The following is a 109,988-nucleotide window of genomic DNA, read 5'->3' on the forward strand; positions in this document are numbered from 1 at the left end:
GGTAGGGGAAAGGAGGTGTGACCCCACATCAATGACCCCACAGGTCCATTCTCTAGCCAGACTTTCCCTATACACACTGGCCATAAGTCCTCAGGGGTATTAGTGGAGTGCCATAGGCATTTCTCCTTGGCTCAGTTCTTGTCAACATTTTTATCATTTATTGGCATTTGCCACTGAATATATTTAGAGACAGCATGGTATAACGGATGGCCTATCAGACTTAGAGTTATAGGAGGACTGTTATATAAGGACCTGTTGAAGAAAATGAAGACTCAAGGAGCACATGAGAGCTATAGTCAGGTGTCTGAAAGGCTGTGGTAGACTTGTTCTATTTGGCACCAGGAGGCAGAGCCAGGAGGAATGGGTGAAAGCTGCAAAGGGGCTTACTTAGGCTTGGTGTCCTGAACCACTCCAACAGCCGGAGCTGTACAAAGCGGAATGATCCACCTAGAGAAATAGTAACTTCCCTCTCTTTAGAGATCTCCAATCAGAGGCTGGAAGACCACTTGTTGGCTATGCTAGAGTGGGAATTCCTTTCGTGGATGGAGGCTGAGGTCCCTTATGACTCACATTCCATGATTCTATTTTAATTAATCATTTTTCAATTAATAGGCATCCACCCTCTCTCCTTCCCACTGGGAAAAAGAAAAAAAGAAAACCCCTCCAATAAACATGCAGTCAAGCCAAACAAATCCCCAAATTGGCCAGGTGCAAAAACGTATGCTCATTCTTTAGAAGGTGATGAGCATGCTGATTCATTAGTCTTTCGGCATCACGGATAATCACTGAGGTGGCTTGTGCTCAAAATTGCACATTTTTACAAGGTTGTAAAAATTAGATTGTTCTCCCAGTTCTCACTTCAAATTCCTTGATTGCAATCAAAAGGGATCTGAATTCAAATTCCCCTTCTAGAAGTTATTAGCTGCGCCACCAAGGGCAAATGACTAAACTTCTTAGAGCCTCAATTTAATGCCTGCAGTATTTACTTCATGACATCCTGTAGATGATAATAATGATAATGATAATAAAGAAGGAAAAAAGGAGGAGAAGGAAGAGGAAGAAGGAGAGGAGGAGGAGAAAGAGGAAGAAGAGAAAGAAAAAGAGGAGGAAGAATTCGCATTTTTCTATCACTTTAAGGTTTACAAAGCATTTTTTAAAGCAACACTTCTCAATAATTTATTAATAGGAAGTCTAAAAAGATAATGCTGCTTAATGGGACTGTCAGTTAAGCATCCTGTTCTTAATTGTTCATTGTCAATTAACACACCAGACTAGTCTATTAGATCTTTGTTTCAGTTAGGAATACAGATAAAGCAATATTGTTTGAACAATGGTAAAAAGAACCCACATAGCTAAGCTCTCTATTCAAGATATGCCATATGTGTTACAAAACATTTTACAATTATCTAGTTTGACCCTCACAACAACCCTACAAGGGATTGTTATTTATCCTTATTTTATAGATGTTATTTCCCTCATTTTACAGATGAAGAAACAGAGGCAAACAGATTAAGTGACTCACCCGGGGTCACACAGCTTATAAGTGTCAGAGGTCATATTTGAACTCAGATCTTCCTGACTCCAGGTCCAGAGAGCTCTATCCACTGTGCCGCCAGCCACATTATTGTTTTTATAAACAGCTCCTATAATTTTGGATGAACTCCCTGGAGTCCTGGATGGCTGGTTTGCCTTGCAGGACTGACATGAGGCTCAAATGAGACAAATGCTTTAGTAATCCTAAAGTGCTCCTTGTCATCTGTGAATGGCTTGGAGAAAGGCCCTAATGGTGTGAGGAGCACATTTATGGATGATAAAAGTGCCCAGAGGGCCATCTTATGGTCATAGGTGGCTCCATAGGGAACAGAAAGCTGGGCCTGGAGTCAGGAAGATCCGAGTTCAGATCCCTCCTCAGACACCAGCTGTGTGACATGGGGCAAGTCACTTTCCCTCTGCCTGCCTCAGTTTCCTCTTCTGTAAAATGGGGATAATAATAGCACCACCTCCCAGCTGTTGAAAGGATGAAATGAGATAATATTTATAAAGCACTTAGCACAGCTCCTGGAACATGGTATTATAAAAATATTATTATAATTACTATTAATATAATTAGCCTTCTCCCTTGGACCTCATGTTGGACTTCGTTTTGTGCCTGTCATGTACTTATCTCAGGACTCAGTTTCCTCATCTATAAAATAAGAGGGTTGTACTAGATGACTTTTAAGGCCCTTTCCAGCCCTAACCCTATAATCCTATATAACCCTGCACTGTTACTACGGTTTTTTTTCTTAGCCCTAATAAGCTATGATAGTAAGCTGTTAAAAGGTCCACGAGGGCAGTGACTACGTCTCACTACAGCTCCCTACCACCTCCTTGCATTCCTCTCTTTGGCACAGCACAGTATTTAGCAGAAAGCAGGAGCTTAATAATGTCTGGTGATTGAAAGAATATGCAGGAGACCCTTAGTTAATCAGTCCACAGCTCCGCAGGTTGGTGGGGTCAGGAAGACTTGAGTTTGAATTCAGCCTCCGACATCTGCTCCTGACTCCAGACTTTACAACCAGGCTGCTGCTGGCTCATCCTGGAATTTCCTCAGAACCTGGGACTCCCCCCTCTGGAATTTCCCAGGGGCCACACTAGCCCTTCTTCTCCCATGGTGAGGAGGCCCCTCCTGGAGTCCCCATTTGGGGAGGGTCCTGAGTCAGACTTCATTCTTCTCCTGGCTCTGCTATGTCCTTTATAAGATTCAGAACCAGGGCCCTGGACCAGGACCTTCATCCCTCCCCTCCACTTGGTTGGCCCCTTTGTGTGTTTTCTTCCTCCATTAAAGAGTAAGCTTCTTGAGGCAGGGACCATCTTTCTGTTTGCTTCTATTCATATCCCTAGCACTTTGCACAGTGTCTTGCACATAATAAGCACTTAATAAATTCTCCCTCCCTCCCTCTCTTCCCTCCTTCCTTCCTTCCTTCTTCCGTCCCTCCCTCCCTTCCTTTTTCTCCTTTCCTTTTCCTTTTCCTTTTCCTTTCCTTTCCTTTCCTCCATCCTCTCTCCTTCCCTTCCTTCTTCCTTTCCTTTCCCTCATCCCCTCCCTCCTCCCTCCCTCTTTTCCTTCCTTCCTCCCTCTTTACCTCCCTCCATCCTTTCTTTCCTTCCTTCCCTCCCTCCTTTCTTCCCTCCCTCTCTTTCTTTCTTCCATCCCTAGGCAAGTCATTTAATTCCCATTCTCATTTCATCATCCATAAAATGCGGTAATAATAACAGCACCTATTTCCCAGTGTTGTTGTGAGGATCAAATCAGATAATAATTGTAAAGTGCTTTGCAAATCTTAAAGTGCCATAAATGCTGGCTACTATTATTACCAAGATAAAGGGGTACCAGGATTTATTAAGCACCAAAGTGTGTGCCAGGCTTTATGCTAAATGCTTTACAAATATTATCTCATTTAATTCTCACAGCAACCTTCGGAGGTAGGTGATGTTGTCATCCCCATTTTACAGATGAGAAAACTGACTCAGAGACTAAGGGACTTGCCCAGCGTCACAAATGAGTCTGAGTCTGAGGCAAAATTTAAACTCAAGTCTTCCTGTCTCTAGGCCCAGTGCTGTATCCACTACACCACATAGCTTCGTTTATTAAGCCTTTACAATATACCAGGCACCATGCTAAGCCCCAGAGGTAATAAGAAAAAAACAAAACAAACATTCAAAAAAGCCAGTGCCTGTCCTGGAGGAGCTTACACCAGAATTCGAGACAACATATAAATAACCAGGTACATAGAAAATATGCACAGGCCAGGTAAAGGTAGCCTGAAAGGGGAAAGCATAGAAGTAACGAGATTTAAGCTGAATCTTAAAGGAAGCCAGTATAACAAAGAGGAAGAGCTGGGTATTGCAGACATGGAGAACAGCCAGGGCAAAGGCATAGGACAGGAGGAGTGAGGAGTGACAGCCTTGAGGATCTGCAAGCAGGCCTATGTACTAGATCATAGAGTGTGGAGACGGGAGGACCCAGTGAGAAGGCTGGAAAGGTAGCAAGGCGCCAGGTTGAGAAGGCCTTTAAATGCCAGAGAACTTTGTATTTAATGCTGGAGGAAACAGGAAGTCAGTGGAACTCACTGTGGGAGTGGAAGGTGGCTGTGGTATGACAGGGTCAGACCTGTGTTTTAGGAAAATAACCTTGGGAACTGAGTGAAGGATGGATTGGAATGGGAAACACTTGAGGCAGGAAGACCATTTAGAAGTCTATTACAGGGCAACTAGGTTGCACAGTGGTTACAGCACTTGCCCTGGAGTAAGGAAGACCTGAGTTCAAATCTACACTTACTAGCTGTGTGGCCCTGGGCAAGTCACTGCCTCCAAAAAAGAGGAAAGAAAAGAAAAAAGTCTATTGCAGTGGTCCAGCTGTGAGATGATAATGTAGCTATACCTAGAGTTGTGTGACTGGAGATATTGTGAAGGTAGAAAAGGCAAGGTTGGCTACTGATTGGATATGTGGGGTGAGTGAATGTGAGGCAGTGAGGATTACACATAGGTGGTGAGCCTGAGTCACAGGGAAGATGCTGGTGCCTGGTACTGTAAGTAATAGGACATTTGGAAGAGAGAGACGGTTTGAGGAGGAAAGATAATAACTTCTGTTTTGGACACCTTAAATTTGAGATGCCTGTAGGACAGCCAGGTCCAGATGCTCAAGGACAGCTGGAGGGAGATACATGAGGGATCAGTCTTGCTCTGTTTGGCCCCAGAGGCCAGAATTAGAATCAATAGGCGGAACTTCCAGAGAGGCAAATTTTGGCTCGGCATAGGGACAACCTACCTAACAATCAGAACTAGCTAAAAATACATGGACTGCCTGTTAGGTAGGGGAGTTCCTCATCACTAGAGGTATTCTGGGGATTTGTCTCTTCCAACTCTATGATTTTCCCTTTAACCCTCTCCCTGAGCACGTACACTAATGTCTCAGACATGCTGGGTAAATGTCTCAAATGTTGCTATATAATTAAGCTGCCAGAGCAGTAGAATTTCCTGTGGAGAGTTAGAACACCTAGATCCTAATTGCATCTCTGCTCCCAACTTACTTCCACTGCAACCAACAAGAGTTGGGTTTGAAATTGTTAATTGTTTTTTTAAATCAATTTATTTTGAGTTATCAACAATCACTTCCATAAGCTTTTGAGTTCTAAATTTTTCTCCCCCTCCTTTCCCAAGATGGTGCACAATCTGATATAGGCTCTACATATACATTCCTATTAAACATTTTCACATTAGTGTTGTTGTAAGTAAGAATTAGAACTAATAGGAAGAACCACCAGAAAGAGGAAACAAAACACAACAGAAGAAAAAAAATAGCAAATAGTATGCTTCAGACTCCATAGTTTTTTCTCTGGATATAGATAGCATTTTCCATCATGAGACCTTTGGAGGTGTCTTAGATACTTGCGTTGCTGAGAAGGCTTCAAATTTCTTAATAATCAGAGAAATTCTAAAACAAAAAAACTCATAATACCATTCTACGCCCACTGGAATGTAAAAAAAAATAACAAAAACTAATGTTGATGGTTGTTCTCTTTTGTTCTCAAAGAGGGTATTTCAGGGTCAATGTATAGTGTGTCCAACTGTGGCTGATCAGACCAATACGCGCTCAGAAGGCTCCACCACAGGTCGGGCACAAATAGTCCACTTTAGGAAAATAACCTTGGGAACTGAGTGAAGGATGGATTGGAATGGGGACTAATGTCTCAGACATGCTGGGTAAATGTCTCAAATGTTGCTATATAATTAAGCTGCCAGAGCAGTAGAATTTGGGGTGGGTTCTCTAAATTTGTGCATCTTGTGTTTCTTTTGAGCTATTTCAATTCTGCTTTGCTCACAGAGCACAGCACCTTCTCTGGGTGGTCCTTTGCCAGTGTCTCCCATGTCACTTAATCATTTCCAGGACTGTAGGGAAATGGGCATCATTAGTAGGACTGTAAACAGTGCAAAATTTTGGAAGAAGAATATTGACAGTATACAAATTCTAAAACTGATCATGCCTTTTGACAGTGAGTCCATTGCAAGGACTTAATTTTTAAAATACCATTTAAAAAAGATACTTACAAGATATTCTGTCCCAGACAGGCTTTGATTGGAATACAATATTCAGTTATATTATATTATATTATATTATATTATATTATATTATATTATATTATATTATATATTATATTATATTATATTTTATATTATATATGCTATATGATATGATGTGATATGATGTGTGGTGTGATATGATGTGATATGATGTGATGTGATGTGATGTGATATATGATATGATATGATATGATATGATATGATATGATATGATATGATATGATATGATATGATATTCAGTTACCATATTTTAGGAAGGTCCAAGACAAACTGAAATGTGACTTGTAGGGGTAACCAGGATGGTGTGAGAACTGAATTATTGACCATATATAAGGATCAGTCAAAGGATCTGGGAATGTTTAGGCTGGAGAAGAGAAATTTTTAGCAGAGACATGACAATAGTCTGCAAGTATTTGAAGGTTGTCATATGGAAGAGAGGCCATTTTGCTTAACCCCAGAGGCTAGAACTAGAAGGGGCAAAGATAACAGATTAATGACTGTTAAAAGGTAAAGAAAAACTTCCTAATAGTTAGAGCTGGCCTCAAATAGAATGGACTGCCTTGGGAGGGAAGGGGGATTTTCCCTCACTGGGATCTGACAACTCTCAGGTTCTGTGATTCTGTTACTAAGGCCTGTCAACTTCACCTTTGTAGCATCTCTTGGACACACCCCCTTCTCACTTCTGACCCTGCAACCATTCTGGTACAGACCTTCAATGCCTCATGCCTGAATAACTGCAATAGTCTGTGGGTGGGTCTGCCTGCCTCAAGTCTCTCCCCAGTCTAATCTAACCTCAAATTCAGCTACTAAAGTGATTTTCATAAAGTGAAGGTCCATCCCCCTACCCAATAAACTTTAGTGGCTCCCTATTGCTAACAGGATCAAAATCGGAGTCCTCTATTTGGTAGTCAAAGTTCATCAACATTCCCAGCCGTCTTATGCCTTACTCTTTGACATAAACTCTTTGCTCCAGTGACACTGGCTGTTCCATGAGCAAGACATTCCGTCTCTTGGCCCTGGGCATTTTCTCTGGCTGTCCCTCATGCCTGGAACACTCTCCCGCTTCATCTTCACCCACTGCCTTTTCCCTGGCTTCCTTCAAATCCCAACTAAAACACCATGTTCTACAGGAAGCCTTTACGAAACCCTTTTAATTCCAGCACCTTTCCTCTGTTAATTATCTCCTACTTATCTTGTATATAGCTTCTTGTACACGATTGTTTGCTTATTGTCTCCCCCATTGGACTGTGCGCTCCTGGAAGGCAAGGGCTGTCTTTTGCCTCTTTTTGTATCCCCAGTGCTAAGCACAGTCCCTGGAACACGGTAGATGCTTAAAAAACATTTGTTGACTTTATTGCCTAACCATCCATTTCAAAAAAGTTATTTGGAACAGACAAAAAGCAACATGCCACCTATGAAATCAAATATTAGCAGATGGCAAAATATATTACAGCACATTAATGTAATGGAATATTATGGTGCTCTGAAAAATAAGCATGTGAGGATGATCGAGACCATAACTCTCTGTTAAATGAGCTGGAGAAGGAAATGGTAAACTGCTCCTGCATCTCTGCCAAGAAAACCCCTGATGGGGTCACAAAGATTCGACAAGACTGAAATGACTCAATGAGGGGAACCTAAGACCGACCTGGAAGGGAACACTGAACCGATGTAATGTTTTGTTTGTTGTTTCTTAACTCACTTGGTTCTGCTTTGTTAAATGCAAAAGTAAGATTTTATTCCTCATTTAGCATTTTAAAATATTATTTGTCTTTGTTGATATATAGCCTTAAAAAACGTTTAAAAAAAGGTCCACCAGGGTTTGAGCCTAGTTCTGACTCTAGCTGTATTTTACCTCTCTAAGTCTCAGTTCACTCACCTGCAAAATGGGTTTAATTATAACTACATCAGCTACTTCAGAGGAGTATTGCAAAGGAAGGATTTTATAAACAGTCCAGCACTTTAAAATGTGACTTATTATTATTATTATTATTAGGCAAAGCATTCAACCCCTCTGGGCTTCAGTTTTCTTTAGGAAAGGAAGGATTCGGACCCTGGTTTCCTCATTTGTGAATGGAGGACGTTGGACAAGATGACCTTTAAGGTTCCAATTCTTAATCCGGTGTTTCTGAGCTTCTCTGAGGTGAGGGATTCTGCTAAAGCTGTGCAGTCAACAAAACCTGATTTGAAAGCGCCACCTACCGTCCATATTCTGAATGGGAAACAAGGCAAGGACTGATGAATGCTTCCTCCCCGCTGTTTGGACCGCATAGGTGCAGGAAGCGAGTAGGGTTTAAGAGAAAGAAGCACCAGATTTGGGTCAGTAAGCTGGGTCCTAGTTCTGGCTGTTACCTAGAGCTAGTTCATGGGACCTCAGTTTCCACATCCATCAGGTGGCAGCAGCTAGGTGGCACAGTGGATAGAGTGGTGGGTCTGGACTCAGGAAGACTCATCTCTCTAAGTTCAAATTTGGCCTCCCACACTTCCTAACTATGTGACCCTGGGCAAGTCACTTAACCTCATTTGCCTCAGTTTCCTCATCTGTAAAATGAGTTGGAGAAGGAAATGGCAAACCACTTTAGCATCTCTGCCAAGAAAACCCCAAAAGGGGTCACCAAGAGTCAGACACAACTGAACAATGACAAAAATAACAAAATGCCCCTTCCTCTCTTGCTGAGTTGTCCTGAGAACTAAACTATATTAAGAGGTGTTCTAATGCTCTTGCCTTCATGCTCACCATGTTTGCATTTCTTTGCTGACATCTTTTACTCTGCTCCTCCTCCATAATTTCTCAACTTGTTCACACTCACCACATGCCCTCTCTGTAACACTAACTTCCAGTTCTTCTGAGATGGTCGTGTTTTCTGACTCACATCCGGAGACACCGTTGCCATCGGCAGAATATTGATGTTCAAATGGCGCCCCATTGCTACCAGCAATGGCACAGAATAAAGAAGCCCTACACGGCCTGCATCTTTGTGCTGTTTCTCCTGTTGTCATCCAGTCATTTTTCAGTCGAGTCTGATTCTTCGTGACCCTGTTTGGGGCTTTTTCTTGGCAAAGATATTGGAGTGCTTTGCCATTTCTTTCTCTAGCTCCTTTCACAGATGAGGAAACTGAGGCAAACAGGGTGAAGTGACTCACCCAGGGTCACACAGCTAGTAAGTGTCTGAGGCCAGATTGGAATTCAGGAAGTCTTCCTGACTCCTCCAGGTCTAGCGCTCTGTGCACTATGGTGTCGCCTAGTTGCTCTGTTTCTCCTGTACCCTTTCACATAAGTCCAGATCTTGCCATTTGATTAGAAAAAAGAATGACCAATGAGTCTCATTAAAAGAAATATGAATATCAAACACAAAGCCCTCCCTCTGTTCGCTACCTGACTTAACTTTGTACACATGTTATGATGCATTCCTACTCAGCAACATTGTATTCTTCCTCTTGTGCGGAGGAACTGTTTTGTTTTTAATCTTCATGTCCTGGGTAGCTAGGACAGTTCCTTGCACATAATAGGTGCTTAGTAAGGGCTTGTTGAATAATCTAAAAAACAGATCTAAAAGTCTGAAAAGCATAAAGTGCAGTGGTTCATCTTAGGGAAGTATTGTCATCACTGTCAGACCTCTCTCAGTGACATAGCTTCTTCACAGCTGACCAGACTGATTTCCCCTCAAATAGCATGGTTTTCCTAGGGCTCACATCAGCTGAAAAACCAACAACTACTAATCACATCAGATACAAAATCTTCTGCCTGGTTTTCAGGACTGTTCACATACAGTCCCTTCTTACCCTAACCTTCTTTGTCCCTGCTGACTCTGAAATTGTGGTCTAAAATCAATCAACCAAATCAGTAAGCCTTTCTTATGTTCCTATCACTGCCATGCACTGTGCTAGGTATCGGAGGTAGTACAGAGTCCTTTGCGCTCCATGTTCCTCACATCTGGAATCCATTCCTTCTTCACCTCCAACCATTCTTCCATCTACTCTTTATATAGCCTGACAGAATGGCTGGGATAAGAGGAAGAGAACTATAGCTGTATATAAGAGAAATGTAAATGTATAAGCAGCTCAGGTGGGAAAAAAAGGCCCGAGGTGTAAGTGGACTCAAAGTGCAATATGAATCAATCTTGTGATGAGGTGGCTACTTCATTAATTCATCAGTGGAGATGAATCATCCACGGCAAGGGAGATCATTGTCGTTTGCTGCCCTTTGTCCTGCTTAAACCACATCTGGAGGCTCCCCAGGGTGCCCTGCTGTCTCATCTCCATAGGACTTTCTCTACATCCTCAACCCTGAAATGTCACCCCTTCTCTATCCAGACTACTCACATTCTCTTTCCCTGGGTCTTTTCTCTCTGATTGGCTGATTCCTCCCAGACCTTCCATCTTCAGATCCCCAGAGGGCAGGAACCACCTTTCTTTTTGGTTGTACATTTTTGTAACCCCAGCAGCCTGACACATAGTAAAGTGATTGCTGACTTGACTAGAGTATGTTTGGCCCTGGGTACCCTGCAAGAGAGACACCAACCAACTGGAGGGACGGCCTCCAGAAGAGGTTTACACAAGGAGGGGACTCAAATCCATGCGATAGGAGGGTCATAGATTAGACGCCATGCAGTCCAAGCCCCTGAAACCCAGGAGGGTCAAATGATTGGTCCAAAGTCACCCAGAGAGCCAGCACCAGAGGCAAGATCTGAACCCAGGTCCTCTGACTCTAGAATTGAGCCCTTTCTCCTCTACTACATGACTCACTCAGAGATATCAAACTTTTTTTTTTTTTGCTTTTTGGTGAGGCAATCAGGGTTTAAGTGATTTCCCCAGGGTCACACAGCTAGTAAGTGTCAAGTGTCTGAGGTCAAATTTGAACTCAAGTCCTCCTGAATCCAAGGCCAGAGCTCTATCCATAACACCACCTAGCTGCCCCTGGGGATATCAAACTTTAAGAAGAAAAGATTTAGATGGAAGGTAACAGCTGCCTAGCACTTAGTAGGGTGCCTGGCATATAGTGGGTGCCTCATACATGCTTGGTGATTTGATTTCAAATACTTGAAGGGTTTTCAGGAGAAAGAGGGATTTGGTTTGTCATGTTTGGCCCTGGGGGTGGGGGTGGGGAGGGAGGAGTAGAGAAGAGGCAGGTTTCCTGAAGACTTCCTAAGGATTAGAGCTGCCCAGAAGTGGAACAGGCTGCCACCCCAGGGAACTCGGAGTTTCAGAGCAGAAGCTGGATATGTTGGAGGGGCTATTGGTCCTACTGGTTGGATTGTCTGACTACCAAGAAGTCACTTTGTTTCTTGGAGATCTCAGTTTCTTCATCTACAATATTAAGGAGCTGGGTTAAACAACCCGTCCACAAGCATTTGATAAGCACCTCCTACATGCCAGGCACTGTGCTAAGTGCTGGGAATACAAAGAAAGGTAAAAAAAACTGTTTCTGCTCTGGAAGATCTCCAAGAGTTCTCCCAGCTCTGACATCCTGTGTTCTAAGGGCCCTCCCAGCTCTGACATCCTGTGTTCTAAGGGCCCTCCCAGCTCTGACATCCTGTGTTCTAAGGGCCTTCCCAGCTCTGACATTCTCTGTTCTAGGGGCCCTCCCAGCTCTAATATCCAGTGTTCTATGATTCTATTAAGTCTTTTCTCTGGCAGGGGTGAAGGTGGGGGAGGAGTCTGGTACATTCTGAGAGGTGAGCCAGGTGAGCTGGAGCTCCATCTAAGTAAGCATTTAACTGCTGCCCCTTTGCCAAAGGAACATAATGTTCAGGACAGCCCACAGAGGTCAATCTGCTCCTTTCTCCCAGGCAGATATGAAAGAATTCAATGTCACTGCAGAAGGTGCTGTGTTGACGCGGCACCCCAGGGTTGGAGACTGGGGCTTTTGCAAGGAGGCAAAACAACCACCAGGCAGGCCTTGCATTGTTTAAAAGTCCTGTCTGCTCTAACAGCTGGATTAGGGCCCAAATGAGTTTCTGATCTGGCTGGAAAGTAGCTGAAACCCCAAGAGACCTGATCAGTTGACATCTGATCCTAGACAGGGAGAGCTGCCTGCCAGAGGAGGAGTCCTTGGGGCATTCTGACCTTAACTTGTCCTACTGATACAACTCATCCCTAGCCCCTCTGTTCAGTGCCGAGCCATTGGAAATATTTGTATATATAAATATCCTATATAATGAAGGGGCTTCCTGGACCCCTCTATTTGCACCCTGCTTGTCAGCTTCCAGAATTTGGAGGAGTCAGGTGGCTTGGTTCTAGCCACCACCAGGCCACTGATTAGCTATGTGACTTTGGGTGAGTTGCCTCACAGTGCTGGGCCTGTTTCCTTTTCTGTCAGGGGAGGTTAACCAGAAGAACTCTTAGTACCCTCCAACCCTTGCAGGCCCAATATTTATTCTGAGAAAACGTTCTAATAGCAAAACTGGAATATTTTACAAATGGAGCTTTTAAAGTTCTGTGCTTCTGTCAACAAAACTGCTTTGCATAGTTTCTGCCAAGTGGGGAGTTAACTAAACATGCAAAACAGGAAAAGAGAGCAGTTGCAGAGGTCAACCACTCGGATACCTGCGCAGGAACCTCCTGGAGCCAATGAAAAAACATTGCTAAGGAAAAGGGGTGACTTTAAAAGATGCACTTCAGCCTTCCTCCCCCAGCTGCCCCGCCCGCCAGGGGTGTGCCCGCCACCACCGCAGGTTCTCCCAAACAGGAGTCTGCTTCCTAACCACAAGCCAACTGTCTATCATTACGCTGCATTTTAGAGAACGCCTCTGATTGGCTGATTCAAAAAAGCTATATTCGAATTTAAAGACCAGCCCCAAACAACCCAAGTTCCTTACCAGGCGGTGAAAAATAAAGGCTTTAAGCAAGTTCCCTTGTTAAATACTGTGCCAAGCTGAGGATGAGATTAAGCACACTCCCCAGCACTTCCCTGAAAGTGAACACTAACTTGGAGCCAGGGCCAAAGGGTTCCATCACAGAACCATAGATGGTTGGGGTGGACGTGACCTTAGAATATAGAATAACCTGGAATGTCAGAGCTGGAAGGGAACTAAAATCCAGACATCCCTCCACCTTCACCATAATGCTTCTGGAAACATTTTACAATTAAGAAATCTCATTAAAAAACCAACCGCTCTCATGTGGAACTCCTTGAAAAGGAAAATAAATGTTCATCGTATAATTTGTGTTCACGTTCATATTTTATATTCATCAGGTTCGTGTTAATTCGGATATGAACTCTTACAGGTATTATTGGCAGGCGTGTTGTTCAGTTGTGTGTGACTCTTCGTGACCCCATGGATACCAAGCCCTTCTATTCTCCACTATCTCTCTAAACAGGCCACCTCCAGGCGTCCTGGTCTATATCTGGCCACTGAACCCAGATGGCCCCAGAGGACAGAGGCTGGTAACTTTGCACAGCCCTCTCTCACTTAAATCCAATTCACTTGCAAGTCATGGCATCCTGATGTCATGGTCCTCTTCAAGAACGAAGGACGAACAACAGTCTCTCAAAACTGTCCAAGCTCTCGTTCCTTGCTTCCGTGACACTATCCATCCATCTCATCCTCTGCCATCCCTTTTTGCCTTTTGCCTTCAATCCTTCCCAACATCAGGGTCTTTTTCGATGAGTCCTGTCTTCTCAACTGGCAGGCCAGCAGTTACAAAAGGACATCTAGTCCCAGCTCTGACACTAACACTGGACAAGTCACAAAACAAATCTGGGTGTCTGTTTCCTCATCTTTAAAATGAGAGTGCTGGATATATAACAACACATTTGTATAGTACTTAGAGATTTTGAAAGCACTTTCTTCACAATAACCCTAGAAAATAGCTGCTACACTCCCCCCACCGCTCCATCTTACAGATGTGGAAACTGAGGTGCAGAGAGGCCCAAGACCACAGAGCTGGTAAGCCAGCCTGATCCTCTGCTACTGCCCCCACCCTGTTGCAGGCCTTTATCTCTTCAAGCCTGGTCTATTACAATAACTTGCTGGTGGGTCTGCCCGCCTCAGGTCACTCCCAACTCCAGTCCAATCTTTACTAAGCTGTCAAAGTGTTCTTCTGGAAGCCCAGTTCTGGCTGTCACCCCACCCCCTGCCATTGCTCCCCTCAATTCAATAAACTCCAACCGCTCCCTGTCACCTCTAGGATCAAATGTAAAACCCTCTGGTAGGCATTCAAAATCCTTCTCCCTCGCCTCCCAACCTTTCCAGTCCTCTCACACACCCCTACCTACACTCCATCGCATACTTTCTGACAGTGCCACCGGCCCCCTAGTTGTTCCATGAACCAGACACTCCACCTCTCAGCTCTGGGCATTTTCACTGGCTATCCCTTATGCCTGGAAATCCCTACCTCACCTCCACTTCCCTGGCTTCCTTCAACTCTTGGCTAAAAAAAGTCTGGGCATTTTCACTGGCTATTCCTTATGCCTAGAAACCCCTACCTCACCTCCACTTCCCTGGCTTCCTTCAAGTCTTGGCTAAAATTCTGCCTTCTACAGCAAGCTTCTCCTGATGCCCCTTAATTCTAGTGCCTTCCCTCTGTTTGTTATTTCCTATTTATCCTATATATAGCTTGTTTGTATGTGATTATTAGTTTCTCAAGGGCAGGGACTGTTCTTTTACTTTTCTTTGAATCTCCTGCATTTGGCACTGGGCTTGGCACACGGTAGGTGCTTCATAAATGTCTATTGACTGACAAGAGACCTAGAAGGTAGCTGCTGCATGTTATCACACCTCACTTCTCCCCCATCTTACAGGTATGGAAACTGAGGTTAAGAAATATTGTGACTTGAGACCAAATAGCTATTAAGTGGCAGAATTAGGACAGATTCAAACATAGGCCTCTTTCCATAATATGCTGCCTCACTAAAAGACCTCGACGGCTCCTTTCAACTTCATACCTTTCACAGATTCGAAGAATATCAGTTAGAAGGGCCCCCAATGGGGCCAGCACACTGGACAAGGGGTCCTCCAGCCTTTGCTTGCAGACATACAGGGAAGGGGCAGTCAGTCCACTTCACTTAACTTTGGGTCAGTTTTAATTGTTAAGTTTCCTTACATCAAACCTCAATTTGTCTCTTTGCAGCTTTGATACATCCTGTCCCTATTCTACCATCATGTGCCCAGAACAAATCTAATCTCTATTTTACATACCTCTTGGGTTTTGGCTACCATCCTCCTATCTTCCCCTTGCTTAGGGCAGCTAGATAATGCAGTGGATAGAGTTTGGGGCCTGGAGTCATGAAGACCCAAGTTCAGATCTAGCCTCAGACACTTACTAGCTATATGATCCTAGGCAAGTCACTTAACCCTATTTGCTTCAGTTCCTCCTTCGTAAAATGAACTGAAAAATGAAATGACAGACCACTCCAACAGCTTTGCCAAGAAAATACTGCCAAAAAAGGGTCTTGAAAAGTCAGACGTGACTGAACAACAATCACTAGTCTTAAATTCTTTTATTATCTCATTGCCCACTTATGCATGAGAAGGCAAAGGCCATGCCAGAAGGTGGTGGTTAGAAAGAGATGCCACCATCCCTCACGTCTGCTTTCCTGCTCTAATCACTAGATCAGGCATGTAGTTTTTCCCTAGGTAGTCCGATTGGCTCACTGATTATCTCTATGTACTATATTTCCTCGGGGAAAGGATGTGTTACTATATCCCATCGATGAAAAAAGAAAAATTGGCCAGATGGTTTATTGAATCTCACACATAGGAAGCCATCATTTCAGTTTAGAGGAGAAAGTCTATTTTCAATGCTGTGTCTGGAAAACTTTCAGCCTAAAAGCCAAGGAGGAAAAGGGGGAAATTCTTTCATCTCAGACAGCATAATTTCCCTTGACAACATATAGGGAGCGTACAAGACTAAACACTTTACCCTATTGTTCTCAGGGAACTGGCACTACGTGAGTACTGAAACTTTTCAATGTATTCTTGGGATAATTTGTTTCTCAGAATACCTCAGTTTCCAGCTACATCGCTTAGTAGCTAAGTTCCTTTGGATTCACCTATCTGGCACTTATTTTCTCACCTACAGAACAGGGGTAAGACTACTTTCATCACTGTCCTCCCAGAGCAGTAGTGAGGATCGAATGAGGTGTCTATAAAATGTTTGGTACGCTGCCGATTCAATGGAAATACTCCCTGTAACAACAGTCCTCAGAGGTAACCAAAGCACCTTTGGACAGAGAAAGGCAAGCCAGCATTTTCACAAGTTTTTGTTGAAATTCAGACTTTATTTAAAAAACTGTCATGAACAATAAATTACAATCATTTCCCACCCCTTTTATAAATTCTTCATAAAATATATTTGACAATATTAAAAGAAAATTTCAAAAGTTTGTTTCATTTTTCGAAGTGCTGATGACTTTTTTTGACCATGTGTCATGCTGGTGAATTATTTTGTAGCTGCTACAATAGTTTTATTGATATAACATCTTACAATAAACACAAAGAACAGGCCACCAGAACTATTCAGTGTGCTACTCTCTGACTGTTAACACCCACTTCATCATAACGACAAAGTGTCCCTTAGCACCAAGAATCTACAGTGGCCCAGTCTCTCTACATGATAACAAGTGCAAAGCTAACTTGTAAGACTCCATACTTTAATTGATTTAAGTTAACATCTCTGCCACTGCAGTTAAGAAACTTATTTGAAACATTTGGTCTTTAAAAATTGCAGTAACTCCTCATAAAATGCATTTACCTTGGAGTCCAATTAAACAGCTAAAATTCCTACCTGGTCTTTTTTGTTGTTTTCTTGGGTATACTTGCAGGAATTTTGAAGTACTCGGTTTGGGATTCTTGTTTTTTTCCTTATTCTTGGGCAAATAGGCCTGTGACTAAATGTCATGTCAGCACTAAGATAATCAGCTTAATCATAATGCTGGGCACAGTGCTTTTTAAGCGAAGAATGACCTAGACTTTATCATCATTTTGCCAAATAATGGAAAGAAATGTTTTGAAACTTAGACAAGATCTTGAAAAAATCCCAAAAATGATATCCTGAAAAGAAGTTCCATTTTACAAAAAAAATCTTCCAAAAGTGATAATCATTAATGACTTTTAGTCAGGCAGGACCAAAAACCAAAACTGGATACTAGCACAAAGAACAAATGAGCAAATAAAAATGGATCCCTGATTGATCGCCTTGGGCTCCATGCTAAAGTACCCCGTTGTTCTTTGGTGAGACAATATTACTCCCCTCTTCCCCTCCTAGTGACTTAAGCCACCTCGGAAGGGTAGAGTTGTCTCTGTGCTATTCCAAACGTTGTGATTGGATTGTGAAAGAATCACTATAGTGATGGATCCAGTATATTTCCATTTTCAACTTCCAATGCTTTCTTTTATTTTCTAAAAGTACGTTTAAAACCTTGCATTTATCAGCTTCAAAGAACCTAGTAAAGTGGTTTTATTTCAATGAAACTATTCAGATTCAATCTTTTTCAAAGCCAAGTAACTTAAATTTTTCTTTTTAATCTCTAGTTTAGAGCCCACTACTCTTACACTTTGGACTATAAATAGAAAAAAAGAATGGCAACATTTAAACTTTTGGAAGCTAAAACAACCAAGAAGAGACAGAAACATCAGTGATTTTCATTACTCTAACATGACTGACTTTTTACCCAAGGATCCAAATGCTCCATAAAGATCAGCTCAGTTATAATGGCCCAGAAGGCTAACCTAGAGGGCTAAAGTTCTGTTTCAGGAAGCTCTCCTCCATTAGATGTTAACTAACTGACTGACCTTACAGGAAAACAAATCAGAGGCAACAATCCAGGGTTATAAAAAATCATACCAACTCCTCAAAGAATCCTAATAGTTGTTGCTTCGGGCACAGCAAAATGACTGTACCAAAGAGGTCAGTTTCCTCACGTGAAGGATGCAGCTGATGCCACAACGTTTCATCTGCTTGCTAAATCGTATGCACATGATTTCCCACATTAGAAAAAGGTGATCAACATTTAAGACAACCATATTGCTGCTATCACAGTCTCAAATTAAACAACAGAAAACAGCATCAGTGCCAAAAGGGAAGGGACTCCAGTGATTCAACAAGAGACCGTATCAGGGCAGGCACACCAGACTATAGGGCTCGTTTGGGCTTCCACCTCATCATTTTGAAACTTAGACAACTTCTCCAGACCCCAGAAGTCACAGACCCAAGTTTCCAGAACTACAACAATCCTGTATTCAAGTTTATACCAGACTGTAGATGCAGCAGGTACAGACACGTCCTGATGCCGTGGCCTAATTGGTCAATCGAGCGCCTCCTTACCTAAAAGAGTGCAGGACTGAATGATTAATGACCTTGCCAGCCTGCCACCACACGACAGCATGATGCTATAATTAACTCCTTCAGCTACAGGGTACTGGACTGTGAGAATTCGGCTTAAATGTATCTCAACAGGTTTGCATGTTGTTTATAGCTTGGATGTTCTTTTATGTCCAAGTTAGGACAGTCTTAGACCCTCCAAAATGGTGCTTTAAAAAAAAGTCTCATAATAATACAAAAATAAAAACTTAGCACAATTTCATCAGAGGGAGGGACAGAGGGAAAAAGTTGGGGGGAAGTGTCTTATTTATTTTTCCACCACTGAATTCACCAGCAAATCCCAAACACCCAAACCCACATCAAATAATTTAAACAGAAGTGGCATTTTCTTCATATGGAATGCAAAATGCACACATTCACATACTTACATATACATAAATATATACATATATGTTTACTTTACAAAGCCTCATAGTTTGCATGACCAGCATGTAAACCACTGTTTCTATGGAAGTTCCTAATACTGACAAGGAATGTCTAAAATACTTGCGACATAATCCCAGAAAAGCTGGACTCTCATCTTTCCTTGGCTCTTACGGAATTTTCCTGTCAAATTTCTACCAATGGTCATTTAAAAATTTACACACACATTGGTAATGCACATTTAAAACATACTAACAAAATGGCTGACTCAGACTTAAGAAACCTTAAAAAAAAAACACAACACAGTAAAATCTAAACCCTCTAGGTAGGGGTTTAGCCTTATGTATTCCTTTTTTTTCTGCCACAAAATGTTGCATCCCTGTTCAGACAGAAGCAGCACGTCATCCAAGGGGTTTCCTAGCAATCCATGTGTCACGTATCCCAGCCACTATCTTTAAAAGCAATTTGGACTAATCTAAGTTCTAGCTCAAATGCGTCGGGACGATCCTGAGGGTTTGCAGCCAACATTTCTTTAATTAGCTGTTTCATTCTACCATTCATGGACTTCTTCTTCACAGGGATGAGCAGTTCCATCTTGGGATTTTCCAAAAGGGCCTCTCCCACAGGCACAATCTCAGTTCCTTGTTTCACATAACTCCCCAAGAGCTCCTTTTTGGTCTCTGTGTCTATGAAGGTGATCCTTTCCAGCATGGCCCAGATGATAATCCCCAGAGCAAAGATATCTGCTTTGGCTGTGTAATGTCCCTCCCAAACCTCAGGAGCCATGTAGAAATCTGTTCCACATGCAGTGGAAAGGAAGCATTTATTTACACTGACAGGTTCTTCTGGGTTCTGCCCAGATGCAGAACAAACTTTACTCAAACCAAAATCAGCCACTTTGAGTGTGGGTTCCAAGTCACTTGTATCCAATCGGCTTTGAGAAATCAGGATATTATCGGGCTTGAGGTCACGGTGGATAATCTGATTCTTGTGTAAGAAAGCCAGAGCGCTGCTGAGCTTGAAGCATGAAGCTCGTGTTGGTTTTCCGATTGGGTTTCCGGGATAACAGGTACTCATTCATGTCGCCTCCATCACAGAAATCCATCACGAACCACAGGTAATAGGCGCTTCTGGGATCAAAAGCAATTTCTCCTTTCAGTGAAGTCTCTACAAGCTATAATAAGGGGAACAAATATTTCAGTCATCTTTTGCACAGGATACACATTTCTATGACAGGAAAAGAGTTTATAATAAATTTCAAAATTTTCATTTACAAAGAAGACTAGTGAATTCCGATAAGTTTAGTTTTTTCACATATACCTAATTTCAAATGTCTATGTTCCAACACAGCACATTTTTTCCTTAATGAGCACAGACCAAATCGCTCTAAGCCAAGGGGTAAAGGTAACTGGCTGGCACATTTCTGCCCTTTACTGGTGCCGAACCCCACTCACCCAGCAAACAGCTTTCTAGAAAACCTGAGTTTCAGAAATTACACTTGGTAGGAGACTGCCAGTTAAGGAAGAAAACCTGCTTAGGAAATACTATATAACCAAACCCTGTACTCCCCATACACACCATGCAAGTTCTAAGAGCGCTTTCCCCTAAAGTTACCTGTTATAGCAATAAAGTGTTCATGAAATCACTGATAAAGCAAATGAAGCCTGACAGCAGTGTGGTATAATGAAAAAAACACTAGACCCAAGAGTTAAAAGATCTGGGTTTGTTTTCTGGTCCTGCACTTACTAGCTGTATGGTCTTAGCTGGGAGGTCTTAAGCATGTCACTGATCTTCTCCTCATCTATACAACCAGAAGACTATCCTATATGGTCCCTTTGGTTTCATTCTACTTCTGACATTTTATTACTATCATGTTCCAAAGGCAAAATGTAAACATTCCATCATTTTGCCTACAGGCTCACTGAATAATTTTTAACTGTATTTTTAAAAAATCAAATGTATTAGAAATTCAGATAAAATGATTTGAGCCTGTAAATTTTTTCTTAGACGTAAGATGAATTAGTTATTTTTATATAATATCCAGCACTTCGGTCTAAAAAACAAAACAAAAAAAACCATTTACCTTAGTTTCCCATGGCCTTTGTTTCCCCAACTATAAAACAGAAAGTCGGACTAGATGCTCTATAAGACACCTTATAACTCTACCATTCTATGACTATAAGGGCGCCAAGGTTTCCAAAGCTCCTTCCATCTGTTAGCTCATTTAACCCTCCTCACAAGAGCCCTGGAAGGTGATGTTATCATTTCCCCCATTTTACAGTCAAGAAAACTGAGTCAGTCAGAGGTTGAGGTACTTGCCCAGGGTCACACGGCCAGTAAGTGAGGCAGGATTTAAACACTTAAACCCAAATCCAGTGGTCTCTCTATCTTCTGTGCCACCTAACAGACTAGACCCATATTTACCCAGGGGAGAGGAGGTAGGGGGCACTATGAAAGCATACCACTGTACTCTATGGCTGCTCCACATTTTGCTCCCAGAACACATCTGAACAAAAATGTTTTATGTTGTTCTTCAAATATATATATATATATATTGATTAGGAAAGGAACAGGGAGAAAGTTAAGGAGCTCAGATGACCATTTCATCTATAAATGTACTGCCACTTTTTTTTTTAAACAAACATGGCCTCAATCAATGAATCAACATTCATTAAGTGCCTACTACATATTAGGTACCATACTAAATGCTGGCGGGAGAGGGGGGGAGGCAAAAAATAGTCCCCGTCCTCAAGGAGCTCACAATATAACAAAAAAGACACTGTGTGTGTATGTATACGTATATACACATACACACACATATATACATATATAGCAACATACACGACAGTTAGGTGGCGTAGTGACCTGGAGTCAGGAAGACCTGAGTTCAAATACAGCCTCAGAATGGGCAAATCACTTAACCTTGTTTGCCTCAGTTTCACCATCTGTAAAAGGATTTGGAGAAGGAAATGGCAAACCACTCCAGTATCTTTGCCAAGAAAACCCCAAATGGGGTCATAAAGAGTAGGATACAGCTAAACAATATACAAGATAAATAGGAAATAATTAAGAAAGGGAAGGTACTAGAATTAAGAGGGGGTGGGGGAAGGCTTCTTGTAAAAGATGAGATTTTAGTTAGAACTTAAAGGAGGTCAGTAGTTGGAGCTCAGGAGAGAGAGAGCATTCTAGGCATGGGAGACAGTCAGCAAAAACTGCCCAGACCTGAGAGATGGAGAATTTTAATCTTCTTTGCTCCTGTAGAAAATGGGAGTTACCACTCCATCCCCAAAACGGGATTCTGTAGATGAAGTAAGTGCAGTATGAAATCACAAAATCTTGAGTGGAAAGGACCTCACAAGGCATCTAGTCAAATCTCTACCTACTTGTGTAAAAATTTCCTCTTTAAAAGGTAGTCTTCATAGATAGTCTTGCATATGTTTTCCTGTAAATACCACAGAAAGAAAGATAAAACCAATAGGAAGAAAGGTAGATGCAATGAGATCTGATTTGTAAATCGCTCAGCACTGTGCCTGGCACATAGCAGGCACTATATAAATGCTGATTCACTTCCCCTTCCCAGCTGTATTGTCATCACCCATGGCTCTGCCAAGACTAAAACTCAAGGTCCAACTTCTCTTCTGATTTCACATTCTAACTCTGGGCCCTCACTGTCCAAAGGCAAACTCCCTTGGTTACAAGTGAAGCTTGTGAAACTGCCTGTTCCTTGAGTCAGAGACACAACGGCTTGCTCACTTCCTAAGTGGCTGAGTTAGGATCTAAAGCTGCGTCTCCTCTAAATCTAATACACTTTCTACTATAACGCAGCTAGATTTGGACTTCGTCGTACTAGGAATGGTCTTTTGTTTGAAATGTTTTTCCTTTTATAGTCCAGAAGAAAATGAACATATTGATCTTTACAACGTACTGCAAGGTTCAATCTGTCTCTACCCACACACGGGAAGCTGACAAGTATGCTTCCAATACTTTCTGCCTGAGAAGTACAACAGCCAGCCTACATAATCAGTATAGTTCTAGGATAGCGACTAATTCAATTCAATAAACATTTAACATGTGCAAAGTTCTTTGGTAGGAGACGAAGACAGACAAAAAAAAAAAACATCCTGCCCTCTAAGGGCATATACCATGTACACAAATAAGCCAATACAAAGTCTCTCCAGAGTGCTAATGTGGAAGGTAGCAAGGAGAGAAGAGAATCAGGAAAGGTTGCTCACAGGAGGTGGCACCTGAGCTGTGCTTCAAAAGAAAAGAGGAAAAGAAGGGAATAAGAACTTATATAATGTCTATGATGTGCCAGGCACTGTGCTGAGCACTTTACAAATATCTCATTTGAGCTCACAATAACCCCGGGAGGGAAGTACCATTATTATGCTCAATTTACAGTAGACAAAACTGAGGCAGATGCAGGCTAAGTGACTTGCTGAGGGTCACACAGTTAGAAATGTCTGAGAAGATGGGAATTCTAGAAGGTAGGAGTGAATTCCAAACATGGGGAACCACCTGTGAAAAGACATGGAGGTAGGAGATTTAAGCAGGTGCTTTTCTTTATTAATTAATTATCTTCTAAGAAAAAAATTCAGACCCCTATGCATTTAGCTAAAAGAGAAATTTACTTCTCTGGATTAATATTCTCCCATCTGACAACCATACAATAAGATCTGAAAGTTTCTATTTACACAAGTGAATGTGTTTGTTTTTCTCTTTGGCTTTCTCCTGTGAGCCACTTGCACAGAGGCAGTAAATTTGGCATTTATTGACAAAATCCTAAGCACTCACTTTACAAAAGAAACCACTTTCCCCCACCCAGGACCCTTAACCTCGGGACAGCATTCTCTGAGTCTTAACTATCAGTGCCTCCATTAATTCTTGAGCTATTTGGCAAGTGACAGGCTGCAGTGAGGTTTTGACCTCTGATGTATATCAACTTATAAATCTTTTTCTGCTCTTTGATTGTGTGTTCATGTGACCCTTCCCATTATTAAAAATTCTGGCTTAAGGCTGTACAGAATTCATTAAACTCAGGATTCCATTAACTCTCTGAAATGATAAGGTTCACGTTTAAATTAGTGACACAAATCAAGAGTGCCCAATTTCCTAGAGCTGGTGCTACTGCTACCTTTCCCTTTTCAGCTACTCCCAACTCACCAATGCAACTTCCCAACGAGTGGACCTGCTGAGCACTCAGTCAGCTCTTCATCTGGTACAGGTTGGCAAGTACTATGGGACAGCAGGTGGCTAAGTTATTCTTAGGTGTCTGCATCACAGGTTTAAATAGAACAGTGTTTTTAAACAGCTAATGAATTCTTGGCATATCCCTCCTACTTGCCTATTCCAAACTATAAAGACACCTGTATTTAAATGGAGAAATTCCTCTTAGCCTTTTATTCCCCTCATTCTCATTCACCTTTTCAATTATAGGATTTGTATTTTCTTGGGGGAGGAGGTGTATCCCCTCCACTAATGCTTATCAAAACCCTCCATGCCTCAGTACTGTCTTTAAGAGATGAGATTCATCACACCAGGGACAGTGATAAGCCTCTCTGCAATTAGCAGGGCTGTCCTTGGACAACAGACCCCACAGACTATGGAGGAGCTCATCCTCAAAGTCTTCAGGGCTTAGATGGCAGAGTCTTTGAGAATACAGCCCAATCTCAGCTCAAGGCCAGAATATGGCCTTGGCATACAGTTTGAGTGGAGACCTTCATACCAACCTGTAAATAAAGAGATGAGTTGGAGCCATGAGACATCTTCTGCACCATGCCATCTTTTTGTAAAATGCATTCTTCTAAGTGAATCACATTGGGATGCTGGCTCTTGATACTACTAAGGGCCCAGAATTCACGAAGAGCTAGCTCAACATTCTCAGGGGCATGGCATCGAATCTTCTTCACAGCGACACGAGCAGAAGTCTTTCTGATGACTGCTTCATACACCACACCATAACTGCCTCGACCAACCTCCCGTATTAGATCGTACTTTGGCTGGCTACTCACCATCTTCAATGTCAAGGTTTCTGGGAAAAAAACGACAGAAGGCTCTCATGAACTCAACAATATTTTCAGGTCAACTTTTCTTTTCATTATTTAATTATAGCATATAACCATATTACTATGTCTGAACACACAGGAGTTAAGGCCAGTGGACATTTATATAGCATTTTAAATGTTTATAAAGCACTTCATATATCTACATATTTTATTCTCGCCAAACTTCACTGAGGTATTTTTATCACCATTTTATAGATGGAGAAACTGAGGCCCAGAGAAGGGTAAGTGGTTTGTCTGATGTCACAGAACTAGTGTTGGTATACTCAAACCCCACGCTCCAGACTCCAAATTCATTGCTCTTTCTATAAATCTGAATGTCCTGACTCATAATAGCAAAACAATATTAACAATAAGAGTAATGAGTTGCATTAAGCTTAATTACTGATTGCCAAAAGAAACAGCCATTCCTCAAGACTACTAAAGAAAAATAATAGCTTGCATTTTCATAATGAAAAGCACTTTGAATAATTTCCATTTGCTTTTTATAACAACCTTGTGAGTATCATTATCCCTATTTTTACAGATGAAGAAACTTTGTATCAGAGACGTAAAATGACACATCCAAGGCCACACAATAATAACTGGTGAAGTTGAGACTCTGGTCTACTGCTGTTTCTGTCACACCATCTACTACTCAAGGAAGCTGTAATTTACTCTCCAGCTTCCCTCCCCCTCCCCCTCCAAAGCCTGAAGTGTTAGAAGCACAATTAACTTTTGCTTCAGGGTTTGAAAGTGAAACTGACTATTCATAGTATTGAAACTCTGTCCAGGAACAAAGACTGTAGCTGTGGAGAAGTCAATTTGATTTCCAGTTTTTCGCATACTTTTTGTGTGATTCCTGCCCTTAAAAAATGAAAATCTTGTTTTAAGAGAAGAGTGACAGCTATTCCCCTTTAAATTGAAAGCTGGGGATCACGGAAAACAATGTCTCCCCATCTTTTTCTGTTGAAAGATAAATATTTATTTTAGGGCATTTTTGGCAACCTACCATCAATTTGAAATAAGAAAGTCTGTAATAAGTCTTTGGAATTCTACTTTACCAATCATTTGAAGGCAAAAGCAGGAGTTCTCCATTGAGATTCTTGAGAGATGAAATAAGGCAAACACTATTAAAAAAAATGAATTGCAGAAGTTTCCAACAAACTTTAAGGACAGATGCTGAACAGATAAGTAATATGGATTTGTACTTTCTCTACTTAGCCTGTAGATACTTCACCTGAGGCAGCATGTCATAGGAGAAAGGCACTGGACCTGGGTATTTATCCTATCTCAAACATTTACCAGCTATGTGACCCTAAGCAAGTCATTTAATCTCTCTGTGCCTCACTTTCCTCGTTGTAAAATGAGAGGTTTAAACATTAACGGCCTCTAAAGTCCCCTTTCTAACTCTATGATCCTATGACAATCCTATGAGTGCAATAAACAGTCCCTGGATGTGGTTTGGAAAGTAGGTAGCAGACAACATGAATGTAGAAAAGATCAAGGAAGAAGTCGGAGGTTATTGAGAACAGAGCTCAATTTAACTCTTCCCATACAACTGATCTTCCACAAGCCCTTCAAATTCCTATTTTTCCTTTCCAGTTTAGTCCCAAAGTAACCTGATACAGGATTTTCTTCTCACACTACACAGTTTCTACTCCTATAAATCCACTTGGGACTTGCTTCTCTATTCCTTTCAAGATGTTAAACAGTCAATAAGCAATCCCAAACCCTTTGTTTGTTGGTATTGCCATGTCAAATGTTAACCTATTACCCAGAGTCAAGAAAAGAACTCTGGCTTTGGCTTCAGAAGGGCTGGGTTGCAATTCCTGCTGGGCCACAAACCACCTGGAAAGTTCCTTCCCCATTCTGATCTTCAGTTTCTTCTTCTTGACACAGATTTAGAAGTGGAAAGAATCTAATCATGTTTACATGACTACCCAAGATCACAGGATTTAGAGTTGTAAAAGACCTTAGTCCAACCCCTCATTTTAAAGATGAGGAAAATAACATTCCAAGAAGCCAAAGTAACTTCTTCACGATGACAGGATGGTACAAATGAAGCCACCAGAATTTGAACTTGAGATCTTCTAGGGCTATTGTCACTACATCATATTGCTATTAGTGAGTGCACAACCACTTTACTTCTACAAAAGGTAGCTGTTTGTATTTAGCATAAATCGAGGAGTGTTGACATTTTTGCAATAAGTAGTTATAGAATGGCCAAACACGTTATTATGTAGAATCTCTTAATCAGTGCTAAAGAACACAGTTAACTGTAAAGTACTACGTAAACACGTTTATTATTAATCCTCACTTCATGGGATAAGATAGAAAAAAACACTGGTTATAAAATGCTTTCAGTCAGTCCTCAAAAATGTTTATTAAGCACCTACTATGTGCTATAACCACAACCTAAAACAGTGATTAACTCTGAAATTCCTTTACCTGATCATAAGCCCATTCAAGACAAGCATTTGTTAAGCACTCGCCATGTGCTAACAAATTAACCATAATTCGCTATGTAACTATAAGTTTATTATTAATCCTCATTTAATGAAGTAAAATACAAAATGCAGTGGCTATAAAATGCATTCAGTTAGTTGTCAAAGCATTTATTAAGCTCCTACTTATCAACCACAACCTAAAACATCCGTGTTAATTAACTCTGAAATTCCTTTATCTAATCATAATCAAGTCAGATAAGCACTCAGGATACAAAGAAAAGGCAAAATGACAGCACCTGCCCTCTAGGAGCTCACAGTCTATTGGGGAAGACGACACGAAACACTGTACAAACAAGCTACAGACCGGGTAAACCCGGGATCTCCAGCCGAGGAAAAGCCTCGGGCCAACAGCAGGGGGGGTACATTAAGTGGCCCTTAACAGAAGATCGACAGCTTTACACCTAGTATCTCCAGGATCTTCACGACCACCCGGGAGGGGGAGCGAGAAGGGGCACACGGGGAGCACGCACGCAGAGGCGCCCTAACTTGCCCGAGGAGGCGGCGCACGTCCCGGGACTCTCTCCAGACCCCGGCTGGCCCGCGAGTCCTAGCCACGCCACGCCACGGCCGGGATTCCCGGGGCTCCGCACGGTGGACGCTGGCCAGCGCCTCGCCGGGCACCTGCCCGGGTGAGGACACCGCTTCCGTACTCCGCCGACTCCGGGCCCCGCTCATTGGCTAACGCGCCCGGTCCTTCCTTCCCTTCCCCCTCCGTGCAACTCCAGTGACAGGAGGGCAAACTCGGGGGTCCCGACGCGTCCCCCGGAGTGGGGAATGTCGGGTCTGGGGGGAGAGACCGAGGAGCACTGAACGCCGGGGCCAGCTGGGCCTCCGAACCGAGAATGTCAGTGCAGGGAGCACCCTCGGAACGCAGAGCTGGGGTAGGAGATGAGGAGGGGCCTGACCGGCTCCCAAGTGCGGCCGCCGCCCCCCTTCTTTAACAGCGGGGGAAACTGAGGCCCAAGGTCACGAGGGCCTCTCGGACCCGGGGCTGCGTCGGCGGGGGAGGGGTGAGGAGCTGCACCGCGCTCCCTGGCCCGAGGCCGCCGGGCTGTCAGGTCAGGCGTGGGGCCGGGAAGAGCCAGGGCCCTCGCTCCCCTCAGGCGGGCCGGGAACAGGGCAACGGGCCGTCTGAGGGGGGCCGGACCGCGGCCCAGGCCCCGGGGCACCAGTGGCCAGCCCAGGTGGGCGGACCTAGGAGGCGGAAGGCAAGGGCTCCCTCCCCGGTCCAGACGGCTGCTTTACCTCAGGGTCGCCGCCGCCGCCTCTCCTTCTCCCGGGCTCTGCAGGCCGCCATTATCGGGCTCCTCGCGCCGCCGCCGCAGCCAGTCCGAGGCCGGCGCGCGCCCCCGCGTGCGGACACACCCCCTTTCCCAGCTTGAGGACCCAACCTCTCCTCCCCCCCAACCTCCCGCTTCGGCCGCACGAGCGCCTTCCCTCATTGGGTGAGCGCCCTCCTAGCGGCTTTCCTTATTGGGCAGGCGCGCCCCGGCGCCCTATCCCCGCCTCCCTGCTTCCTCTTGGATCCAAAGAGCCCTCGCTGTAGCCACACTCCGCCGGCGCTAGGCTCCGGCTTCCAGCTGGGCCTCGCAAGCCGGAGACCGACGCTGTGCACGCGCTGAGGAACGCACCACTCGCTCCCTTCCCCACAGGGGTGGCTGGGCCTGGGCCGGAGGGGAGGAGAGAGAGGCCACCCGCGGGGCTTTACCGCCTCCTCTGTCCGGAGGCTATTTCCCCTCGGCCTCCGGAGTCCTGCGGATCGGCCCGGGAGGACGGCCGGACCCGGCCGCGTCCAGCTCTGCAGCGAGTTGGGCTCCGGCCTCTCGCAGAGCCAAGGGCAGCGCCGTCTGGCCCGTCCCCGTCCGGGCACCTACCGTGCGACTGGCTTTTTTGCAGCGTTCTCCCCAGTCAGATGCCTTTTGCATTTTCCTCTTTGGCGGGGTGCGGCCGCCTGCGAGGCTCGGGAGGAGGGGGCCCCGGCGGAAGGCGCGACCCCGTCCGGGAAGAACTGGCATCCGCTCCGCCGGGAGGAGAACGCTTTTTGTCACTGGGCCATGCTCACCCGAGCTCGCTGCCGGAGGCACCGGCGGGAGGCCCGGGTCTGGGAGCAGGGTGCGTTCCGTCTGGGAAAATCCGTTCCCCTGCCCCCCGCCCCTTCCCCCAGCGACGCGTTGGTATCTCCCTTAAAGAAGCAGGGACCTCATTGTTCTCCCGGCGGAGGGGGCCCAGAGGGACCCTCGGCATTGCAGCGGAGCGTTTGGGCTGGCTCGGCTTGGCCCGGGCTCCCCTCCTCGCCCGAGCGGCTTGTCTTGTGGGCGCGTCCGGGGAGTGCAGGCACCGCTCTGCGCACCTGGCGTGGGTCTGGAGCGTGCATCAGTCACTCAGCTAACGTTTGCTAAGCTCCTACTACGTGCCAGGGACCGTGCTAGGTGGTGGGAATACAAAGGAAGTCTATTGTCAAGGAGCTCCCCATCCAAGTGAAGGACAAAGTGCAAACAACTGTGTTGCTAAGGTGATATAGACAGGATAATTGTAGATTTTGGAGTTGAGGGGAGGCACCAGCTTGAAGAGGCATCAGGAAAGGTTTCTTGGAGAAGGGATTTTAGCTGAGACTTGACAGTCATTCCAACACTCACTCATAAGTCAAGGGCCAGCAGACATAGCCAACGACCATTCTATCAATCGGAAATCAGTAGAACCAATAGCTATTCTATTAACCAGCTGGTAAAAGCTTCAGCTGCGTAGGAGCCAATAGTCAATCCATTAACCAAGAACCAACAGTAAGTCATTCATTACCCAGGAACTAACAGACTGCCACAGAGTCAAGTCAACAAGCGTTTATTAAGCTCTTACTGTGTGCTAGGCACTGTGCTAACCTTTGAAAATAACAAAGAAAGGCAAAATCGAGCCTTGCCCTCAAGGAGCTTATAGTCTAAGGAGGAAATGACTAAACAAAGACATGATATTTGTGAAATGCTTTGCAAAGCTTAAATTGCTATACAAAGTCTAAATATGTGAAAACAAAATTTAGGGTAAAGTTGGAGGTGATTTCAGAGGGAAGGTCCTACCTGGGTTAGGGAGACCAAGAAAAGCTTCTGCAGAAGGTAGGATTTTAGCTGAGACTTGAAGGAAGCCAGGGAAGAAAGGTAGAGATGAGGAGGGAGAAAATTCCAGGCATGGGGGAAAATAGGGAATGCATGGTCAGGAGATGGGGCATCTTGTAGGAGGAACAGCAAAGAGCGTATGTCACTGGATCGAAGACTAAGTAGAAGAGAATAAAGTGGCAATCATTCAGCCCTCCATCGACCAATAATAGTGAAGTTCAAAGCCGATATCTTGGCTTCTCACAGACTCCAAAAGGTATTTAGTCAAAGGATATGGGGGTCATTTTATATCTGCCCTTGTATGTTTAGCATGTCTCCTCTCTTTATCTTGTACAGATGCGCTGGCTCATATTTTGTCTTCCCCCAAGGATTGCTTTTTATTTCTAAACTCCAGAGTTTAGCACAATGCCTGGCATTTTGCAAGCTTTTAATAAATGTTGATTGATTGACACCTGCCGGAGGGAGAGGGATTAAATTGTTCTAAGCAACATTTAGCCCTCAAGATCCCTTTCTGTACAAGTTACTGTCTTATTCTGAAAGACTTATGATGAAAAATGCTCTCCACCTCCAGAGAAAGAATTGATGAAATCTGAATGCAGATCGAAGCATACTTTTTTACTTTCTTTATTATTCTTGTTGGGTTTTGGGGGGGGGGGTTTGTCTTCATTTTCTTTGGCAGCATGGCTAATATGGAAATGTTTTGCATGACTGCACATGTATAATGCATGTCAAATTGTTTTCTCAAGGAAGGGAGGGAAGGAAAGAATTTGGAGCTCAAATTTTTTAAATGTTAAAAAATTTTGTTTACATGTAATTGAAAAAAAATTAAACACACAAAAAAGGTCACTGTCCTGAGAGCCAGAGCTTTTTTTTATTCATGGATGAAGTCAGACAACCAGTCAAGAAACACTTTTGAGCCATCCTTAGAGTGCTATCAGCACTTTGCTGGTTGTTATATATGAAAACTAGGGCAGCTAGGTGAAGTGGATAGAACGCTGGGCTTGAAATCAAGAAGATTCATCTTCTATGAGTTCAAATATGGCCTAAGACACTTACTAGCTGTGTGATCCTGAGCAAGTCATCTCACTCTGTCTCAGTTTCCTTATCAGTAAAATGATCTGGAGAAAGAAATGGCAAAGCACTAGTGTCTTTTCCAAGAAAACCCCAAATGGGGTCACAAAGAGTCTGAAATGAATGAAATAACTGAACAATAAAAATATTCGCAGATCTTTTCCATTTTCTCCTGAATGTTGTCTTCCTTCCAGCTTTAAATGTCTGTGAGACGACCAATCTATTGAATCTGTTGCTGAGCTTTCTTTAAACTTGTTTAATTTTACCCTCTACTGTTTCTCTCTGATTCATGGGGCAATACAGCTCATAAACAATTCAAGAGTATACTGGTGCCTGTTTAAATTGGAGAGCCAATAGTTTAATTTTTAGCATGAGCATTTACACTTCGAAAATCAGTAAATTGCTAAACAAAACAATCTGGGTTTTGATTTATTGTTTTGTTAATTGTCTAGACTTAAGAAAATGATGGAGAAAACCTTACTAGTGTATATTAAACTTAAAAATATGGCAGCCTGTGGGTACAGCCCAACCCCCAATGCCTAGCCAGCTGTTAAAAATTTACCAGTAATCATCCATCTCCTCTGTAAGGTTTTACAAAGGAATTTATATTTTAATCAGTGCTGCCTTCGGTCACCATCTCTCTGTGCGTGACAAGAAAGTCAAGGATTTGCTAATTAATGTGTTTTTAAGGCTCTCTTGCTCTGTTTTTTTTTTCATTTGATTTACATCTATTAAACTTCTGTATGAAATTATTATAATCTGTCATTCCTGCTGTCCATTACCCATTTCCCCCAACCCATCAATCATACGTTTAAATACTTTAGGATTGAGTTGTTTGAATTTCATTTTTCTCGTTATTAGTCCAACTGGTTACTCATTCTGATCTTTGCTCTAACAAGTCAGTAGTCTGATGTGTGCTTTAGGATGACTTTGATATCAATAGTGAGTGTTTTTCTGTCCATCAAAGTAGAATCAGTTTAATTTTTTTCTTAATTTTTGGTGGTTGTTAAGTAGTTGCCATTACCAATTCCTAGAAATTCTTTTTTTTTTTTTGGCTAGGCAATGGAGTTAAGTGACTTGCCCAGGGTCACACAGCTAGTAAGTGTTATGTGTCTGAGGTTGGATCTGAACTCGGGTCCTTCTGAATCCAGGGCTGGTGCTCTATCTACTGCACCACCTAGTTGCCCCCAATTCCTAGAAATTCTTGAAAAAAGTGTTTATTGTGTAAAAGCATGAGGCCTTTGGGTAGTCTATGATCCCTTGTCTCCTTTCCTTCCTTCTTCCAGATCAGCACTTTCTGATATATCTTTCCCTCACTGGTTCCCATCTTCTCCTTGTCATGTCATCTGCCACACCACTACTGCTGCCCTACTTCTCCCCACATGGACCAGCTCCCTGTAGAATAAGTGCCCATAGTCCCTGGGGAAGTTCCCCTGCTCTGCTTTGGAATGCCCACCCACTTGAGGACTGACTCTTTCTGAACACATGCAGACTTGCCTAGCCCCCTATATCTAATCAGCTCCAGACCCGGTTGTGTTCTACCTGCCAACGCAAGCCCTCCTCTGAGGTCTTCTTGCCACGTACCCTGGTGCCTGTGGTTTTGGGAAAGGTTTGTTGTTTAGCTGCTCAGCTAGTAAGCATCTGGGGCTGGATTTGACCCTAAGTCTTCTTTGACTCCAGGCCCAGTACTCTATCCACTATACCACCAGCTGGTAAAGTTAATGGGTAGGGATATATTCCCTTCCTCCAAACTCATGAATAAAGCATTTTTCCGAAATGCACAGAAGAAAAAGAAATACTGAAGGGTATACAGAACATTTTTCATTACTTTATTAAGATATATGTATACATATACATATATGTATAGGCATTTTTCAAGGAAGAAATAAAAGTTATCAATAATCCTATGAAAAAATATCCTAAATCATTACTGATTAGAGATATACAAATTAAAACAACTCTGAGGCATCACCTCCCATCTACCAGATTGGATAACTTGGCAAAAGGAAAATGTTAAATGTTGAGGATGTGGACACTAATATGCTGTTGGTGGAGTTGTGAACTGATCCAAGCATTCTGGAGAACAATTTCTACCTATGCCCAAAGGGCTATAAAACTCTGCATACCCTTTGACAGAGCAATATTGCTTGTTGCTAGGGCTGTATCCCTCAAAGGAAAGGGAAAGGGACTTATATGTACAAAAAAAATTCACAACAGCTCTTTTTGTGGTAGCAAAGAATTAGAAATTAAGGGGATGCCCATCAATTGAGAAATGGCTGAACATGTGGTATATGATTATGATGGAATACTATTGTGCTGTAAGAAATGATGAGCATGGGGGCAGCTAGGTGGCACAGTGAATAGAGCTCTGGCCTTGGAGTCAGGAGGACCTGAGTTCAAATCTAGCCTCAGACACTTAACACTTACTAGCTGTGTGACCTTGGGCAAATCACTTAACCCCAATCGCCTCACCCCCCCAAAAAAAAGCAAAAAAAAAAATGATGAGCAGGATGGTTTTAGAAAAATGTAGGAACTGATCAGGTAAGCAGAACCAGGAGAAGGTTGTACACAATAATAGCAATATTGGGGGGCAGCTAGGTGGCACAGTGGATAGAGCCCTGAAGTCAGGAGGACCTGAGTTCAAATCCGGCCTCAGACCAAACATTTGACACTTACTAGCTGTGTGACCCTGGGCAAGTCACTTAACCCCAATTGCCTAAAAAAAAATAGCAATATTGTAATGATGATCTGACAATCAACTGTGAAAGACTTAGTTACTCTGACCAATACAATGATCCAAGACAATAGAGAGAGAAATAATGAAATCTGAGTGCAGATGGAAGCATATTTTTTCACTTCATTTTTCTTGCCTTTTTAAAAAAACAACATGTCTAATATGGAAATATATTTTACATGACTTCACATGTATAATTGATATCATGTTGTTTGCCTTCTCAATGGGTAAAGGAAGAGTGGGAGGAAGAGAGAATTTGGAATTTAAAAAAATTTCAAATGTTTAAAATAAATAAAATTTTAAAATAGGTATGTGTGGAGGGGGGGTGCTACCATTGTAAAATGTTATGTGGCCTTTCAGATAAGGTCTGAAATAATTTGTATTATTAGTTTTATAGACCTGTTTTACTTTGTTATGAGAAACTTCTCAAAGAACCTAAATGTAAAGTAAAAAAAAAAATCAGTAAAACGAAAGAAGAAAAAAGAGGAGTTAGCTTCTGACTGAGGTCCTCTCAACTTCAGCTCTCCAGATGGGACATGTGACTCCAGTTCAAGGTGGGAAAGATCATGTCTTTTTCTACTCTTGTATGATGACAACCCAGCCTCCAGTCCTTACCTGAAGTGTAGACTTAACTAGGTAAGCTTGTGTGGGGCCTTTACCTCTTTTCTGTTTGTTTTTTCCTGATCTTAGGTGAATGAGTACCCCAGGATGGATATGTCTAGGTTCCTCAGCTTCCTGGCCAGTGTGAAAGTTCCAGAGTCCTTGGGTTGAGATTGGAGGTGGCTTGGAGCCGTAGTGGTGGGTTGTGACAGGTGCAGGAGCAGTTGACCATGGAATTAGCTGAGCAAAGTTCAGGGAAGATTCTGTTTGAAGTAAACCTGAGGAAAAATGTAAAATGTCTATTCAGCAATCTCACAGACTGCTTTATGGTCTGATAAAACATAAGGGTGATCTTCTCAACATACTATACGGATGGTTTTACAGATTGGGTTATTGAATCCTATTCTGTTAATGCATGCTTATAAGGTTGGTTTTTTTTTTAATGTTTAACCTTTTTGTGTGTGGGTAGGAATATAATGCATATCTCATACCTCATTCATATTATGGGTTGAGTACTATTTTTTTTCACTTTCTCCCTTTTGGGGAAATCCTAGACTTGTAAGCCACAATCTAAATGACTATAATTAAATCATCCCAGGATGCTGGGAGGAAGGAGGAGATTTAAGAGGCAATGAATGTGAAAAAAGGGAACCACTTCCCACCAGAGGCCAGGCTCCCCAAACCACATGCTAGGTTTGAGAGCAAGGAGAGGCCCCATACTCCAGGCTTTATTGGCCCAGCCTTGGTACCTAAGGCTTGATGTATTTCCAGGACAGACGGACAAAGAGTTGAATTCAGAATTAAACAAGAGAAGAAGGGTCTTGGCTGCCCTCAGGAAGTTGCAAAGCTTCATTAATGGCCCCAAGGGTCCACCAAAAGCAAAGACCTATCTTTTTAATACCAATATTCTATCAGCATTGTGGCATGTCTGTAAGACATGTAACACAGCTGTCTCCAAAGTATTGAAAATGGATATCAGTGACACAGAGGACAACGAAGAGGTACAGTCCTGGATATGAGCAGGCTGCAACGTATAACTGACAAGGAACTCTCAAAAAAGCATAAAAGTAGGAGAAATCATCAAGGAAATACAGGAAAGGTAAACCCAATGGGCTCATCACATGGCAAGAGTGAGGGGTGCCAAGTGAACCATCAGAGTGCTCCATTGCTATCCTTGTGGTGTCAAGAAAAAATGGGAAAGAACTCTAGCATGTTGGGTAGACCCTCTGGGACAAACTGATACCACAAGGATGAGTTGTCTTCTGCATCATTGGAAGGGACAACCAGGTAAGAACACAGATCTATTTGAATATTTGACATGAAAAAACTGCAGGCTTTGAAGAATCAGTTTCCTGGGACTAACAGGGTTTCATAGAAGAATTAGATGAGGCAGTCAATGTTGAAAGCAATGGGCCCTTTTATTTGGAATATTTATGGGAAAGCCGCTATGAGAAGGCCATGTTGTTTAAAGGGAAATGATATTCGATGGAGTGGAAGGTAGGAGCAAGAAGGAGATAATAACCAAGGCAGCCCACTGGTATTCCCACTTATCTTGTGATCTTCCTTAATGCTAGCACCTTCCTTTAGAAATGATCTCCAAATTGTCCTGTGTATTTCTTGTGTCTAAGGTAGTTTGCATGTTGTCCCCTCCATTAGAATGTGAGCTCCTTGAGGAGCTTTTGTCTTTCTTTGTGACTTTAGTACTTAGCACAGTGCCTGGCACATAGTAGGTGCTTAATAAATGCTTGTTGACAACTTGACACTGGCGTTGGGACTAGGACTTTGAAAATGGTAAACACGAATGAACAAACTAAGGACTAAACAAGGGTAAACTATGCATTCAGATATGGGGAGATGATACATGTGTCCTCTCTGAACCCTCTTCTGTTACCATCTGTGGTCAAAGAGCGAGTCTAAGTAGGCAAGCCCCAAGAGTGGTTCTATTATATCTTGATGATCATAAGAGAAGAATAGACAGACAGGGGAAGAGGAATATATGGGGGGATTGGGGAGAGAAAGGAAAGTTAGGGTATATCATCTCACACAATCAGGTGTGCAAATAGCCATCTGAGACGAGTGGAGGGGGCAGCTGATATGTCAACCTTACTCTCACCCGACCTGGTTAAAGGAGAGAGAGAGAGAGTGAGAGAGAGAGAGAGAGAGAGAGAGAGAGAGAGAGAGAGAGAGAGAGAGAGAGAGAGAGAGAGAGAGAGAGAGATGAGCTGGGTACAAAAATACACTTCACTCAACAGGGAAGGGGAAGAAGGGGGAGAGGGAATTAGAGGAAGGCAGATTAAAGGAGGGATTAACCCTAAGCAAAATAACTCTAAGGATGTACCAAAATATTTATAGCTCCGTTTGAGGTGGCAAAGAATAGCAATCTGAGGGAGTGTCCATAAACTGGGGAATGGCTGAAGAAGTTATGGTATTGGAATGTGATAGAATACTATTGTGCTCTAAGAAATGAGGAAGAAGAGGATTTCAGAAAACCTGGGAAGACTTGTAGGAACTGATGCAAAGTGAAGTGAATAGAACTAGGAGAATTATTTATACAATGGCACAACAATATGTTTGTTAGAGACAGGCAACTTTGAAAGAATTAGGAACTCTGCTCAGTGTTAATGACCCAACCATAATTCCAGAGGACTGCATGCTACCCACCTCCTGATAAAGAGAGGAAAGACTCAGAGTGCAGAATGAGATGATTTTTTTTTAGGACATGGCCAATGTGGACATTTATTTTGGTTGACCATATGTATTTGTAGGGCAGCTGGGTGGCAGAGTGGATAGAGTTCCCAACCTGTAGTCAGAAAGACTCCTCTTCCTAAATTCAAATCTGGCCTCACACACTTACTAGTTGGGTGACCCTGGGTAAGTCACTTCACCTTATTTGCCTTAGTTTCTTCATCTGTAGAACAAGCTGGAGAAAGAAATGGCAAACACTCCAGTATCTCTGCCAAGAAAACCCCAAACAGGGTCACGAAAAGTCAGGCAGGACTGAAACAACAACTTGAACAAGCACCATCAGCCTTCTGTGCCTTAGTTCTCTCATTTGTCAAATAAGTATAATAATAGCATCTACTTCATAGGCTGGTTGTGAGGAAAGTGCTTTGTAAACTTTAAGCACTATGGAAATCTGATGTATTATTTTTTAGACGTATTTCCACGTTAGTCATGTTGTGAAGGAAGAGTCGGAACAAAAGGGGAAAACAACGGGAAAGAAATCCAATCTATTATTACCATGAGATGTAGTTTCTTCCATCATAGAACTCAGTCTAGAATGGAGATACAGGAAGTACAGCTAACTTTAATAGATAAGACCATATGCTATTTGTATCCAAAAGGTAGAACCAAAGTGTGCTGGATTTGGAATTATAGGACCTGGGCTTGAATCCCACCTTTGCCATTTACAATCTGTGAGATTCTGGGCAAGTCACCTGACCTCACGGGGCCGCAATTTCCTTATCTTTAAAATGGAGCAGGGCAGGGTTGCGCTAGATAACTTCTAACCTACATTCTAGCTATAAATCTACAGTCCTGTGGTAAAAGTGGTCTTTCCCTCCTCGAGTTCTCGTAGCTTTGTCTGGGCCTCTCCTGGGCATTGTTACTTTATATATTATCATCCTATTAAAGTTATTTCTGGATCTGCCTTATCCCCACTTGTTAGATAGTTAAGCTCCTTAAGGGCATTTGAGTGACAAGTCCCCAATGCCTAGTCCAGTGCTGTCCATGGTAGGTTTTTTTTTAACTATCTGTTGAATTATATGGAATTGAGCTGGAATTAAGGAAACCTTTAGCCCCTCTTAGCCAGAAAAGTATGGACAGGTAAATTAATGCACTCTGGTGGTGTCCAGCAGAGGGCTCAGCCTTTGGTTAGCCAGCCAGTAGCCTGTCCATCATAATGCTTATGGTAGGCACTAGCATGAAGCAACACTGACCCCTAGTGGCATGTGTCATTAATACAGGAGACAGCTGGGTTCCTGGCTTTGGAATGAACACTCAGTCAACCCAGGATCCTAGGATTTAGAGCTAGAAGGGACTGTATTTTATTTTATTTTATTTTATTTTATTTTATTTTATTTATTTTATTTTATTTTAATCAATAAATATTTGTTAAGCATCTATTATGTACTGGCCACTATGCTAAGTTCTGAGGATATAAAAAAGAGGCAAAAGACCATTTCTGCCCTCTAAGAGCTTACAATCTAATGGGGAAATAATATCCAAATATATGCAAAGCAAGCTATATACAGGATAAATAGGAAATACGTATTTTTAAAATTGTTAATTCTGAACCTAACAAACACCAACTAAAATGAGCAATTCCGTATACACTGTAGGACAGGAGGAGATTATCATGCAACTGTGAATCTATTTTCTAGGGCTTACTTTTCTTTTTAAGTATATGATAAATCCATCATATAACTTTTTTTTTTTGGCTAGGCAGTGGGGTTAAGTGACTTGCCCAGGGTCACATAGCTAGTAAATATTATGTGTCTGAGGCTGGATTTGAACTCAGGTCCTCCTGACTCCAGGGCTGGTGCTCCATCCACTGTGCCACCTAGCTGCTGCCCACATCATATAACTTTCAAAGATGTCCTGTCCCTCCATGATTCCTAGGAGAGATTTTAGAGGTTATCTAGTCCTACCCACTTATTTTACAGATAAAGAAACTGAGGCCCCAGGAGGCTAAAAACAATTATGTTTGTAAAGTCTTTTGCAGATCATATTGTTGATAGTGAGGCTGAGCTCCAATCAACTTGATGAGATAAGACGGTCTGGAGGCAATGAAAGGACTCTTCACATGGTATGTTGCTGAGAGACAGAGGGAATTCTTCCCCAGTGTCTGGGGCTGGCTCAAAGATGACTGGAAACTGAGACTAAGCAGGAATGGCTTCTGGTCAGAAGCATCCCCCTTTCTTCCTCCCTTGCCCCATTTGTGGTCTATAAAAGGCAGCTGGTAGTACTTTTCTCTGTCCTTCTCCTGAAGTTCCAGACGAGTTCAACGAAAGGGACCTGCATAAGGGACCATTGATGGAGGGGAGAGAAGAAATCTGTCCTTGTGAACAGTTTTTTTTTAATTGTCCATGTCCAAAAATGTATGTCCCATTCTGAACCTTGAATCCATCACCTCTCTGTCAGGAGGTGGGTGCCTTGTATCCACAATGATTCTCTACAATCCTAGCTCTACCTTGGCAGTTAATGGATGCAAGAGAAGCACATCTGTTCTTGACCAGGTGCCCTGAGATTCCCAGTCCTCGCTCTGCTGGAACCTTCTGCTTTTTTGTTTCCTTGGTTCCTAAGAATGGATAATTTCCTACCAGAAAAGCTGGGGCATTGATCCAGTTTCTGCAGGGGCACATGGAAGGGATAGATTGATATGTGCTTGCAAGGCACCTCACTATAGATTTTCCTGGCTTTGGGAGTTACCTCTCAGGGAATCCAAAACTGAAGCATTCCCAAGTTCAAGTGGATAGGCAGATCCTTCTGGAGGGAGATTTCCTCATCAGGGTACAATGTACTTATATCACTTATAGCTGAAGGACTAAAGCCATGTCATGGGAAGAAAGGCAGAACTCTAGACTGGGTAACCCAGCTATTGCTTTGAATTCCTCTTCCAGTGGTGGTACATGGGAAGGAGATTTGTCCAACAGCCTCCCAAAGTATATTTACATCACAGAGAGACTCTAATGGGATGTTTATATATTTCTCTATGTATCATATAAGATAATATTTGTAAAGTACTCAGCACAGTGCTTGGCACATAGCAACTACTTAGTAAATGTATGTTCCCTTCCCCAGCCTTCCCTCTGTCCATCGATCCCTGTGAGTCCTGTGTATCTCATGCATTTTCTGTGGAGGCAAAATAAAGGCTATCCCACACCAGACGCCCATAGTATACACTGAGGGGCCCCTGTTATTTGGGAAACATAAACTGTATCATAAGGATATTTAGAGATTTTCTTAAAGCACTCCAGATGAAGACAATCTGAGCAAAGAGAAACTGACCCCTTAGGATCACCACCACCCCCAGGATAAGACTTGGCCCATATGAGCCCAGAGTCTGGAAGGACCCAGGACCACAGGTTACATTATGAATACTGAAAATACTCTAACAGACCTGTCATCTTATCAACGTGGATGTTTCCTCTAATGATGCCAGTCATAACCCATCCATAGCCGTTCATCCTGTGAGACTCTTCTCCATGTCTTTCTAGAAGTCCACTACAGTGGACTAACCAGTGTGCTGAATCTTGCCCAATTTATCTTGACATGCCAAAGAGACCAGTGAGGTACACAGCCTGACCTTTGATTATCCCACACCTTTAACCCAGGAATAGTCCACTTTCTTTTTCTTTTTTTGCTTTTTGGTGAGGCAGTCAGGGTTAAGTGACTTGCCCAAGGTCACACAGCAAGTAAGTGTCAAGTTTCTGAAGCAGGATTTGAACTCCGGTCCTCCTGATTCCAAGGCCCAAGCTCGATCCACTGCGCAACCTGGCTTCCCCCTTCTTTTTTCAATTGTACATTTCTTTAATGACATCCTTCTTGCATTTTTGTGTTGCCTCCTGCCCACAGCCACCACCCACCCTTCCATTGCTCTTTAAATAATACTTATATTTAATGCTTTGGACACTGTTGGGTTCCATGATTCAAAGGCATACATCCACAGGTAGAATGTGGGTATTAAAAAGATGGACCTTTGTTTCAGGGAGAAGTTTGGGATCACTAAAGGGGAACAGGGCAAGGGAATTAAGCATTTATACAGCTCCTACTATGTGCCAGGTGTTGTGCTGAGTGCTTTTTATAGATATCGTTTCATTTGATCCTCAGAATGACCCTCCCAACAAGGTAGGTACTGCTGTTATCCTTATTTTACAGTTGAGGAAACTGAGGTTAACAGAGGTTAAGTGATTTGCTGAGTGTCACATTGCTAACAAGTACCAAGATTTGAACTCATGTCTTTCTGACTCCAACCCAGCATCCAATCCATTGGGCCACCTAGCTTTCCAATTTCCCAAAGATAATCCAGCATACTTTCTTCCTCTTGTTTAAATGTGGGCACAACTTGTAATTAATCTGTGGTCTGTCAAATATATATACGCATGCATACATGTATACATATACACATGTGCATGTATATGTACTGTTGAATGAATTCTACGTTATTACTATAGAGAGAGAGATTTGGGGTAGGGGGTCTGGACTTGTGATTTCATCAACCTGGGAAACTGGATGTGGAAACTCTCTCCACTGATCCAGACTGGCAATTTAGCTGCAATATATAGTCTTGGAGAGTCACCTGAAGCACTGAAAAGTTAAGTGACTTGGCCAGGGTCATGCAGCCCATATTATAGCAACAACAACTAGTATTTATGTAGTGCTTCAAGGTTTGCAAAGTATTTACAAATAGTATCTCGCTGTTGTTGTTCAGTCATTTTTATTTATTTATTTTTTTAATTTTTATTTTTGGCTAGGCAATGGGGTTAAGTGACTTGCCCAGGGTCACACAGCTAGTAAGTGTTATGTGTCTGAGGCCGGATTTGAACTCAGGTCCTCCTGAATCCAGGGCCAGTGCTCCATCCACTGCACCACCTAGCTGCCCCTAGTCATTTCAGTCACGTCCAACTCTTCGTGACCTCATTTGGGGTTTTCTCGGCAAATGTACTGGAGTGGTTTGCCATTCCTTTTCCAGCTCATTTTACAGATGAGGAAACTGAGGCAAACAGGGTGAAGTGACTTGCCCAGGGTCACACAGCTAGTAAATGTCTGGGACTGGATTTGAACTCAAGTCTTCCTGACTCCAGGCCCACCACCACCTAGCTGCCTGGATCTCATAATTACTCCCTCCCCCCTTTTAGATGAGGAAACTGCGACAGACTTGCCCAGGGTAACATAGCTAGGAAGTGTCTTTGAGTCAGCATTTGGACTTAGGGCTTCCTGACTTTTAAGTCCACTGTGTCACCCAGTGGCTGTGTCCAGTTGTGTGTGTAGAGACAGGACTAGATCCTAGGTCCTCCTGACTCTAAGGATGGTCCTCTAGCTCCCATGTGGCTTGTGTGTGCATTTGTGTGTCTGTGTGGGTCTGTGTATATGAATAAATGCCCATAGGACAGCGATAAGAAGTCAGACTTGTGACTTCATGGATAGAGGGAACGCACAGGTGACAAACTTGCCTGAAGCGCTAGGAGTTTAAATGACTCATCCAGATTCCCACAACCAATGCATGTCAGAAGGAGGACTTAAGCCCAGATCTTAAGGCTTTGAGACCTACTCTCTCTCCCCCTACAGAGATGTACATATAGGTATTGTGTGATATAAAATGTTTGTCACCTATTATAGCATGCATTATGTATATGCAATACTGAACACAGACTGTCCCAAAAGTCTTAGTGCCTTCTGGAGCTATTAAATCTTATTTAACTCTGTTAAGCTTAAAATAAAATAACTGAGCTATTAAAGCATAAAACTGCTTTAAGACTTTGGGGACACCCTGTATAAGTTAACACAGTGCCTGGCACATAGTAGGTACTTTATAAAGGATCTTAGATTGATTGTTTGAATGACTGACAAGACACTATGTCTCTTGACTCCAGACCTTCTCTCTGGCTGTCACGCATGCCTGGAACGCTTTCCCTCCTCTGTTCCAATGTTTAGCTTCCTGGCTTCCTTTAAATCCCAATTAAAATCCCTTCTTTTACTGACAGCTTTCCCCAATGCCTCATAATTCTAGTACCTTCCCCCTGTTAATTATTTCCTCTTTATCTTTTACATAGCTTTTTTGTACATTTTTGTTTGCTTGTTATCTTCCCCATTAGCTTGGGAGTTTCCTGAGGAAGTCTTTTGCCTCTTTTTGTATCCCCAGCATCTAGGACAGCACCTGGCACATAGTGGGGACTTCTATTTATTGAGTTCTATTACTATTATTATTATTACACATTAAGGTTTACTAAGTGCTTTCATCCCTACTAACCCCTGGTTCCTAGCTAGAGTACCCAGTTCTAGAGAAGAGAGCTCCTCAGATTTCAGGCCCTGGACTTTGGTCCCTCTTTTTCCTTCCCCAGGGTATTAAGAGGACAATGATGTTTATTCAGGACCCAACCAACTGACAGTTGATTTATTAGTGGTTTTGAGAGGAACAAGTCTGCTGATGGCTTAGAGCTGTTCTTGTGTGCCCAGGGAATCTTGGTCATTATGTCAGGGGATGATGACTTTTCAGGTGTCTCCCAGGAAGGGCTGAGAATAGATTCAGCAGCTGCTTTGGGGACACCCTTGTGTGGCCCTAAGAGGGGCTACCCCTTGTTGGAACAAGGAAGTGCTGCTTTGGGTCAAAGAGACAAAACTGGGATCCCTTAGACGAGAGCTCTTGGACTTTCCCGATGAGCCCACCCCTCTCCTTTTCCCTCACCCATTCCCACCCCCAAAAAACCAAGCAACAAGGTCCTCTACACACCCTGAAAACTGAGGCCAGACCCTTTTATCCTACCTTCATGCCCCTTTTTCATGGTGAGTCATGTAAAGTGGCAAACCCTCAGGAAGCTGTTCAGGGTACTAGCCCTTTTTTATCACAATGGCAGAAATCTTAGGAGGCAAAGCATGTACGTACAAGCAGGCAGATCCCAGATAGGCAGCCCAACCAGAGAAGCCAGCTCTGTCTAGCTTAACACACTGGCTTTTCCAGTCTAAACTACTGCACCTCCAAGGCTGGCTAAGTAATCTATCTCATACCTTCCCCAAATCCTAGAAGAAACTGAATTTGAGGGGTGTGAAGAAAGTCCGGATATGGTGTGAGGCTCGGAGCAGAGTACAGTATAAGTTTCATATGTGAATATTTTTCATATACTGAGCACCTACTATTCACTAGGCACTGTGCTAGGGTCTATGTCCTTATAAAAGGTAAGCGATCTGCCCTCATGGAGCTTACATTCTATTAGGGGAACACAATGAATATTTGGCAGTGGTGGCTTGGGAAGGCAGCTTTGGTCTAGGCTTGGGATTCTCAATCTTTATGTCCTGGACTTCCTTTGGCCATAAGTCTGATGAAGGCTGTGGACACCTTCTCAAAATGTGGTTTTTTTTAATGAATAAAATGAAATATATCAGATTACAAGCAAAAGTAATTATATTGAAATAGTCATCAAAATATGAAGGGAAAAAAAACCCAGCCACATTCACAAACTCCAGGTTAGGAAACTGCTGATGGTATCCATGGGGATTATAAATGGAGATATGGGAAGTCAGTTGTCACCCCCTTTCCAGAAGCAATGTCGATCTTGGTTTGATTTGTCCAACAAGAAGTTAAAAGCGGGAGTAGGGGATGGGAGAGAAGAGGCTGATTCTTAAACCCAAAGAGGACAAGAGACTTACCCAAGGTCATACAGCTGGGAATCAAACCCAGGTCTTCCCAATCCGGGGCTCTTTCTACCTCATTCTGCTCCAGATTCTGCCAGAATCTGTTCTTCATTCACTGTGAGCACTTCTGCTGCTGATCTCCACCCTTCTGAGCCTCAGCAAACGGTCTTCATGAAAGGCTGTGAATGACCAATCCTCTGGTGACGGATGGACCTCCATACACTGAGCTCATCTGGTTCTTGGATGACAAGCACATTGCCCATTAATAAGATGATAGGTTTAGAATTGGGGGCAGGGCTATCAAATCCTGCCTCCTTATTTAACAGGGGAGGAAACTGAGGCCCAGAGAAGTTAAATGATTTGTGCAAGGTCACACAGTTGGTCAGTGTGGCAGAATTTGAACCCAGGTCCTCCTGCCTCTCTAGGGGATGTGCCTTTTAAGGCATTATTTTAATTATATTATATTTAATTAATTATATTTAAGGCATGATCATTATTTCCTCCTATCTCCTCCAGGAGCTTGCCCCCTTAGATCATTCTCTATCTTTGTCTGTTTCTCTCTCCTCTGTCTGTCTCACTCATCAATAAGTCATTTTTTTTCAGTCACGTCTAACTCTTCATGACCCCATTCAAGGTTTTCTTGGAAAAGATATTGGAGTGATCTGTCATGTCCTTCTGCAGTTCATTTTACAGAAGAGGAAACTGAGGCAAACAGGGTTTAGTGACTTACCCAGGGTCATAGAGCTAGTAAGAATCTGAGGCCAGGCTTGATCTCAGGAAGATGAGTCTTTCTGACTGTAGGTCCAGCACTCTATGCACTATGGCGCCACCTAGCGGCCCCTGTCTCTCTCATACACATATCTTTAACCTGGTAGAATGGAAAGTGCACTAGCTTTGGAATTGGAAGATCTGGGTTCACATCCCATCCCTGCCATGAAGTGACCTCGGACCAATAATTTAACGCCTGGGGGCCTCAGTTTCCCCATCTGTAAAAATTAAGGAGGTTGGACTAAATAGTCTTTAGAACTAAGTCCAGCTCTAAATCTCAGATCCTTTGTAGCTACCAGCTTCCTTGCCTACAAATCTGCCCAATTTTCCCCCAATCTTAAAAAAAAAAAAAAACTTTCAGTTGGTCCTGCCTTCCCCTCAGGCTATCATCCTATAGCTCTCATTTATACCCCAGCCACACTCCAGAAAAAAACAGCAATTTACATTCTCTGCCTTCACTTTTTCACCTCCCACTCACTTCTGAATCCCTTGCAATTTGGCTTCTAAGTCCCACCACTTGACTGACATGGCTCTCTTTGAGGCTGCCAAACAATCTCTTGGTGACAAGTCCACTGGCTTCTTCTTAGTGCTCAGCCTGGACTGCTCTGTAGCTTCTGACACTGTTGCCACCCCCAACCCCCATGCTTCCTCCTCCCTTAGCTTTTCTGACACTTTTCCTTCTGGGTGTCCTCCCACCTGTCTGACCTGTTCTTCTCAATCTTTTTTGCTGGCTCATCACTCACGTCCTGCTCCTTTTCCAGAAGGAAGGACACACAACAAGCTCTACTTGGCTGGGTATCCCCAAAGTGCTTTCCTGGGCCCTCTTTTCTCTCCACAGCCTCTCTTCTTGATGATCTCATTAGCTCTCATAGTTACAATCTCCTCTTTTATGGAGATGACTCCCAAACCTACAAATCCAACTATTCTGTCTCCTGAGTTTCAGTCTCACGTCACCATTTTATTTTCACAACAACCCTTTAAGATCGAGGTTATTATTGGGGCAGCTAAGTGCTGCAGTGGATGGAGCACCGGCCCTGAAGTCAGGAGGACCTGAGTTCAAATCCTGTCTCAGACCAGACACTTGATACTAGCTGTATAACCCTGGGCAAGTTACTTAACCCCAATTGCCTCATATTAAAATTTTTTTAAAAAAAAGATAGAGGTTATTATTAACCCCATTTTACAAATGAGGAAACTGAGGCAAATAGAAGTTAAGTGACTTGGCCAGGGTCAAGATATGAGATATAAGGCAGGATTTGAACTCAGGCCTTCTTGATTTTAAGGCCAGAGCTCTGCACACTTAACAGCCACTAGGAAAGAGAGAGATCGCATACCAATAGGAGACAGATCACATACTGAGGAATCCTGAATCACAAAGTATTATGTCTGAATCACACAGTATTATGTTGCAAATACTAGAACAGCAAGAAAAGAGTGGAATGGGACATCCTTACCACAATGGGCCATTCATCAAAACAAGACCCCAAGAATATGGCTGCTTCAGTGGAGGTCACAGTAAGATGTTTACAGTATTCAAGGGAGCTAAAGCCAGGGAATGAATGCAATAAGCTGTTGTGCAAAAGACCAGGCAGAGGCAGAATGGGAAAGGTGCCCATCTTCTTGCTTTTATTTTGTCCTAGTTCCAGTAAATGGGACAGAGTGTTCAGACACTCAGGCCACTGTTGTTTTCTTCTAAAAGAATGAGTTATGCAGTGGAAAGAGCCCTGACCTAGGAGCCAGGAGCCAGATTCACAGAGTGTCAGGGTTAGAAGGGTTAGAATCTCAGAGGCCACCTAATCCAACCTGCATCTGAACAGGAATCCTTTCTATAACATCCCAGCCTCCATGGGAAGATCATGGGAGCTAAAGCATCCTGTTGCATTCTGAGACAGCTCTAATTGTCATGAAAGGGTTTGGCTTTTTTTTTTTTCATACCAAGCTCTCACTCCCATCATTGCTCCTAGGGCTACCATCTGGGGTCAAGCAGAGGAAGCCTAATCCTTCTTTCACATGCCACTCCTAAAAACACTTGAAGACAACTATTCATGTTTCCCCATCTTCTCTTTTCCAAGTTAAGCATTCCTGTTCCCCTCCAAGTAATCCTCCTGTGGCATGGCCTTTTACCCTCCTGGTTGTTCTCTTCTGATTGCTGACCAACCAATCCACAAGCATTTATTAAGCACCAATTAAGTGAACAAATGGTTCCTGCCCTCAAGGAGCTTCCATTCTAATGGGGTGTTCTCCAGCTTATACATAAATGTCTTTTCCTAAAAGACTCGGCCACAACTGAACACAGCACTCCAGATGTGTTCTGACGAGGGCAAAGGACAGTGGGACTGTCCATCACTTCCTTTGCCCTGGACACTGTGCCTTTATTAATGCAGCCAAAAATCAAATGGGCTTTTCCAGATGCCATACCACACTATTCACTCATGTGGAGTCACTAAATGCCTATACCAAGAGTGGGGAACTTGTGGGCTCAGGTTCAACTGGATCGGACTGATGAATGAACCTTGGAGGTCAGCTGCTCCAGATAATAGGGCACAATATTTGGACATTTCACTAGCAGATCTGCTGCTATGACCTTAGACAAGTCACTCACCTTATCTAATTTAGTTTTCTTATCTGCAAAATGAAAATTTAGAGTGAATGGTCTTTAAGTTCCCTCCCAACTCTGACATCCTGTGTTCTAAGGCCCTTCCCAGATCTGACATTCTGAGTTCTAAGGGCTTCCCCTAACTCTGACATTCTGGGTTCTAAAGTCCCTTCTAGCTCTGACATTCTATGTTTTAAGATTCCTTCTAATTCTAAAATTATATCCCTTTTATGAGGAGATGGGGGCAGGGCACCATGAAGTTGGAGAAGGGAGCAGTGTCAGCTAGGTCCTTCTTAAACAGCAGCTGTGTCTTTCCCAGGCAGGAGCAGATGTTACTGTCACTTGACTCCCTCAGCCCTAGGAGCCATGGGAGAGCCAAAGATTGAGCCAGAGCTCCCCCAGCAATGTTGGCCTCTTGCCCTGCACCCACAGGGGCCATCATGAGGCCCCAGTGAGCCAGCAAGCAAGCTAGAGCCTCACCCAAGCAGCAACTGGGTTCACTGCTTCCTGGAAGCCCCCACCCATTGGACTTAACACTCTTCTTGGAAGCTCAAAAAACTGGGGCAGATCACTCATCTAGCAGGCCAGTGCAGGGCTTCTGGGTTCTTTGTTTGTTCCCAACTGGGAATTCTCCCTCCAGACTTTGCCCCTTCCTTCTTCCCCTCCAGAGCTGCTAGAGGCCTTCCATTGGGGACTGGAGATTTGGGACTATAATGACACCTCCAAGACTCCTGGCTGAATTCCTTTCTTATCAACAGTGGCCTCAGAGGGTAGCTATTAATACCTAGTGGCTGCATTTTTCCTGAGTAGACAGATCTCTTTCCTTCGATTGAACATTTCCAAAGGAAAGCAATGCTGGGTGAGATCCTCTGTCTAAAACCACAAGGGATCCTGAGGAAATAAGTGGTTGTGGGTTCAAGACCCAAGTTTCTCTGTCTCTCTGGCTCTCTCTTTCTCTCTCTTCCTTTCTCTCCCTCTCTGTCTCTCTCCTCTCTCTTCCTCTCTCCTTTCTCTGTCTTTCTTCCTCTCTCTCTGTCTCTTCATCTCTCTCTGTGTCTCTCCTTTCTCTCTCTCTCTGTGTCTCTCCCTCCTCTCTCTCTCTCTCTCTCTCTCCTCTCTCTCTCTCTGTCTCTCTGTCTCTCTCTCTGTCTCTCTCTGTCTCTCTCTCTGTCTCTCTCTCTTCTCTCTCTCTCTCTCTCTCTCTCTCTCTCTCTCTCTCTCTCTCTGTCTCTCCAGCCAAGCAGGGTGTACGTGCCATTTCCCAGCAGCAGGAGGTCTGTAACCTTGGCCCCTTCCCCAGGCCAGATGTCCTTGAAGCCCTGGGCCTGGGTACCGTGTGAAATTCCTCCCAGAGGCCACAGTCTAGTTAGTTCTACTCTTGGACACCTGGCAGTGCTTCTTAAACTGTGGGTCCTGACCGGAAACTTTGCCAACAGTAAAATGTTTCTGGATGCGCAACGACCAAAAATTAGTTCAAAGTCAAACATATAATGAATCCAAGGTGCTTCTGGTAGTGCTTGTCCACATTGCATCCCACAACTTTATGAAAGCTTGGTTCTCAACACACAGCATGTGCACTCTGTACTACACATGCCCTCAGGCCACGCGACTCCAGCAAATACTGTCTAAACTCGAAAAGGGGTCCTGAGTGGAGAAAGTTTAAGCAGCCCTGCCTTAGGGCACCTCAGCTGCCCAACTTGCTTGAGATCCCTTAAGGATCTAGTAAGTAGTCCCCTTGGACCTTCTCAAGAACATGGGTCTACTCATGAGTTCACAAAATTTTAGAGCTAGGGGACCCAAACTATAGGGGGAGGAAACTGAGTCCCAAGGAGAAGTGATCTGCCCAGGCTCATAAAATGAGTTAATAACAGGCCTGGGACCAAAACTTAGTTCTCCTTACTTCCAGTTCAGATCAATGGAAACATTGTATCATAAAGCTTAAGTTGATTCAGTTCACAAAGTATTTATAGAATCCATGATGTGTGTCAGGCACTTTTTTTTTTAATCTACCTGTGATTTCATCAGGGTAGGGAAGCCTTTGGAAGGAGCTTTCCCTACCATCACAGATTGACTTTCTTTCCTCTAGTCAGAGAGCTGCCTGGGCCACTTAAAGGTTAGTGACTTGCCCCCGATCACATAGCCAGTGTGTGGTCAGAGAGAGTGAGGTCTTGAATCCAGGTCTTCATGAATGTCAGACCAGTTCACCATCTACTAAGCCAGGTTGCCTAGATGGGTATAAAAAAAAGAAGTCTATTTTATAGTACCTTCCCTCAGGAAGCTTATAATCTTACTGGTGAAATGAGATTTACAGATGTGAAATAATCATATATTTATATTCTTTTTTTAAAATCTAGAACCATGAATTCTTCACTGTGGGGAAATTCTCTTTATGGAAACTTCCTTCACTGATGAAGTTCAGCAACTGATCTCTAACAGCTTCTATTTTATCTTATTTTATCAATTAGTATTTATTTCCTCTCCCTCCCATTGTCTCCTCCCCTTCCCCTCTGAAAAGGCAAAGAAAACAAAACCTTTGTAATAAATATAGTCTGGCAAAACAAATTCCTACATTGGCCATATTAAAATATGTACATTCTTAAAATATATCATTATTAAGTCCATCACCTTTCTATTAAGAGGTGAGACATCAATTGTCTGGAATCATCATTGGTTATTGCAATTTATTAGAATTCTTAAGTCTTTTGAAGTTGTTTGTTTTTACAAAGTTGTTATTGTATAAATTATTCTCCTGATTCTACTCACTTCACTATGTATCAGTCCACATAAGTCTTTTCAGGTTTCTCTGAAACCATTGATTTTATCATTTGTTATGGTGCAATTGTATGTGATTACATTCATATGTAATAATTTGTTCATCCATTCCCCAACTGATGGGCACTCCCTTTGTTTCCAGTTCTTTGCCATGATAAAAAGAGCTGTTAGAACCAGGAGAACATTGTACATAACAGTAACAGCAACATTGTACAATGACCAGCTTTGATAGACTTAGCTCTTGTCAGTAATGCAATGATCTAAGACAATTTCAAAAGACTCGTGATGGAAAATGCTATCCACATCCAGAGAAAGAACTATGGAGTCTGAATACAGATTTAAATATACTATTTTCTCTTTTTTTTTCTTTCTCATGGTTTTTCCCTTTTGTACTGATTCTTATTTCACAACATGACTAATGTGGAAATATGTTTAGTATGATTGTACATGTATAGCCTATGTCAGATTGCATGCTGTCTTGGGAGAGGAGGGGAGGGAAGGGGGAAATTTGGAACTCAAAATCTTGTAAAAGTGAATGTTGAAAACTAAAAATAAATAAATTTTTAAAAAAGAAAGAAAAAAAACAAGCTACTAGAAATATTTTTGAATATACAGGTCCTTCCTCCCTCTCCCCATCACCTCTTTTTTTAAACCCTTTTGTATAGCTGGGTCAAAGGGTATGCCTAGTTTAGTAATTTGGGGGCCATCATTCCAAGCTGCTTTCCAGAAAGACTTGACCAATTCACAGCTCTAGGAACAGCTAGGTGGCATGGTAGATAGAGCACCAGCCCTGGATTCAGGAGCTCCTGAGTTTAAATCTGGCCTTAGACACGTAATACTCACTAGTTGTGTGACACTGAACAAGCTACTGAACCCCAATTGCCTCATCAAAAAAAATTGAGCCAATTCACAGCCCTGCCAACAGTGCATCAGTGTGTCTTTTATCCCACACTCCTCCAACTTTTGTCATTTTCCTTTAATTCTCAATTTTGCCAATCTGGTGGGTATGAGGTAGAATTTCATATATAACTTAGAGTCTTAGAGAGTTGCCTGGAAGCCCGGACAAGTTAAATGATTTGCCCATGGTCACATACCCAGTATCAGGGACAGGCTAGGAACCCAAGTCTTTCCAACTCCAACTGGCCCACTCTCCATAGTGACACACTGCCTACCTTCATTAAAAGAAGAAAAACTAAATATAAATGAGAACAAGCAACCATTGGTCCCAAAGGTGCATATAAATCCCCCCCAGAATCATTATAATTAATAATAGTCCTCACTCCTATTACACTTGGAGGTTTACTCACAACAAATAGAAATGGGAGCTCTGTCACCGTCATCTAGAACTTGGGCAAATCACTTCATCTCTCTTGGCCTCAGTTTCCCTTCTGTAAAATGTGGATGTGGGCTAGGTGACCTCTAAGGTCTCTCTCAGCTCTAAATCAGTAACCTTGTATTTACTGATCTCTGTACATGTTATATCCTCCCAATAGATTGTAATCTCCTTGAAGGGAAGAACTGCTTTCATTTTCTATCCATATCCCAGCGCCTAGCAGCATCACTTCTTCACATATAGTTTGGTTCATGGAATTGAAGTGTCTACCTTCAGAGAACTTATAATCTAGCAATTAGTAAGTTCATAAAATCATTTACTCTACTAAAATTTGCATTTAGGGCGATTTAATTCAGGGTATTCCAGGAAAAGAAAGCTCTAGAGGTTTCTGCTAGACTGGAAAGGATTTGAGTATGGCCCAGGGACAGGCTGGATACCTTCTATTCTGAGGACCAGATAATTCAGAGAGGCTCATCACCACCAGGTTAGCCAGCGAACAAGGAACTGTAAGGCCACAGCAACTCTTGAAGACAATGGAGCCCTTGTGATCTACGTGGGTAGAAGGACTACCTATACTGACAATACCACAGATGCTTGATTAATAACAACCCACTATACACACACACTCATTCATTCATTCATTCATTCATTCATTCATTCATTCATTCATTCATTTGTTTGTTTATGTTAGCTGTGTAACCCTGGGCAAATCACAACCCTGTTTGCCTCAATTTTCTCATCTATAAAATGAGTTGGAGAAGGAAATGGCAAACCACTCTAGTATCTTTGCCAAGAAAACCCCAAATGAGGTCACAAAGAGTCAGATACAACTGAAACAACCGAACAACATATATGTATATATACATATGTACATACATGTGCATGTATGCATGCATGTGTAATGCATGTATACATAAATGAATGTGTATAAATATATGCATATAATCAGATCAAAGTCTTCAAAATGCTTTATTGTCGATTATCTAATTTGAGGCTTACAACAGCCCAGTGAGGTAGAAACTACAGATATTATTGGTCCTGTTTTACACACGAGACCTGGAGAGGTAAAATGAATTGCCCAGAGTCATACAGTTAGTAAGTATCAAAAGTGGAATTTGAATCCAGGTCTTAATTAATCTGCTTTTTCCCACTACACCAAAGTTAAAGATTCTAAAATCTGTAGGTGAGGAAGAAATACAGTAGTCCAGGAGTGGGGCCCTGCAGCTGGAGGCCACATGTGGCCCTCTAGGTCCTCAAGTGTAGCTCTTTGCACCCCTCTCCTAGTCACTCTGTGAAGTAGGCATGGTTGATATCATTACATCTGTTTTACAAATCCCATACTCTCTTGTGGAATTTACTTATGTTCTCCTGGAAGGCTTTGGGGACTATTAGTAAAGCCTCATAAAGGTTAGGTTAGGCAGGAAGAGATAAGAAGAAAAAGTGGCTCTGTGTTCTGGCGATTGTCTAGTTCCTGGGCCATGGAGGAGCCATGACTCTCTCTATCACACTCCTAAATTCCGTGTCAAGGAGAAGCACCCATGCTCTCTATGATGCCCCTGGTTCCCATGCTGGCACCCTTCCATAAATGACTCACTGTATATCACACCAGCTGTGTGGTGGAGGCAGAGTGGTTAATGGGGAACTGGGGGTAGCACTTTCTAGGAGGTACATGCTGGGTGGAATGCTTAATTCAATGTCCTTCATTTCCTTGCTACCCTGTTTTCATTAAACAGCTTTTACTGATGATTTCATGCATCTAAATGGTTTGGTCTGCATGAAAACACATTGGATGGGGTTCAAGCCAGAAGGGTCAAAAAAGCACCTCTAACCTGCCAAATATTGCAGCCCCCTGAGCTGGATTTGGGGCCCGAAGTCATTTGTGCTACAACTGTAAGACAGTACATTAGAAAGCATTGAATTCGTTCCTTCCAGCTCTAAATCCTGTGAGCTTCTTATTACAACAGATTCCAGAGAGGCTTGTGGCATATAGACAATCAGAGCTGTGAGCCATCAGAAAGGGGAGAGATCAGCATCAACTTCAGTTATCAGGGAAGACTTCTTGGAGGAGGTGGGACATGTAATAATTACACTTTACATTTCTATAGCCAGTCTACACATATTCATCCATTCATTCAACCAGCATTTATCTAGTGCCTGCTGTGTGCCAGGGACTATACCAGGCACCTGAGATACAGAGAAAAAAAAAACAAAACTGAGGAGCTTCCATTTTGCTGGAGTTTACAACAGACAAATAAAGACAACAGAGGGCATTCCACTTTTGGAACACCCTGATTCAGCTATTAAAGTGTAAGACTTTCAGAATACCCTATACAATCTGAGGAAGGAAAGAATACTAACAACTGAGGGGAGGGGGTTGCCAAGACAGTAAGCCAAGCCTCCATAAGGAGTGCATTAAGATTTGCAAAATGCTTTATAAATATTATCTCATTTTATCCTCATAACAGGTAGGCAGGTATTCTTATGACTCTTTTTTTTTTTGGCTAGGCAATGGGGTTAAGTGATTTGCCCAGGGTCACATAGCTACTAAGTGTCAAGTGTCTGAGGCCAGATTTGAGCTCAGGTCCTCCTGACTCCAGGGCCAGTGCTCTATCTACTTCACCACCTAGCTGCCCCTCCTCCCATTTTTACAGATGAAGAAACTGAGGCAGAGATTAAGTGACTTGTGCAGGATCACACAGCTAATAAGAAGAATAGCTAACATTTATTTAGCTCCTACTATGTGCCAGGGACTTGACTGAACACTTTACAATGATTATCTCATTTGATCCTCGCAACAACCTTGGGAAGTAAAGGCTATTATTATTCTCATTTTATAGATGAGGTAACTGAGGTAAACAGGGGTTAAGTGATTTGCCCAGGGTCACATAGCTAGTAAGTGTATGAGAAAGATTTAAACTCGGATCTTCCTGGACTCCAGGCCCCAGTGCTCTATTCACAGGGCCACCCAGTTACCTAGAGAAAACTTATGCATGAATGACTGATTAAATGTATGTAAAACTGCAATAGAAATGTAAAGTGTTGTGATTGCAAGGTCCTACCTCCTTCAAGAAGTCTTCTCTGATAACTACTAGGTTCTAAGAGCTCTAGGTGAGAAGGAAGTACACATTCTCTTGAGGTAGGCATGGGGATGGCTAATTTATATCTGTCTTATATCGTATATCTTACAATTACAATCTGATGTAGCTGGGACTTAGAAGAACTGGGGAATTCTGCAACTCTTCATGAGATTCCCTGTGGTCTAGAACAGTACTTAAAATCAGCACAGAGATTTGAAAAGCACTTTCATTACAACTACCTTTTTTTCCCCCTTGAGGCAATCAGGATTAAGTGACTTGCCCAGGGTCACACGGCTGTTGTGTCAAATGGCTGAGCCAGGATTTGGACCCAGGTCCTCCTGACTCCAGGGCTGGTGTTCTATCCACTGCACCACCTAGCTGCCCCACAACCACCTTCTGAGATAGACCATAACCTTGCTAGTAGAAATGCCTTGAGGGCAGGGATTATTTTATTTTTGCCTTTGTAACCGAAGGGCTTAGCACCCCACAGTGGTGACTGATAAATGCTTATTGGAACTGACTTGTGTCAGGAAGAGTATTATCATTCCCATACCATGGAGGAAGAACCTGAGATTCTGAGCCTCAGGCAGGATTCAAATCCAGGAATCAAAGATTCCTGGTGCAATAGAACCCTTTTCACTGCTCCCTTGCATCTGAGTAGTAAATAGTAGTAGTAGTAGTAGTAGTAGTAGTAGTAGTAGTAGTAGTAGTAGTGGTAGTGGTGGTGGTAGTGGTAGTGGTAGTGGTGGTGGTGGTAGTACTAGTACTAGTACTAGTAGTAGTTGTTGTAGTTGTTATTGTCATCAGGGAAGACTTCCTGGAGGAGGGGAGAGGATCTAATCTAGGGCTTCAAGGACAGGCAGGATCTGGAAGGGTAGAAGAAGGCAGGATGTTCTGCTGGGGGGAGGGGGAGCACAGGATAGCAAAGGCATGAAGGACCAACAAGCAAATACTGCCTCAGTAGAGTGGCCGGAGCATGTTGGGAAGTCCTGGGATTCCCAGAAAAAGCAGGGTCTCATATAAGATCGTAAGCGGACACTGCTACTCACAGCTGAGGAATCGTGGGAGTGGGAGTGGGGGGGGGGCAGGGCCCATGGGGCATTGGAACACTTCCCCTCCTCCTCCCTCCTTCCCCCCGCCCCCTCCTCAAGCAGCAGCCCCATAAACACATGTGAACCTTTCAACGGGATGCTGACACTGAGTCAGGGGGCTATTTATAGACCACCCTCTTCTCCTCTCACCTACTTTGCCAGTATTTACCAGATTGGCTGCTGGCTCAAGGGGGTGACAAACGGTTTATCGTGCAACTGCTCCCAAGCATATAAGCAAGCTGTTGGGACATCTTCAGGGAACTCGGGCAGGCTGGAGGGCTGCCCGGTGACCCCCTCCCCCTCCCTAATTGAGGCAGCTTTCACAGCCTAGCCCAGCTGTTCCTTTAGCATCCTTTGTAGACTCTGCTTCAGTCTTGGGTTCAAATGAAGCTGGAATTCCCACTTCCAAGCTACTTTTCCAATTCTCCATTTCCCACTCTCCCCTTCCAATTTGCAATGAGCAATGAACTGGGCAGCTGTGCCACATTCTGCCTATTTCTCAGTTCCGCCTCTTGATACTTTTCCACGCTCCACCATCAGCTATGAAGATCCCGGAAGACAACCCACTTGGGTGTCCCTGATCCCTGAGGGAGATAGACATGCAGGGATTCAAACCCAGGTCCTTTGACTCTCAATCCTATAAAAATTTTTCCCACTGTACTGTAGTGCTTCCCTAATTAAAATAGAAGGGGTTTCAGAGGCAGAGGAGAGGGGGATCTTGCTCTCCATGGAAATCCAGTGTGAATAAAGGAACATTGGACTTGGGAGTTGAAGACCTGAGTTCCAGACCTACCGGTGATTTAGCAGCTTTGTGACCTTGGACAAGTCCCTTCCTTTCTCTGGGCCTCAGGTTCCTCTACTGTAAAATAGAGTTGTACTAGATGCTTCTTAAGACTCCAGAGATCTATTAAGTGATTACTATGTGCAAGGCATTGTGCTAGGCAACGGGGACTGAAAGGCAAAAGTACAATAATCTCTGCCCTCAAAGAGCTTCCATTCTACTGAGGGGAATTCAGCACGTGCATAAGTAAATACAAAATAATTTCAAGAGGGTGAAATTGCTAATAAGTTATGATATGGGCAAGGGAAGGCCTTTGTTCTTTGCTCTGTTCAGTCATTTTTGGTTATGTCCAGTTCTTTACAGAATTTTTTTTGACAAAGATACTGGAGTGGTTTGCCATTTCCTTCTCCAGCTCATTTTACAGATGAGGAAATTGAGGCAAACAGGGTTAAGTGACAAGGTCACACAGCTAGTAAATGTCTGAAGCCAGATTTGAATTCAGGAAGATGAGTCTTCCTGACTCCAAGCCTGGCACTCTACCCACTGTGCCACCCAGCTGCCTATACTTTGCTCTACTGTGAGTTATTTGAATAATGCAGGTCTAATAAGAAAGGGATGACCTGTCCAGAAGATCTAATTTTGTTTGCCTTCTTGGAGGGAGTCCAAACCATGCTGGCAGTATGACTCTCTGAAGGGGACTGTGTGGGACCCTGTGGGAAAGAGGGATTTCACCAGAATAGCAGGGTGTTGCTCTGCTTGCAACCCTAAGGTTTAGTTCCCTTCAGAGGGGAGAATTGCATTGGTTTCTTATAGGTTATTGTGTTTTTTATGTTTTCTCTTTATGAGCTCCTGTAAATCATTTGTGCCTTCTGTTATTTTCTGTGGGGTGAAATAAAGCCTCTACTCAGAATGCATTTGTTACCCTGAATACTTGTAAGGGATCTATGGTCCTTGTTGATCTTTGTAGAAACCTAGATGTTAGCATGCTTAGAGATTTCCCAGAGGAAATTCTGGATAAAAATATATAAGCCAAAAAAGAGATATTGATCTTTTAGAATAAGCATACAAGATTGGACCCTATCTGTGTGAACTGAGGTCTTGGGGGTGCTGATGTATATATACACATATGTGTTTGTGTGTGTGTGTGTGTGTGTGTGTGTGTGTGTGTGTGTATGTATTCTAAGGCCCCCCCTTGCAGCTCTAACATTCTATGTCCCTTTAAGGTTCCTTTTAACTCTGATATTGTACATTCTAAGACCTCTTCCAGCTCTTAATTTTCTACAATGCTATTTTGGACATGCCCAGCCGCCAGTTGCCAGGCTGGGGTGGCACTTCTTGGTGTTGAGCTTACAGGAGAGCTAGGGCCTTGGGGCAGGACTGAGCAGCTGCTCCCCTTGTCCAAATCCCAAGGCAGCTTCAGTTACTGGGCAGTAGCTGCTTTTATTAACACCTCTAGTCTGGCCATGAGCTCCAGAGACTAACTTTAGGATACAGAATCATGTATCTGCAGCTGGAAGCAATCTCATAGGCCTCTTAGTCCTCCTTTTACAGAAGAGAAAATTAAGGCCCAGGGAGGTAGTGACTTGTCCAAGGTCACCCTGATAGTAAGTATCGGAGGCAAGATTTGAATTTTATTCCTACAGCCCATGATCTTTCCACTATACCAAACTGCCTCCCTTCCTTCCAGATTTTAGAACCTAATACCGGCCCCTCTCAGTTCTACCTTAAGGCACTTTGATACCAAATCCACCCCAATTCAAAGTTTCCTTCTTCCAGGAAGTCTTCCTTGATTGCTCTACCCTGGGGTCCTTCAGGGTCTAGGGACTTGGCTGACACTATACTGATTTGCATTTGTCTATACTTAGGTCTAATTTTTTCCAACATCTGACTGTGGGCTGGCCCCCTGTGAGCCTGTCTTATGGCACCCTGGATGAGGTCTCTGAAGGCTGGGGCTATGTCTGGCCCCATCAGACAAGGGTTCCCTGAGGAGAAGAGCTCCATCTGCCCCTCAGAGTAGGGGGTCCCTGAGAACAGTCTAAGATTATAGACCTGGGCCTTAGAGGCTAATGCTGTCATCTTACAGATGAGGAAACTGAGGCCCAGAGAAGTTATCCAGTTTTCCCAAGATCACACAGCTAGCAAGTGGAAGAGCTGGGATTTGAACTGAGGTCCAAACTCAAGTCCAGCCCACATTTCACCATACCATCCGCAGCCCCTCCAGTCCCAGACTTCTCCCTTCCCTTCAGTTCCCAAGAGCATCCAGGAGTAGATGCTGAGTACAAAGAGACTCTCCTCTCACTTGTCCCCTGGGAACAAAATCTGATCCTGGGTCATTCTCTCCTCCCAGCCTGCTTCCCCCCTCCCCCTCCCAGTCTGCCTCTCCTCTCCCCCTCCTACTGTATTTCCAGCAGCAGCTCTTGAATCATATGTCACCCAGGCAGCTCTCATTCCCCTGTCCTCACCATCTGCTCGGCTGGTGCCCGACCCTTCCAAGGTTCCAGACTTCCTCCAGGAATGATCCTGCACTTAGAAGAGGGAAGGGGGCTGAGGTTCAGCTGTCTTCAGTAGGCAGGAGACAGCTCTGCCCGTGGTCTCCCACTGTACCTCTGACTCTAGGTCTCTCTCTAATGATCATAACTGACATTGATATATGTATATGTTTCTTAAGTTTTTCAAAGGACTTTACGTATGTTTTTTTCCTTACCCAGTGAGGTAGGTATTACAAGCCAGCATCATCCCCATTTTATAGATGAGGAAACTGAGGTGGGGAGAGGTTAGATGAATAAACAAATGTTTATTAAGCACCTACTATTTTCCAGGCGTTGTACTAAGTGCTTTACAAACGTCAACTCATTTGACTCACCAGAATCACAAAGTTCGATCCCAAGTTTTCCTGATTTCAAAACCAATGCTGCCTCAACTATACCTACATGCCTACTCTTCTCACCTGTAAACAGCTATTTAGATAGCTCCATGTATGTGGGGTTTTTAAGGCTTGCAAAATACTTTATAGTATTACCTCATGTAATCTTCACAATAACCCTGGGAGGTAGATGCTATCTTTACAGATGAAGTAAATAGAGGTCAAATGACTTTCCCAGGGTCACACAGCTAGTAAGTGTTGAGAGTTTGGATTTGAACTCAGGACTTTCTGACTCCAAGTCTAGCACTCTATTTCATGATGGATAGCTGTCCTCCATCCCTGTCCCCCCATGTACCTGCTCCTTTTTGCTCCTTTCTCTTCAATTATTGTTGTTGTTATTCAGTCATTTCAGTCCTGTGAAACTCTCTGTGACCCCATTTAGGGTTTTCTTGGTAAAGATACTGGAGTGGTTTGCCATTTTCTTCTCCAGCTCATTTTACAGATGAGGAAACTGAGGCAAACAGAGTTAAGTGACTTGCCCAGAGTCACACAGCTAATAAGTGTTTGAGGCCAGACTTGAACTCAGGAAGATGAGTCTTACTGGCTCCAGACCTGGCATTCTATCTACTGTACCACCTAGCTGCCCCCTTCTCTGCAATAGCCCAGACCTACATGGAAGGCTTAGAAGGCAATCATTGGACTCCCGGCAAGCTTGAATTTCCTCCCCTGCTCGTGGCTGGAGGTCTTAGCATTGGACAGGTACTAAGGGATAGGTACATCCTGGACTCCTCCCCCTCCAATCTAAAAAGGATTATAGATTTAGAGCTGGAAGGGACTTAGCATCTAGTCCAACTCTCCTTTACAGATGAGGAAACAGACACCCAGGATGGTGAAGTGATTTGCCTGAGTCTATATAGTGTCAGAGGCAAGATCTGAACCCAAATGTTAGGTCCAAAACTAGAACCCTCTCCACACTTCTCTAGATAAGTTTTCGTAGTCAAAGGGAGACTGAAGTTTCTCCAAGTACCAAAAGGAGAAGCAACATCAAATGCTCCCCTACTGCTCGCCATAGGTCTGTACATTGTGGCAGAGCAGCAAGGGATATGTAACCCAGAGACGTGGACAGGTCAAGTGAGGCGTCTCAGACTGCCTTGGCCCCCACTCTGCTAATGCTGGCTGTCAGGTTAAATATAGTTTGTTTTCTTTCTGTGCCCTTGTTTTCACTCCTTCATCCCTATGGGGGAGGGATGGCAAGCCCCCAAACTCAGGCTAGAGGGGCAGAGAGCCAGAAAAGGCAGCTGGGCTGCCATCCAGATCCACACTAGGGGAGTAAGAGGAAAGCAAACCTGGGTCAGAACCTTTCCCCTGGGCCGTGGGATTCCCCATGCTGGCTTCCTTCCGGCCTCCCTCCAAGTCAACCTGCCACAATCCTACGTCTCACATACTTTCTACTATAGAGACTTTCAGTAAGATGCAAACTAGTACAATAGAAGGAGCAAAATACAAAAAGAGATAAAACAATGCTGTCATTGATGGGAGGACCCTTAGAACCTAGAATATGAACGCAAAGAGTGAGCTTAGAACATCGAATGTCAGATCAAAGGAGGCTTAGAACAGAGAATATGAAGACTGGAACGTGGCTTACCACACACAATGTCAGCCCTGGAAAGGGACTTGGAATATGGAATCTCAGAGCTAGAAGGGGGCTCAGAAGACAGAACGTAGAAGTTGGAAAAATGGCTTTAGAATGGAGGATATTAGTGGCTCCCTACTGCCTCCAGGATCAAATACGAAATGCTCTGTTTGGCATCCAAAGCCCTTCCTAACCCAGCCCCCGCCTGCCTTTCAGCCTTCTCACACCTCTATCTTCAACAGGTACTCTGATCCAGCGACATTGGCCTCCTGGCTATTTCATGAACCAGACACTCTATCTCTCAGCTCTGGGAATTTTCTCTGGCTGTGCGCCATGCCTGGAATCCTGTCCCTCCTCCATTCTGACTACTGACCTCCCTGGCTTCCTTAAATCCCATCTTCTAGGGGAAGCCTTCCCCAACCTCTCTTAATTCTAATGCCTTTCCTCTGTTAATCATTTCCTATATATCCTATATATAGCTTGCTTTGCATGTATTTGTTTGCATGTTGTCACCCCCCCCATTAGATTGTAAGCTCCTTGAGGGCAGGGACCATCTTTTGCTTCTTTTTGTATCCCTAGTACTTAGCACAGTGCTGGGCACATAGTAGGCTCTTCATAAATGTTTATTGAACTGAATTGAATTAAATTGAAAGATCAACTAACCCAAATCCGTCATTTTACAGATGAGGAGAGTGACTTGCAAGTGAGAGGGGATGTGATTCACGAGGCAGGATGTTCAGCAGGGGTCCACATCCAGAGTCTTCTTTTCACTTCTCTCTCTGTCTCTGTGTCTACCTGTCTGTGTCTCTCTCTGTCTCCGTGTGTGTATCTCTTTCTCTCTCTCTCTCTCTCTCTCTCTCTCTCTCTCTCTCTCTCTCTCTCTCTGTGTCTCTCTCTCTGTCTCTGTGTGTGTATCTCTTTCTCTCTCTCTGTGTGTCTCTCTCTGTCTCTGTGTGTGTATCTCTTTCTCTCTCTCTCTGTGTCTCTCTATCTCTGTGTGTGTATCTCTCTCTGTCTCTGTCTCTGTGTGTGTATCTCTCTCTCTCTGTGTGTGTCTCTGTCTCTGTGTGTGTATCTCTTTCTCTCTCTCTCTGTGTCTCTCTCTGTCTCTGTGTGTGTATCTCTCTCTCTCTCTCTCTCTCTCTCTCTCATCCTTCGGGGTGGAAAGATATTGCTCACTTTTCAGAATACTCATAGCTGCCAAATAATCACTAGATCTCATGACCTTTGTTGCCTTTCTAAGCTCTCAAATTTTTTGATCCTATCACTGGAAGGACAGAAGAATTTCTATGAATCCCATTGCCATTCCAGGAGTCATGAAGTCCCAGCACGTGCTAAGCACTTGGGACACAAAAACAAAAATAAAATAGTACCTGTCCTCAAGGAGCTTATATTCTACAGAAATAAAATATATACAACAAACATAACACATGCCATCTTTTACATATATGCACTTCTCTGTACATATTTTTAGTCCTCTACAGACCATTAAATTCCTTGGGAGGTAATGTGGCCAAATGGATAGAAAGATGGCCTTGAAGCCTGGAAGAGATGGGTTCAAGTCTCGCCTCTGACCCATCGTGGCTGTGACCGTGGACAAGCCCCTCACCCTCTCTGTGCTCTAGGCAATTCTCTGAGACTATGAGTTGCAGAGAAGATGCCAACCTGCATTAGTAGAAGGAGTTTCCTCCCCTGGGAGTTCCCTATACCAATGAAGTCATAGACCCAGTCCCTGTGCTGTTTTCTTACAGCACAGTAACATCTCTGTTCCCCAGAAAACTCTCAGTAGGAGTAGAAGTAGTTCTTACACTGGGAGCTCCTTAAACGATAAAATCACACATTCAGTCCAAAAAATGTAAAATATATGATCCCTAGGAGAGCGATTCCTACTAGCCATGGCGAGAGCCAGGCAGGAGGCCCTCTCCTATCCCCCAGTGGGCTTCTGGTCCAGCACATGAGGATCACGTCCGAGGGTCACGTCCAGGCCACATGGGCCCTACCCAGTACCAGCTGCCCTGGCCACAGGAATGCCAGAAAATGGATTCAGTGACCCATACATTTGATCCTCTGATCAGTGTGGACTTTCCAAAGAGGATGACACAGAAGCAGGTGACTAATACTCCCAAAGTGTGGGAGAAACAGTGACCCTCTTTCTTGAGGGGAGGGTACAGTGGGGTAAGGTGGGGGAGGGGATCCTTATGAAGAAGAAGAAAGGAAGATGAGCCAGACACATGCATGTGAATAAGGCCAAAAATGTGTCTTGACTTAGAAAACATTTAAACTGGTATAAACACAGCAGTTTGGTGGAGCCCAAAAGGAAGACATGATAATGTGGGCTTAATCTCAACTCTGTCAAGTGCAAGGTGTGGAACCTTGGGGAAAAGTCCTGGATTAGGAGTCAGGATCATAATAACACCTAATTCTGGAGAGCAGTAAGGCTCCTAACCCATAACCACCCTGTGAGGTGAGTGATACAGTCATTATTCTTCCCATTTTAAAAATGAGGAAACTGAGGCATAGAAAGGTGAAGTGGCTTACCCATAATCACACTGCTGGTCAATGTCAGGATTTGAACCTGGGTCTCCTGACTCCAAGGCTAACACTTGTTCTGTTTCACCATGTTACCAGATCCCTAGGTTCTAGTTGAAGCTCTGCCATTGACTTGCCTTGGACACTTACTTCATTTCTCTGGGCTTCAGGTTCTTTATCTATAAAATGAAAAGAACAGGTGAGATGGACAAGTAGGCCCTCCCAGCTCTGACATTCCATGTTCTAAAGGCCCTCCCAGCTCTGACATTCCATGTTCTAAGGGCCTTCCTACCTTGGATATTCTCTGTTCTAAGGCCTCTCCTGTTCTGACATTCTATGTTCTAAGATCCCTTTGGGTTCTGACTTGAATAGTTTATTAGTCTCTTCCAGTCTTAATATCTGATCCATCCTTCATTTTATAGATGAGGAAACTGAGACACAGAGATGGAAATTACTTGCCTAAGGTCCAGGTAAGGTCTCTTGCCCCATACCCTGTGTTCTATACCATGTTCTATACCATGCTTCTACTTGTCTAGGTCTTTGGAGTGAGGAAGTTAAGAGATGAATCAATGTGGCCTGGAAGAGGCTGCCTCAGTTGGTCCTAATCTCTCTGTCACTGGAGGGGTTCCAGATGAGATTAGATGAGTGTTTGTTACCTGTGATACAGAAGGGATTTCTGCTCAGTTACACAGTTTTGTTTTTGTGAGGCAACAGGGGTTAAGTGACTTGCCCAGGGTCACACAGCTAGTCAGTATCATGTATCTGAGGTCAGATTTAAACTCAGGTCCTCCTAACTTCTGGGCTGGTTCTCTATCCACTGTACCACCTAGCTGCCTCTCAGTTACATATTTGATGAGACACTCTGAAGTCTCTTCCAACTCTGAAATTCATAGTATTCTGTGACGATGGGTTGGTATCAACCAGCCACGATGTCCCACAATTCTAGATGTAGAGCCTGACTGCAGAGCCCATCTGGGCCAAGGATTCTTAATTTGGGACCCTCAAAGACTGAAATAAAGATATATGCAAGTTCCCATCCATGAATTTGGATAGGGTTATTTTTTTTTAAAGAAGTACATCTTTATTTCAATATAATTGGTTTCCTTTGTAATCCCATGTATTTTATTTTATTTTATGCATTTAAAAGACAGGTAACCATAGGCTCTTCCAGTTGCTAAAGGGGTCTAGGACACACACACACACGAAAGGTTTAGGACCTCTGATCTAGCTCACTCTTCTCATTTTACAGATAAGGAAACTGAGGCAGAGAGCAGTTAAGTGATTTGCCCTGGGTCACCTAGATAGGAAATATTCGAGGTGGAATATAAATCCAGGTCTTCTTGACTCTAACACTCTACCCAGAATGTCATGACTAGTCCCCAGACTTGCGTTCATGAGGGCATAAGTAGAATTAACCCACTGAGCCTAGCTGCCAAGGCGGTGGTCCAGGTGAGCAGGGCATCTGATTTCCAAGTGAAATCCTGCTGCTGAATGGTACCCGGACAGCCTGTCCTTGTTTACGGCCCCCATCCCCTGAGAACAGCGATTGCTCAGTCTGGCATGTGATAAGGCCGTTGCTTTGCAGGGAGGAAACTCAACTCTCCCGAAATCCACTCCCCACCCTCCTCCCTTCCCCCCTTCCCCCACAGCCCCTTGGCCAATTTGGGCATCGGCATGCCTGGTCAGTCCCTTCTCCTACAAGCTCATGTGACCCAAGGCTGGCTATAAATAGCCAAGGAACTGTGAACAAAGACAGAATCCCAGAGTCTGAGAAGAGCCGAGAGGAAAGGAGCAAGGCAAGAGTCTTTGGAACTTGGGGCGCCCACTCAGTGCGTGCTTGTGAAGCCAGAAGCTGCTTCCCCCAAGGGATGGATTATAAGTCAGGTCTGATTCATGATTCGAACCCCATGGAAAACCTGGAGAAGCAGTTGGTCTGCCCCATCTGTTTGGAGATGTTCACCAAGCCCGTGGTCATCCTGCCCTGCCAGCACAACCTATGCCGAAAATGTGCCAACGATATCTTTCAGGTCAGTGCTTGGAGGCCCTGAGAACCACCCCCTACACCCTTATCCCCATATAAAGCTTCCTGAGACTTTGGGGCCTAAACTGGCCTGGCTCCACGTGCTAGGCTCTGGGTCATCACAGTTCTTCTCTAGGAGGCAGCATGGGACACCAGACTGGAGTCAAAGGAGCCAAGGTTAGCATCTCAGCTCTGCTTGTATGAGCTTGGGCCGGTCACAACTTCTCTGGGCCTCAGTTTCACCCTCTGGAAACCGAGGGGGTTGGACTAGATCATCTCTATGGTTTCTTATGTCTCTAAATCCTACAATCTCCTACTGCTCCTATCACTCTTCCCACTGTGAGCCTCCTATGGGGCCTGGGAGGGGGTAGGGAGACAGTTGGCTACTCCTGCCCTTCTCCATGATGCAAGATTTTTTTCCACTAGTGCTCCCCCTAATCCTTTCATCCTCCCCCCTCTTTTGATAAGGTTGTTGACCAATGAGTTCCAAGAGGCAACTGATTTTAGTAATAAAGGGGGGAGGTGAGGAGAGAGGAGAAAGAAACCAGACCCCTCCAGCTGGAGCCAGCTCCAGGGTGGCAGTGGGCCCAGAGCCCTGGGGTGGCCGGGCGAGGGAGGGGCTGAGGCAGGGGGCAGGTGATCAGGAAGGCAGTGTCTTCCCCAGCTAAGGGTTCACAGCTGTTCCTGAAATGAGGGGGTATCATTTCTCAGGAGAAGGATAAAGTCTTGAGGGTGGATGGATCAGACGCTGGTCTGGGAGAGAAGTCTCCAATTTAGAAGAAAATGATATTAACTAGGTGACCCCTCCTCTATCCTTGGCATCCACAGGCTGCAAACCCCTACTGGTCCAACCGAGGTGGCTCCATTTCAGGAGGCCGTTTCCGATGCCCATCCTGCCGCCATGAGGTGATCATGGACAGGCATGGGGTGTATGGGCTTCAGAGGAACCTACTGGTGGAAAATATCATTGACATCTATAAACAAGAATGTTCAAGGTCAGTTCTTCCCCCATGTCCTCTGGGCTGCTGAATGGGGATGGGGGAGAGGTCTTCTTTTCTTAGTCTCAAAGGAGTCCCTGGAGATGAAGAGGAGAGGTCTCTACTCTCTCTGGCCAAGCTCCTAGGAAGAAGGTTTGGATCCTAGATGCCATCCTGCCTTCTTACCTTCCATCCCTTTCACAAACCTGCATCAAGATTCTGTATCTAGCTAAGCCTACCTCCCAGAGCTCACTGGCCCCAGCTCTAAGGTCTTGATGGGGCTAGTCTAGATAAGACCTCCCTTGCCAGGAGCCCAGGGAATGGAGACTGATTCCCCCATACCCAGGCCCTAGGCATTAGAGGTAAGATGAGAAGGTTGGGACTGGCCAGCCACCCACTTTCTGTGGTGATGATAATACTACTGATAACTAGCATTTATAGAGTACTTAAGGTTTACTTTAAAATACTTTACAAATATTATCTCATTTTTATCCTTGTGACAACCTTGTGAAGTAGGTGCTGTTATTATCTCAATTTTACAGATGAAGAAACTGAGGCAGACAGCAGTTAAGCGACTTGCCCAGGATCACACAGTTAGTATGTGTCTGAAGCCAGATTTGAACTCAGACCTCGGTGACTCCAGGTCCAGTGCACTATTCACTATATACATAGCAGCTGATGCTGAAGAGGGAAAAGGGAGAAAGAGATAAAAAGGGCAGAAGAAATTAAAAAGCTGGAACTTTACCAAATGATGAACCAATTTTGGGAACCTTCTTCCTCAGTGGAAAAGAGTGAGAATAGCCATAATATTAAACTAGGGAAAGAATAATAATCAGCATTAATTTATGGCCTTGTCATTAATTTAGTGCTTTAAATACATTAGCTTTTTTGAGCTTCAGAACAACCCTGTGGGGGAAGCAGTATAAGTATTATTTGGGGAAAAAAGTATTATTGGGCCCATTTTGTAGACGAGGAAATTGAGGTTCAGAGAAGGGAAATGATCTGCTTGAGGCCACAGAGCTACTAAGCAGCAGCTCGTTGACCCTAAGGCAGAATTATGTGATGGGTGCTCCAGTATGGGGGCCCAGAAGTTCTCAGGGAAGCTGCTGTGGTGGCCAGCTTTCCAAAGTCCTCCTTTCCCTCCAGCCTCCTGTCTAAACCCTTAACCAAGGGTCTGCTGGGATGTGTCCTGTTCCAGAGCCCCAGGGCTGCACAATGGGACTCTGGTTCAGCTCCATCATCCTGTAGGAGCTGAAGCATGGTGCTTCCTAGCAGGGCCTCTGTTTTCTGTGTGTAAAGTGGAGATAAAGAGACTCCTTGTAAGGATAAAAGGAGATAGAGGATGGGAAAGCACTTTGATTAAAAAAAAAACTACCCAAATTTTTTAGATTATGAGAGCTAAAAAGGGCCTCAGAACAGAGAATGTCAGAGCTGGGAGGGACCTTAGAACTCAGGATATTAGGGCTGGGAGGGCCCTTAGAATTCAGAATGTCAGAACTGGGAGGGACCTTAGAACCCAGAATTCAGAGCTAGGAGGGACCTTAGAACCCAGAATATTAGAGCTGGGAGAAACTTTAGAAAAGAGAATGTCAGAACTGGGAGGGCCCTTAGAACTCAAGAATGTCAGAGCTGGGAGGGCCCTTAGAACCCAGAATGTCAGAGCTGGGAGGGCCCTTAGAACCCAGAATGTCAGAGCTGGGAGGGCCCTTAGAACCCAGAATACCAGCACTAGAAGGGGCCACAGAGTGTTGGACTTGAAATCAGGAAGACCTAGCTTCAAATCTTGCCCTTTACTAGCTGGATGACCTCTCTGGGCCTGTTTCCTCATCCATAAAATGAGGACAATACCTCCAGTCTCTCCCTTACAGAGCTGTTTCCAAGGCCCAAATAAGATCATGTTTGTAAAGAGCTCTGCAAACCTTAAAATGCCAGGTAAATATCCGCTATTGTCATCAGCACACACACACACACACACACACGTACACACACAAGTACATACACACACACACACACACACACACACACACACACACACACACTCTCTCTCTCTCTCTCTCTCTCTCTCTCTCTCTCTCTCTCTCTCTCTCTCCCTCTCTCTCTCTCAGAACTGGGAATTAAGACCCAGAAACTGATCCCAAGCTGTACCACAAGCCAGTGACCTGACCAGGATTAAGGAGCTGCATCTCCTGGCTCTCTCTTTCCATTTGACCGTACTCCTTCTTGTTAATTATTAGTGATAATAATGTCATACTCCAATGATCAAAAATCAGCCTTTTGACCAGAGCCAAAGCGGGTGCAGATGTCAAACGTGTGTTTGGCCGTGTGCAGCCCACAACACTCCAGTGTGGCCTGAACCAGACTAAAATGTAATCATGAAATGTTTAACAAAATAAATTAATTAATTTAAAAGGAAATACATAAATAGGTATGGATTTCTGAGTCAATATGTGGCTGGCAGGGATCCATCCATACAATTTAGTCATCTCCATTTCTATTTGAGCTTGACACCACTGGTCTTATGGTAACATTGACACTGACTAGAAAGAAGAAAATGAATAAGGCAGGGAAAGAAAGAGGCAAGTGGGAAGGGTCTCTTGGTTCAGGAATCATGGCATCAGCTCTGGAAAGAATGTTAGAAGTCATCCAGAGGCCCAGAGAGGTGAGGTGAGTTCTCCCTTGTCACACAGCAGTCAGGGGGCTAGAACCAAGATTAGAACCCAAGTCTGCATCTCAGTGCTGGCTTCTTTTGTTGCATTGCACAGATTCAGGAGGAAACGTTGGAAGAAGGCATATATGGCAAATACCAAGGGGACAGAGTAGAGGATGAAGGAAGGCAGGCTCCACAGTGCAGTGGAAAGAATCCTGGAGGATCTGGGTTCAAATTTTAGTTCTACTTACTACCTGTGTGATCTTTGGCAAGTCACCTAACCTCTCTCTGCCTCTGTTTCCAAATTTGTAAAAGAAGGGGCTCAGAATAGAGATGATCTCTAAGGTTCTCACCAGCTCTACATCCAACAATCCTCTGAAAGCCAGTTGTAGTAGTAGTCAAAGAGGACTTCCTGGAGGAGAAGGTTTTGAAGGAGAGGAGAGGTATGAATTAATGGAGACAAAATAGGAGGGAATTAAGGGTTAAGAAGTGGGGCAGGGAAAGTCCTGGCCTGGGGAAGGAATCTTTGCTGGGAGGACCCTTTTCCACTTCTTCTGCTCATTCAGAATACCATTCCTTTGCTAGCTGTCAACCTTAACTGTGTGACCCTGGGAAAATCACTTAACCTCTCTGGGTCTTATTTTCATCATCCATAAAATAAGGAGATTGGACTTGATGACCTCTAATTCTAGCTCTGAGTCTAGGGCCTTATGAATATTTGGAGCCCTCTACATCTAATGAAAAGCCCAAGCTGGGTTAGCTGCCCTTGTCTCTGGGAGCAGCAGTGGACACTGGCTTATTTGAGATCAGAGTTCTTGTTACCAGCCACATGGAGACCAGACAATTGTTTGCTCCTGGGACAGAGCTCTGGGGTGGGGGGACCTCTGGGCACTCCATGAGCTGCCCTGAAGCCCCCAGGGCCAGAGCAGGGGGATGGGTGAGACTTTGAGCCTTTTCTGGGAGGGGCGGGGCAGAGGTAGTAGTACCCCAGTGACCAGTCTGGGCTCTCCCCTCTAGCCGGCCCCTGCAGAAGGGCAACCACCCCATGTGTAAGGAGCATGAGGATGAGAAGATCAACATTTACTGCCTGACCTGCGAGGTGCCCACCTGCTCCATGTGCAAAGTATTTGGGGCCCACAAGGCCTGCGAGGTGGCCCCACTGCAGAACGTCTTTCAGGGCCAGAAGGTAAGAAGGAGCCTTTATAGCTCATGCCTCATGTTGCTGATTGGAGCTCAGGGGATGTGCTGAGCTGGACCTTTCAGGAATAGCCTTGGAGGGACTTCCCAGGGCGCTGGGAGAAGCAATCTCCCCACCTCCCTCTAATCGAGGAGGGAGGCCTGAGGTCACTTGTTATATTTACTGTCACTTGAGAGTTACAGGGTGTGGCCCTAGGGAAAAGCCAGACCCCAAGGGATAGGGCCTCTTGCCTTCCCCTCTCCCCATGGGCCATCTCAGGTCACAGGGCTATTCCTATAGTAGAGAGTGGGGGAGGCTGTTTTCCCTTCTAACCCACCCAATCCCATCTCCACAACTACAAGGTCCCCTCCAAACCTCTCCTCCACTCCCCAGGACTTCAGAAAATGCCATTTTCTTATCCCTGGGACAAGTTGGGCCCATGGAGAGGGGCTGAGGAGAAAGCCTCTACCTACTGTCCACCAGGGATACCTTCCTTTTGTCTTCCTCTCTCACACACCCTCTCTTCCTCCCACATCTTTACTTATTATTCTTTTTCTCTTCTTTTCTATCCTTCCTGATTCTAGCCCTGGCTATGCTACTAACTAGCCATGAAGTCATAGTCACAGGATTTCAGAGCTAGAGGAGACCTCGCTGGGCCTCAGTTTCCTCATCTGTAAAAATGAATAGTATGAACTGATTGATCATTGAGGTCCCTTCTAGTTCTAAGGTTCTGTGTTCTAAGGTCCATTTCTGCTTTAATATCTCACATTATTATTTTTCCTTCTTTTTTATTCTTTGTTATAAGAGACAACTCTGTCAAAGTGGGAAGGATATATCTGGGAATGAAGGTTATGTAAAAATAAAATATTCGAATAAAAACTTCTTATACAAGATGAGCTTAACAGCTCTAATTTGAATATTCAATGATTCTATGATTCCTTTTCCAGGCTTAAGCCTGCCACTAATCCCTAGAAATAGAGAGGTTCCCAATCCCTTTGGGGAACCCTCCCTAAAGGAAAGGGTTGGAGACTTGGAACAAGGGTATCCCCACTTCCCTTTGTCTCGTGGCAAAGTAGAGGTTAAATCTATTTTGGTCTCCCCTCCATCCTCCTTATTCAGACAGAGCTGAGCAACTGCATCTCCATGCTGGTAGCTGGGAATGACAGAGTGCAGACGATCATCACTCAGCTGGAAGACTCCTGTAGAGTTACCAAGGTGAGGAATGGGAGAAACGGCTCAGCCTGGGGAAACTGGAGCCACCCACCATAACCCAACCCTCCCCCTCTCCAACTCCAAATGGCCCCTAATGGCTCCTCCATATGTCACGGTTAGAGGCCCAGTGCCCACGACTGGTTGGGCAGGTGTAATAGATGTGGAAATGAAAAAGAACTTGGGACTTAGAGTTGGAAAAGAGCCCTTATTTTCCAGATGAGAAAACTGAAACCCAGAGGGGTTCAGTGATTTGTCCGAGATGGTAGCAATTTACAAATGGGTAACTTTTTATGGGTAGCATGGGTAGCAATTTACAAATATGGGATTGGAACGCAGGTCCTATTGATTCTAAATATACTGCTCTTTCCAGTCTAATACTCTATGATTCTGTGATTCCTTTCTCTCTGTCTACTGCTTCCTTGGATATAATCAATTCTAGCATTGGTTTTTCTGAGTGAAATTGAACTAGCTATAAAGGAGCTACCAAAGGGAAATCAAAACAAAAGATTGGTCCAGAAGGAATTTATTAAATGATTAAAAAACAATTAATACCTCTACTATACATATTATTCTCAAAATTATAAAATACTGCTACATTCTTTTTATGAGATTCAGTATAGTACTAATACCTGAACCAGGAAAGAATAAAGCGAAGAAAGAGAACTATAAAGTAGTATCGCTAATGAATATTAAATTTTTTTAAAAGTTTAATGAAATCTTAGTAAAAAGACTACAGTATACATTTTTAAAAATTATTCAAGATGAGAAAGCATCATGGATAGCAGAAATGATAGATGACCTGTGGGATCAGGTTGGATTTATACCATGGATAAAAGAATAGTTCAAAATTGGAAAACCATTAGCATAATTGTATTAAAAACAAAACCACCCCAAACACTTGTTTCTCTGAATCCCATTAGGGTTGGAATCCAGATTAGAGAGGGAATTAGTCAAACCTTGACCTGTCCTGGAGTGCCCACCCTGGACAGCAAGAGCTCTGAATTGGGTGATAATCAGCTAATTAGAATAATAATAAATAATAATAATAACCATATAATTACAGCTTATATGTCTATTCATTTTATAGTTTCTAGAACACTTTCCTCAAAAAAAACCCTTTGGGTTAGGGTAGGTTCTTTCTGGCTATAAATCTAGGATCAAAAGACTATAGAAATGTGAGCTAAGAAGAGAATAAGGAAAAATCCAGCATGGGATTCTGGAGTAAGGGAATCTAGTCCCCCAGAGGAGGTGACCCCGAAACTCTCTCTGTTTCTCCAGGAGAATAGCCATCAAGTGAAGGAGGAACTGAGCCAAAAGTTTGATGTCCTGTATGCCATCTTAGATGAGAAGAAGAGTGAGCTGCTACAGCGAATCACTCGGGAGCAAGAGGAGAAGATCAGCTTCATTGAAGCCCTGATACAGCAGTATCGGGAGCAGCTGGAAAAGGCCACCAAACTGGTGGAGACAGCCATCCAATCCATGGATGAGCCAGGAGGAGCCGCCTTCCTGATGGTGAGCAGCTGGCTTCTCACTGTCTCGTCAACCATCAAAAGATCAATAGCATGTCAGAGCAATATGGAATCTTAGCGTATAGAATGGCAGAGCTAGGGGGGATGTTAGAACATAGAATTCCAGAGCTGGAAGGTGCCTAAGAACATAAAATGTCAGAAATTGAAGGGAGCCTAGGACATAGAATGTCAGGGGTGGGAAGGGACTTAGAACAGAGAATGTCAGAATTAGGAGGGCCCTTAGAGATCATCTTGTCCCATTCATCCTTTACTGATGAAGAGACTCTAGGTCAGAGAAATAAAATAACTTGCTTAAGGTCACACCATGGATAAGGATAAGAACCAGTTTGCAGACCCCAGTCTCCTGAATCTTAGGCTAGGGCTCTCTGCCGCAAGCAACTTCCTTATGCCCTTGTGGGAAGATGAAGAATCATGGATAGAAGAAAGGATAGATAACCTGTGGAATGGGACTCTAGTGGGTCTCCCTTCTGCCAGGAACCATGGAGGCAAGGGCTTGTCAAACATTAGGAGTTCCCAACCCATTCCTTCAGGATCTGGCCAGATTTGGGACTTTGTAACAGGGCTTGGGGAGGGTGCCAGGGAAATGATTTTTGACCCACATGCAAAGGGAAAAAAACCAAGAGATTGGAGACATTCTTCAGTTCTGGTGCCATAGCTGGCCCAGGGAAACCCAGGTTACTAGGAAGTCTTTGGCTCATGGGTACCCATCTTTAGAGCATCTGAGTGCCCAGTCCAATGGCTGAACCTCTATCCAGACTTAACCCTCTGCCTTCTCTCTTTCTTCCCACAGAATGCCAAGCCACTGATCAAAGCGTAAGTATTCCTTGAGGGTAGAAATTCAGGGTTTTGGTGCCCCAATCCTCCAACCAGCCTAAAGGGAATTCCCATTCTCTCCATCCTAACCTTTCCTGATGAATTCTGTTGGGAGGTTCTGTAATTCCAAGGCCCTGGAATATTTTGCTTCCTTTTCCCCCCCGATCTCTAACTCTGGCTTGTCTCCATTATAATAATAAAATTATAATAATAATAATGGAGGGGGAAGGTACCTTCTATAATAGAATGTCAGAGCTTAGAAGGAAAACTTGTAGAAAAAAAAAGCTTGCAGAAAACAGAATGCCAAGGATTCATGGCATCTTAGAACTTAGAATGTTAAGGCAGAGAGGGGAATTGATCAATCATTCAGCAAGCCATTATTAAGCACCTACTATGCATATGCCAAGCACTAGGCAAGGTGCTGGGTATCATAATGGATAGAGCTCTGGGCTTGGAAACCTGCCTCAGATTCTTACTAGCATTTAAACCTTGGGCCAAGAGTGGAGAACCTGAGGCCTCAAGGCCACTTGTGGCCTTCTAGGTCCTCAAGTGCAGCCCTTTAAATCCAAACTTCACCAATTTTGTTTGGATTCAGTCAAAGGGCCACACTTGAGGACCTAGAGGGCCACATGTGGCCTTGAGGCTGCAGGTTCCCACCCCTGATTTTAACTCTTTCAACCTCAGTTTCTTTAGCTATAAAATGGAGATAATATCACCCACCTCAAAGGGTTGTCATATGGAACAAGTGAGATTAGATAGATAGATAAATAGATAGATAGATATTACTAAAGTGCTATATAAGCTATATATTTAGCTCAAAGAGCTTACATTCTGTATAAGTAGAGCCTATATCAGATTGCATGCCATTTTGTGGGGGGGAGGGAAAGAGAGGGGGAGAAAATTAAAAACTCCAAATCTTATGGAAATGAGTGTTGAAAACTAAAAATAAATTATTTTTTTAAAAAAAGAATAAAATTATCCAAAATTAGGCAAAAAAAGGAGCTTACAGTCTAATATTAGGATTTAGAATGTCAAAAGTTGAAGGGACCCTGGAGAATACTGTCCAACTCTCCCATTTTTAGTTAAGAAAACTGAGGCCCAGAGAGGTAAACTCACTTATTTAAGGTCACACAGCAAGTAGGTAGCAGAATCAACACTAGAACCCAGGGCTCCTGACTTTTGGCACTTGGCTGCACATTTTTACAACCGCCTCACTCTCCTGCTATATGTGGCTCTAGGCCAGATCCCCTGGGGGATGGAACACTACCCTCATCTGGAGGTGGAGTGTGGCTAAATATAGAGGGAACAGTAAGGAACAGAGGGAGAAGCCACTCTCACATTTGAGAGAGGTTCAATTTTTTTTTGTCAAGGCAATGGGGTGAAGTGACTTACCCAGGGTCACATAGCTAGTAAGTATCAAGTGTCTGAGGCTAGATTTGAACTCAGGTGTCCTGAATCCAGGGCCGGTGCTCTATCCACTGCACCATCTAGCTGCCCCAAGAGAGGTTCAAAGGGAACTTCTTTCTTTGGGCTCTGGAATAGCAGGAGATGAGATCTCACCCATCACTGTCTTGTCTTCTCCAGCATTGTGGAAGCATCCAAGGGCTGCCATCTAGGCAAGATAGAACAAGGCTTTGAGAACATGGGTTACTTCACCTTGGATCTGGAGCACATAGCAGACACCTTGAGGGCAATTGACTTCATGTCAGGTAAGACTTCAATGGGAAGGACAGGATCTATTTCCCTACCCTACTATAGGAAACCTGGGGTACCAAGAGGCAGAGCTAGGCTGATGGCAGAGGAGAGGTTATGAGAGAAGGAGAGATTTCCCACTACAGGGACATGCCTACGTTCAGAAAATCAGGGAACCTTTAAAATGAAAGGGGCTTCAGAAGCAATCTAGTTCAACCTCAGTACAGATCAGCTGAACAATGGACATCTGGACCCTGTCCAAGGTAGAACAGAAAAAAAACCTCTGGACTGGGAGTCAGAAGACCTCAGCTCTAGTCCAGGCTCATCCACTAACTAGTTGTGTGACCCCAGGTAAGTCACTTCCCCTCTCTGGCTCTCACTTTCTTCTGCTTTAATATGAGGACATTGAGACTAGATGGTATCTAAGGTCCCTTTCAGCTTTAACATCCCAGCTGAATAATAACAACTCACATTTTGAAAGGGCTTTAAAGTAAACAAATAGATTTCTTCACAATGACCCTGTGACATGGATTATCCCTATCTTACAGAGGAAGAAACTGAGGTTTATGAAAGTGTCTTTTTAAAAGCATTGCTAATATTTATATCTAGGTGAATTAGGAGATGATTTTGACAGTAAGAGCAGAGCAATTCTGTTAGCTGGTATAAGAAAGAAGGTTTTGGATTTTGAAATATTCAAATCTGTCTGATGCTTAGCAAGGTCAAATGACCCTTCTGTGGCCACAGAGTACAAGTCTTAGAGCTGAAACTGACATTAGAATCTCCTGACAGAATCTAGGGTTCTATTCACTACATCCCATGGCCTTTCTCCACTCTCCATGTCCATTCTATATTCTAAAGTCTCTGCCAGCTGATATTCTGTCTCTATATTCTCCAGCTCTAAAATTCTATATTCTACATGTTATGTTCTGAAGCCACTCTAGGCGCTGACACTCTGTGATCAAGGTCTATCCCAGCTCTGACATTTTGCGTTCTGTCTCTGCTGTATGGGCCCTCTCAATTCCAACAGTCTATATTCAAAGATTCCTTCCAGCTCTAACTTTCTGTGATTCCTTTCCATCAGAGAAGGTAGATAATCTGTAACTTGAAGGCATTCAAAAGACCTCAATTGCCTTAATTCACCTCTCCAATCCAGCATTGAGCCCTTTAGGGAAAGTCTTTATCCTATAATTTAGAAATGTAGTAACCTTCCTCCTTACTGGACTGAAAAACACTGCAGGGAGGGCAGGTGCCTCATTTACCTTGTGTTCCCCAAAGTCCCTTTTAGTAGAATCATGGGTGACTCAGATTTAGTGTCGGAAGGGACCTCAGATGTTTTCAAACCCGAGCTCTTCATTCTATGACACACTGGTCTTGACACATAGTAAACCCCTATTAAATATTTTTTCATTCATTCTTTCACAAAAGAGGAAAAGCAGGCCTTAAAATATTAAGTGGATTGCCCCAGGTCCCAAGGAAAGAAGCAAGAGTTCCAGGACTGAGCCGACATCCTATAACTCAGTATAAGCTCTTTTATTTTAAAAACATATTTTTAAAATTTTATTGATATATATTTTTACATGGACAAAATTTCCCCCTTCAGTAGATTCTGAATACATGGTTGCTTCATTGAATCAGTGTAACTGAATTCAGGCCCTCCAGGGTAAAAAGTTTTCCAAACATTTAATCTGGTTAGTAAACAGGGTCCAGTTAAGAGTCAAGGAAGATGATCATGGAGATTAGGGGATTTGTTCCCTGTCTTCAGATTCCCAGGAGACAAACCCCTTTCAAAGGAAAGAAACATGGAACAAATTATGTGATCACAGAAAACCAGAGTGGAAACTGACCTTAGCAGGCATCTAATTCAACTTTCCCCCTCGTTTTACAAATGAGAAAATGGAGGCCTAGAGAGGGGAAGGGATTTCCTAGTTACTTCTAAGCTGACCCAGCCAGGCTATGAGTCTAGGAGAGCTAAGAAACTGATACAAAAGTCCCTCACCCAGCTTCAAAGGAGTTACTGAGAAGATAGAGTATTGAAGGTTGGAAGAACAGGGTGAGCAGGACAAGGCGTTCCAGGCAGGGAGAGGGCTCAAAGGCTTGGCTTCCAGGACTGAGCAGAGACACAGAGTTGAGCTTCCAGGGAGGACCTTGACCTCTGAGTCCAGAGAGCATTCTGCCTCTTCTGGCCAGACCACCGTTATCTCTCCTGTGGTTTCAGGGAGTCAAAGACAAACAATGTCTTACCCAAAGTCCCTCCTCAAGGCCACAGCAAGATCAGGTGATAGGCAGTGGGTAGCTCTGAAACAAAGGAATGTCTTTGTGTCAGCCCCAGGTTGGGGTTGGGGGGAGGGGAGGAGAAAAGGAAGGGAGGAAGAGGGAAAAGGGAAGACTTAGTCATTCTCCAGGTGTGCTAACACTTGCTGTTCCCCTTGGACCTTCCTCAGCAAGCTTCCCACCCTCTCCATGCTTCTGGCCTCCCCTCTGGTAAGGAAGCCTTGGATAGATGAACAAGGGTGGAATGCCCCTGCTCGGTACATCTGGAGGTGAGGGTGGATGGATGGAGCAAGGAACCCCAGCCCATTCTAAAGCTGTTGCTTGCTTTTTATCTACAGACGAGGAAGAAGAAGAGTTCATCGAGGCAGAGGGGGATGAGGAAGAGGAAGAAGAGCCCGCTGGAGGGGAAGGTGGGAGGTAAGGAAGTCTGCATTTTTTGGATCTTTGGAGATTGCCTTGAAATGCAAAGCACAAGGGAGAGCTAGGTGGTGCACTGGATAGAGCACCAGGCCTTGGAGTCAGGAGAACTGAGTTCTAATGTGGCCCCAAACACACACTAGCTGTGTGACTCTGGGCAAGTTACTTAATCCCAATTTCCTCCCAAAAAAAGAAAGAAAAAGAAATGCAAAGCACAGATTGGGAGAAACCCTGAAAGCAACTCAGTGCTCCCAAAGAAAAGCACAGGATTTAAGAATTCAAAGAAAGTTGAAGACCACCCTGGCCAACTTCTTATTCAGTAAAAAATATCTTATCATCTAGAGTCGGCCAGGGCTCCAGAAACAGGCAGCTGGCTACCCTGCCAAACTGAAGTAAAGGCAAGAGGAAGGTAATGGGAATGTCTCATGGGAAGAGCAGTCGAAGGAACCAGCTACCTAAGAGGATCACAGATTTAGGGTTGGAAGGGACTTCAGTGGTCCCCAAATCCAACCCTCTCATCTTACAGATGACGAAATTGAAGACCAGTGGGTTGAGATGGTTTGGCCAACATCACACATACAGCTTGTAAACAGTAGAGCCAAGATTTGAACTCAGGTCCTGAGCAAGCTTCCCAATACACCACACTGTTGGCTGAATTGTTAGATTTAGCCTGGAGAAGAGAAGAGTAAAAGGAGGGTTTATTTTCATCACTTCCTTCAAATATTTGAAAGTTAGTTCTTGGGAGAAGGTATAACTCGGGACCGGCCAACGGGAGTCCCCATCTTTTCAATAAGCAGAATGTTTTACCTGCTGCAGTTGTCCCATCTCCCCCCCCCCACCACAAAGCCTGGCCTTAGTGGGGTTATCCCACTTCCCAGCATGCTCTGGAGTACAGAACACAGCCCTCTGTTGTGCAGGCCTGGAATTAGGCATACTAGATCCAGTGGGTGGAAGTTACAGAGAGGAAGGCTTCAACTCAATGTGCAAAAAAAAAAAAATTATGAGAACATGTCCCAGTGTGGAATGGCTGTTCAATAATGCAAGAAGGTGTCCCTGAAGATGCTGACGACCACCTGTGAGGGATGTTGTAGGGAGGATTTCTCTATTGGATGTTACTGCATGATCTTTGGGCAGCTTGGCGGCACGGTGGATGGGGCCATAATGGGCTTGAAATCAGGAAGACTCATCTTCATGAGTTCAAATCTGGCCTCAGACTAGCTGTGTGACCCTGGGCAAGTCACTTAATTCTGTCTGCCTTAGTTTCCTCATCTGTAAAACGAGCTGAAGAAGGAAATGGCAAACCACTCCGGTATCTTTGCCAAGAAAACCCTATGGTTATGAAGAGTTGGACATGATTGAAAAAATAGCTTAACAACAACAAAAATATGATCTCTCAGGCCCCTTTGAGCTCAGACACTATAATCTAAGCTCCCTTCCACCTCTGTTATTCTGAGTTCTAAGGTCCCTCCCAGCTCTGACATTCTATATTGTAAGGTTCTAATGATTATACATCTTGAGGTCACTTGTGTTATTGTTAGACACTTTTATCCGTTACATTTCTAACATTAAGTCAAAATCTGTTTCTTTGTAACATCCACATCTTGATTCTGGTCTTATTCTGTGGAAGTCTAACAATTCTTTATTATCATTATTGCTGACATTTATGTAGCATTACACGGTTACAAAGAAAGTCATGTTTGATCCACCAAACCCTATGAGGTGGGTGGTGCAAATATTGTCCCCATTTTTCAGATGGGGACACTGAAGGCCAGAATTGGGATGTGACTTGCTATATTGGCAGAGCCAGGACTCACACCCAAGTCTTCTAACTCCCGGTACAGCTTTCTTTTCTCCTCAGATACAAAAAACCTTGAGAGTTTGTTGTAACAGGATATGACCCATATACTTGGACTATATCATATCATGTTTTTTCAAAAGGGCACAGGAACAGAAAGGAGAATTTAGGGCATAGAGCACCATGGTAGGAAGACTGAGGAATCTGAAGTCAGAGAAGTTCCAGTTCTGAGATGTCATGACCTGGCCCTCCTACTTACTCCTTGTGTGACAGATCACTTGCCCTCCCCGGTCCTCAATTTCCTCCACTGTAATGTAATATGAGGGGGTTGGATCTAATGATCTCTAGGAACTCTTCTGGATCTAGATCTAAAACTCTGGAAAGATTTCCTTCCCCTCCCCCCACCCCCATTCACCAGAGTCTCTTGCTCCCTTTCTTCCAGGAGTACAGGAAGGAGGCAGGAAGATCTCCAGTGAGAAAACCCAAGCCAAGAGAGAGACAGGAGAAAAGAGGCCTCACCCAGGAGAGGAGTCTTTGTGGCAAGCCCCGAGCTCAGAGGGGAGAAGGATCCCACCTCTGCCAGGTCGCAGAGACTGGACACACCCCATGGCCTAGCAAGTGGCCACTCACCCAGGCTTAGAGACTTGTTGAAACAAAACACACAGGACACTTTTCTACGTTGGTGCAAAATGGAATGTTTTGTACAATTTCTTTTTTAATGTTTTTTTTTGTATATAACTGTAAATGTATATGGATCTGGTGCTTTCTGGAAAAAGACTTTGCACATTGTGCAGGGGAGGAAGGTCATTGTGTGGAATGATTAGAAGTGGTCAGAGATGCTGAGGGATTGGGTACTTGGCAGCTGTCCGGGCCCCTCTCCACACCACTTTCTGGGCCTAGAAAGAAAGAGTGTACTGTACTTTAATGCATATTCCTGTCACACAGGGTACTTACTGACTGAATTTATGTTGCACATTGTTCAAATAAATGCACAGTTCTATCAGATGTTCCTAAAATGGAGGAAGGTGTTCACTTTGTACCCCTGAATGAAGGGTCTGGTTCAGATAGACAGGGGCCTACGGGAGCAAATCCATGATAGAAGCTAGGGGTAGGAGATAAGAGGGTGCATTCATACATGCTGGATGCTTCTTTGATGTAGTAGACAGAGTGAGTGCTGGCTTTGGCATCTGGAAAACCTGGATTCAAATTCAGCTTCTTAGCTTGTGTGAACCCAGGGAAGTCACTTAACATCTATGCGCTTTGGCCAACTATTTGGGATTTCACTTATTAAGGGAGAATCTATTCGGTCTCAAGATTAGGGGAGAGTAGCATCTCACTCCATCCTCCCAACATTTCTTTGAAATAGATAGTGCTATGAGTACTGATGTGATGTGATCATTATCTCATTCACAGAGGAAGTAACTAAGGCTGGAAGCTAAAAGACAAAGGGAGTGACTTGTTAAAGATCCCAAGGTTAAAAAGCAGAGCAGGGCTAATAATAGTGTTAATAACAATAGATGACAATTAGATTGTGCTTTAAGGTTAATGACTGGCTTTACTTCCAACAATCCAATCCAATAAGCATCATAAGTGATTATTAAGTACAAGTAGTTGAGGATACAAAAACAAAAGGAAAAGAATCTCACTTTCTCCCTACATGATCCAGTGAGATCTGTGATATCCTTGATTAAGGTATTCCTCCTAGATTCATTCAGAAGAGCCTGGCCTAACTATTCACATAGGAAAAACTAAGTGGATGAAGGAAACCTGACCTGACTTCATTCATATAGGAAAAACTAAATGGATGAAAAAAGTCATTATCTAGACTACATGATAGAGTCAGGGAATCTATAGTTTGTCTTCCAATATAGATATATCTAGGGACAACTAGGTGCTGCAGTGGATAGAGTATGGGGCCTGGAGTCAGGAAGACCTGAGTTCAAATCCAGCTTTAGACCAGACACTTGATACTTGCCGAAGTGTAACCCTGGGCAAGTCACTCGACCCCAATTGCCTCACCAAAAATATAGATAGATAGATAGATAGATAGATAGATAGATAGATAGATAGATAGAGATATGGATATATATGTATGTAGAATGTACATATATGTATATTAATACCTTGGATAGATACTGAAAACAGACAGTGAGTACAGGAGAGTACAGGAGGAGGAAAGTAGGCTGGATTGCATTTGGAAAACAGTAAAAATTGTTTTAATGACCTCAAGCTTCTCCCTGAAAAAAAAAAGGTCCATCTTTTTTAGCAGCAATATTCTTATTCTGATGTTCTATGGCTGCATCATGGCTGTATCATGTATTATATGTCTATATGAAACAGTCTTCAAGATATGAATTCAGAAATCTCCCTGAGGGCATGGAGTGAGGGTACAGTAGCCATGGGCAGGCTGTAGGACATTGCAAATAAGGAATTAAACATAAGAAGGATAAAGGATGTCATCAGGAAACCCTATGATGGAAAAAGCCAAGTTGCTCAGTGACAAATAACATAATCTGTGTTGATATCTACAAGATGTAAGTAGAAAAGAATTGTCCTCAATTACCATCTTTACTCAGATGATTCTCAGGCCTGTTTGCCCTACCCTCTCTCCTTATCTCCAGTCTTGCATTTCCAGTTGCCTATTAGTTATCTGAAACTGGACATCCTGTAGACATCTTAAACTAAGAAGTCCAGTCTACTACCTCCAGATGGCCCCCGGACATTTCCCAACCTCGATCCTACGTAGATCCCCTTCTACCTCCCAGTCACCCCATCAAGATAACCCTTCTCCCAGCCCCCAACTCCAGTCACGCCAAACTACTTGGCCACTCTTAGATCCCTCCCATAATTTTTCTGTATATAAGGTCCACCTTGTCTCCATGAAGGGGCTCAGATTCTTTAAAATCTGGCCTGCTTGCATCAGCGATACAAATGCTCAGATTCCTTAAGAATCCAGCCAAGGGCTCAAATTCTTATAATCTAGCCAGGTGCTGAGACTTGCTCAAGCCCGCTTGTCATTACGAGCGTCACAAATGTTTAGATTCCTTAAGAGCCTGGCCAATATGGCAGATCTTTAATAAACTTTGTCTTTGGCTGAAAAAATAAAAAACCTTAACATGTCCAAAACTGAATTCATTATCTTTTCCCCTAAACCTTTCCTTGCCCCCTCCAGGGCACTACTATCTTCCCAGTCATCCAGGCTCCTTGGTTTTGAGGTATCATCCTCAAATCCTCACTCTCTTATCCCCTGTATCCATGCAGGTGCCAAGTCCTGCCAATTCTACCTTTGTAACATTTATCATATGTTCCCCCTTCTCTCCTGATGTTTCCACCATCCAGAGTTGGGCCCTCATCACCTCACACCTGGATTATTTCAACAGCTTGCTGGTGCTCTCCCTGCCTCAAGTATCTCCCTACTCCAACCCATCTTCCTCTCAAGTTGTCAAATTAATCTTCCTAAATTGCTAATCTGACCTTGCTACCCTAATTCAATAAACTCCAGTGACTCCTTATCAACACCAGAATTAATTTTACAATCTTCCATTTGGAATTTAAAGCCCTTCATAACCTGGTCCCTTCCTATATTTCTCATCTCCTTATACCTTACATCTCCATGTACTCTAAGCCACTGGGCTCCTTTACTGTTCCTCCTAATCTCCTGAATCTGAGCATATTCTTGGGCCAAACCCCTGTACCTGGAATTCTTTCTCTACTCATCTCTACCTCCTGCTTTCCTTCAAATCTCACCTAAAATCCCTACCTTCTGCAAGAAGCTTTTCCTGGCCCTCCTTAATCTTAACGCCTTTCCTCTTTGATTGTCTCCAATTTACCCTGTGTATGTATGGGTGCGTATGTGTGTATGTACAGAGAGACAATAAGAGAATGAGAAAAAGAGAACTAAAGAAACGGAGAGAATGAGAAAGAGAATGAGAGAATGAGAGAACGAAACAAAAAGAGAGAATAAGAGAATGAGAGAGAGTTTGTACATAATTATTTACATGTTGTCTCCTCCATTAGACTGTGAACTCCCTGAGGGCAGGGCCCTTTTTTTGCCTTTTTTTGGTTATCTCTAGTGATCTAACACGATGTGCCTGACACATAGTCCATGCTCAGTAAATGCTTGTTGACTTAACTGTCTGCTCACTGTAAGCTTATAGTCTGGTTGGAAAGACAAGGACTATGCACAGGAAATGGAGAACCAGAAGCATGCATAAAGCATCTACTCAGCACCAAGCACTATGCCAGGTACTGTAGACACAAAGGCTGAAGCAGTCACTACCCCCAAAGAGGGAATCACAAAGTGTTTGTGCAGCAGGTGTCATGCTGAGGGCCCTTGAGTGCACACCTGACTTTCCTTAGAGTAAATCCTCGGCCCTACGTTTTTTTTCTTGTTACATCTGTCCTCAATTAAAGGAAATCCGACTCATCAATTCATTGCGCACCAGATGTAAAGGAGGCCAGTGTAGACACAGCCCCTGCTCTCAATTGGAAGTCTAGCTCACAGGTCTACAGCACTGTAATACTTACAAAGGGTTTTCCTTATAACAATCATGCGAAGGAAAGTGTGTAAAGATGTTATTTTCATTTATGTTTTACTGATGGAAAAATTGGTGCTGGGAGAGGGAAGGTGACTTGCTCAGGGTCACACAACTAGTAAACGTCAAAAGGCAGAACTTGAACCCAGGTCTTCCTATTGAAAGAACATTGTTCTCTCCACTCTTTGGAACAACCTTCTCCTCCAGGAGCCTCCAGCTCAGACGGAGGGAGAGATCAGACTAAGAGCCACTCCAATTCCTGGGGTCCTCTGCAGGCTTTTAAGCTCCAGTATATCTGCATTCCCATTGATTTTCACAACAAGCAAGACAGAGGAACATTGTCACTATAGATGGAATTGTCCATGCTGGCAGGGACCTAACCTTTGCCCCACCTCTGATGCTCGCTACCTGGGTGACTTTGGCAAGTCACTTAACCTTTATGGGACTCAGTTTCCTCCTTCGTAAAATGAGGCTTTGTGGCCTAGATCCTTGTGGCTTGCCATTGATCCCACAAACAAGAATCCAGAAAGAGTGCCTGAGACACCATCCCTGAGAAGTGGTCTCTTGTTTCTGCTTGAAGATTTTCCCGTGAAAGGAATCCACCCGTGTGGCCCATTCCCTTGTCAGACAGCTCGGATGGTTGGGAATAACACCCAGAAGCTTTAGGATTTACAATCTATTTTATGGATGTTACCTCATTTAATCCTCACAACCGGAAATAAGTGCTATTATTATCCCCATTTTATAGGTGACAGCATTGAGAAGACTTGCCCAGGGACACTCAGTCAGATGCAGGGACTGAAATCAGGTTCTTCCAACCACCAGTTCAACCTTTTTTTTTTTTTTTGCAATCAGGGTTAAGTAACTTGCCCAGGGTCACACAGCTAGTAAGTGTCTGAGGTCGAATTTTAACTCAGGTCCTTCCGACTCCACTGCACCACCTAATTGCCCCTCAAGTTCAATCTTCTTAACCACTGCTCCACTTTCCCCATCCCTTGTTATTGTTGTCTGTTCTTCTTTCTCAAAGAGGACTATGACATTAGGCAGGTGATGCCATGATTTGCAAGTGAATTGAATTTAAGTGAGGGAGGGCTGTGCAAGTCACCGGCCTCGCTTTGTCTTCTGGAGCCGTCTGGGTCTGGTGGGATATAGGTCAGGATGACTGGAGATGGCCCTCTTCCCCCTTATATGGATTAATCTGAACTCTCCGTCTCAGCAATTTCCACTGACTGCTCCCAGCTTTGTCCTCTGGGGCCGGCAAGAACAAATTTAATCTCTCTTCCACATGATAGCCCTGTAGATAACAACCTACATTTCCAAAGACATTTTAAGGTTTGCAAAAGCTCTTCCCTCACAACAACCGAGTGAGACAGGCCAATATATTAGTATCATTATCCTCCATTTTGCATTTGAGGAAATTGAGGCCCAGAGTGATTAAGGGATTTACCCATCAGGTTCCTACAGCTCCTGAATGTCTAAGCCAGTTCAAACCCAGGAATCACAGGATCACAGATGAATAAATAAAAGGAACTTCAGAGGTCAGAAATTCCAAACTCTTCATTTTGCAGATGAGGAAACCGAGGTCTACAGAATTTAATTGAACTGACCAAAGAGGCCACACAAGTGGATTTGAACCCAGGTCCTCAGACCCAATTCAGCATCTTTTCCACCAGACTCCAATAATTTCTCTACTGGAGGCAGCGTGGTGTAGTTGCTGGAGTGCCCGACTTTGAGTAAAGAGACCTGGGTCAAATTCCCTTTTTAGGTGTGTGATCATGGACAAGTCACTCAACTGAGCTTTAGCTTTCTAATCTGTGAAATGGGAATAATAATGCTTGCACTATCCCCTCCTCCTAAATTGTTGTGGGTAAAGCATTTTGGTTTTTTAAATAAGTGTTACTGATATCTTTGAGGGGTTTTTACATTACCGAAATTTTCTCCAGCATTCCTCCCCATCCCCATTCCATAAATATAGGATTTAACAAACTTACATGTCTTAAAAATGCAAGCAATTACTATAGTATACTGCTTATTAAACCAAACTGCCTCTGTGATCAATGCAGATGACAACTGGTCATATCTCTTTTAGGGTTTGCAAAGCTGTGCCCTCAAAATAGAATTAATAAATAGAACCGCATGCTGTTGTGAAAAAGATTCTTATGCCTAGGTATCACAGGTATCACTATCTTCCTTTCGCTGTTGTGTTCAAGTCTTCATGACCCCATTTTGGGGTTTTCTTGGTAAAGATACTGGAGTAGCTTGCCATTTCCTTCTCCAACTCATTTTCTAGATGAGGAAACTGAGGCAAACAGGGTGAAGTGACTTGCCCAGGGTCACACAGCTAGTTCTGAGGCTGGATTTGAACTCAGGTCTTCCTGCCTGCAGGCCTGGCCCTCTATGCACTGCGCCACCTAGCAGGTTCAGAGAACATTAAGGGACTTGCCTTTTTGTAAGTGTATGGGGCAGAATTTGAACCCAAGTTTCTCCTGACTCCACACTCTGTCACACTGCATGGCATGGTATAGATTCAAGGTAGCAGATTTAAAGGAATCTTCCAAACAGTCAGACATCACCTGGTATTAGTCAGAAACCCTAAGGGTATGGAATCATTCAAGCTTCCATTAAGTAAGAGAAAGCAGAGGGATAAAATTGATCACAGGAGACCTCCCCCTGCCTCCCCCCAGGTAGATGACAGGTAGATGTGTGGGTCATAGGCCTGTACCCCTTCCCCCACCCCACTGCTGCCCTACCTGTCTTTTGGTGGTCTCAGCTTGTGGATGACAGAAAGATGCCAGTGGTACTGATGCTGCTTCCTGAATGTCCAAGTATACCACCATCAAGTTAGAACCTGGGGTCCTTTCCACGATGAGCAGGAGGGTACTACCCCATAGCCACCCAAACCATCACAACCTTATCCTCTTCCACTCCCACCTCCTAAGGAATGCTTGCTCAAAACAGGCCAGGCTCAAGCTTAGGAGAAGCTCAGTCCACTGGATTGGAAGCTCCTAGTGGACTCTTTTCTCTCCTGCTCTCCAGAGCATTTGGCTCACAGGGCTTGGCCTCAAGTGTTTGCGGCCAGGCTGGCTGAGCTCCCCAGCTGGGTCCCGACACTCCCAGTTCTACCCGTCCTTGCACTGTTTTTTTCCCCAGCCTGCCTCTCCTCCACCTAACTCCCCCATAAGCTCACTTCCACGGAACTCATGGACTGCAGCGGAGGGCCTGATGTGGTCCCTTCTTTAGGCCCTGTGCCTGATGAACTTACTAAGAGGTAGGAGATAACATCTGAAGTTTTAGATTCCCACATAGGGCACTAAAAGGAAGGCGCTCCCACCCCCAAAGCAGATGCCTAGGCTGTTAAGCCAGTCCTACCCGTCCTGCATTTAATGTCCCTTGGGGAACAAGATTTTGTCCCAAGAGGTGAATGTAGCTAGGTACAGAGGACAGAAGAGACAGTTGCCAGTTATGATTTGGGAGGAGTGGGAGCAATTGATCTGAGCAGGGAGATCCAGCTCCCGTCTTTATCTGATGCGGATGACATGGGCCCCCACTTTCAGGAACCCCACCTTCCCCTAGCCTGAGCCTTTAGAGGAATTGCCAGTCTGAGTCCTAAAGGAAAAAAACCCAACTTTAATGTACTTTTCGGTGGCCCCACCTAGAGGGGGGGAAAGGGAGCATCCGTTTATCTGGACCGGCTTTGGGCAGGGGTCATTCAGTTCTCTCAAGGCTCCTGGTCAGAACTGTTCCATTCCTTTCCCATGCCTTCCCCCAGGGAGTCCCTGGAGCCCAGGGACGCTGGAACTTCCTAATCTTTCTCTCATCCCCCACCAGAGGCTTTCCCTGCCCCCTCCCCTGGAGGCACCTGGGACAACTCTTCCTAAGCGTGTGGTTCTTGCTGTCTATCTGTTTGTCTCTTGGGAGCCCAGCTTTGAGCTAGGTGAAGCCGCGAGACGCTGGCTCCCTTCTGCACCCTCACAACCCTTCCCCCCCGCGCTGCGTCCCTGGCTGCAGGTACTGGCCCTAGAGTAGTAGTGCACACGGCGGTCCAGGGGCGGTCAAGGCGCTCTTTGCAGCCGGTCCCCCTACATCTCACGTCCCCCACCCCACCCCACACACCCCTCCCCCCCGCGGGTCTTTGCACACGACGCGCCGGCAGCAGAGGTTTCACGAGCAGTAGCCCGCCAGGGATAAAGCACAGCAGGCGCGGGACGCGGGAGGCAGCTGCTGAGACGGAAAAGGCGTCCTGCGCGAACTGGCCCACTCGGGATCCGGCCCGGGGGGCCAGGGGCACGCAAGCGCACGACGAACTTCCCGAGTGGGGCTTCTAGGGGGCACGAGTGAGGCGCCGAGAGCGCATGGAGCCCACGGAGAAGCGGTACCTGTTGGACGTCAAAACTGGAGGCCGGTAAATCAGGAGCAGAAGCGCGCCTGGGGTGGAGGGGGGTGGGGGAGAAGACGCGCTCTCCCCACCTCTCCGGCTGCATCTCATCCTGCCTGTCCCGCCTCTTGGACCTCAGCTGACCTGCCGCCAAGATTTTTCAGCTGGTGTCGGGTGTCACTGGTTAGGGGAGGTCTGCGTTGCACCATCCGCACGCACCCCCTGGTTTGTCCTGCGGGGTAGGCGCGGGCCGCTCACTAAGAGATAAAGTGATAAAAACTGCCAGAGGCGGCTGGGAAGGGCGTGCGGGGCAAGTTCGGGAAGGGGCTGGGAGCCGGGGGGGGGGGGGGAGGAGAAAGAGAGAGACAGACCGGGAAGAGAGAGAGGGAGAGAGAGGGAGAGGGAGGGAGAGGGAGAGAGAAGAGTGGGGGAAGACAGGATGCAGATGCTACACCCTCTCTTTCACTCCCCCACCTAAGGATGAGGAGGAGGTGGTAGGAGCCCCACCCCCCATCTGGTCTCCCCGCTTCAGTGCTTCTGTCTGAGTTCTGCCTTCAAGTCACCAGATGTATGGGGTGGGGTGGGGGTGGGGGAAGAAGGCTGGAGGAGAACCATTTTAATCTGTAGGCCCTTTCTCTTTCCGGTGAGGGGAGTAGGTAGGAGATTGCAGCAGTGGCCTCATACCCTGAGGGCTCTTTCTCTTGGTGCAGAACCCTGGGGAGGAAGGGCACTGTAATTCCCTTACATCCCCCCAACCGAGGAAGCTCAGCCTGCTAGGCCTCTTCTCCTGTCTGCCTCCCTCAGGCACAATCATAGAATCCCAGAACCCTAAATGTCAGTCGACTGACCCTTAAAAATGCAGAATGTCGAAGTCTGAAAAGATTTTAGAAGCCATCTAACATTCTCTCTCTGTCTGTCTCTCTCATTTTACAAAGGAGTAAAACTGAGGACCAAGACAGGGGACAGGACTTGTTCCACAGGATTATCTAGATGGTGATAGATAGCATAATAGAGACCTGGATTCTGTTTCTTCCCTCTTTTTGCCTTGACTTCCTTCTTTGAACTAGAGGATCTTCCAGCACTGCCAGTTTGTGACCTCTCTTCCCCGACGTGCTGCTACCCTTATACGTGTTGTCTCCCCACTCCCCTTAGAATGTGAGCCCTTTAAAAATGGAGACTGTTTCCACTCTACCTTGTGCATCCCTAGTACTTAACCCAGGAAGCACACAGTTAACAATTGCTCATTCATTCATTCATCCTAAGCATTCCAACCCTTGGGGATGGAATAGGATGGGGCCCTTATTCTCTACCCAGGTCATACTCTGGAGCTCCTTGGCAGAATGGGGCCAGCCCAACTCCCTTGCCTGAGCCTGGTCTGGATCTGCAGGCCATTGGACTTGACTCCCAGAGCAATCAACACTGCCATGCTCAGCAGGGCCTCGGTGACCCTTATGACTGCCAGAAGGAGAGGGCCCGGCGACAATTGTATGTAGCATCCATCATCTGCTTTGTCTTCATAATCGGAGAAGTTGTGGGTAAGGAGCAAAGTGGGCTTCTTGGGCAGGTTCTGCCATCTGTGCTGATGGAAGAAAGCAGTGGGGAGGGGTGGGGGAATAACCCTAATAGGTAGACACTGGATTTCAATGGAACCCCATGTTAGCCAGCTAGGAAAGGAGCTGTATGATAACAAGCCACCTTCGTGAGTAGCAGGAAAGGAGGATCGGCCAAAGGTTCTAGGCTTAAGGCCCAACTAAGGGTTTCCTCGACCCCCATTTCTCTTGTCGTACAGGGGGTTACCTGGCCCATAGCTTGGCCGTCATGACAGATGCAGCTCACCTGCTTACTGACTTTGCCAGCATGCTCATCAGCCTCTTCTCTCTCTGGATGTCCTCCCGGCCGGCAACCAAGACCATGAGCTTTGGCTGGCATCGAGCAGGTGAGGGACGATTGAGTTGGGGCTTTAGCATTGGTTAGTCTATCCACCCCACCCCAGGGCACTGTCTGTGGGCAGAATTTTGTGCTGGCCCAGGGGGGTAGGAATGGGACCTAAAGGAAGGAAGGAATCACAGAGGCACAGAACGGTATAGTTAAAATAAGGAGCCTTAGAATATAGAGTCAGAGCTAGGAGAGGTCTCAGAACAGAGAAGGTCAGAGCTGGAAGTCACCTTAAAAGAGAGAATGTTAGAGCTGAAGCCTAGAAAGGGGGAGTGAATCACCCATAGTCAAATAGCAGACTTGACCTTTACCCTCAGGGAGTCTCATCTGACAAGGAAGATGAACTCCCCTGCCAGGAGACATAGTGACCTACAAGATCAAATGAATCTAAGATTAACTATGTTTCTGCATATTTGAGGGGAAGTGGCAAGGTGGACTGTCCAAAGCCAGGTAGGAAATGTCTCAGAGACTTATTAACGTGTCTTGGATTTGGCCCCTTGGGGAGCTACGAAGTCCCTTGCACTCCAGTTGTCCTTCTTTATTGGGTACATTAATTCACTAGCTCCCACAGCGGATGTAACAAAGTGTCAGTTTTCCCACCTGTAAAATGATGGATTTGGACAAGAAGATAGTCAAGAACCCTTCCAGCTTTAACATGCTGTGTTCTAATGTTCTCTGCATTCATGTTCTAACATTCTAGATTCTGAATCCTTTCAGTTTTGAGATTCTGTGTTCTAATCTCAGATGACCATTTAATTTTAATAAGTTTTATAGTCCCTCCTGTCACTAACAATTTTATGAATCGTTTGTAAGCAGTGAAAGGTGATAAGGGGGTCATTCCTGGTACTTAGTCTTGGCCAGTGGGCCCCATTTTAAAGTGTCTTCACTCTGTTTTAAAGGACCCCATTGCCTACCCCTAACAAAACAGTCTGTGGAATTGTTCACTAATTATCAGTGTCTGGGATGGGGTTTGCTTCTCAGAGATCTTGGGAGCTCTGCTGTCAGTGCTGTCCATCTGGGTGGTGACTGGGGTCCTCGTATATCTGGCGGTTCAGCGTCTGGTCTCTGGAGACTATGAGATTGAAGGTGGGGCTATGCTGATCACTTCAGGCTGTGCTGTAGCGGTGAATATCATGTAAGTCTGGGCCCCACCATTGCACCACCCTCCCCATCCAATCAATCCATCAGTCACTGATCCCTGTCCCTGGGAGGGAGAATGGAAGGAGGAATTTGATCACATGTTGAAGAGACAAATCCCTCCCATTTTATGTGTGTTGGAGGTTTCTAGTAAAAAAAAATGGGCCAGGCTTTATCCCTGAACTCTGGACTTTCCATCCTGGAGTGACTTTCAGCTTCATACTCCCCTGTATCTGGCTGTGAACCTTCCCATTCCTGGGATTTATTCCTTTCTTAGAGACCCCAGTTCATAACCTGGGGCCACTGGACAGGTCCACTCTTTATTAAAGTGCAGGGAATACATTTCAGGTAGGACTCACCTTCTCTAGATCCATCCCTATACTTCCAGCCAGCAGCCCTTTCCCAAACGGCTACCTGGAACACTTAGCATGAAGCCAGACAGCTAGTGATCTTAGCCAGCTCTGAGGAGAAAGAGTATCCCATCTGGGGAGATGGTGTGCTATGATGGAAAAAGCCCTGTATCTGAAGGCAGAGGACTGGACTTCCAACCCCACCTCTGCCACTTATAGCTGTGTGACTTTGGGCATGCCGTTCCATGAGCCTCAGTTTCCTCAATTGTAAAATGAGGCGGTTGGATTAGGTAGTCTTTGAGGCTCCTTCCAGTCCTAGATCTAGTCTGTTTTTTAGGGTATGGGGCAAGAATTGATTTTTCTTAATGTTTGAATATTTTTAAGTCCTTGAAGTCAGGAGGCCCTGAGTTCAAATCCAGCCTCATACTTACTAGTTGTGTGACCCTGGACAAGTCACTTAACCCCAATAGCCTAAAAAAAAAAAAGGAATCTCCCCCCAAATTCTAATAATAGCTCACATTTATATAGAGCTTTAAGGTTTACAAAGCTGTTTACATATACCTTACTTGCTCCGAACTGGGTTGCATAAAGCTGGTCTCATTTCTTCAACAAACATTAATTAATACCTGCTGTACTGAGGGAGAAAGCACTGCTTCCCTAAGGAATGATCCTTGCCCTCCTCCAGTTGGTAGAAAGCAGAAAGAACTAGAGACCAGGAGTCAGTAGACCTGTGTTCCAGATGTAGCTCTGCCACTAACTCAACGGCTCAAATAATTTCCCCCAATCTTGCCTCAGTTTCCTCCTCCATAAAATGAGTCAATTGGTCTCTAAGTCTTCTTCCAGCCGGATGGCCTACAAGTGCGGCCCTTTGACTTAATCCAAACTTCACACAACAAATCCCCTTAATAAAAGGATTTGTTTTGTAAAACTTGGACTTGGTCAAAAGTCCAAATCCAAGGACCTAGAAGGCTACATGTGGCCTCAAGGCCACTGGAGGACAGAGGGCTAGCTTTGGAGTTAGGAGACTGAATTCAAACCCTGCCTCAGATACTTACTCAGCTGTATGACCTGGGGCAAGTAAAGGGAAATAAAAATCTTTCCCAGCTTCCAGGATTGTTGTGAGGATGGACTGAGATAATCATGGAAAGTGCTTTGCAAATCCTAGAGCGATAAACACTAGCTATTTATTATTATTCCAGCTCTAAAGTTTTATGATTGATTCTATAAAACTACAATTCAACAAATCAGTGTCGATTAAGTATCCACACTATGCTAGGTGCTAGGAATTAAAGAGGAAAAATAGAGTAGTCCCTGCCCTGAAACAGGGTCTGATTCTCTCTGTGTCTCTGTCTTTGTGTCTCTCTCTCTTCCTCTCCATCTTCCCCTCTCTCCCCTGTTCTTTGCCCTCTTCTCCTCAATCCCTTCTCCCCTCTCCCCTTCCCTTCTCTCTCTCTCTTCCTTCTTTTCCTCACTCCCTTCCCCTTCTCTTTCTCTATTGTTTTTTAAATGGATACATTTTGCTAATTCCTAACTAGTACCCAAATACCACACTCTCATCACATTCCCCAATAAAGCATATTCTCCCCAAAGAGTTAAGCAGTACATCCTGATTGCAACTGCTAGTATGTGTCACTTTTCACTTTTATGGTTTACTGATTGTCAACAGAGAGGAAGTTAATGTGCCCTTTAACTTTAATGATATTATGCCAACACTGCTCTTTGTAGTTGACCTGAGTTCGGCTGTGTTTCAAAGCTGTCTTTATTGACGTTGTTGGAGCCATTGTATATACTGGTCTTCTGGCTCTTTCTTCCCTCTGCATCACTTCATACAAGTCTTCCTATGTTTTTCTGAATTCCTCATCGTCATCACTATGACGTAATTGTATTCACAATAACCTTCATCTACCACAGTCTGTTCCAGCTGTTCCCCAATTGTTAGAACTATATTTTGTTGGTCTTTTTTTTTTGTTATCCCAAATAATGCTTCTCTTAGTCATTACCTCCTTGGGGGTGGGGGGGACAAGGTGGGGGATGGAATCCAGTCCCAGAAAAGGAATTTCTGGATCAAAGAATATGAACAATTCAGTAATTTTCCTTGTATAATTTTAAATTGTTTTCTGGGATGCTTAAATCAATTCACAGTTCTGTCACTAGAGAACAAGCATGGACATCTTCCCTCTGCCCCTTCAACATCTAATTTTCCCATTTTGTTTATGCTGGTTAGATTCTAGAATTGTTTTTCTTCTAGGGTTCCCTGAAAGTGAAATTCATGGTGGTAGAGCAGGGAATTGTGGGGGCAGTGAACCTGGTACTTTCTTTGTGCTACCAACCTATTAAATTGGTTCTCCAGATCTAGTCTGATAGAAGCTGTGCTGAGAATAATCACTTAATTGGGCTTTGAGCCATGATCCCCTAAAGTTCCCACCCTACCTTTCCCAAAGGTTCCTGCAGAGTTTAGAGGGTCACAAGACAATTCTGAAGATAGAGAGGCTAATGGTGGCGCTTGGGACTCTGTCCGATTCTCTCTTTTCTTTGCTAGAATGGGGTTTACTCTTCACCAGTCTGGCCACAGCCATGGGCACAGCCATGGACACAGTCATGGGACCAGTTCGAAGCAGGAGGAGCAGAACCCCAGTGTCCGAGCAGCTTTTATCCATGTGGTTGGGGATCTACTGCAGAGCCTGGGTGTCCTAGTGGCTGCTTATGTACTCTACTACAAGGTAAGGGGATTATTAGCTCAAGGTGGGAATGGATGCTGTGTCTGAGCTGAAAAGAGAAGATGTGGGTACAAGCTTCAGCTCTACCACTTAACTAGCTGTGAGTCTAACCAAGCTCCTTAGCCCCTCTGGACTTGGTTTCCTCTTCTGTAAAATGTGGATAACAATAACTGCCCCATCTTCCTCTTAGGGATTGTGGGCAGGGCAGGCCAAGTGAGATCATGGGCAGGGAAAACCCTTTGAAGAGCTGTCTTTGTGGGAGAGATTGTTCTTCAGCAGTAAGGCTTTGAGAAGAGCTGATAGGTAGGTCTCCCAATACAGCATTATTTCTCAGCTCCAGAAACTTAGAGCGAAGACCCTGCCCTGAGGGAGGCCACTGCCTTCTAGAAAGTAGTGAACTTGGGCAGAATAGGCAGAGCCAGCATAGGTAATGCCAGTGATGGGCATGTTGTACACAGAGAGAGGGAAGTGACTTACCAAAGATCAGATAGTTTTCTTTCTTTTTTTTTTTTATAATTAATTTTTAGTTTTCAACATTCACTTTCATAAGATTTTGAGTTTTAAATTTTCTGCCCCTCTCTCTCCACCTCCCTCTCCAAGATGGCATGCAATCTGATAGAGGCTGTACTTATACATTCATATTAAGCATATTTTCCCATTATTCATGATGCAAAGAACAATTAGAACTAATGGGAGAAACCATGAGAATGAAGCAATAAAACAAAACAACAAAGGAAAAGGAGAGCAAATAGTCTGCTTCGATCTGCATTCAGACTCCATAGTTCTTTCTCTGGATGTGGATAGCATTTTCCATCATGAGTCTGTTGGAGATGTCTTGGATTCTTGCATTGCTGTGAAGGGCCTAAGTCTATCAAAGTCAGTCATTTCACAATGTGACTGTTGTTGTGTACAATGTTCTCCTGGTAAAACGCTTCACAAATTTTAAAGTACTCTATAAATGTCAATTACTAGGAATAATTTCCCTCCATTTGTTTTCCAAGGGCAGTTTTTTTTTTGTTGGTCAGTTGTTTTCAGTCATGTCTGACTCTTCATGACCCCATTTGCGGTTTTCTTGGCAAAGATGCTGGAGTGATTTATCATTTCCTTCTGCAGTTCATTCTACAGATGAGGAAACTGAGGGAAACAGGGTTAAGTGACTTACCCTAGGGTCACACAGCTAGTAAGTGTCTGAAGTCAGACTTGAACTCAAGAAAATGAAGTCTTCCTGATTCCAGGCCTGGCACTCTATCCACTGTGCCACCTAGCTGCCCCAACAGAACTTTAGCTCTCCTTTTTATCCCATGACTCTACCTTCTATTATACTCACCTATGAATAGGTCATATTTCTCTGTTATCCAGTAGAAGATAAGCCCTTTGAGGGCAGGGATTATTTCCCCAGTGCTCAGCACAGTGCCTCATACATAGTAAGAACTGAACATTTGTTAAGCTGAATTGAGAAAAGCAGGGCCCAAAGAGCGCAGAAATGACCTGTCCAAGGTCACACAGTTAGTAAATAGTAGAGCCAGGATTTGAACCTGCTTTCCTAACTCCTAGTTCAGAGGTCTTTATCTCTCTCCTATTGTTCCTGACTGTGTCAACTACCTTTTTTTCCCTCACAGTCATCTCCTCAGAGAATATGGCCCAAAATAGAGTCAGTGTGGTATAGTGGATAGGTCTACAGTTCACACTCTATCTCAGACCCAATAAGTAAGTCATAGAAAATTGCTTGAAAAATAGCAATCAGTGGGTTCAATGATCAGTTTTTAAAGTTTGCTGTGTGTCAGGCACTGTCCGAGGTGCTGGCGATGGACAAAAATGAAACAGTCCCTACCCTCAAGAAGCTTAGTTCTATAGGGGGGAGACAACATATGTAAGTGTTTATATACATATGTATATAACAAATCTATATGGAAATACATGCAATATATAATACATGTGTCTGTGTGTGTCTGTGTATAAAGTGTGTGTATGTATGATGAATTAACGGGGGTAAGAGAGTGGAGAGGGCCTAGCAGCTGTAGGGGATTAGGAAGGCTTCTTGGGGAAGGTGAAATGACTTGTCCAGGGTGACAAAGCTCATACAAATGGCAGAAATGCAATTTGAACCCTAGTCTTCCTCACTAATCCCAATGTTCTTGTCTTCTCCACCACATAGCCTCTCTTTAGGCGGAAGTGATCTCAAGGAAACAAAGGCACATTTGGCACAGATGTCGGGGAGGGGACAGAGTCCTGAGTTAAGAATGAGGGAACACGGGTTCAAGTCCTACCCACCAGTACTTCCTGATACTGATGAAGTCCTGGATTCTTCAGATATTCCTAAACATGTGCCCCAGAGTGGGAAAAGGTGTAAATGGCTCCGTACTTACTATTGTATGTGAATCCTAGAGTTTGTTATTTATTTATCCTAGGTATTATTATTATTATATATTATTTATATATTATTAGTTATTTATCCTAGTTCACTCTGGCCCTGGCCTGACCAATACTGAAGGATTATGTCTGCTTATTTATTCATTCACTCATTGATTTATTCACTCATTTGTTTATTTATTTGCTGGTTCAGTGGGGGGGGTGGCTAGTGTTTGGGAATCGAGGTTGGGAATGGGCTTTTCATAGAACTCTGGAATCTCAGGCTTGAGAGGGACCCCAGAGATCACCATCCTAGGTCAACCCACATCAGAGCAAAACCTCCCCCCTTTTCTAATGTAATAGACAAGTGATCACCCAGCCTCTTCCTCAATTGATATTTCCTGAGGCAGTCCCTTCCATTTGGGGGCAGATCAAATTGACAGAAAATTTCTCCTTGATCAGAAACTGAAATCTGTCTCCCTAGAGCATCTCACACACACCCTCCCCTGAGTGGCAGCTGCTATGGTAAAAAGAATGTTTATCCCGGGGTTAGAAGACCTGGGTTCAAAACCTACTTTGGACAGGAGACTTGGCTTCAGATTCTACTTTGGACAGTCATTAGCTTGTGACTGTGCACAATTCACTTGATTTCTCTGAATTGTAATGTCCTTACCCTAATAGAAACATAGGTTTAGAGCTGAAAAGTCCTCAGAGACCATCTGATCCAATTCACTGACTTTATAGATAAAGAAACTGAGACCCAGAAAAACTAAATGACTTGATTATATTTGTTTTAAAACACTTCACACAATGCCTGGCACATAGTAGGTACTAGACAAATGCTTACGCTTTTCCTTTCTCTTTCCCCTCATCCATGGTCACATAAATAGGAAATAGCAAAAACCATGGCTTGAAGCCGTGTTTTCTGACTCTGGGTTCTTCTGCCTGCCTGATCACCGGATCATCCTCTCCGTCATACCCAATAAATGTGGAATATGCCCCAGAGCTCTTTCCTGGGGCCCCTTGTCTTTTCTCTCTGTGTATTCTTGGTGATTGTATCAGCACTTTGAGTTCAATGATTATCTCTTATGTAAATGATTCCTAGATCTATTTATCCAGCCCTAAGCTCTGGTCCTTCCTCACTAACTGCTTAGAGGGCATTTTCACACTCAGAGCATTTAAAATAGAACTCATTATTTCTCCCATCTCCCCAAGCCCATCCCTCTTTCAATTTCCCCTGCTCTAAGGTAACTTTGTATGTAATTTGTATATACACACACCTATGTGTGTCTCTGTTGTCTCTCTCAGTAGAAGGTAACCTCCTTCAGAGTAGGGACTCATTTTGCTCTTTCTTGGTAAATCAAGCACTTAACCCAGTGCCAGGAACAAAGTAGGTTGTTGAATGAGTGATTCCATGGCTGGTGTCTGGCTACATGTCTGGAGCCCTTTGGAGTCTACTCCCCTAAAAGAATCTGGCCTCTATGGGGAAGCAAACCTTCCAAGGAAGGAAGGGAGGAAAGCAACTGGCATGGATTAAGCAGCTACCTCAGCCAGGTGCTTCACAAATTCTGTCTTGTTTGATCTTTACAGCAACCCTGGGAGGTAGGTGATGTTATTACCCCCATTTTACAGATGAGGAAACTGGGGCAGGTAAAGGTTAAGTGACTTAACTAGGGTCATACAGCTAGTTAGTATTTGAGACTGGATCTTCCCGACTCTGGGACTAGTGCTCTATCTATTATGAGACACCTGGAAGCCTGGTCCATCTTGACCAGGATTAGTGCCTTGGTCTAACCAGCCCTTTCTCCTGGAAGGGCCTGCTTCCTAGTTGCTATAAAGGTACTTTGATATCCTTAAAATGCTGTAAAACTGTGGGTGTATTATTCTAATTCCTAGTTCAGCCCCTGGGGGGAGGGAGGCAGAACAGAACTCTTCTCTCTTCCAAGTGACATCCTTTTAAATGCTTGGAAACCGGTGGGGCTAGGAGGGTGCAAGCAGGCCCTGAGCGCTTTCTTCTCCAGGCCAAAGATAGTCACTCTCCTAGCAGTGGTGAGCCAGGCCTGGGGGGAGGCAGGTGGAAAGGCTTGCCAATTCAGAAGAGTGATTTTTGGCTGTCCCTCAGTGGCAGGGAAGGCTGGTGGACGAGATATTTATTTACAAGGTTAATTGAGGGTGAAGCCTTTGCTACTGCCTCAGCTCAGAAGCCTCAGCTACTGCTTAAAAGTAAGGTGCTGGCTCAGGACGCAGAAGAGCTCAGATACTCTCTGTGTGACATCTCCTTTCCTCATCTACAAAGTGAGGAGGTTGGGCCATATGGCCACTGACGTCCCTTTTAATCTACGGTCTTTTTTCTCCCACCAGCCCGAGTACAAGTATGTGGACCCCATCTGTACTTTCCTCTTCTCCATCTTGGTCCTAGGTACCACTCTGACCATCTTGAGGGATGTAGTTCTTGTGCTGATGGAAGGTAAACCTCTTTACCCTAACCTGAAGAGTGGGGCCCCTTGGGTCACAGGGCAGTGAGAGAGATGAAGGAGTTGTCGCTACGGCTCTGAGTATGGGCCCGTCCCATGGGAGGTGCCCCCGTGTGGCTGTCTGGGAATTCCCCTGATGCCCACCGTTATGTAAGGAGACTTCTTGCTCAGTCATGTCTGACTCTTTGTGACCTTGGGGACCATAGCATGTCAGTACTGTCCATGGGGTTTTCTTGGCAAAGATACTGGAATGGTTTGCCATTTCCTTCTCCAGTGGATTAAGTGACTTGCCCAGGGTCACAGAGCTAACAAATGTCTGAGGCCGCATTTGAACTCAGGTCCTCCTGACTCCAGGGCTGGTGCTGTATCCACTGTGCCACCTAGCTCCCATATGGAGGCTTAGCTTTGCCACAGATTCACTGTGTGATCTGGAGTGTGTTACTGGGGTATGGGCCTCAGCTGCCTTATCTGTACATTGAGAACATTGGACTTTGTGATCTAAAACCTTCCTTCCAGCTCTGATATGGTGTTCTAAGCCTTGAGCCTCTAAGAGCTCTTTGTCCTACTTGTGTTCACTCCAAAAGAAGGGGTTCTAGTTAAGGGCCAGTGGGCATCAGGGTTTCCTACAAATTTGTGTGAGCTGGGCCGGGGAGGGGCAGGGGGGTTGGGCCTTGGCCGGGCTGACCTTACCTTGAAGGCCCTGGCTTTGTCCTTTTTCCAAGCCCCAAGCCCCACCCTCCAGTACTGTTGAGCACAGGCCAGCAAGGGCAGTTCCTAGAAATGTCTCCCCCACCTTCTACCCTCACCTCTCTTCCCTGCCAATGGGAGACTTCCTCCCCTATTCTGAGCTGTGGGAGGGGAACACTTGTCCGACTAGCTTCAGAAACTCCTTCCCCAGGACCTCTTTCATCTTTACCTTCCACCAGGGAGAGGGAAGGGCAAAGGCACCCTTCCCATTGTACAAACGGCAGCAAGTCACAGGTAAAGTCAAGGAATAGAACCTGGGGCTCTTTCCACGGCCAGTGCCACTCCTCCTGGATTACAGGTGACATACCACCCCCACTCCCTCTCAGTGGGGCACAGATGTTGAGCTGTTTTGCTGGAGATGAGAATGGATTGCCTGGAAAGCAATTTTGTTTGAATGAAATTAACTGACTGAAGCAGTGAAAAATAATGGAGGAGGCATAGGACTAAGGAATACCTTGACTTGCTGTGTAACTTTGAGTAAATCACTTCCCACCCCTCCCCCACCCGCCATGGGCCTTGTTCAGTTGTTTTCAGTCCATCTCTTCATGATCCCATTTGGGGTTTTCCTTGGCAAAGATACTGGAGTGTTTTGCCACTTCCTTCTCCAGCTCATTTTACAGACAAGAAAACTGAGGCAAACAGGGTGAAGTGACTTGCCCAGGGACACACAGCTAGTGAGGCCACATTTGAACTCAGGTCTTCTCCAGGCCTGGTACTCTATCCACTTGGAGACCCAATTGCCCCTAGATTCTGCATATTTAAGATGGGGGGAGGGGAGAGGAAATTGTTGTCCGTGGTCTCAGGACTGTGACACTAGATGAGACCAGATCCTGAAGCAGCCTTTGAGCTTTGGTCCCAGGGATGTTGTACTGTAGCCACTGGCACCTCCTTCCTAGCCACACAGACATAGACATGGGTCAGCTTGACCCAGAGAGCTAGGTGGAAGGATGAATTCTCAGACCTGCCAGCTCTTCCTCTCTGGGCTAGTGATCCCCTTTCCAGGAGGCTGGGGGTGGGATAGGAGAGGAATAAGTCTTCTCTCATCCTCTTTCCCCTGTTGTCCTCAGCAACCCCCAAGGGGGTGGATTTCACCGCTGTCAGAGACCTGCTGCTCTCCGTGGAAGGGGTGGCCGCCCTTCACAGCCTGCACATCTGGGCTCTGACGGTAGCCCAGCCTGTGCTCTCTGTCCACATCGCCATTGGTGAGGAGCCAACCGGCCAGGGGCTAGAGCTATTCATCCTGTAACTCAGGGCTGGGGCTTGGGCTGAACGGGGATGAGGGGAGATGGGGATGGCAATAGTGGTAGGAACAGCGTTTGCGATTTAGCTAAAGATAGCCTTGGAAATGGAGGCAGGGCCAGAGGCTAGGAATGGGGACAGGGATGGGACCCAGAAGGGGACTGGAAAGCTATGAGTGGTATTGGGATAAAAATGATGACCAGGGTCAGAGGGTGAGTCAGGGTCCAGGCTCTGATCAGGGATGGGCTTAGGGGCCAATGCTGAAGGAGAGTAAAGGACACATTTTCTCTCCACTCTTCCGTGCCTCCCTAGCCCAGGAAGCAGACGCCCAGGCTGTGCTGAAGGAGGCCAGATCCCGGCTGCAGGGGATGTTCCATTTCCATACCACCACCATCCAGATAGAGGATTATTCAGAGGACATGAGAGACTGTCAGGAATGCCAAGGCCCCTCTGACTGAGCCTCCTCCTGCCCCTGAGCTGCTGACCATCCCAGAGCCGCCTGGAATTTCAATGATGAGAAGGGTGTGGGACTGGGGGTGGGGAAGAAGAGGGCAACACGTTTCATGTTTTTCTCAAACTCCCAGGGCCCCTCACCAGGACTCAGCCCATTCCTTTTTTATATACATAAATTTAGCCATGTCCTGGACCCTCAACCCTTTTTGAGCCCTTGGACCACACTGGATTTATGGTCTGAGCTGAGCCAGCCCCTCACTCGGGACCACCTCTGCCAGCAGTGGTCCTTGTTGGCTCCCCTTGGCCCACTGAAATTACCAGGGTGGGACTCTGGATAATTTATAATATATGATGACTTCTTTCTTCCACTTAAGATGCTCCAGACTTTATGTTGATGGTGTGAATACCTAGCCCCATATTCGTGCTGATGAACCTTTGCCTAAGGCCGGCCCTATAGCCCTGTCTGTGCGCCTAGGCAGGCGTGGGGAGGCTTTTCTCTTCTCCTGCCTCAGGTGGGAGAGGAAAGAGAAATAGTGGGATGTTCAGAGAATAGAGTTGAGGCTCTCTACCACCAAGAGTTTGACTTCGAACTTAGCTGTAAGGGCTGAGTGCTGAGGCTGAGGTGGGGAGAGAAAAGGGAGGAGAGGGAAGAGGCTTGCCCCCAGCTTCTCCCACCTTCCTGCTGCTGGTCCAAGGGGTGTCTCATAATTTTCTGTAATAGGCACACTCCCATAATCCTGTTTGTTTTTCCTTACTCTTAAAAGACAAATTATATTTAAGAAAGTCCTAGTGGGGAATGATGGGCTTAAGCAATCCACCCCCTCATGTCCCCATTAGAGGAGCCTGGGACGATAGACACAGAGCCCTGGACTGGGAGATTTCTGAGCCTCTTAGGGCATCTCAAGTAGCCTTCCTATGCCTCAGTTTCCCCAGCTATAGGCCCTCTCATTGAATTCGAGTTTTAGAGCTGGAGACTACCTTAGAGACCAGGTAATCCAACCCTTTCAATTGACAGGAGAACCTGGGGCTCAAAGCTGAGAAGGGACATTCTCAAAGTCCCACAGTATATGAATTCAGGGACCTAGAGCTGGAAAGTACCTCAGAGGCTGTCTAGTGCAGATCCATTTTACAGGTGAGGAAACTAAAGGCCAGAGAAGGGACTTGCCCAGAACCACATAAGCAGAAAGCATCACAGGTGGGTTTTGAACCCAAGTCTGGTGACTTCAGAACTAACAGTGTCCTGCTGCCTCCAAGGGCAGAGCTGAGGCTCAAAACTGAAAGGCCACTTCCTGGTACTTCTTTTGACTGGGGAGGGCAGGTCACTTCTGAGAAGGGAAGTCTTCTGAGTTTTTCCTCCTTCCCCCCCTTTCTTCACACTTCCCTCTTTAGGAAAGTATCCAGGTGGCATGCTGGTTCAGGTACCAGGCCTGGAAGCGGGAAGACTGGAGTCCAAATCTGGCCTTGGACACGGTAGCTGTGACCCTGGACAAGTCACCTAACCTCCATCTGCCTCTGTTTCCTCATCTGTAAAGTGGGGATAATAATAGCACCTACCTCCCAGGGTTATTTGTAGGGATCAGGTGAGATAATATTTGTAAAGCACTTTGTATACCTTAAAATGCCAGATAAATGTTAGTTATTATTATTATCATCATCATAATTATTAGGGGCAGCTAGATGGCACAGTGGATAGAATTCCAGACCTGGAGTCAGGAAGACCTGAGTTCAAATTCAGCCTCAGATACTTACCAGGTGTGTGTGACTCTGGGCAAGTCACTTCACCCAGTTTACCTTAATTTCCTCATCTGTAAAATGAGCTGGAGAGGGAAATGGCAAACTGCTTCAGTATTTTTTGCCAAGAAAACCCCAAATGGGGTCATGAAGAGTCAGACACAATTGGAAGCACTGAACAAGTTAATTTACCTTATCATCTGTGTCAACAGACCAGGAACCCCCTATCCCTCAACAATGGCCACAGTAAATTGGGGCCAATCACAGCAAGGGATAGCCGAGGGTCACTTGGAGGCAGCCTGGGTACAGAGCATTTCTCAGGGCCCTGACTCCTAGGCCGGTGCTCTTTCCATACAACAACTGGCATCAGTGGAGTACTTTTAAGTTTGCGAAACACCTTCCTTACAGTATCTCACTGTAGCCTGACCAGGATACTAGGAGGCTGGTACAACAAGCCTCTTCTCCATTTTACAGTTGAGAAAACTTCGGCTCAGAGAGGCTACGACTTGCTCACAGATACACAGGTGGTATCCAAAGTGGGCTTTGAACCTGTCATCTGTACTCCTGCTCTAATGCTTCTGGCCTATGCTACAACATGCCCTTCCCTCCCCTCCCCTCCCCTCTCCTTCCAAGAAACCCAACCCAAACCACTGGAGGCCCCTAAGCTTTGGAAAGGCCCAGCCTCTGTTTGAAGCATGCCTCTGCCCACAGGGCCTGGCATGAACTTCGCCTTCCATGCAGCAATATGACTCCCCGGTGGGGTCAGCTGTCCTTTGCAGACTTCTGCCAAGGTGAAATCTATGAGCACTCACAGAGCATTTCATAAACACAGCATGGGGTCGGGCTTGTGGAACACACAACAGTCTCCCCCGACCTGCCCTGAGGGAGTTTGTGCTTTGGGACTGGATGGGCTGGGCTGGATTGCCAGGAAAGCCCCACTTCCCCCAAAGGAGGGCAAGGCCTGAGGGGGCGGCTGCAAACTGGTCCATTCCTGAAGATGGAGAGTGTCCAGAAGAGTTTAGCCAGGATAGCTCTTTCAACACCTCCTTTGGGATACAGCTGAATCCTTTTACACTCATAATTGCCTTCCTCTAAAGACCTTTCTAGGGCAGCTGGGTCACTCGGTGGAGAGTGCCAGGCCTGGAGTCAGGAAGACCTGAGTTCAAATCCAGCCTCAGACACCTTCTAGCTGTGTGATCGTGGGCCAGTCCCTTAACCCTGTTTGCCTCAGTTTCCTCATCTGTAAAATGAACCAGAGAGAGAAATGGCAATCCCCTCCAGTATCTTTGCCAAGAAAACTTCAAATGGGGTCACAAAGAGTCAAACATGACTGAAACAACTGAACAAAAAGAGACCTTTTTATAAGTGGGTTAACTCAGGCCCAGATAGAAGTGATTTGCTGCTTAAGGCAAGAGAAGATAGAGCAGTGGGCCTGGAGTCAGGACCTGAGTTCAAATCCAGCCCCAGACATTTATTAGCTTTGTGACCCTGGGCAAGTAGTTTATCTGCTGTCTGCCTCAGTTTCCCCAACTGTAAATGGGAATGATAATAATAGCACTTACCTCTCAGGATTGTTGTGAGGCTCAAATGAGATAATATTTGTGGAGTGCTTAGCACACTGCCTTGCACTTAGTAAGCACTATATAAATGCTAGCTATTATAATTTGACTTTCTAAGGTCACATAGGTAAGCAGTAAGGTTGGTCTCCAAACCCAGGATATCTGACTCTAAAGATGGTGTTCTTCCCCCTGCACCGTGCTCCTGACCACAATGGGACAGGGAAGGCAGGGAGGACAACACCTATGTTGTGGGCAAATCAGAGGCTGTTTGCTGGATGACTGGCGTGGCCATGCTAGGTTACATTGAAGCATGGACATGGGATGTCCCCAAAGTGATCGCCAGACACTAGCTCCCATTCCTAAGGCAGCTAGGTGGCACCCTAGTGGACAGAGCTCTAGGCTTGGACTCAGGAAGACCTGAATTCAAATGTGGCCTCAGACATTTACTAGCTGTGTGGCCCTGGGCAAGTCACTTCACCCTGTTTGCCTTGGTTTCCTCATCTGTAAAATGAGCTGGAGAAGGAAATGGCAAACCACTCCAGTATCTGCCAAGAAAACTCCAGATGGGGTCACAAAGAATTGGACACAACTGAAAAATGATTGAAATCCAGATATGTTACTCAGGCATAGAGGTTCTTGGCATGATGATGGAGGGAGGTGGGGCAGGAAACTGTAGTTTGGCATAGAGGAAAGAGCCTAGCCCTGAACAGCATCCAAGTGCTGGCTATATCACACTCTAGCCTGGTGACCTTGGCCAAGTCACTTCTTTCTGAGCCTTGGTAGACTTACCTGTAAAGTAAGAGATTGGACATGAATAATCTCCAAGAGCCCTTCCAGTCTGATATTCCATTGACTCAGGAGATCATTGGCCTACTACTACCATTGTTACTACTACCACAATCACCACTACCACTACCACTACTACTACTACTACTGCTACTACTACTGCTGCTGCTACTGCTGCTGCTACAATTACTATTGTTGCTACTGCTACTGCTGCTACTACTACTAGCTAGCTAGCATCTCATTTGAGCCTCACAACAACCCTGGGTGGTAGGTGTTATTATTACTCCCATTTTACAAATGAGAAAACTGAGACAGATACAGGTTAAATGACTTACCCAGGGTTACACAGCTAATATATGTCTGAGGCTGGATTTGAATTCAGGTTTTCCCAGCTCCAGATCCAGCCTTCTATCCATCACTTTCCCCTAGCTGCCTCTAGATAATAACTAATATTTAGAGAGCTAAGGTTTGCAAAATGCTTTACATATATAATTTCATGTGATCACCATAACAATGCCTTGTGAGATCGATATGATTTTCAACCCCATTTTGCAGATGGAGAAATAGGCCCAGTGACTTGCCTAGAGTGTCAGAGACAGGATTAGAACTCAGATCTTGAAGGGCCTTCCCTCCTCTGTGATGTTGTGACTCAGTAAAAGGCTGGGCCTTGCACCTCTGCTTACACCCACCTGTTCTCTCTGGCTGGCCAGGTGCTCTGTGCCTAAGTTAGCCCTGCAGAATTGCCAAGCAAACCTTTTCCTGGGTTCCATTCACCAGCTCTGAATTGTTCTTGACTTTCATCCAGGCTACCTGAGCCAGAGCACTTGGCTCTCTGGACCCTTTTTTTGGGGGGGGAGGAAGGGATTCCTCACTGAGTGTCCTCAGCTGCTACTTCCTCCCCCAGCTCCGGGGAGAGCGTGAGTCATCCTGTCCCAAGTGAATCAGGAGGCACCCGAGAGGACAGTGCGTTCCCCTTGATCCGGGTCACTGGGGGTTTCCAAAGCTCCCGAATCCATCCAAACACCTGACTTTGGGAAGGACCACCCACCCTCCTCCTCCACCACCCCCCCTCCACCACCACTAGGGCTTGGCCAGAGCTCCACCTAGCGCACAGTCCCTCCCCCACGTTCCTAGGCTTCTGGTAGTGCAGCTGCTAGAGAAAGATATTTATAGCTTGGGCAAGATGAGGCAGAACCTAGGCCCCTCAATTTCCAAAGTGATTGCAGCAGCCCCACCCCAGGAAAATTGTGATGAGGTGGGGTGAGGTGTGAAATGCAGTGAGGAAATTTAAACTCATCCCTCCCTGGACTAGGTAAAGGCTAGACTATATAGGAACAAGGTTCAGGCCTCAGGGACCCAGCAGCTGATGGGGTCAGGGAAACATTAATCAGGTGCTGATAGCTGGCTAAAACAAGAAATGTCCCTCTAGCTCCCTTAAACGTCACCAGACAGAAAGGTAGGAGGCCCAGATGGGAAGATTCCTGTTGCTAATTTAGGGGACCACTTTTAGCACCCTAGGATTTAGAGCTGGATGGGACCTCAAAGATATTTGAGTCTATCTTCTTTCCCCACTCCACTCCCCCACCCCATTTAACAGATAAGGAAATGGAAGCCCAGCAAGTAAAGGGTTGTGCCTTGGAGACAGTTAGTGGAGCCAGAATTCGAATCCAGTTCTTTTGACTCTCCTACCTCTCTCCCTCCCCTGGACTCAGTTTTCTCATATGTTAAAATGAGAGGCTTGGTTGAGATGATCTCTAAGATCTTTCCCCGATCTAAGGGAGAGTCAGTCTATAATAGAAGGACTAGGAAGGTCCTGCCACCTCCTTAGTGATGTGTCCAAGTCATTATGCCTTCCAGATCCTCAGTTTCCACCTTTATAAAATGCGGGTTCTCATCCACTATGTAAGGAAAAGGCTTTGCAAACTGTGGTGACTGCCACATGGCAAATGGGCCTTTGTCTCAGGGTGACCACTGTCCCCACAATCGGCTTCACAGCCCTCCAGTGACATGGGTTGCAAATGTTCTCAGCCACCATCCCTAGGGAGACCCAACTCCAGGGCTCACCTACCAAAGAGACTGAGGCCCCAGTGGGGTGTCCTCAGTACTTCTGTGTATGCCCTCCACACCTGCCCCTGTAACACAAACACACACACACACACACACACACACACACACACACACACACACACACACACACACCCCTGAATTTGCCCCAGGCAGTTTGGGCTAGTTACAACTTGGTATACAAGTTATGCAGAGCGATTTTCTTAAGGGTGACTCTGATTCTCTCTGGCCCCAGCAGACTGCTCATCTGCCCCCATTTCCTCTCCCAGCTCTGCTTTAGCTGGTCCCACTCCTGATGGGGGAGGGTGATAAAACACAACCCCC

General features: G+C 44.6%; 3 protein-coding genes and 2 long non-coding RNA genes across 10 annotated transcripts; 2 read left to right on the top strand and 3 right to left on the bottom strand.

Moving 5' to 3' along the window:
* Positions 1-19,078: 19,078 nt before the first annotated feature.
* Positions 19,079-29,324, bottom strand: PDIK1L (PDLIM1 interacting kinase 1 like). The gene is given in 4 exon segments (XM_078145579.1): positions 19,079-19,827; positions 19,829-19,984; positions 24,540-24,841; positions 29,236-29,324. Coding segments are annotated over 3 exon segments (1,026 nt in total). The 5' UTR covers positions 24,825-24,841; positions 29,236-29,324; the 3' UTR covers positions 19,079-19,242.
* A 4,084-nt stretch (positions 29,325-33,408) lies between these two features.
* Positions 33,409-65,681, bottom strand: LOC110206115 (uncharacterized). The gene is made up of 3 exons (XR_002323799.2): positions 64,673-65,681; positions 45,236-45,458; positions 33,409-35,148 (listed from the first exon to the last, which is right to left on the bottom strand). It is a non-coding gene; the product is annotated as an uncharacterized LOC110206115 (long non-coding RNA).
* Positions 65,682-66,165: 484 nt separating this feature from the next.
* On the top strand, positions 66,166-82,218 carry TRIM63 (tripartite motif containing 63). The gene is made up of 9 exons (XM_020983172.2): positions 66,166-66,690; positions 67,512-67,678; positions 71,325-71,493; positions 72,604-72,699; positions 73,975-74,208; positions 75,016-75,038; positions 76,623-76,747; positions 79,340-79,418; positions 81,656-82,218. Exons 1-9 carry the CDS (start codon positions 66,532-66,534, stop codon positions 81,687-81,689), a joined length of 1,086 nt encoding a protein of 361 aa, XP_020838831.1. The 5' UTR covers positions 66,166-66,531; the 3' UTR covers positions 81,690-82,218.
* Positions 78,246-90,642, bottom strand: LOC110206113 (uncharacterized). Of its 4 annotated transcripts, none has more exons than XR_013482502.1 (3): positions 90,125-90,614; positions 79,943-88,561; positions 78,246-79,025 (listed from the first exon to the last, which is right to left on the bottom strand). It is a non-coding gene; the product is annotated as an uncharacterized LOC110206113 (long non-coding RNA). The 4 variants fall into 4 exon arrangements; XR_013482501.1 differs by having other exon boundaries at positions 79,874-88,561; XR_013482500.1 differs by having other exon boundaries at positions 78,246-78,511; positions 78,727-88,561.
* SLC30A2 (solute carrier family 30 member 2) lies at positions 88,921-103,892 on the top strand. 3 transcript variants are annotated; one of them, XM_020983173.2, is made up of 8 exons: positions 88,921-89,016; positions 91,438-91,658; positions 91,913-92,059; positions 93,040-93,193; positions 96,085-96,265; positions 100,973-101,078; positions 102,900-103,034; positions 103,384-103,892. In XM_020983173.2, exons 1-8 carry the CDS (start codon positions 88,949-88,951, stop codon positions 103,527-103,529), a joined length of 1,158 nt encoding a protein of 385 aa, XP_020838832.1. In that variant the 5' UTR covers positions 88,921-88,948; the 3' UTR covers positions 103,530-103,892. The 3 variants fall into 3 exon arrangements, with proteins under 3 accessions (XP_020838832.1, XP_078001704.1, XP_078001703.1); XM_078145577.1 differs by lacking the exon at positions 88,921-89,016 and adding an exon at positions 89,613-90,150; XM_078145578.1 differs by lacking the exons at positions 102,900-103,034; positions 103,384-103,892 and adding an exon at positions 102,012-102,893.
* Positions 103,893-109,988: the final 6,096 nt, after the last annotated feature.

Source organism: Phascolarctos cinereus, unplaced genomic scaffold (assembly GCF_003287225.1).
Source record: "Phascolarctos cinereus isolate Bilbo 61053 unplaced genomic scaffold, phaCin_HiC Scaffold_726;HRSCAF=1367, whole genome shotgun sequence".
NCBI lineage: Eukaryota > Metazoa > Chordata > Mammalia > Diprotodontia > Phascolarctidae > Phascolarctos > Phascolarctos cinereus.

Excerpts from the sequence above, each read along its gene's own strand:
- SLC30A2 (XM_020983173.2), top strand. The coding sequence starts at position 88,949 with ATGGACTGCAGCGGAGGGCCTGATGTGGTCCCTTCTTTAGGCCCTGTG. Across the intron at positions 89,017-91,437 it reads CCTGATGAACTTACTAAGAG|GTCATACTCTGGAGCTCCTT; the intron begins GTAGGAGATAAC and ends TTCTCTACCCAG. Across the intron at positions 103,035-103,383 it reads CTCTGTCCACATCGCCATTG|CCCAGGAAGCAGACGCCCAG; the intron begins GTGAGGAGCCAA and ends GTGCCTCCCTAG.
- TRIM63 (XM_020983172.2), top strand. The coding sequence starts at position 66,532 with ATGGATTATAAGTCAGGTCTGATTCATGATTCGAACCCCATGGAAAAC. Across the intron at positions 66,691-67,511 it reads GTGCCAACGATATCTTTCAG|GCTGCAAACCCCTACTGGTC; the intron begins GTCAGTGCTTGG and ends TGGCATCCACAG. Across the intron at positions 74,209-75,015 it reads GAGGAGCCGCCTTCCTGATG|AATGCCAAGCCACTGATCAA; the intron begins GTGAGCAGCTGG and ends TTCTTCCCACAG.